Genomic DNA, 117,339 nt, shown 5'->3' with positions numbered 1-117,339 from the left:
TGCACGCCATGTCGTCCCCTGGGCAGGTGCAGGCCTTGGCTTCCTCCTGCCCAAGAAAGAGAGCCGGGCGATCACAGCACAGCATGGGGGGAAGCATAAGGTTCTGCAAGGTCACACGGGCAGCACCCCGTAGGTGGCGGGGGAGGGTCTCCTGGAGCTGGATCTTGAAAGGAGAATAAATACCCACTAGCCCGGCCTGGGAGCAGGGGCCCTGGCCCTCTTCCAGTTCCCATTTCCTCCATTTTCCCACTGCCCTTAGTGGCATCACCATCTCTCCAGGCTCCCAGGCTAAGGTCGAGTTGCCGTCTGTTCTCCCCTCCCCCACCCCTCCCATCCCCACAGCTAAGGACCCCAAAGTCCAGCCATTCAGCTACAGAAGGTCCCAGAGCCCTTCTTCCTCCCAGCTGGCGCCCTGGCTGGCTCCACGCTTTCCTCACTCTGCTCTGACCTCCAAGCAGCCATCACTCTACTCCCCTTGTTTACCAGCCTCATAGGCTCACCGAACAAGCAGGTCCCAACCTATTGCTGAGTCTGTTTTCTCCCAATGGCCATGCCCATCACGCAGGACTGTCTTTCCCAGACCTTCACCTGCCCTCCTGAGATCCATATACCCTCCTCACTTTTGAGACTCACATCAAATTCACCCCGTTTTTTAAACCTTTCCTGACTTCCTCAAGCAAAACTAGTCACTGTCCTTTGCTCCCCAAACCCTCTGCTCTCACACCTCTGATTCAGTAGCTGTTTTGAGCACTTGTATGTACTGGTTTGTGTTCCTGCCAGAAGGATGGCTCCCAACGGAAGGACTCGTTTTGTCCTTGTACCCTTGCCACTCACAGGAGGAGCTCGGCGATTGCTGGGTACTTGGCAAAGCACGTTCCACCCTGAGCAACTTCCAGCATTCCACAAAGCTATCAGAACTTCTAGAGCTCAGAAGCAGCAGCGCCCACGGCCCCCAACTGGCCCTGGGACACATACGTGCTACGACAGACCATGTTGCCTCTTCATTTTCATTCATCTCAAGGTATTTTCTAATTTCCCTTGTGATGTCTTGACTCATTGGTTATTTAGAAGTATGCTGTTAATTTGGACATATCTGTAAATTTCTCAAATTCCGCTCTGTAGTTGATTTCTAATTTCATCCCATTGTTGTGGGAAAACATACTTCGTATGTATCATTTCCATTTTTTTGCACTTATTGAGGTTTATCTTATGCCTTAGCATATGGTCTATGCTGGAGAATGTTCCATGTGCACTTGAGAGTCACGTATTTTCTGCTGTTGTTGGGTGGAGTTGTCAGTAGATGTCGTTTAGGTCTAGTTTGTTTAGGGTATTGTTAAAGTCTTCTCTTTCCTTGGTGATCTCTGTCTAGTGGATCTGTCCTCTATTTTTAAAATGTATTTGATGACAAAGGAAAAATTATAACACTGTTCAGTGGCATTTACAGTTCATGTACATGTAATATAAGACATCTACAACATAAAGGGGGGAAGGTAAAGCTATCTATATGGCCATAAAGTTTCTGCATTCTACCTGAAATGGTGAAGTATTCATTCTGAGTACTCTGTGAATAATTATCTATATTGGAAGCCCTAGAGCCACCATTTAAAAAACAACTATACAAAGAGATATATTCAAAAAAATAGATAAATCAAAACGGAATGAGAGGGCTTCCCTGGTGGTGCAGTGGTTGAGAGTCCGCCTGCTGATGCAGGGGACACGGGTTCGTGCCCCGGTCCGGGAAGATCCCACGTGCCGCGGAGCGGCTGGGCCCGTGAGCCGTGGCCGCTGAGCATGCGCGTCCGGAGCCTGTGCTCCGCGATGGGAGAGGCCACAGCAGTGAGAGGCCCGCGTACAGCAAAAAAAAAAAAAAAAAAAAAAAACGGAATAAGAATATTATTATACAAAGTACTCAAATAACCAAAAAGAAGGCAGAAAAGAGTAAACAGAGGAATTAAAAATGGAATAAACAGAATCCAAATAATAAAACAGGAGACATAGATCTAAACATCAATAATTATGTTAAATATAAATGGACTAAACGTAACAAAAGACATTGTCAGAGTGGATAAACAATACCTAACTGTATGTTGAACAAGAAACTAGCTTTAGATTTTCTTGTCATTTTATAATGACATACATACATCAGAAGCAAAGGGATGAAAAAGAAATATAGAAACTTTAACCAAAAGAGCTAGAGTGGCCATATTAGTATCAGACAAAGTAGATTTCAGAGCAAAGAAGATCATCGGGGATAAAGAAGGACATCACACAATAATAAAGGGTCAATTCACCAAGAAGACACAACTCTCCTAAATGTGTTTGCATCTAACACCAGAGCTTCAAAATTCATGAAGCAAAAACTGACAGAACTAAAGGGAGGGATAGACAAATCCAAAATTATAGCTGAAGACTTCAATACTCCTCCCTCAGTAACTGACATAATTAGGAGACAGAAAATCAGTAGTGACACAGACCGAACAGGACCATCAACCCAGTGGATCTAATAGACATTTGTGGAACACTCCACCCATCAACAGCAGAATATCCATCCTTTTAAAGTGCACGTGGTAGATTCACCAAGGTAGACTATATCTTGGGTCATAAAACAAACCTTATCCATTTAAAAATAGTAACTAAAATCATGTAAAGTTAGTCCTCTGATCTTAGTGCAAGTAGACCAGGAGTCGATAAGACCAACATAGCAAGAGAATCTCTAAACACTTGGAGGTTAAACAACAGACTTCTAAATAATCGATGGATCAAAGAGAGAAAGTCGAGGGAAATTAGAAAATGTCCATCTCCCTCATGAACTTAAATGCAAAATCCTCAAGAAAAATTAGCAAATTGAATTGAGTAGTATATAAAAGGTTAATACAAACTCATCCATGAAAAGTCATGAAATTCTGTAAAATGCTGTACCATAGATGAAACTTGAAAACATAAGGCTAAGTTAAATAAGCCAGGCACGAAAGGACGAATAATGTATGATTCCCATTCTATGAGGTTCCTAGAATAGGCAAATTCATTAGAGACAGAGTAGAGGGTACCAGGGGATGGGGATGGGGGGATGGGGAGTTACTGTTTAATGGGTACAGCGTTTCTGTTTAGAATGATTAAAAAACTTTAGGAGATGGATAGTGGTGATGGCTGTACAACACTGTGAATGTATTTAATGCCATTGACTTATACACTAAAACATCGTTAAAATGGTAAATTTGATGTTCTGTGTATTTTACCACGATAAAGAAACAAGCCACGGAGCAACTAAGCCCGTGCGCCACAGCTACTGAGCCTGTGCTCTAGAGCCCGCAAGCCACAACTACTGAGCCCGTGCGCCACAACAACTGAAGTCCGCACGCCTAGAGCCCGTGCTCTGCAACAAGAGAAGCCACCGCAATGAGAAGCCCACGCACCGCAACGAAAAGTAGCCCCCGCTCGCCGCAACTAGAGAAAGACCACGCGCAGCAACAAAGACCCAATGCAGCCAAAATATAAAATAAATAACTTTAAAAAAGCAATATCAAAAAATAAAAAATTATAAAATAGATAACCAACAAGGACCGACTGTATAGCACAGGAAATACTGCTCAATATTCTGTAATAACCTAAATGGGAAAAGAATTTGAAAAAGAATAGATACGTGTATATGTAGAACTGAATCACTTTGCTGTACACCAGAAGCTGGCTCGACATTGTTAATCAACTACGCTCCAATATAAAATAAAATATTAAAACACCCAAAAACATACAATCTAACTTATGGACTGTTGACAGCTAACTTTTATTTAAGAAAGGTTTCCTACTTTACCAAATGAAATGCCAAAAGAAATTTTATAGGCTGTTGGCTATGCTGTATTTTTAAATAATTATACTGTTTCAAAATATGGTATACCAATTGTCAAAACAAATTTTGCATTTTCTATATTTTACTTCTCTCTCAAAATACACCTGTGCTTCCTTTTTATTTATTTATTTTTTTTACGGTACGCGGGCCTCTCGCTGTTGGTTGCGTCCTCTCCCGTTGCGGAGCACAGCCTCCGGACACGCAGGCTCAGCGGCCATGGCTCACGGGCCCAGCCGCTCCGTGGCATGTGGGATCTTCCCGGACCGGGGCACGAACCCGTGTTCCCCTGCCTCGGCAGGCGGACTCTCAACCACTGCGCCACCAGGGAAGCCCCTGTGCTTCTTTTAAAAATAAAATACATTACGAAAAACAAATCATACTTAAAAGTCCGACCCAGAACGTGAAGCTTAATCGACTGCTGCTGCTCATTATGGAAATAATAAAATGTTCTCTCTCTCTCTACCTTTCTTTTTCTTAATTAATTAATTTACTTTTGGCTGCGTTGGGTCTTCGTTGCTGCACGCGGGCTTTCTCTAGTTGCAGCGAGCTGGGGCTACTCTTTGTTGCAGTGCACGGGCTTCTCACTGCAGTGGCTTCTCTTGTTGTGGAGCACGGGCTCTAGGCGCACAGGCTTCAGTAGTTGTGGCACGCGGGCTCAGTAGTTGGGGCACGCAGGCTCTAGAGCACAGGCTCAGTAGTTGTGGCGCATGGGCTTAGTTGCTCCGCGGTATGTGGGATCCTCCCGGACCAGGGTCCAAACCTGCATCCCCTGCATTGGCAGGCGGACTCTTAACCACTGCGCTACCAGGGAAGTCCCTCTCTATCTTTAAAAAAAAAAGAAACAAGCAAAACACGACACCCCCGTGTGGGGTATATCCTGGGAATTCAAGGAAGGCCTAACATTCTAAAATCCAATGTAATCAGATTAACAACTTAAAACATTACATGATCGTATCAACTAATACGGACAAAGCATTCGACATATTTCAATGTCCATTCATGATAAAGACTGTCAGCAAACCAGGAATAAAAGGAAATCTCCTTAAGTTGATAAAGGCATCTACAAAAAACCTATAGCTAACATTGTACTTATTGGTGAAAGTCTTTCTCCTTAAGACTGGAAACAAGGAAAAATGTCCTCGCTCACCTGTCTCACTCAAACTTCTACTAAAATTCCTAGACCATGCTGTAAGGCGAGAGAAAGAAAGAAAAGGCATACAGATCGGATAACATGACTGTCTATGTGTAAAATCCCAAGTAACCTACAAAGAAATGTTTAAAAACTCCTTGAATTAATAGGCGGGTTTTAACAATGTCACAGGATACAAGGTCAAGTGACAAAAATCAATTGTATTTCTCTATATGAGCAATGTACAATTGTAAGCTGATATCTAAAAAATAACATTTACATCAGTTCTATGTATAACCTAACAAAACTATAGCTAACCTAACTATAGCTATAAACTAACAAAACATGTCAGGATGTGTATACTTAAAACCGCAAAACACTGATGAAACTGAAGACCTTGAATAACTGGTCCATGCAGTGGACTGGAAGACATGGTAGAGATGGTGATTCTCTCTGCCCTAGTCTACAGATTGAACACGTCTACAATCAAGTTCCTGCAGAATATTTTATAGATACAGAAAATGTGACTGTAGAATGGATGTGGACAGGCAAAGGAACTAGAACATAACAATTCTGACAAAGAGTGTAAAGTTGGAGGAATCACACTACTTGATTTTAAGATGTATATAAAGCGGCAGCGATCAAGACAGTGAGGTATCTGTGAAAAGTTCGACGCATAAATCAATGAAGCAAAAGGGAGAGTCCAGACACAGATGCTAATGTGGTCATTTGATTTCTATAAAGGGGCCAGAGCAATTTAATGGAAAAGGATACTGCTATAGCAATTAGACATCCATAGGCAAAAAGGCTCTTGACAAAAGCCTTCCACTTAGTGAAAAAATTAACTCAAAGTGGGTCATACATCTAAATATAAAGTGTAAGATAGAAGAAAACCTTCATGACCAGGGGTCCTAAGTCCTTAGATGTGACAGCAAAAGCATGATTCAGAAAACTAAAGAATTGATAAACTACACTTTATCAAAATCAAAAAATGTCTCCCTTGTGGAAGACACTGTGGAGAGAATGAAATAAACTATAGACTAGGAGAAAATGTTTCCCAGTTACATGTCTGACAGAGGACTTGCAGCCAGGATACATAAAGTCCACTGAAAACTCAACAGCGAGACAACTGTTGATGAAAATTCAATTAACAATCAAGGTAAGAAGAAAAAAAAGGAATTTTATTCGAGCCAAACTGAGGATTACAACCTGGGAAGCCGGACTCTCGGAAGATCTGAGAACTGTTCTACCTGTTAGATGTCGAAGGCACAGTCATAAACAGTTTTCAAGACAAAGGATCGTAAATCAAAGTGACTTACTTATTTTGCATAAAGTTCACCGAGGATACACAGCCCAGGTGCAAGTCACCATGACCCCCTGCAGAGCTGGGAAAGAGCAGGATTCTTTTAAGAAGTCACATGGCTGGCTCAGAAGAAAGGACAAAGGACAGCTCTCTACCTCGGAGCAGGCACTCCCATCTCTGAGGAGGTCTGGTTAATGTGTAAAGTACATGCGCACTGCTCATTAGGGAGGGAGGGGGAAAGCCCGGGGGACACAGACAGAGAGCTTGATGTTTAAATTTTCTTGTCCTGCCTTAAAATGTAGATTTTATTTCATCACAACAAACAACCGGATTAAAATATGGGCAACAAGTAAAACACAGAGTTTACCAAACAAGATATATGGCTGGCAAATATGCCTATGAAAAAATGTCCAGCAATATTACCTGTGAGCGGCTAACACAGAACCACGACAAATTCTGCTACACACTTTTTAGAATGGCTTAAATTTAAAAATGCTGGCAATACCGAGTGATGACAAGGGTGCCGAGCAACCAGATCTTTCACGTACTTCTGATGGGAATGCAGCATTGAGACGGCCACTCCGTCAGCTTGGCAGCTTCTTATAAAGCTATACATAACACCCACTATAGGACCTAACAGTCCCGCTCCTGAGTCTTTTTTTTTTAATCCACTGGAAGTTTTATTTCTTTAGGATTTTATCCCAACCAGTCTTTTAAAAACCAAGTAACACAGCCCTGCGGGGTAGGGACTGGGGACTGCACCTCCCTCCTCACCATGGACAGCAGTGGGAAAGAGGGAGGGGACGGGACAGGTGGCTATAGCAAGACAGCATCAGCAGTAACAGGGGCAGCTGCCCCCCAGAGCCAGCGCCCTCCTCTCCTAGGCCCCGGCTAGAGCCCCTATGGCTTGGGGTGGGCGGTGGGTAGAACCCACCCCAGGCCCTCCCCCATCCCTCCTCAGCCTCCTTGGGGCTCAACCCATTTCTTCCGGCAGGAGACTGAGGCACACAGAGAAGAGGGCGTGGGAGAGGTGGATGCTGGAAAGGCAAGGAGGTGGCACGAAGGAGGTGAGAGGCTTGGGCGAGACTCTGGCTTGGAGGCCTGAGTCTTTCTTTAGAGGACTTATAAACAAAGTTTTCCTTAAAGGGCCAGAGAGTAAATATTTTAGGCTTATAGGACATAGGTCTCAGTCACAACTAACTACTCTATCACAGCACAAAACAGCCATAAGACACCGCATAAACGAATGGTTGTGGTCGTATTGCAGAAAATTTTTATTTGCAAAAACAGGCAGCCAGGGACTTCCCTGGTGGCGCGGTGGTTAAGAATCTGCCTGCCAACGCAGGGGACATGCGTTCGAGCCCTGATCCGGGAAGATCCCACATGCCGCGGAACAACTAAGCCCGTGCGCCACAACTACTGAGCCTGCGCTAGTCTAGAGCCCACGAGCCACAGCTACTGAGCCTGCGTGTCACAACTACTGAAGCCCGCGCGCCTAGAGCCCGTGCTCCACAACAAGAGGAGCCACCGCAATAAGAAGCCCGCGCACCGCAACGAAGAGTAGCCCCCACTCACCGCAACGAGAGAAAGCCCGCACACAGCAACGAAGACCCAACTCAGCCAAAAACAAATTAATTTATTAAAAAAGAAAAAACAGGCAGCCAGTCCACACACAGGCCATAGTTTGCAAACCCTTGCCCTAGAGAAATGAAAACTTGTGTTCATTGAAGAAAAAACTGGTAAAAAAATGTTTACAGCAGCTCTCTTCACGACCACCAGAAACTGGCAACAACCCACATGCCCTGCAACTGGTCCATGGATAACCCTGTGGTCCGTTCACCTGTGGAATGTTACTCAGCAACGAAAAAGAATGAACTATTGAGGATGCAAAAACTTGGATGAATTTCAAAGGCCTTATGCCGAGTGAACAAAGCCAGTACGAAAACACACAGTATGACTCCATCCGTAAGACGTTCCTGAGAAGACAAGACTACAGTGTGGGGAGTGATCAGTGCTGGGAGGGTGCGATTCTAAAGCAGTCGTGTGAGTCAGTTTGGGGAATGATGGAGTTGTTCTGTATACCGACCGTGGTAGTCATTACATGAATCTATGCATGCCTTAAAATTCATGAAACTATACACCCCCCAACGGGCAATTTTTCTATGTGATCATCTACCAAAAAATACCAAAGTCAGTTTTCCCTAATAAAAAGACAGTAATCATCACTTTGTGCGTTCATTTCTTTACCACCTAATCCCTCAACTGTCTGCAGGCTGCTTTCTGCCTGCACCATTTCTTTCAAAAATCAGCTTATAGGAAACAAGTCTAAAGAGTTTTCCTCCGTCATCATTCCTGATCTTTTTGCAGCATTTTACACTGTTGATTATTCTCTCCTTAAAGCTCTGTGTGTTAGCTTCTGGGACGCTGTAGTTTTTGGGTTTTCTGTCAGCCACACTGACTGCTACAGGTAGTATCTATTTTCCAACACGACTCTTTCCTTTCTAAGTTCGACGTCAATAGAATTATGAGAGCTTTGCCATCCAACACACCAGACACACATGGCAATTGAACACCTGAAATGTAGCTGGTCCTCCTGAGGAACTGGATTTTTAATTAATTTAAAATTTAAAACTTGCTATTCAATTCAATTATTGGTAACTTCTAAGCATGTTCAGGACAACTTGGGTATATGAATCTATTTTTTCAACCCTAAATTTTATGAAATCTAAACGCAGATTCAATTTCCACAGATCAGATTTTGAACGCTTGGTACAAAGAAAAGAATGTAAGATAGCTTATTAACAATTTGCTCATATTAATTGCATGCTGAAATTATAATGTTTTAAATATACTGGGTTGAATAAAAGGCTATTCAAATGAATTTCTCCTGTTCCTTCTTATTTTTTAAAGTGTGGCTTCTAGAAAATTTTAAAATCCATGTTGGGTCACATTATATTAGACAGCACTGATTTAGGGACTTCAATTTCCAGAGACGCATACATACAAACACACATGTGCGTGCATATACATACATATATGTGTATACACATATAGATGTACACATACAAATGCATATACATACGTGTGTATACACATTTCTTAATTTATGATTTGTGCAAGCTCTGCCTGCATGATCCCAGGCAGGGTTGTGCTATCATTTGATAGCTCTAAATCCTTCCTCAGCTCATGGGTGAAAGATCCATTTCTGCACCTGTAAGGCAGTTTAGGTTGTACAGACATTGAGAGTAGCATGTACTAAAGCCTCTATTTTTACAGATGTGATGAAAGCAAAAGTTTTAAAATGAAAACTTCATTTTGTCCAAGAACAAAAGATAGCATCGGTGGCAACGTGCAGTCCTGTTGGTTCCTCCTGTTTCTGAGGTTCTTTATGAACATTTTAACCTCATCGTGTCTACTAAGTTCAAAAGTCATGAGAAAAAAGTGAGAGAGAAAAAGAGAAAAGCAAAAGAGAAAAACAAAAAAATGTCATGAGAATATTCACAGTGCTACCTACGAGTAGCTTAGGATTACTGTAGAATCATACAAAACAAGAGCGCTGAGAAAACGAGGGGATGAACTGACGGTATGAGTGATTCTGAAGAAAGAAAGAGTCATGTGATTACATGAAAGACAAGGTGTCCGCCAGGGACGATAAGCAACCACAGAGGACAGGTGGACTTGAGGAGACGAAAAAGCTCCTGATTGTGACCAGCAGCAATGCTGGATGCCTGTCAGTTCAATTAATTCAGAAGTTGAGGACTCAGATGAATCAGGTGAAACTGTGGCTGATGAAAGACATCATACGTCAGATATTTCTATGGATTCAACTCTCATTTGAATTAAATTTGCAATGCATCGACATGAGTGACGCAGCCATTAGAGTGGAATCCATCCCACCCGTAAGGTGGTCCTCGTAGAGAACATTACAGTTAGCTGTGTGATTTGGGGGAAGGATAATTACTTGTGAGGACAAGTTGGGATGGATCTGGTCCATGCTGGGAAAAGATGTGGGCTAGGATGGACATCTTCCTGGAGAAGAATGTCTATTTTTAAAGCCCAGCAGGACAGACTCATCCTCCCATTTGGTGAAAACTGAAGTTTCAAAGCTTAATAAATGTATTTAAGAAAAGCCTCTTGAGTGCCTCAAGGTTTTCTCTTTGGCTTACTCCTTTTCAGTATATTCTAGTAAAACAGATTAAAGGTAGTAATTTTACCAGGTGTGCTTGGCCAAGTTGCTTTCCTGTCCACTCCTTTGGTTTCCTTATCTGTCGACTCGAGCATAATAACAAACAACATTACCTTCACGAAGCTGTTGGAAGCATCAAATGAGTCAATACATGTGAAGCTGTTGGGCTGCACCCCGCAGGCCTACAAGCCCTGTGCTTGCCCAGCTTCAAGACAGAAGAGCCCGGAGTCAGCAACAGAGACATCGATGCTTTAATGGATGTGGGAGCTTACACGTCTGAAGCAAGATCCTGGAGCAACACCCCACTGTGTGCAGTGGACCGAGGGCAGGACAGGGTGGCGTCTTCACTTCCTCGGGGAAAGAGAGATTACCAGTTATAGGGGAACTGACTTCAGGTGGGCTCATTAGTTACCAGGGAAACCAGTAGAGGGGGCAGGCCCCTCACCACTCCCTTGATAAGCTGTCATTAGCTGGGACCTGGGGCAAGTACCGGGTGGGCCAAAGGTTCGTTTGGTTTTTTCCATAAGGTGCCTCTAGCAGCACTTAGTGGTCTTTAACTTCATTCGAAACAATTTTGTTAGACTGTATGTGACAGCTGTCATATCAGCGTGCATTTAAAAAAAGACTTATCAAAATTGGTGAATTTTTGTGTAGCCATTTTAATATTGAAGATGGAAGGAAAAAAGCATTTTCGGCATATTATGCTCTATTATTTCAAGAAAGGTAAAAACACAACCGGAAAACACACACACACACACACACACACACACACACAACCGAATTGCAAAAAAGGATTTGTGCAGTGTATGGACAAGGTGCTGTGACTGATCGAACGTGTCAAAAGTGGTTTGTGAAGTTTCGTGCTGGAGATCTCTCGCTGGACGATGCTCCATGGTCAGGTAGACCAGTTGAAGTTGATGGTGATCAAATCGAAACAATAATTAAGAACAATCAATGTTATACCACGCGGGAGATAGCCGACATACTCAAAATCTCCAAATCAAGCACTGAAAATCGTTTGCACCTGATTGGTTATGTTCATCACTTTGATGTTTGGGTTCCACATAAGTTAAGCGAAAAAAACCTTGACCATATTTTCACACGTGATTCTCTACTGAAACATAATAAAAACGTTCCATTTTTAAAACCGATTGCGATGGGCGATGAAAAGTGGATATGTACAACAATGTGGAACGGAAGAGATTGTGGGGCAAGCAAAATGAACCATGACCAACCACACCAAAGGCCAGTTTGCATTCAAAGAAGGTGGTGTTGTGTCTATAGTGGGATTGGAAGGGAGTCCTCTCTTATGAGCTTCTTCCGGAAAACCAAACAATTAATTCCAACAAGTACTGCTCCCAAGTAGACCAACTGAAAACAGCACTCGACGAAAAGCGTCCGGATTAGTCAACAGAAAACACATAATCTTCCATCAGGATAACGCAAGACTGCGTGTTTCTCTGATGACCAGGCAAAAAAAAAAAAAACAACTGTTACAGCTTGGCTGGGAAGTTCTGATTCATCTACCATATTCACCAGACATTGCGCCTAGGGATTTCCATTGATTTCGGTCTTTAGAAAATTCTCTTAATGGAAAAAAATTCAGTTCCCTGAAAGACTGTAAAAGGCACCTGGAACAGTTCTTTGCTCAAAAAGATAAAAAGTTTTGGTAAGATGGGATTATGAAGTTGCCTGAAAAATGGCATAAGGTAGTGGAAAAGGGTGAATACGTTGTTCAATGTAGTTCTTGGCGAAAACGAAAAATGTGTCTTTTATTTTTACTTAAAAAACGGAAGGCACTTTTGGCCCACCCAATACTAGGAAGATCAACTACCCAAGGTAGGCTCTTCCAAACCAGCCACCCTTATTCACATCCAATACGATCGAAATAAAACAGAACCAGAACGTTCTGTTTTATTTTCCCTCTTTATAAAGGCAATAATTGCTCATTGTGGAAAATTTGGAAAAATTGAAGTCAAAAAGGATAGGCTGTAAGAGGCCAGGTTAGTTCCATGTGTTGAATAAAACTGTTTTAAGTCTATAAAAAAAGGATCAAAATTATCCATAACCATAAATTCTAAACTCCCTGTATACACGGATGTGATCTTTTTAATCCTAAAACCTACTGAAAACATTTTATGAAACTTGTTTTAAGCTAAGACCTAAAAATTCAAATTCCGAAAACGAGCGCTTTGACGCACGCGATTGGCGCCGAAGAGTGACGTCGGCACCGGGTACCCCGTCCGCCTCCAGCGCCTGTGGGGCGGGTTATTCACGGACGTTGCTTCTCGCGGCCCGCGTAGTCGCTATGCACTTTCTGCCGCGTCACACAGCCCGCGAGCTTCTCATTTCCGCGCCGCGCAAGCGCAGTCACCTCCGCGCGCCGGCGCCCACGGGCCTGCGCGGCGCACAGGGCTGACGCGACACGCACGCACGCACACTCGCAGGCGCGTCGGCCTCTCGCCGGCGACGGCGCTGCGTCACGGACCTTTGGGCGCCGCGCTCCCGGGACTGCGGCCGCTGCGGCCTAGGTGCTGGCGTCCCGCGCGCGAACCCTGGTCGGCGGCGCTATGAGGCGCAACAAGGCCGACGTGGAGCGGTATATCGCCTCGGTGCAGGGCTCCGCCCCGTCTCTGCGGGAGGTGAGCGGGCCGGGGCGCGCGGCCTCCAGGCGGGCCCGCGGGCGGCGGCGCCATGGTTCGCGCTGAGGCGCGGCCGGCGGCCGGGGGGCGGGGAGGCGGCGGGGCTGGCGGCGGGCGTGGGCGCTTTCTCTTCCTTCTCCTCCTTTTTTTTCCTCCTCCACTTCCTCTCCTCTTCGTCCCCGGCGCCCGGGCGGCCAGGGAGGCGGCCCCGCTGCGCCCACGGCCCGGGCTCCGCGCCGAGGCCCGGCCGCCCTGCCGCCCCTCACACCCCGCCGCTCCTCACAGCTGCTTTTACCGGCATTTTGTTTTTCAGCGGAGCCCCGGTGGGGTCTGAATTTCCTCCCGGGCCTTGTGTCTGGGGCAGATTCTGTGGCCTTCCGGCGACGCCTCTCAGGGTACTTTCCTCCTTGGAGGCAGATAGCGAGCTGGATGCACCGTGGATCCGACAGTCGCTGGTCGGATCCCTGGTCGCTGTCCGGGGTCGAATCGCAGCTCTGCCATGCACACGCTGTGGGGTTTGAGGTCAGTGTAGCTTACTTCATTAGTAGGGCGGCGTTAGGGTATTGACAGGCGTTTTAGGAGGGTCTTTGTTAAACGTTGAGGGCAGTGCTCGGCGCGTTTGGTGAGCCCTCAGATGTGGCTGTTAAAGGGACGGTCGTTCTAGGTGTTCTGGGCAGGGGCCTATGCGAATAAAGATGCACGAGGAAGTTAAAAACCGAAAACCGAGTGACGGTCAGGAATATAATGGCACCGTAATTGTGTCTTTAACCACATGCTAGGTGTATGTTGTGTTACTGCCGACGACCCTGTGGGTATCGAGACCTGGAGAGATGAAAGATACTTGTCCTGGGGACACAGGTGGCTCGGCAGGATTTTGGCAGTGGTGTGGTTTAGTTTCTTTCAGGACCAGTGGAGTGGCGGACAGCCCATCCCTCCGGAGGAGGGGACCGGGTGCTACCTACAGATTGTAATTCCCAACTGCTGGCGTGCTCATGCATACAAATGTGGTACCAGAGCCTAAACCAGAACCTCACTGAACGTTCCTGTACCCCTGAAAACGGTGTAACTTTTGTTTCTAAAGCAAGTTGAGAGCTTTTATGAAATTCTAAGTGGGGACCCTGGCTCTCAGAAGAGTAAGAACCACTGTCTAGACAGGAGTTAGAATGTTCTCTGAACGAAGGGACTTTTCTGTCAAATAAATAAGGGTGGGGACAAAACTTTAAGGGTTGGTTATTACTCTCACCTCTTTTACATTTATAAAGAGTATTTTGAGGAGATGTTTTTCTTCAGACAAGGAGAAATCATTGATTTTAGAACCTGGGGCCTTCAGTGGAATATTGACTAGCAAAGTGCGTAACTTTGGAACATGTGACAGTAATTCTGTAAACTTGGGTCTCAGTGAAATGACAAAACAGGGTGCTGTGGACAGGTTGGGAGGGAGACGGTGGAGTGAGCAGAGACAGCAGCTGTGAAGAGTAGCAAGAGATTGGTATCTACTTGGTACCCAGTTTGGCAGAGACTGGCCATGTGTGAACAGACCGGGCTTTCCAGGATGTCCAAGTTCTAGGTGCCGTGATGGGTCCACAGTCTCCCATCTTCCCAGGCTTCCACTGTGCTTTCATTTGTTCACCTCATCTTTTGTTCTGCCATTTTCTACTCCTTTACATCTGTTTTTGTTCTTGTTGAAAATGTCACTTAACGTTTCTTCAGTTTTTTTTCCCAGATGGCTTCTATTTAGTTTTCCTAGTTTTCTGTCTAGTTGGCTTTTTATTCCACACCCCTGATTTCCTGCTCCTTAGAGGCAACTTGACAGCTCTTAGGTGTTTGTTCTACCCTTAACATCTGTATTTCATACTTCTGAATAACATACATACGTACAGTTGACCCTTGAACAACACAGGTTTGAACAGCACAGGTCCACTTAAATGTGGGTTTATTTTCAATAAATATGTACTAGAGTACTATGCGATCCACGGTTGGTTGAATCTTAGGATGTGGAAACTTGGGTATGGAGGAACCGAGTGTGTACACAGAGGGCCGACTGTATGTATATGTGGATCTTGAACTGGGTAGAGGGTCAGTGCCCCTAACCCTTGCTTTGTTCGAGGGTCGACTGTACTTTTATTTCTTTATCTCCTTTTCCTCATTTTAGACACCTTCTACTGGCTTTCACCTTTCCTCCAGACCGGTCCACAGATGTATTTACTTTTCCCCTCCTTTTTTCAGTTCTGTTCTTGTAAATTTTAGTTAAGTGAATATCTAGTGTTTATATAATTACGGTAAGGTAAGTATTTTTGCATTCAAGTCACCTTTATTGTGTAGTTTTATTTTTCCTAGAGTAAATACTAATTGCTCTATTTTTTTGGTTGGTTTAATTTCCTACGATGTATTCCTTTTTTAAAAAAAATTATTTATTTTTGGCTGCATTGGGTCTTTGTTGTTGCGTGCGGGCTTTCTCTGGTTGCAGCGAGCGGGGGCTACTCTTTGTTGCGGTATGTGGGCTTCTCTTGTAGCAGAGCGCGGGCTCTAGGCACGTGGGCTCAGTAGTTGTGGCTCGCGGGCTCTAGAGCGCAGGCTCAGCAGTTGTGGCGCACGGGCCTATTTGCTCTGCGGCATGTGGGATCTTCCCGGACCAGGGCTCAAACCCGTGTCCCCTGCGTTGGCAGGTGGATTCTTATCCACTGTGCCACCAGGGAAGCCTGGGTGTTGGATATTGTCACATGCTTTTTTTCTTTTGGTGGCATTTGAGATGATCTTGTGGTTTATTTCTTTTGCACTTTGAATGTGATGGATATGCTTGTGTTAGGCTTTTGGCAGGTGTACTGGACCCAGCTCTGCCTCCCCAAGGTGTAGAGGGGAGGGAGGTGAGTGGCACTGAGGGCTTTCCACTCACTCTACTTTTCGTATCCGTTTATGTGCCAGACGTGAGTCATGCTTAACATGGTCCTCCTTGTCAGTTGATCCTCTCAAGTCATTGCCCCTTAGCTGTTGTTTGACTAGGTTAGTGAGAATCTTGGTCGTTAATTCGTAAATCTCTAATTAGATAAGGCATCTGACTACCTTAAGAGACTCATAGTTACTCTGCTGTTTATTTACCTTCATTGAATTTCTTTACTCTGACATTGAATGTACTGGGCAGAAATCACATCACATCAATACCTACAGTTGCCTTTGTTCTTTTTTTTTTTTTTTTTTTTTTGCGGTACGCGGGCCTCTCACTGTTGCGACCCCTCCCGTTGCGGGACACAGGCTCCGGACGTGCAGGCTCAGCGGCCATGGCTCACGGGCCCAGCCGCTCCGCGGCATGTGGGATCCTCCCGGACCGGGGCACGAACCCGCGTCCACTGCATCGGCAGGCGGACTCTACCACTGCGCCACCAGGGAAGCCCTGCCTTTGTTTAAATTAAGCAGTGAGACTCCTCACGGCTGCCCCAGTTGGAGAGATGCATTCTGGTTTTAGTCACAGGCTAGACCATAGTATGCAAGAGGCAGATGAAGTAAAGTAGAGCTGGGCAGGTGCCATGTCATGCTAGTCTTTGGTGAGAAATATGGGTATTTTCAAAATGTAATGAAAGCCATAAAAGGATTTAAAATTTTAAAGAAAGGCACAATGTGGTTTGTCTTATGTTTTGGCGAATTAATTTTGGGAGGGAAACAGGAAGGAATTAGTCGTTTTGGTAGTCCCAGAGAGAGATCATAGCAGGCTTGTACTTTGGTAGTAACAGTAGAGATGCAGAAAAATGGATGGATTGAGGTAACACAGAAGGTAGAACTGACAGGTCTTAATATTTTACACATAAGTTTAGAGCTCAGGAGAGCTGAGAGCCAGAGATACACATTTGAGAGTCAGCGTAGTCATGGGTGAGATGGATTATGTATCCCAGATGAGATGCTCTGAGAGGGAAGAGGACTTAGGACCGACTCCTGGGGCTCTGCGAGTTGGACAGGCACAGCGTTAGGGTGCCTGTGCTTCATGGGCTGAATCTGATTGTAGCCTTGTGAAAATGCAGGGCACTGTACATACTTGGTGAAATACTGTAAAATAGCACTCTCTCCTGCCTCTGTGCTTGTCACCCTTCCTGAACTGCAGCCTTCGTGCCTGAAGACAGAGACTTAATTTCCTGCCCATTCCCCAGTGCCCAGAATGGTGCCTGGTGAATAGCAGGCACAGCAAACAAATCTAACACCTGTATTTTTAGGAATAAAATCAATAAAAGAAAACATTGCTTTGTAGGCTGCTTTTTCACTTAGTATATGTTGATTTTTGTTTTTCTGTGTCCTTATATAGCTTTCAAAAATAAGATGCTTGATGGCTGTGTACTTCTATCACATGTGTGTAACATCATCTGGTGTGTCTCAGCAGGCTGGACTTTGGAGCTTATAGAAATAAAAGAGCCAGGGTGTGGACTTGGATTATTACCAGAAGAGTTCAATTTTTATTTCTGCCTCTTTAGCTCCTTGAGTGTAGAATAATGATCTGTGGAACGGTCAGTAACTGGACCAGGGAATCCCCAGTGCCTTAATGGGTCTGAAGGACTTTGGTACTCTCCCCATAAAGGCTTATACACGGCAGGAGAAGTGAAGTCTGTCGTGTACCTCTCCTCCCCTAGAAAAGTGGGCTTCTGTCTGTTTACTTATCTGTAAAGTGAGAGAGGGGCACCACACCGTTTCTAAGGTTTCTTGCTGATATAAATTCTTAATTTCTGATGTCATCTTGTCTTGATGTTCTTAAGTTTATTTTTTTGTTTCATGAAAATTAGAAAACATGGACTCAGGACTTTTAGAACATGTGTATTTCTACAGGCAGTTTTTTTTTAATCTTTTAAGTGAACAAAAATCAAATATGTTAATATTAACCTCACTAGGACAGATTTTAGCTCTTGTGAAAAATATGCAGAATTCAAAATATGATAAATAAAAGAGTTCTTAATTTTTTTTAGAAGTCAATGAAAGGATTCTATTTTGCAAAGCTGTATTACGAAGCTAAAGAATATGATCTTGCTAAAAAGTAAGTACCAAACTGTAAACATGCCTTAATTTTCTAAAACCGGTGCTTTAGCCTCATGTTCTTCTTTGACATGGATAAATACACGTTTTTTTAGCAGTTCTTCCTAAGTATGTCCTGGAAATACGGGATTCATCACTCAGATTGGTGATAAGATCTAGTCTGGATTCCATCTGCAGGTTGAGTCTAGAATGATACTTTCTGCGTGCCTGCTGCTTATTTACACCCAGGGCAAGAAATCATTTGGCATTAAATTTTCGCTGAAGATTGTCCTGGGTTAGAATAAAAGAGAACCATGCCTATATCTTAATTTCTTCCTGGTTAGATATCTGCTACTTTTATCAGCTGGAAAAAAATGGCAGTGAATACAAAATTAAACTAATTCCTGGGCAGGAGAATAGCTTGTGTAAAAGATCTTTAATTGACTGGATAGGTGATCCTGTGAGGCTTCGTCTCACCATAGAGCCAAGAAGCTTGGTGGTCTGATTTCCTGATTTATAGTGACTTAAAGCTGGAAATTCTGAGGGAGGCAGGCTATTAAAGGCATTGACAGGAAGATGAAAATTCTGATAAGGAAAGTGTTAGCGCCTTTATTTAACTGGCAGCATTGGGCCTGTTAACCCTGTTCCTTATTAATATGACACTTTTTCCTCCAGTGTTGATCTTTGGTCTAATATCTCCTGTGATAACATTCACTGGACCTAGAATATGCTTATTTTTAGTTGTCACTTGAGTTAAAGAATGGAAGTCACCGGCATTTGGTGGTGTAGTGAGTGATTTTTCTTCTGTGCTGTTTTAGCTGGGTACAGTCCCGTTAGATGTTATTTTCTTGTTGAAAAGGTGAATACGTTCTCTTAGTTGTTATTTGGAAATTGTTGCTCTTTAGTGGTTTGCATTATGATAGTTTAAAGATTTATTGTAATCACTTTCTAATGTCTGTGCAAAACTTAGTGCTATTCCCAAAGTGTAATAATAGAAAAAAAGTAATTTATGTATTCATTTCTTAAGAATGGGTAGCACTAGAAAAAAAAATTTGGTAAATGTACCATTTAATGGTAAAATGAGTATGTTGTCAACTTCGTACATGTGTTTGTGTTTAAGTATTATTTCTATCTGTGGATGCTTTTCAGTTATCTGCATATTCTACTTTAAATAGTGGTAGTCAAGAATTAGAATAACAATATAAATTAGTGGTTGCTTGGCTTAAGATATTCTCTCAGCAGTTAAATGCAGTTCTAAATGTGATAATTTAAAGCTTGTTTTTATATTATTATTTTTTTTAAACAGATATATATCTACATACATTAACGTACAAGAAAGGGATCCCAAAGCTCACAGATTTCTCGGCCTTCTTTATGAAGTGGAGGAAAACGTAGAGAAAGCAGTTGAATGTTACAAGGTAAACTATATAAGATTAAAACATGGCCTTCGCATAGCCAAACACACATAATGCCCAGGTTAATTTATGTAATAAACAGTTCACATACGTTTTATGGATGTCCTGAGAACAAGCACTGGTACCATCGTACTAGTAAGTGAAACAGGTCTGGAAGCACTTGGCCCAGAGAACACTGTATTTTATCATTAAGAGATTAGTAATTGTAAAGGAAGGTTAACACCTATGAATTTCAAGTTTACCACGATCAGAAATGCTGTTCTTACGTGTGTGGTCCCCTCCCTCCCTTCCTTTTCTTTTTTGCGTTTACCAAATAAAAAGATAATTTTTTTTAATTCATCTTCAGAAAACTTGCAGACACTTTTTTTTTTTTTTTACTTGCAGACACTTTAACAGCCTTGAAATAACATGCTGTCATTTAGAAATAGAGTTTTAATAGAGTCACTTGATAAATTTTTAATTCTTGTGTATGAGTGTATGGACTTTAGGAATCCTACTAATTTCTTAATTCTTTTTTGATATCAGCGTTCAGTGGAATTAAACCCAACACAAAAAGATCTTGTGTTGAAGATTGCAGAATTGCTCTGTAAAAATGATGTTAGTGATGGAAGAGCTAAATACTGGGTTGAAAGAGCAGCTAAACTTTTTCCAGGAAGTCCTGCAATTTATAAACTAAAGGTAAAAAATTAAGCGAAAGAAAGCATATAATAAAAGCAGTTGGGGAAAACTTAAGACACAGCTATTTCTAATATTTGGAGTTTAACTGATTTCAGTAGTAACCTTTAAACCGGTGTGTGTGGGGATGGGGAGTGTGGGAAATGGGTGAAGGGGGTCACAGGGGTACAAACCTTTAGTTATAAGATAAATAAGTTCTGGGGATGTGAAGTACAGCTTGTGACTATAGGGAACAGTACTGCACTGTGCATTTGAAAGTTGCTGAGAGTGGGTCTTAAAAGTTTTCATCACAAGAAAAAGTAATTTGTAGCTGGGTGAGGTGATGGACGTTAACTTATTGTGGAAGCCATTTCACAGTACATACATTGTGACAATATGCTTTTTCATTAGGTACGAGTTTGCTTCACACATGGCATCTCATTTACCCTTTGGAATGATTCATATTTTAGGGATTTTACGGTTTGTTAGCTAGATGGTGGAGCTAAAATGAAACTGACTTCTATCTGATATGAAATTTTTGCTTCATTGGGTGAAAATTACCCATAGGGTGGCAGTTCAGAGTTATAAAGTTTTTAAAGAACTGTTATCTAAATTTGGAAAGGACTGTGTTATGGGATAGTGAGGTTTTCAAGCAAAAGTTAAAAGGCAGTTTCTCTAGCATGTTATAGGTAATTTCTAAAAATGATAGAAACTTGTTGCTAATATATTAACTCATTCTGCTTGCTTTTCTTTACTGAGTAAAATATAGTTTACTGAGTGACTCTTCTGGAGAAAGTCTTTCCAAATATACTAGGCAAACAGAATTTTAAGTGTATGTTGGGTTGTAACCAATATATTGGGTGGCTTGTAGGATCTTAGTTCCCCGACCAGGGATCGAACCCCGGGCCCTGGAAGTGAGAGTGCTGAGTCCTAACCACTGGACCGCCAGGGAAGTCCCAGTGTACATTGTTTTTAACAGGACCCCCTCCATCCCGGCTTATACATGTTTCCGATAGAATTTTTTTAAACTTTTTTATTTTGAATTATAGATTTTTCTCAGGGAGTTGTAAAGATTGCACAGAGAGGTCCTGAGTTTACTTCACCCAGCTCTCCCCAGTGGTTACCTCTTAATGTAACTATAATACAATATCACACCAGGATTTTGGCATTGGTGCAGTGTGTGTTCAGTTCTTGTTCATCTCATCATGTGTGTAAATTTGCTTAACCAGCACTGCAGTCAAGAGACAGAACTGCCCCATCACTACAGGGCGTCTTTCATGCTTGCCCTTCTGTGGTCACATCCACCTCTCCTTCCCATCGTCCTTAACTTCTGCCAACTGTGAATTTGTTCTCTGTCTTTATAATTTTGTAATTTAAAAATGTTGTATAAATAGAATCAGGCATCGGGTGACCTTTTGAGGTTGGCTTTTTTCATTCTGTACAGTGCCCTTGAGACCCATTCAGGTTGTATCAGTCAGTAGTTGAATCCTTCCTTTTACTGCTGAGTAGTATTTCATTATATGGGTGTGTTCCACAGTTTAACCATTTACTTTTGAGGGAAATTTCGGTTGTTTCCAATTTTTAGTGATTATAAATCTGGCATGAGCAATTGTGCACAGATTTTAAAATCAAAAGTGTTTTAAAAACCCCTAGAGATAAATACTAGTAACATTAAGTTTTTCTCCCTGTGATAAGCACCTGGATTTTAAATATTAATCTAGTGGCTTCCCTGGTGGCGCAGTGGTTGAGAGTCCGTCTGCCGATGCAGGGGACACGGGTTTGTGCCCCGGTCCGGGAAGATCCCATGTGCCGCAGAGCGGCTGGGCCTGTGAGCCATGGCCGCTGAGCCTGTGCGTCCGGAGCCTGTGCTCCGCAACGGGAGAGGCCACAACAGTGAGAGACCCGCATGCTGCAAAAAAAAAAAAAAAAAAAAAAAAAATTTAAAATGTTAGGTTTCAGTGTGTAGATTTCTTTACCTTATTATCTTTGTTTTATGCCTCAAACATAATTTCCTTATTGGCCATGACAATCCATTCCATTGTGACATTATGGACCATGTATAAATGGGAGGGGATTATTTTTCTTGCAGTATAACCAAAGTTAAATGTTTCTAAAGCGTCCTGATTTCCTTTAATGACTCTTTAGAGACAGTGTTGTCTAAAACTAAATCTTATGTCAGATTCTCCCCCCCCCATCTTTTGGATAGAAATCCATGAGATTTGTAGCTGTTTAGCAAAGTAATTCTATTTCTCCTAAAATTTAAGGCTTATTTACAGTAAATAGCTTTTTGACGTTTCTCTAATGAACAAAACTACTCAATATTATTAATGAGAAGGCATTTTCTCTTGGGTATGGGAGCAGAATTTTTGTTTTTTAATACTTATTTGCTTATTTGGTTGCACCGGGTCTTAGTTGCGGCTCATGGGCTCCTTAGTTGTGGCTGGCAGGCTCCTTTAGTTGCAGCTTGCCGGCTCCTTAGTTGTGGCATGCGAACTCTTAGTTGAAGCATGCATGTGGGATCTAGTTCCCTGACCAGGGATCAAACCTGGGCCCCCTGCATTGGGAGCGTGGAGTCCTAACTACTGCGCCACCAGGGAAGTCCTGAGAGTAGAATTTTTGAAAAGCATCCATAATGGTGTTGATTTTTTACTTATTTATTTTTAAACATATAATTGAAGTCTAGGGCTTTTTTGCAGTTATAGACACACCAAGTGTAAGTTACGGAACTGATCCAGGAGGAGAGAGCTTGGTGAGGGAGAAAGGGCACTAATGGCGAGCATGGTCTGCGAGGTGGCGGGGTGGGGAGGTGAGTGCAGGAAGGTCGAGTGGAGCTTAGGGGTGATGGCTTCCATTTTCTCTGTGGGGGATGAGGTGTGATCATAAGTTGAAAGTGAGAGTTGGAGGAAAGAGGAGTATGAAGTGAACTCTTCAGGGAGTGGAGAAAGTGAGTTTATTAGAAGTAAAACAGGGCTTTATTTTTTCTAGGCATTACCAGTTTGGCAGTTTGAGATTATGAAAGTAAATCAGTTAGCTTGCTTGTGATTTCTCAAATTCCCGAATGCCCTATACTCACTTGTTCATCTGTTAGTGTATGGGCGCAGAGGAAGCAGGTGGCGGGGTCTCCAGGAAAGGTGGAGGGAGTTAATTGAAGGCATCTATAAGTAAGGAGTAATTGTGGATGTTGGGACTGTGGCATTTCAGCTTGACATGGAAGGAAAGTGTATGTGTGTATTTCATGGAAAATTAAAACTTGGTGATGTCAGTGTACTGAAAGCTTTTCAGGTGGTAGAGGCAAAGAGATGTGGCAGTGAGGGTATGTGAGCCCCTGTGAGGTGGGAAAATGAGAGGGTGTGGTGGTCTGAGCGCTTTGATCAAAATACAGATTTTGCCAAATGGATGGCTGAGGCTGGAGTGTGGAGCAGTGGAGATGAGGTCGTTAAAGAGCAGAATGCCCAGGCTATTGTGTGTCTTGTGCACTTCTCAGTTGCCACTGACAGTGGCAGTTGTTAGGGATAAAGGAAGACGGTTCTATTCCAGTTACTAATGAGGGGGGACTGGCAGGAGTAGCCGGATAGCAAGTCCTTTAGAAAACAGAGTTAGGAGCAGGGATGTGGTGGTGACGCTGGGAGACCCCCACCTCCTCTACTTGTGCGTAGGCTAGCAGAGAAGTGATGGCAGCTGTCTTGGAATGGGACTCCATTCAGAAAGGCTAGAAGGTGAAGACTTTGAGAAGATAGCAGAGCAGTAGGAGCTCCACAGTGGGAGCAGAGGCGGCAGAGATGAGTCAGCCTTAGGGAGATGCAGAGCACATTGAAGGTGAGGACCCTGGTGCAAGGGTTCCTGGGAGGCTAGGCGTCTGGTAGTGACCGGAGTGTGCAGGGACGCAGGCCGGTCGTCCTGGCATACTCCGAGGTGAGCATGGGCAGCCAGCGCTGCTGTGTCATCCCAGGTGTTTCTCCCCACGTACATTTCTTGAGGTTTAGCTTCTAGGCTGGAAGTGACTCTGAGGGGCTAATGAGGTAGGTAGAGTGGGAATTTACTAAAGCCAGACACAGTGGGATGACGCTCATAGGAGCCATGATGTGTTTAAAGTTGCACGGATGTTTCTCTAATTAACGGTTCTTTAAAACTAGGAACAGCTTTTAGATTGTAAAGGTGAAGATGGATGGAATAAACTTTTCGACTTGATTCAGTCAGAACTTTATGCAAGACCTGATGATGTGCACATGAACATCCGACTAGTAGAGCTGTATCGCTCAAACAGTAGACTGAAGGATGCTGTGGCCCACTGCCACCAGGCAGAGAGAAACATAGTCTTGCGTTCGAGTTTAGAGTGGAATTCCTGTGTCGTACAGACCCTTAAGGTAGGTAAAAACTGTTGGGTCTCACACTTCTTGATGGACAGTTACCATATATCCCTTTGTATTTAAGTGCTGCCTTCCAAGACCTAAATTTCTTTCATTTATGTATAGCAGCTGTGAAATGAGATTTTTGCTACCATGATTTCAATTTATAATGGGTGGATTGGAGAAATAAATATGAGAAATATGTTTATATTTTTTGGTGTTTTTATAGGCTGATTTAAAATTGACATGGTTTTACAGCATAGGAATGGGCAAAGGAATTTGTAGGCATAAAGCACTCAGTTTCGTAACACATGATAAAGTTTTGTAACTTGGAGTTCTTTTTGCAAAATAGGAATATCTGGAATCTTCACAGTGTTTGGAGTCTGATAAAAATAACTGGCGAGCAACCAATCAGGACTTACTTCTAGCCTATGCTAACCTTATGCTTCTCACGCTGTCCACGAGAGATGTGCACGAGAGCAGAGAATTGTTGGAGAGGTATGTTGACCTACGGAGACAGAACTTTGGTGTCAACTACAGATTTTCTGTTTGTGGTAATTCTGTTCATTGGTCTAAACATCTTAATGGCATTATTTTTTCTGTAATATATCCAGAGGTAATAGTTAACATAATGAACTACTTAGAAGGAATCTTCTTTTGTGGGGATATTATAATTGGTTTTGTGTGACTTTGATTTCTAGAGAACTGTATTACTGCTTAGGCTTTATTAAATTATAGTTAAATATTTAGTTTTGGCATACTTAGTAAAGAGTTGAGCCTGAAAATGAATGTTCTAACTGCTGTTCATATTTTGTTTCAAAAAAAATGATACAATCTTGATTGAAAATCAGAGAATAAACCTCATTTGTCAGATATTCTAGTGTAAGCTGTTAACGTGACTGATATTTCAGAAAACAATGTTTTAGCTTAGAAACAAGATAACTAAAATACAATACATGATTTTTCTGTTTTCCACGTTTTAATTTTGAGGACCAGAATATCTCCACTGGATTAAAATAAATTCCGCTGAACAGAAACATCACTTGGATTTGTGTGTCAGTTTCGAGCAGGGGTTGACTAGAGCTTGTGGGCCAAACGAGGCTTACAGCTGATTGTATGAATAAAGTTTTCCTGGCCACAGCCATGCTCATTGTTATGTGTTATCTATGGCTGCTTACACACTGCAGTGGTAGAGCTGAGCCCTTGTGACAGAGGTGGTGTGCCTGCAAAGCCACATTAGTATGTGGCCCTTTATAGGAAAAGTGTGACATTCCCTGATTTACACTCTCCATTTGTCTGAAAAGTAATTCTTTTCACTGAAGTGTAGAGTTAGTTTTCTTGAGGAAGTACTTAGTGTCTTAACATGGGTAGGGTAAGGGAGTATCCAAAAAAAACTAAATTGAATTTTTAGATCATTTTAGAAAATATTTAGGTTTTTATGTTTTTTTGATTTCGGTGTGGTTATATACTTAAAAACTTGGTTACATGAGGAGATAAAGGAGAAAGAGACAACTTTTTAGTAGTACTAAAAAATAATTTTAACTTCATGGATCCCTAGGAGGAGGGGTGTTAAGACCCTCTAAGGCAGCGGTCCCCAACCCTTTTGGCACCAGGGACTGGGGGTGGGGTGCGGGGATTCAAAAGCATTAATTAATACATAGATTACAAATAATAGTGAGAAATATAATTTACTTAACTCTAGTTATGTGTATAGTAAGAAGAGCAGTTATGGTATTGATAATGCACATATTTTAGTTATTATAATTTGAAAATGGCATGTTTAATTTGAGAAATTTCAACTTTGAATTAAATAACAAAACCATATGATGGAGAACATGTTTTGGAATAAGACATTCTAGAGGTTAAGCTTGAAGTATAGGAAGTGTGTGGAATAACAATAAGCGCTAGATGATTTATAATTCATAAAACAGAATATGGATTATTAAGAGTTAGAATGTGGAAGATGAAGCTTGAAATGTTTTATTTTATTTTGAATTAAATACTGAAACTGATTATTTACAATGCAGTAGTTTAATGTGTGTTTAATACTTCAATATTACAGTTTTGATAGTGCTCTTCAGTCTGTGAAATCTTGTGTGGGTGGAAATGATGAACTCTCAGCTACTTTCTTCGAAGTGAGAGGACATTTCTACATGCATGCTGGTTCTCTGCTTTTGAAGATGGGTCAGCATAGTGACGTGCAGTGGCGAGCGCTCTCTGAGCTGGCTGCGTTGTGCTATCTCATAGCCTTTCAGGTAATCCACTCCCAGTTTTGCATGCAGTTGACATTTTAGTGAGACTTTGTTGTATTTCACATGGAGGTGTGTCCTGGTCTGTAATGAAAATATGGGTATATATGTAAAATTAAAATGAAATAGTTACTTTGATGGGTGAAGAGTAACAAGATTTATACAGTACTGGTGAGGCTGGTGAAACGGGTACGTTGATGCATTGCTGGTGGCAGTTGGCATTGCTGTGGCTTTTTGGAAGATCAATTTGAAGAATTTGATCTTTTTACTCTGCCATTTCTGGGAACCTGTAGTATGGAAATAGTCTCAAGTATGGGTAAAACTTGATTCAAAAGATACGCATAACTTGGACGAAAAACTAAGTAAATTTTGGGGTATGGTTGCGTAAGCTATGATCGAAGAATGTGTTTACCACCCGCATTTCAACATGTTAATTGAAAACATGCGTATGTGATATGTGTACAACATTAATAGTATATTTAATGTACAGCAGTATACTTACTTATCTTTGGAAACATGAAACTTCTTTATACATAGAACATGACATGAAGAAAATACGCCAAAATATTAACCATTATTTTTAGATGATGAGATGCTGGCTCTTTTCCCTTCCCTAATTCATTTTTGTAGTTTTAATGTTTTCTTTAGTGAGCTTCTAGTAATTCTGAAGTGAAAAGAAATAAGCAGTCTTCCAAAAAATGAATTAAGCCCAGCTTGTAAAAATTATTGTTAGCTTTAGAGAATAATCTTTTGCCTGAGAGAAAGAAAAAGGGGTTCACTATAGAATTACTTTTAGAGAATGTTCCTCCTTCTAGTTCATATTACCTAGATCTTTTAAAAACCTGTTGATATGTGGTCCACAGTGCTATGGTGTGCTCAGTGGAAGCATTTTGGTTCATAAGGAATATGTTTTAGTGAAAATTAGTGAAGTTAATGAAGTTTGCTAATTTATATAAGCACTAAAAGGTACTTATGATTAATATTTTTATAGAATCCTCAAGTAGCTGACAGTTTTCTTATTTTTAATGGAAACTAAAATGTATTAAATTTTTAAAAAATGTGTATTTTTAAGTTAACACACAGTCAACCATCCTAAACATTGGCCTTTTTAAAATTGAAGCATAGTTGATGTACAGTATTGAGTAAGTTACAGGTATATAATATAGTGAGTCACCATTTTTAAAGATTATACTCCATTTATAGTTATTGTAAAATATTGGCTGTATTCCCTGTGTTGTACAATATATCCTTGTAGCTTATTTTATACACAATAGTTTGCACCTCTTAACTCCCCACCAGTACCTTGCCCCTCCCTCCTTCCCTCTCCCCACTGGTAACCACTAGTTTGTTTTATATATCTGTGAGTCTGTTTCTTTTTTCTTGTATTCATTAGTTTATTGTATTAAACTTTGACCTTTTTAAATAGTAAAAACTAAATCTCCCTCTTAATTGATTGCGTGAGGCTAACTTTTTTAATGGTAGGGTTTTCAGACCCTTGCTTAGGGGACTGCTGTAGTTCTAGTGAGTCCAGGTAGTCCCCCACTTACGATTGTCCGACTTATAGATTTTCAACTTTACAACGGTGTGAAAGTGCTACGCATTTAGTAGAAACTGTACTTTGAATGTTGATCTTTTCCTGGGCTGGTGATACATGGTACATACTCTCCTGTGATGCTGGGCAGTGGCAGCAGGCTGCACCCCCCATCTGTCACACACCCATGAAGACTTACAGCCATCTGTACTGAGACAAGAACAGTCCTGCTTTTCATTTTTAGTACAGTTTTCAATCACATGAGATATTCAGCACTTTACAATAAATGGGCTTTTTGCGTTAGATGAGTTTGCCCGACTGTAGGCTGATGTAAGTGCTTTGAGCACGTTGAAGGTAGGTCAGGTGTATTAAATGCATTTCAACTTAGGATATTTTCAACTTACGGGTTTATTGGGGCATAACCCCATCGTAAGTTGAAGATCTGCGTGTCTGTGTTTCAGCTAGTTAAGCAAATTCTCTCTTGAAACCTTTTTTTGGCCGCACTGCGCAGCTTGCGGGATCTTGGTTCCCTGTCCAGGGATTGAACTGGGGTCCTCGGCAGTGAAAGCGCCGAGTCCTAACCACTGGACTGCCAGGGAATTCCCTCTTTTGAAACCTTTTAATTAAGATGAGGAAATGTTGATTTGAGATGATGTGACTGAGTACATTCATAACTAATTTACTGGTCCCAAATGATAGTGGTTAAGTAGTTCTGGAAAAGGTGCCAGTGTTATGAATTGTGGTCAGTTTGAAAGCAAAAAGAATTATGTCACATTTTGTTTCTTATTTTCTGTGGTCTTCAACATCTATCTATAGGTGACTAAGTTTGGCTTCAGGCTTAGAAAACTTCTGGGTAAAAGCATAGGTCAAACTAATGTTTCTAAAATTCAGAATCAGAAGTTTTTAGGTTCATAAGTAATATATTTATTTTGAAAAATTATCTTTGGAAAGGTGGTTATATTCACATGGTTTCATATTGTAGTGGCATGTAAGAATATACAGTGAAAACTCCTTCCTGTGTCTGTTCCTTAGTCATTTACTTCTCTTCCCTGGAGGAACTAATGTCATTAGTTTCTTATGACTTCTTCAAGAAATGTTTTATGCACACACACTCTTAAAAAATACAGAAAGAAGAAATTCTGTACATTCTATTTATTTTGCTTTATTTCCATGAAATATATCTTGGTGATATTTCCATATCAGCCCAGAAAACATGGCATGAGTACAGCACCCTCATTTGTTCTGATGTTTGCATGTTATTTCATTCTATGGATGTACCATAGATTGGGTTTCTTTAAACCAGTGCCCTAAAACCAAGATACCAGGTTTACTTTTTTGCTATGCTACTTCAAAATAATTCTGCAACGAGTAATTTATGCCATTTCTCATGTGAAAATTTGCAGGTGGAATAAATTCTTGAGAGAAGAATGGCAGCATCAAAGTGTATCTATGCATTTATAAGTTTTAGAGCTATTGCCAAATTTCTAGCCTCACAGAGGTTGTACCAAATTATACTGCCACTACCAATTTAAGAAAGTCATTAGAGGTTTAACAGCAGTTACACCCACCATCCATACAGTTAAGTTTTAGGATATCTCCAGTAAGTGTTTGTTGTCGAAGTGAACATTTTCAGCAATGGACATTTGCTGCTTTTCAAGATAGCCTGTTGAGTTTTTGGATAATTTGGTTCTTGGTGCTTCCTTATATGGAGTAAAAATATTTCTCAAGCTGCTACCCATTGGTGGTGGTTTTTCCTTTTAGTGCTATTAAAAAGTCTAGCCCTTCTTTTACAAGATTCTTTTCCTAATATCTGAACGCAGCTGTCGTCTTTTCACCATTCTGTTTATTCATAATTGTTCCAGCTCTTCTTCGTAGGATATGGCTTGGAGCCCTTTTACTCTCTTGGTTGTCCCAGTTATCCCAGTGGTATCTCAGATTATTCTCTGGAAATGTGCTGTCCACAGTGTGGCATTTCCAAGTATGGGCCCACCAGTGCCAGATCATGGAGAGCTGTCATCTTTTCCACTGCTCTCATTCTGTTTTGCAGGGTAGAAAAGGTCTCTAACCAAGTACTCCCCAGCTGTAACTTGAATGTGCTTTTAGTAGAAAGTAATTTCTCAGAAGTGCTCTTTGTAGGCATCTTTTATAGATTATCTAAATTTCTTGGTTCCGAGTGTTTTGCAGTTAGATTTCCAACTCTGTTTAACACTGGCTAACTGTTTATTCTTTATCGAAAAAGTACAGTGTAATAGAAAGGAACATCTTACTGTTAAAAATGTGAGTATCACTAAATTAAGATTTTTGATTCTAAAATGATCAGGTTCCAAGACCAAAGATTAAATTTATAAAAGGAGAAGCTGGACAAAATCTACTGGAAATGATGGCCTGTGATCGTCTGAGCCAATCAGGTAATAGTAATGTTTAACTGATTTTATTTTAAAAAGAAAAGAAAATTTCTGTTTGGGCACATCTTATGATAGTATCTTCCCTCTGTCCAGGAGATAATTTGTCATAATCATTTGTTTCTCTTTGCCATATTGGATTAGGGAGCGAGATACAGAAAGAATGATAAGAAATTGTATATTCTTTAAAAGGAACAAATATTGTTTGCTCCCGGGTAGAGAAACTGCTTACCCCCCTTCCCCGCCCCCCCTTAATCTAGCTGCTAGAGCCTCCATCCAGAATATTTTTTTTTCCTTTTTATTTTTTAAAAATTTATTTATTTATTTTTTTGCGGTACACGGGCCTCTCACTGTTGTGGCCTCTCCTGTTGCGGAGCACAGGCTCCAGAAGCTCAGGCTCAGTGGCCATGGCTCACAGGCCTAGCCGCTCCGCGGCATGTGGGATCTTCCTGGACCGGGGCACAAACCCGCGCCCCCTGCATCGGCAGGCGGACTCTCAACCACTGCGCCAGCAGGGAAACCCTTTTTTTCCTTTTTAAAAAAAAATTTTTTTTAATGTTTATTTTATTTTTTGCTTTCTCTAGTTGTGGCACGCGGGGGCTACTCTTTGTCGTGGTGCGTGGGCTTCTCATTGCGGTGGCTTCTCTTGTTGCGGAGCACGGGCTCTAGGCGCGTGGGCTTCAGGAGTTGCAGCACACGGTCTCAGTAGTTGTGGCATGCGGGCCCTAGAGCGCGTGGGCTTCAGTAGTTGTGGCACACAGGCTTAGTTGCTCCGCGGCATGTGGGATCTTCCCAGACCTGGGATCGAACCCTCGTCCCCTGCGTTGGCAGGCGGATTCTCAGCCACTGCACCACCAGGGAAGTCCCTCCATCCAGAATATTTTAAAGCACTTCCTAAACTAAGAATAAATTACTCATCAGATGCTTAAGACATTACTATGGGGGATATAAAGATGAAAAAGTTCTGGATCTCTCTCTTAAGGAACTGACATCATAGTAACAGAGATAGAAGGTATATATTCACATTCTGTTAGGTTCTTGGAATTTTTAGATTTATTCCCAGTTTTGACTATTTGGGATGGATCCTAAAGGTCTGTTACAGACTATCTGGCTTTGTTAAGGCAGAAACTTGCAGGTGTTCACACAGGCAGTGAATCAAGCAGTGAACTGAAGACTCCATGGGGAAATGTTTCTGTAAGAAGTTTTCATATAAGGTTGAAAGGACTTTGTTAAGAGTTAAGAAGTGGACTTAAATCAGAGTAGCTCTAAGCTGTTGTCTGTGGGTAGACTGTTGATTAATGCCCCTCTGTCCCACAGCTTACTTTTTTGTGAGAGACAGACTTTGAGTCCTTGAAGAAGTGACCTTCTGTTTTTCTCTTAGGTGTCCCTTCTACCTTTGCACAGTTTGTAAAATGAACTTATTTTACTATCTTTGATCTGGGCCTTACTGGGTTTGTCTTTGCAAATTTTCAGAGAGATAATGGTCTGGCAGTAACCAAACCTGACTGACCAGCAGAATTACTCCACTTTTTTTTAAAATGGTTTGATTGTGTAAAATTCACATATGATATTATTCACCCATTTTAAGTGTACAGTTTAGTGGTTTTTTAGTATGTTCACGGAGTTGTGCAGTCATCACCACAATTTTAGGATATTTTCATCACCTCATAAAGAAACCTCGTACTCCTTAGCAGTCACTCCTCATTCCTCCAGACCCCCTCGTCCTAGGCAACCACTAATTTTCTGCCTCTTTATATCTCTCTGTTCTGGACAGTTCATATAAATTGAATCTTACAAAGTGTGGTCTTTGGGTAACTGTCTTCTTTTACTTAGCATAGTGTTTTCAAGGTGCATCCATGTTGTAATGTGACCTAGAACTTCATCCAAGGAGCGTTTTTAAAATAGATTCTTCACCCTAAATCTGTGGAATCAGAATCTCTGGGAGTGGGGCCTGGAAATAAAAAAAGAAAATTTTTAAGCTTTTTAAAGGATGATTCTGACCAGCCAGGTTTAGAAGTTAGGTTTATCAGGTCAGAAAATTTGAGCTTGGTCCTGTTCTCCTGTGGCCACTTGAATCCCACACTTTTCCATCTAAAATGGAAATCCTTTTGGTATTTTTTGCACACAGTTTTTTCTTTCCTTTTATTCTAGTACGTAGATACAGATACTGTTACACTGTAGTCTATTCATTTTTCACATCAGCACCCTTTTGGGTCCAGCTGTGGTTGTTGGGCTGGAGGGCTGGGTCTGAGATAGTCATGTTATTTCCCCTTAGGGTATGTGAATGAAACTATTGAGAGAGATGAATAAAAACAATCTATTTTTTAAATGATGGAAATAATTTGTTTTTCAGGGCATATGCTGCTAAACTTAAGTCGTGACAAGCAAGACTTTTTAAAAGAGGTTGTAGAATCCTTTGCCAATGAAAGTGGGCGGTCTGCTGTATATGATGCTCTGTTTTCTAGTCAGTCACCTAAGGATAGATCTTTCCTTGGTAGCGATGATATTGGAAACCTTGATGTACAAGCACCAGATCCTGAGGATTTGGCTCGATATGATGTTGGTAAGTTATATCTTTCTAAGGAAACATTTTGCATTTTAATCCTTTTATACTAGGAGACAAACAATAGCAACACGGGGAATAAATTGCCCATAATCTCATTACCCAGAAATAATGACTTAATATTTTCCTATATTCCTTGCAAGTTTTTTGAAGGGTTGGGGTAGTATGAGGGGTTGGGGTAGCCTTAGTGGTGGCATATGTTTTTCTTGTAAATAGTTGCTTATACTGTACACATGATTAGTCTCATGAATTCTTTCTCATCCTGTCTCTCTAAATATCACTTTTAGTGGCAATATGATCTTTTTAGTGAAGTAGCCATAATTTGTTTGCCACTTTTTATTGTTGGGTATTGAAGATGCTTCCAGTTTTTTCACTTATATTAAAATGCTGATGAAAACTTTAATATAAAGTGCCTCCATTTCAGTTTTTTCCGTAGAGATTCCTAAAAATAGAATTACTGGGATAAAGTTGATGAACATGTTTAAGTCTCTTGCAAATTGCCATATTACAAGAAAACTTGTACCTATTTATTATGCTTTCTGAAGCCCATAACTTTTTTAGTATTGAATTTCTTGTAGAGGAAAAGATCTATTTATTATCCTAATGGACTAATGTAGTGGTATCCCATTGTTTTAATATTTCTTTACTGAAAGGAAAATCTGTTGTTTCAAGATTTCTTACTGGTGGCTATTCTTTATTTTACCTCTGTCAGTAGATTTTGTTTTATTGAGTTCTAGTGAGGCTCTTTTTTCTTCTTAGATGGACTTCAAAAGAACGTTTTCCATTATAACTGTCTTTATTAAAGTTCCTAGGTGGAGTTTGAATACTTCTAATAAGAACATAAGACTTTGCTTATCATAGATTTCTTCTGTGCTCTGATATAGAAAAGCAGTTATAAAATTAAGGTACATTTATTATGAGTCAGTTGTTTATGTTGGCAAAACTGATGGGACACAAAGATTTCCAAAACCTCAAGCCAATTTTTTTTGTATTTCAGGTGCCATTCGATTACATAATGGTAGTCTTCAGCACCTCACCTGGCTTGGCTTACAGTGGAATTCATTGCCTGCCTTACCTGCAATTCGAAAATGGCTAAAACAGCTTTTTCATCATTTGCCCCAGGAAACCTCAAGACTTGAAACAAATGCACCTGAATCAATATGTATTTTAGATCTTGAAGTAAGCAGAGATTTTAACAACTTAAACATTATGAGTATTGTTTGATTTTTTTTTTTCTACTTAAATTGATTTTTCTTTGAATAAAAACAGGTATTTCTACTTGGAGTAATATATACCAGCCACTTACAATTAAAGGAGAAGTGTAATTCTCACTACAGCTTCTATCAGCCTCTGTGCTTGCCACTTCCTGTGTGTAAACAGCTTTGCACAGAAAGACAGAAATCTTGGTGGGATGCAGTTTGTAATCTAATCCACAGAAAAGCAATGTAAGTAGTCAAGTAAGAATACTCCTTTGACTTATTGCCTAGGGACTTTAATTCTCATGTGAAGTTTTAATTTGTAATTATCATGTGATGATTTACATACGTGTTAGTGTTGAACTGCATGTTTATAAATCAATTTTATTAAATACAACTTTTTTTAGACCTGGAACCTCAGCAAAATTGCGACTTCTAGTTCAGCATGACATAAACACTCTAAGGGGCCAGGAAAAACATGGCCTTCAGCCAGCTCTACTTGTGCACTGGGCAAAGTGCCTTCAGAAAACGGTGAGTTCACTGAAGTGGAAGCAGTTTTTAAGAACATTACTGTCATTTTTTAAAATCACAGACTTTATATTGAAAGCCTTTCAGTTTTAAAAACAGCTTATTCATATTATGTCGGGTGAAACGTATTTTCTTAATCTTGCCATAGAGTGGTTAGTCTGGTTAATACATAAGTGCTTAGAACAGTGCCTGGCACAGTAAATGTTCCATAAGTATTAGTCATTGTTATTATTACTTATAATTACCTTACGATAAATATTGTCCAGCCTGAAGATTTTTTTATGTGTTTGGTGGCACAAGGCTCTGTAGGTAAGGGCATTATCTCTTGCTAAGTAGTTGAGGTCTGTTCTGTGGCAAGATTAGATTAGTTTAGCCCTTTGACCAAACTGTGGCGCCTATAAGAGTGGCAGATTTCGGCTGTCTAAAAATAGCAACTTTAAAAAATAAAGTGGGCTGCCTGCTTAGTTAGTGCCATTGAAAGTGTGTAAAAGTTGGTTCTAGAATGGTCACTGGTATTAAAGTGGTTATTCCAGTATTTGGAAAGGTGAGCATATGGCTTTTGAGATTCTATTTTGCCTTGATTTGAAATTTTAACCAGTTGTTCAGACCATCTATAAATGAATTTTTGGATCTGATCGTTTGTGTCTCTTCTAACTTTGTACTTTTTTAGGGCAGTGGTCTTAATTCTTTTTATGATCAACGAGAATACATAGGCAGAAGTGTTCATTACTGGAGGAAGGTTTTGCCATTGTTGAAGATACTTAAAAAGAAGAGCAGTATCCCTGAACCTACTGACCCTCTGTTTAAACATTTTCATAGTGCAGACATTCAGGTAATGGAGGATCCCTTTGTGAACTAACTGGAAATGTGGATTTCCAATTTATAAACAAAGAAGTGGGAGTATAAACTGCTTAAATTTGTTGCTTGGCTATTTCATGGAAGTCTTGTTTTTTAAGTCCACTAGCTGTCACAAATACAGTATGGCAGAAAAGAGTACTGAGATGCTAATCTCATTAGATCGTGTAAAATCTTTGGGAAATCATTTGGGTTTGATATTCTGGGTAGAGGCAATTTGACTAAAAGTTATCCAATATGTTTAGGCATCTGAAATGGGTGAATATGAAGAGGAAGCACACATAACATGTGCTATATTGGATGCAGTTAATGGAAATATAGACGATGCTGTGGCTGCTTTTGAATCTATTAATAATGTCGTTTCTTATTGGAATCTTGCACTGGTAAGTAGAGTGGTACTTGAATTAAAAGGTTTTTGTTTTAAAACATAATTGTTTCATAAAAGCACTCTGTGTATAGATTTTTCACAGAAAAGCAGAAGACATTGAAAATGATGCACTTTCTTCTGAAGAACAAGAAGAATGCAAAAATTACCTGAGAAAGACCAGAGACTACCTGATAAAGATTTTAGATGACAGTGATTCAGATCTCTCAGTGGTTAAGAAAGTAAGTTGCAGGTTGTTTGTACTTTCTTATTATTTTGATAAGTACTTTTGCCTTGGTTTTATATTTTGGTAATTTCAGAAATGCTTAGTGGTGCCTTATTAATGCGGAAAATGGAGGGTGTTTAAATATTTAATTAGCATTGTTTTGCCTTAGGTTTGGGGGGGTGGGGTGTGTGTTTTTTTTAAACTTGGGCATTTAAGTTTATACTCTTACAAAAAATGCTTGTTAGGGAATTAGAAAAGGTTTCCAAGGTACGCATTTATTTTTGTTATCTTGGCAATGAAATCAACAAATATTGCCACTTAAGGACTATTTCTGCATGGACTTCACAGTTAAACATGTCACTGAAATCAAAGGTGGTTTGCTGACTACTTGAGAGCGTTTCTCTCATCATGACCATCTGATGTGACTACCTTTTCCCAGCTGTCAGCAGTTTGAGGCTGTTGTGATGGTATTAACCTTAACTACATTCAACCTTCCACCTGTTTTGTTGATTAGTTTGTGTTGCTGCTCTTGGATTAGGATTTATGTTTGGTGCATTCCAACATCTGTGTTTCTCCTCATATTCAAAATCAGTTAGGGTTTCCCTGGTGGCGCAGTGGTTGAGAGTCTGCCTACCGATGCAGGGGACACGGGTTCGTGCCCTGGTCCGGGAAGATCCCACATGCCCCAGAGCAGCTGGGCCCGTGAGCCATGGCTGCTGAGCCTGCGCGTCCGGAGCCTGTGCTCCACAATGGGAGAGGCCACAACAGTGAGAGGCCCGCGTACCGAAGGAAAAAAAATCAGTTAGTGAACGTCAGTGACTTAATTTTGTTCACGTGGACAAGCTTCCCCAGTTAACATTGCTCTGCCATTACTGTGGCTAACGAGGGATAGAAACAGCATGGACTTGAGGGTTGGAAGCCTTTGATTACACAGCAGTTTCATGTTTGTTGTTACATAAAGTATAATGTGCTTGTTACATAAAAGTGAACAATGTTAATTAGTAAGGAAAAAAATCTGTGTTTATTTTAGAGAGAGTTCTACTTTGGTAATTTTGCAGGCTAAAGCCATTGATTCATGCCTTTTGTTTTTAGTTGCCTGTGCCCCTGGAATCTGTAAAAGAGATGCTTAATTTAGTCATGCAGGAGCTCGATGACTTCAGTGAAGGAGGGCCTCTTTATAGAAATGGTTCTTTGCGAAATGCAGATTCAGAAATAAAACATTCTACACCGTCTCCCACCAAATACTCTCTATCACCAAATAAAAGTTACAAGGTAAGTGGGGAAGAAATGAGTCACTCTACTGTGGAATACATTTCTGTTCTAAATGTTTTAAGTACTTTTTTGTTGTTATTTTTTCAGTATTCTCCCAAAACACCACCTCCATGGGCAGAAGATCAAAATTCTTTATTGAAAATGATCTGCCAACAAGTAGAGGCCATTAAGGTAAATCACTTGATTTCTCTAAACTGTGCCTCTCTTATTCCTAGATTCCTTCCTTGTCCACTTTCTCACTTATTTCTAAAACTGTTCAAAATGTTCCTTTGCCATGTGACTGTAGAATCGTACTGTGTTTTACGTGCTTTCATCTTGACGCTTAGCATTTTTTTTTTTTTTTTGGGGTACGCGGGCCTCACTGTTGTGGCCTCTCCCGTTGCGGAGCGCAGGCTCAGCGGCCATGGCTTACGGGCCCAGCCGTTCCGCGGTATGTGGGATCTTCTAGGACCGGGGCACGAACCCGCGTCCCCTGCATCAGCAGGTGGACTCTCAACCACTGTGCCACCAGGGAAGCCCTACACTTAGCATATTTTTGAAACTACTTAAGTGTCTGCGTCCTCCACTAGATATGAATCTTTCAAAGGTAGAGACTCCTATATCCAAAACATAGCCTTGTTTCTGGCATAGAGGAGGTTCCCAGGTGATTGAACTGAACTAGTGAAATATACTCTTCATACCTTTGTCTGTGAGTTTGTCTCAAACTGACTGTGGTTGTGTATGTTAAGTTTATATCTAGGACTTCACAAGTGGTCTAAACTTCAAAAGGTCTCTTTATCTTTTTAATATTTCATATGAATTTGACTTAATTATGTAAAGAAATAGTTATGTGAACATGATTTTATTTTAACTTTATGGAAGTGACCTTAACCATAACACTCAAAGGAGCTTTACTTCTTTGAAGTTGGAAGTACAGGTAAGTTGTTTCACGCTCATTGACAAGAACTAAGTCATTCATACTTCTAAAGTTACAGCAAGGAAGTATTGCTATGTGTGTGACTATTGCACTGCTGTCAGCAATTTGTGAGACTTAATACTATTTGTATTTTTTGCACTTGTGAATTTGCACAGTTTTTTTGTCTAATTTTTAAACTTATTTTTGGCTGTGTTGGGTCTTCGTTTCTGCCTGTGGGCTTTCTCTAGTTGTGGCGAGCAGGGGCTACTCTTCGTTGCGGTGCGCGGGCTTCTCATTGCAGTGGCTTCTTTTGTTGCGGAGCACGGGCTCTAGGTGTGTCGGCTTCAGTAGTGGCAGCACTCGGTCTCAGTAGTTGCAGCACACAGGCCCCGGAGCACACAGGCTTCAGTAGTTGCGGCTCATGGGCTCAGTAGTTGCAGCGCGTGAGCTCTAGGGCGCATGGGCTTCAATAATTGTGGCTCAGGGGCTCTAGAGCACAGGCTCAGTAGTTGTGGCACACAGGCCTAGCTGCTCCACGGCATGTGGCATCTCCCCGGACCAGGGATCGAACCCATGTCTCCTGCATCGGCAGGCGGATTCTTAACCACTGTGCCACTAGGGAAGTCCCTGCACAAAGATTTTGTATGTTAATTTTTTATAATCGTGGCTTGTTATGATATTACATACTTACCATGTAGGTTTCTGGTACCCAACATTGTATTCTTGGAAGCACTAGTAGTGGTGGACTAGTCCGTGTGCCTAGAAAGCTGAGTTCTAGTACTAACTGCCATTGATGAATGATCTCAGATCAGGGAGTTCCTTATCTTTCCGTCTGTCTGGCTTCTCATCTGTAAAGTTGAGTGAGAATTGTTGAAACCGGTTTTCATCATATGTTCTAGTTGTTTGAATTTTTAAAATTATGTTTACAGCTTTAATTGCATATTTAAATCTATGGTCCAGATACCAGTAGTGACCAATAAAGTTTTCCAGTTGATTCCATCAGTTTCTTATTTTTGGATGTGTAGCATCTGGACTAGACACAGTAGATAGACGAACAGGGAAAATTTTAGTTTGAAAATTCAAGATATTTTTCACCTTAAGAGTTACAGTTTTCAGACAGTTTCTTTTCCTAAAACACTTGTTTTTTTGGCCGCACTGTGCGGCTTGTGGGATCTTGGTTTTCCGAACAGGGATTGAACCCCGGGGCCACGGCAGTGAAAGCGCTGAGTCTTAACCAGTGGACTGCCAGGGAATTCCCTCTAAAATACTTCTAGGAGAAGAGAGCAGACATTCTGGATTTGTCTCTGACCTCATTTGTTAATTTTACTATTCCTGAAAAGTGCCTGCTTTGTAGGTTCTGGGGTTGGGGAGGGCGTTGTCATTTGGTTGTCTACAAAGTGATGGATCTGATTGCTGACCACTAGCTGTCATTGGAAGGCATTATGTCTGCCGGTTTGGAACTTTGTAAGAATTAAGAGCTAAGAGCGTAAGTAAATTGTCTGGAATGTGTCATTGTATACACATAATATATACAGTATACTATAGGTAATATATTCCGAGCAAGTGTTAGCAGTTTTCCCTTTCCCAGTAGAGCATTTGAGCTTTACCTTGAGAGGTTGGCAGTGTTTGGCACCGCGTATGCGGCTGAGTGGGAGGCTAGTCTGGGAGGGAATGTGGGGTGTAGAGCAGTCCAGGTGGACCGAAGAGCAGAGCAGGTGCAGTGAGGCTCTGGAAGGGCGTTTGGGGCGATGCTGCTGAGCACTGGCAGTGTCAGAGAAAGAAGTTCATTTCGTAGGTACTTGTTTTTTTGAGCAGGTAAGTGTCTTGGCTAGAGCTGAACTTTAGAAAGATTACTTTAAGCCAATGCAGAATGGAAAGGGAGATGAGGCCATTGTTTAGGTTAGAGCTGACTCTAGAATGAATGAATTAGGTAATGGTACTAAGGAGTGAAAGAATGGGAGCAAATAACAAGCTTTGACAAATTAAGGATCATGTTTTAAATCAGCACCTGGTACTCAGATCCTACTGGAGTATAGAATCTCTTAAAAGGCATCATCAAGTATTAAGTTTGCTCTAACACTGTGTCTGCCGTGATATAATTGCTTAAAATTGTTTCCTCTTCCAACAGAAAGAAATGCAGGAGTTGAAACTAAACAGCGGTAACTCAGGGTCCCCTCATCGTTGGCCTACAGAGAATTATGGACCAGATTCAGTGCCTGATGGATATCAGGGGTCACAGAATTTTCATGGGGCCCCACTAACAGGTGAGTTGGCAACTGGATACTCCCAGGTATTAGTGAAGTCTGTACTTTCTCCTCCTTTGAACAGGTAACTTGTGAAATCACCTTGTCTGTATACATTTATCTATGTACATGTCTGTCTGTGTCTGCCTATATGTTACTTAAGCTGTATTTGGTATTACCAGGATTCCTATAACTCTAAGCAGAAACAAAACAAGCTTTATCTGATCCTGTTTATATAAAGCCTAAAGGCTTAAAGAACCTTTTAATGCACATCTCAGAGGAGCTGAGACTGAGTTGGAGCTATGCCTTATGATTGAAAAAATGTTAACTGACAGCGTTATTCATTAAGAGATGGCTAGTTAAGAACTTAAACGTCTTGCGAATTACTTTGATGACCTACTGAGAGGTATGACAGTCCTGGGAAACTTTTTATTTTGAAATACTGTGGTCATATATAGAAGGAAAGAGTGTGGAGCTAGAGCATACTGGAGTTTTAGGTTGTGCTCTCTTAACTTTCCTCTCTGAGCCAGTTTGTTTGAAACCTGGAACTAATACTTTGCATCACATGATTATTGTGAGCATTTGTGTGTGGGTGGTGTGCATTAGGCATTTACTTAGAATATGCGTTAAACACCTAATGAACCAAAGGGTCCGGACTGTGTCTCCTGTGGTTGTCTGTGTGCCAAGGTGCTTGTGTATGTAATTTAATTTAATGACAGTGACCCAGAGTGGTGGGTACCATCATGAATCCACATTTTTTAGATGAGGAAATGGGTTTGGAAGGGTTAGGTAACTTACCCATTATTGTACAGGTAGTTATTGGTAGAGCCGGGGTTCAAACTCTAGTGCTAAAGCCACTTGTCCCCAGGCAGCCAGAGTGATGGGGAAAATAGGCTTCTTTCACATGAGACAGATTCCTGAAATGTTGGTAATTAGATTAATTGGTTTTGATTCAGAATGGTGTGGCCTAGTTTCACACATTTGTTTGATGGTCCATAGGGCCATACTTAAGGCAAACTCATGGTCCTCTCGTAACAGTGTCCTCCAGGTGCGCACAAAGTAATAGAAAAATCTTTGTGAAGTCAAACTCACTAAATGTCGTATGTAAGTCACAGATAAATACATGAGAAGTCAGAGTTTAAACATTGTTTACCTAAACCCTGTGCACTGCGTAGAGCCTTGACTACAGAAGATAGGCAAGCTGGCTGGCTTTCTCCTTGGCTCTCCGAGTGCTGTGTGGAGTCATCATTTGGCACCTGTGGGTCACAAGTTCTGTTTTCTTCTTCTTTGTACAGGCATAACAGGTCTTCTGGTTGTTACACACACATATAAGCATAAAATTCACATTGTCTCATTTTATTCTTGCAGTTACTCTATGAAATGGGTAGAAGCAGCACATCCTCATTTTACAAGTGAGAAAAATGGAGACCCCAAGTGACTATTTGACAAAGTCGCAGGCAGCTTTGTGGCCCTGAGAGGAGAGCTCAGGTCTCCTGATTCCCGTTCCTGTGTTCACAGACTGTTTTTCTTAATGAAGGTGCAGATGTGCCAAGATGGTCATTGTCTTTTTAAAAGAAGATGATTAAAAAACAATAAGCTTATAATAAAATATTCAGAAGTACTGACCAGTGTAAAGAAAAGTAAACACTAACCATATCACACAGAGTTCTGCTAACATTTTGGAGCATTTCCTTCTGGTCCTCTCTCTTTGTATATTAGAGAACTTTATCACGTTGTATGGAGACGAGTAGCCTGTTTTTAAATATTTAAGTTCTGAGCAGTTTTCTACTCAATGTTTTTTTTGCAGAGTGGAAGCGCTGCAGATTTTATTCCCTTATTTTTAAATTTCCAGTTGTTGCTATTGTAAATAATGCTGTGAACACAGTCCTAGGATTTTAGGGTTTTGTAAAATTTCTTGTGTTGGGAAATTGCTTTCCTGAGAAGCTGTGCCGGTTTTACACTCTTACCACCAGTATCTGGTAGTGCCTATCTCTTTGCACTCTTGCGAAGTGTTTGCTATTACCAATTTATAAAAACCTTGCCTATTTTTAAAAACAAAAATAATACCAGCTCTTAAGTTTTTGTTTTTTTAGTACTAGGCATGCTCAACACTTCATAATCCTTTATATTTCATGAGTTATCTGTTCATTGGGTGCCTTTTTTCTATAGGATGTTTTTAGTACTTTTTTTCACTATCCCTGATAAAGTCACCAGTTAAGTTTCAGACTTTATGATTCTTGGCTTATATCCATCATCTTGTTCTGTGTTCTTTGCCTGTTTTCTCCCCAGAATATGTCATGGTAGCCATCATCAGGCAGCCCGTTAGTTTTCCACGCTCAGGCTTGGGCCTCTGCAGTGGCTCTGTTTCTCTGGTAACTGCATAGAGGATAGACAGCCTGGCTCGCCTTTACTGGGTCTTTTTCAGGGCTTTCCACAATCAGCTGCCCAGCACCTCTTGGGTCACAATTTCTGCTTCCTCTTCTGTGTAAAGGTATAAATGATCTTTAAGTTGTTTTGTTTTCTGTTAAAACTTTCTTAAAACAGATCAAGTAAATGATTGTTGGTTGTTTTTACCATCAACATGAGTGTCTTCTAGTTGCTGGTTTCCTGATAACACACACACAAAACAGATGGAGCAGATAGTTTGGACACCAGCATGAGTGTCAGTCATGCTGTGCCCTTTTTATTAAGCCAGGGAACACATTTTGTGTTACTTGTGAGATCCTTTGCATGAATTTGTTAGGTGATTTTTGACCTGAACGTTCTCAGCTTGAGTTTAAAAAATGCAGCCATGTCATTCTGCAGATTTTCAAGGCTCACTTCAAAAATGTGGCCCTGAGGCCATGACGTGCGTTTTGGTTCCTTAAGTCCTTCCTGTGGCTAGTGTATCCCCCGTGTCTCTGACGCGGCACGACTGTACCTCCCCGTCGTGCCCCTCTTTCTCAGGGCGTGGCCCCACCGCTCATCTTGGCTCCTTGTGGTGCTTGTTGTGGGGACTCTGCTCTTGCTGACACCCTGCTGCTGCTCTCACTCCTCCTGTGTCACACCTAGCGGTCATTCCTAGTTTGTCACTTGGTAATCTTTATGATGATGTATTTTGATGTATAGAAATTAAAAAAAAAATCTATGTAGTTAAATCTCTCTTTGATTTCTACTGCTTTTGTATTTATAGTTCTTGCCTAGATAGTCCTAATTGCAGCATAGACTTTTTTTAACAGTGTTTTCTTTCTTTTTTTTTCTTTTCTTTTTTTTTTTTTTAGTTGCAACTACTGGCCATTCAATGTATTATAGTCAGTCACCAGCATATAATTCCCAGTATCTACTCAGACCAGCAGCTAATGTTACTCCCACAAAGGTAACAAAGGAATAATTTATACATTTATAAGTATCTCCTTTTTAACTGTCCAGGCTTCCTACAGAGAAATTCAAGAAGTAGTTCAGCGTTAAAACTTAAATGTCCCACCAGATAACAGATATTTTAAATTTCTCTCAGATATAGAAGTATGTTTCTCAGTTAGTTAATTTCTATGTTACAATAAATGTGAACATCTAGAATATTTTTAAATTGGGGTGGTGGTGGGTCCTTCGTCATTCGGTCGTGACAGAAGCAGGACTGTGATATCCTCACTGGAGCGCTGTGTGTAACTTGCAGGCCTGGGGCGTTGTGACCAAGTGTCCACGGAGACCGGCATCCAGCAGAGCCGGGCAGAGACACCGGGCTTGGGTGCCTGTAGCTCTTCAGTTCTTAACTTCTCTATGCATTAGTTGCCTCATATGTAAAATGGGGATAATAATGCCTTAATTCATAGGGTGTTCGAGGATATTAAGATGAGATAACATATGTACAGTGCTTAGAACTGTGCCCAGTTGGCATGTTAACAAACGTTAGTCCTCATTGTCATCATCATCATGGTTAACATCATTGGACCCCTTGTTTAGGAGTGAGGAAGGTATTTATTCTATGGATCTGTTGTAGGAGAATTAGGTTTTTAAGGTGCTGTCATTAGTTAAGGCAATTTTCGTTATATTCCAAGGAGGACTAGAGTTGTAAGTGTCTTTGCAGTAATGTAGAAGTGTCTTCTCTTAAGGATGCACTGTATGCCCTAGTGATGTATTTACCCTGTACTCATGCTTGAGGTTTATGAGAATTGGGTTGTATCTAGTTAAGCTATAGTTTTCTAGACAGCCTACAAAAATGTGCTCTTTATTTTTTTTTCCTAGGGACCAGTTTATGGCATGAATAGGCTTCCACCTCAGCAGCATATCTACGCCTACTCACAGCAGATGCCCACACCACCAGTGCAGAGTTCGTCTGCTTGTATGTTCTCTCAAGAGATGTATGGTCCCCCGTTGCGTTTTGAGTCTCCTGCAACAGGAATTCTGTCACCTAGGGGTGATGATTACTTTAATTACAATGTTCAACAGACAAGCACAAATCCACCTTTACCAGAACCAGGTTATTTTACAAAACCTCCAGTTGCAGCTCATGCTTCAAGATCTGCAGAATCTAAGGGTATGGAATTTGGAAAAGCCAATTTTGTCCAGCCCGTGCCAGGTGAAGGCATGGGGCCATCTTTGGCAGCACCTGTGCGTACATCACAGCCAACTCCTTTTAAATTTAATTCAAATTTCAAATCAAACGATGGCGACTTCACATTTTCCTCACCACAGGTTGTGGCACAGCCCCCTTCTACGACTTACACTAATAGTGAAAGCCTTTTAGGTCTCCTGACCTCAGACAAACCATTGCAAGGAGATAGCTACGGTGGAACAAAAGCTGCTCAGACCATTGGACCTCGAAATACATTCAATTTTGGAAGCAAAAATGTGCCTGGAATTTCATTCACTGAAAACATGGGCCCAAATCAGCAAAAGAATTCTGGTTTTCGACGCAGTGATGATATGTTTACTTTCCACGGTCCAGGGAAATCAGTGTTTGGAACGCCTGCCGCAGAGCCGGCCAACAAGAGTCATGATACTGATGGGGGTAGTGCGCACGGGGACGAGGACGACGACGGCCCTCACTTTGAGCCAGTGGTGCCTCTTCCCGATAAGATTGAAGTGAGAACTGGTGAGGAGGATGAGGAAGAGTTCTTCTGCAATCGTGCCAAGTTGTATCGTTTTGATGCAGGATCGAGAGAATGGAAGGAGCGTGGAATTGGCAACGTAAAGATACTAAGGCACAAAACCTCCGGTAAAATCCGCCTACTGATGAGACGTGAGCAAGTGTTGAAAATCTGTGCGAATCACTACATCAGCCCAGACATGGCCCTGGCGCCCAACGCCGGCTCGGACAGGTCCTTTGTGTGGTACGCTCTGGACTATGCAGACGAGTCGCCCAAACCAGAACAGCTTGCTATTAGATTCAAGACACCCGAGGAGGCAGCACTTTTTAAGTGCAAGTTTGAAGAGGCCCAGAGCATGTTAAAAGCCTCAGGAGCAAACAGAGCCACAACTTCCAGTCAGTCTACGAGAACTATAAAAGAACCCACGGCTCATGACAAGGATATTGGCAAATCTGCTGCCGGAAACATGAACTTTGAATTTCAGGTTGCAAAGAAAGAAGGGTCTTGGTGGCATTGTAACAGCTGCTCATTAAAGAATGCCGCAACTGCTGAGAAATGTGTATCCTGCCAAAATCTAAACCCAAGCAGTAAAGAGCTCCTTGGCTCATCGTTAGTTGAAACTGTTTCCACTCCTAAATCTGGCTCAGAAAATACTCCAGATAGATTTGCATTGATTACTCCAAAGAAAGAAGGTCACTGGGATTGTAGTATTTGTTTAGTAAGAAATGAACCCACTGTATCTAGATGCATTGCATGTCAGAATACAAAGTCTGCTAACAAAAGTGGATCTTCATTTGTTCAGCAGCCTTCCTTTAAATTTGGCCAGGGAGATCTTCCTAAATCTGCCAGCAGTGATTTCAGATCTGTTTTTTCAATAAAGGAAGGACAGTGGGATTGCAGTGTTTGTTTGATACGAAATGAAGGAAGTTCTATAAAGTGTGTGGCTTGTCAGAATCCAAGAAAACAGAGTTTTCCTGCTTCTGCTGTCCCAGCACCTGCCTCTTTTAAGTTTGGTGCTTCGGAGACAAGCAAGGCTCCAAAGAGTGGATTTGAAGGAGTTTTCGCCAAGAAGGAAGGACAGTGGGATTGCAGTCTGTGCTTAGTGCGAAATGAGGCAAGTGCGGCCGCGTGTGTGGCTTGTCAGAATCCACCCACTTCTGCTGCTTCAGCACCTGCGTCTTCAGAGACAAGCAAGGCTCCAAACAGTGGACTTGAAGGGATGTTCACCAAGAAGGAAGGACAGTGGGATTGCAGTGTTTGTTTGATACGAAATGAAGGAAGTTCTACAAAATGTGTGGCTTGTCAGAATCCAAGAAAACAGAGTTTACCTGCTTCTGCTGTCCCAGCACCTGCCTCTTTCAAGTTTGGCGCCTCAGAGACAAGCAAGGCTCCAAAGAGTGGTCTAGAAGGGATATTCACCAAGAAGGAAGGACAGTGGGATTGCAGCGTTTGCTTTGTGCGAAATGAGAGTTCTTCCTTAAAATGTGTGGCTTGTGATGTCTCTAAACCAGCCCATAAACCTGTTGCAGAAGAACCTTCAGCTTTCACTTTGGGCTCAACAACTAAGGCAAATGACTCTTCTGGAAGTCAGGTGGGAACAGGATTTAAAAGTAGCTTTTCGGAAAAAGCCTTTAAGTTTGGCAGTACAGAACAAGGATTTAAATTTGGGCGTGTGGATCAAGAAAATACACCTTCATTTACACTTCAGAGTTCTTCTAATACAGACTCTAAGTCAACAAAAGAAGGATTTAGTTTTTCTGTCCCTGTGTCTGCTGACGGGTTTAAATTTGGCATTCAGGAGCTGGGAAGTCAGGGGAGGAAGAGTGAAAAGCCCTTTGGAGATGACGCTGGATGCCAGGCTCAGGATGCTGGCGCTCAGAAAGACGGGGGTGCTGTGGTTCTTGGTCAAACTGGCAGCACTTTTACCTTTGCAGATCTTGCAAAATCAAATTCAGGAGAAGGGTTTCAGTTTGGCAAAAAAGACCCCAATTTCAAGGGTTTTTCGGGTGCTGGAGAGAAGTTATTCTCCTCACAAAGTAGTAAAATGGCTGATAAAGCTGACACTTGCGCTGACCTTGAGAAAGATGATGACGCCTATAAGACTGAGGACAGTGACGATATCCATTTTGAACCAGTCGTCCAGATGCCTGAGAAAGTGGAGCTTGTCACAGGAGAAGAAGATGAGAAAGTTCTTTACTCACAGCGGGTAAAATTGTTTAGGTTTGATGCTGAGATAAGTCAGTGGAAAGAAAGGGGTTTGGGGAACTTAAAAATTCTCAAAAATGAAGTTAACGGTAAACTGAGGATGCTGATGCGGAGAGAGCAGGTGCTGAAGGTGTGTGCCAACCACTGGATCACCACCACCATGCACCTGAAGCCCCTCTCCGGGTCGGACAGGGCCTGGATGTGGTTGGCTAGTGATTTTTCTGATGGCGATGCCAAACTAGAGCAGCTGGCAGCAAAATTCAAAACACCCGAGCTGGCTGAAGAATTCAAACAGAAATTTGAGGAATGCCAGCGACTTCTGTTAGATATTCCACTGCAGACTCCCCATAAGCTTGTGGATACTGGCAGAGCTGCCAAGCTAATCCAGAGGGCGGAAGAGATGAAGAGCGGACTGAAAGATTTCAAGACGTTTTTGACGAATGATCAAGCAAAAGTCACTGATGAAGAGAGTAAGAGCTCAGGAGCAGGAGCTGCCAGCGCTGCGGCCGTGAGCGGCATGCCAAGTCCTGAGGCCGCCGGGCCCACCCTCGAGTGGGACAGCTATGACCTAAGGGAAGACGCTCTGGACGACAGCGTGAGTAGCAGCTCAGTGCATGCCTCCCCGCTGGCCAGCAGCCCCGTGAGGAAAAATCTCTTCCGCTTCGGTGAGTCAACCACCGGGTTTAACTTCAGTTTTAAATCTGCTTTGAGCCCGTCTAAGTCTCCTGCCAAGTTAAATCACAGTGGGGCCTCAGTGGGCACAGATGAAGACTCTGATGTCACTCAGGAGGAGGAGAGAGATGGACAGCACTTCGAACCTGTCGTCCCTTTGCCTGATCTAGTCGAGGTGTCCAGTGGTGAGGAAAATGAACAAGTTGTTTTTAGTCACAGAGCCAAACTCTATAGGTATGATAAAGATGCTGGGCAGTGGAAAGAAAGAGGCATTGGTGACATAAAGATTTTACAGAATTATGATAATAAGCAAGTTCGCATAGTGATGAGAAGGGACCAGGTATTAAAGCTTTGTGCCAACCACAGAATAACTCCAGACATGACTTTGCAAAATATGAAAGGGACAGAAAGAGTGTGGGTGTGGACCGCATGTGATTTTGCAGACGGAGAAAGAAAAGTAGAGCATTTAGCTGTCCGTTTTAAACTACAGGATGTTGCAGACTCGTTTAAGAAAATATTTGATGAAGCAAAACTAGCCCAAGAAAAAGATTTTTTGATAACACCTCATGTTTCTCGTTCGACTACTCCCAGAGAGTCACCATGCGGCAAAGTCGCCGTAGCTGTGCTAGAGGAAACCACCAGAGAACGGACGGATTCGGCACAGGGTGATGACGCGGCAGGTGCAACCTCAGAAGTTGGTGGGGTGTCTGGCACACCTGAAACAACAACAAAAGCAGTGGTTTCACCTCCAAAGTTTGTATTTGGTTCTGAGTCTGTTAAAAGCATTTTTAGCAGTGAAAAGTCAAAACCATTTGCATTTGGCAACAGTTCAGCTACTGGGTCTTTGTTTGGATTTAGTTTTAATGCACCTTTGAAAAATAACAGTAGTGAGGCCAGTTCAGCAACCCAGAGTGGATCTGAAAAAAGTGCGGAGCCTGGTGGTCACCAAGAGTCGCAGAGCTCTGATCTCACACCGTCTTCCAACAGCAAAGTCAAAAACCCCTCTCCTGCTTTTCCAAAGGAGCAGTCCTCAACCAGTCACACGTTTAAAACACCAGAAAAGGGTAAGCACTTAGCCTTTAGATTAAGCAGAATTTGTCTCTTTCCTTCCTCCCTCCCTCCCTCCCTCCCTTCCTTCCTTCCTTCCTTTTCCTTTCTTTCTTTTTTTCTCTCTCGCCCTCCCTCCCTCTCTCCCTCTCTCATTTTTTTTTTTTTTTAACGTTTATCTTGGTGTGGACTCTTTATAGCAGGCTAACGTTTTAGTAAAAGTCGGCTCATAAACACAGTGCTCTGTGAACAGCCAAAAAATACTTGTGCAGAATTTTTTCCTCCCTAAAGCAGTTTACTGGTGAGTGTTCAAATGTTCAAACAGCAGCAGAGAGCTTGTGTGTAAGTTGTTTAGGAGATGTTGGTTCCTGGGAGATGCGTCTGTCCGAGCAGAGCACAAGGACTCAGCTCAGGACTGGGTCCAGCTTAGGGCCTCGAGCATGAATCGTGAGCAGGTTCGTTCTTCAGATTATTATCCGTATGTTCTTGTCACTCAGAGAGCACGGTACTGAGATGTTCACATTTTATGTAAGGCAGTCTTGCCACCACTTGTTAAATGAGCAAAGAATGAAGCCCTCGGGATAAATGGGTACGTGAGACGGCCACATTGGTGTAAATGGATGGACTCTGGCTTTTATATTTTAAAATTATATTCACTTTGATTCTCCATATGTTCAAAAATGAAATACTCTTTATTTTCTAGGATTTAATTTTAGCCTTTTTAAATCTAATCCAATGGCATTTTGGAGCAGCACTCCTTCCTCCCAGCCTGGGAATAAAGGTACAGAGCTGGCACTGGCAGTGTGAGAGGACATCGATCTTTTCAGCAGCTGCTGGTCCTCAGCAGAGTAACTGGCTGTGTGCAGTTATGGGCTTAACGCTGCAGCATGCATGTGACAGAATGCCCGCGTGACCCCTTAATGCTGCTCGCGTGTACTTGGATGGCATGTTTTCTCACATGTTGTACAGCGTTGTTTTTTGTTTTTTTTTTTAACATCTTTATTGGGCTATAATTGCTTTACTACAACGTTGTTTTGAGGTAGATCCGTGTGGTCTTTCCCTTTCTCTGTTTTGCACATCAGATGCTGTTTTCAACTGTGATTAATGAAGACCTGTACGTTACCTAACCTTTATCGTCTGCCAGTGTCCAAACATGATGGCAGCAGCGTATGTACCACAGGGAACCGAGTGTTTCTTTTAGCGCTTTCTTTTTGGACATGGAAGATGCTGTGTCTGAAAGTAGGCCCCACGTATAAGAGCTACCATTATATCCTGGTGTGTTCCCGGTGTAGTACAGACCACTTGTGGGAGAAAGCGTTGGTGCTGTAATGGAGTACTTGGCAGCTGGCTCTGTTAGAGACGGTCAGGAGTAGGTTGTGGAGAGGAAAACTCACTGTTAGGGTTTAATAATGTATCTTGAGCAACACAGCTGAGTTACAAGTAGTCAAACATCTACAATGACCACATGACAACCTGTGAGTTCTGGGACCCTCAGTTTTAAAGTACACCAGTCGTACTGCTGGCTACCGCAGCTCTTAGCCTTTATTCTTAAGGATTCATTCTTTGAAAAATTATGTGAATAGTGTGGACTTTTTTCTATAAAGGGTACATACTTGTACACAGACTCTGTGGGCCCTAGGTGAAGAGTCCTTGGTCTGAGAGCAAATTTACCAAAATACTGCTGCAGGACAAAGAGTCCTGTTCTGTTTCAAGTCTGAGAATGTCATGGTTTCAAAGGACCGTAGAGATGAAGACTCGAGGCTGTCTGATAAACAAGAATCTCTATCTCACAGTGTCTTTTTGTGGTCCTTGGCTAGGAATTAATGCTACGTTTTTGTAACAAAGGGTGAAAGGCAAGTTCAGTATTGCAAAAGGGCTGTTCTCTGGATCAGCATCATCCAGTAGAAATAAAATGCAACCTGTGTGTAATGAGAAAGCTTCTAGTAGTCACATTTAAAACTAAAAAGAGAAACAGATGAAATTAATTTTATTACTCTCTTCAGCTTAACGTATTATGTCCAAAATACCATTTCAACTTCTAATCAGTATAAAAAATTAATAATGAGATATTTTCCCCCTTGTTTTTGGTGGGGTTTTTTTGGTTTGTTTTTTGTTTTTATCAATCTTCAAAACCCAGTGTATATTTTTACACCTGCAGCACATCTCACTTTGGACTGGTTGCACTGCAGGTGCTTCATAGCCAAGTGTGGTCAGGCGGCTATATTGGATAGTGCCAGTTGGTACAGAGCATGCTTCATGGTTTGCTTACTCTTATCAGTTCCTTTAGCCAGAAATCCTTCTTTATAGACCAGAACATATTGTACGAAGAGTTCCTTTTCTCTCCATCTTTTGTCTTTTTGTTGTTTTTGGTCTTTCAGCTAATAGAAATTGTCTTAGGGTTCCTACAGGATTATTTACCCAGAGGATAACGGGTTTAATTTAATTTTATCTATTATGCTTGGAAATACAGAAAATTGGATGTAATTCTAATCACCCACCATCCTTGGCAATCGTTAACTTTCCTTGTAGGGTCTCATCGAGGTGGGCTTTGCTTTAGTTTTGTATTTATACTAATCTTTGCTTATGAGTTCTTTAATGTTTCAGTTATCGCAAATGTATGGATATTTTGCTAAACCATTTAGTATTCCAAGTATGATTGTGGCTGCACTTTTTAAATACCCTTTTAATTTATAGTTGTTAATAGTAGTTTTTTCAATGATCAGTAAGTAAAAGCAGGATTTTTTTTTTTTTTTTTTTTTGGTTATTAAGTAGATTCTGTGTCCTCTAAGGGTTTTTGATAGAACATTACCTCGGGCTTCTAATTCTAATTCTAATTCATGGTTATTATGAGCTGTGTCCAAATCAAAGTATGTGTGTTTTTATCAGCATGCTGTTTTAACCTAAAGATTAAGTTCCATGATTTTTATTTTCAGTTAGAATATTGACATTAATTAATTACTTAACACCTTGTCTTTATCAATTTTTTTGACTTGTCTTACAGTGGAAGAGAAGAAAAAGCCTGAAGATCTTCCCTCAGATGATGATGTTCTCATTGTGTATGAGCTGATCCCGACCCCTGAGCAAAAAGCTCTTGCAAGCAAACTTCAGCTTCCTCCCACTTTCTTCTGTTACAAGAACAGGCCAGACTACGTCAGCGAAGAGGAGGAGGACGGTAAGTCTCCTGTTGCTTTAAAGCGTTCTGCTCACGGTCCTCGTAGTGAGTGGGGTGATGAAATTGCTTTCAGCCTGCTTCCTGGAGCCCACCCCTGCTGCCCTGCAGGCCGGTATTGAGCCTAAATGTATGTGTGAGCAGTCAGTGGACGTCACGACTGAAAGAGCTGCATTCATTTATTAGCATTCCCTGGGTGGCTGCCGTGAACAGGGCAGGCATTTTGAGGGGACTGAAAGCAATACTCATTTCCCTGGGGTCTCAGAGGGGTGGGCGAACTGTGAGGCAGAGACAGGGTCTTATTGGGGAAAGCTCTGTGGGCCCTGTCCAAGTTTTCAAGCAGGGGAGTTACGTGCTCAGAATAATCTCAGCAGGACAGTTGGGCAGTGGTGTGGAGGACTGTTGTGGGAAGTGGAGATGGGAAGGGGAGCCAGAATGCCAGAGCAGCTCAGACAAGGCGTTCGGGGTGTGGAATAGGCAAAGTTGGTTGCTATTTGGATGTGGGGAGTAAGGGAAAGTGTGAAGTTGGAGATGATTTTCCTAGATTCCTGGCTGGAAAATCTGAAATTTACTGGAAGTTCTTTTATTTAATCAAATTATACTTTAAGATGAAGATTTCGACACAGCTGTCAAGAAGCTTAATGGAAAACTGTATTTGGATGACTCAGAAAAACGTAGACCGTTAGAAGAAAATCTAACAGGTATGTAACAGTAAAATTACTAGTTACAATGTTTTTAAAAAATCTTCTGTTTAAAAGGAATCTTGCAATCTGGTCACCTCTGTAATTACCAGTTTTGCCTTGGTGACTTAAAATATTTAAAAATAACGTGAAGTGAAAAATATTGTGCTCCCGGTGGTGGTGGTTCTCCATCAGCATCCAAGGTCTTGTTATTTGGGTCTATAATCTGTAGATGACACTGCGGGCCATTGTTTGTGGAGTAGTTGGACTTCATCTACTTTTGTCGTAACTTTCTTTTCCTTGTGTTGTATGGGATTTTCAGATAATGAGAAAGAATGTATTATTGTTTGGGAAAAGAAACCAACAGTTGAAGAAAAGGCAAAAGCAGATACATTAAAGCTTCCACCTACATTTTTTTGTGGAGTCTGCAGTGACACTGATGAGGACAATGGAAGTGGGGAAGACTTTCAATCGGAGCTTCACAAAGTTCAGGAAGCTCAAGTAAGACCGTCTCTGTGTGCTCCTTCTGGCCCAGTTGCCTCTGTTGACGCAATAAGCTAGAAGGTCCTCACCACGTGGTAATGATGGGGTGTGTCTGGCAAGCGGTCGGACACCTCGGGCAACTCTGGCCAGAGGAGGAGGACTTGTGTTCTGCCCGGAGGACCGGAGGCACCCCTGCAACCGGTGCGTGTGCTGGGCTTGGGGAGTCAGGGCGGCAGCATGGCGGTGCAGATGTCCCTAAGAAGGTCTACGCCCTGCAGAGAACGGTGTTAAGTAGTTCATTTTCTGTGCAAGTTAACTGATTGTGGAGTGGGCAGAGTGGGTAGGAAATAGCAGCATTTGAAGCTTAGCTTCCCTGACCTGTGGAGTGGGCAGAGTGGGTAGGAAATAGCAGCATTTGAAGCTTAGCTTCCCTGACCTGTGGAGTGGGCAGAGTGGGTAGGAAATAGCAGCATTTGAAGCTTAGCTTCCCTGACCTGTATACCTTGCTTTGCCAATAACTTTGTGATTTGGTTACTTTCTTAGCTTAGGTGTAGTCATTTTAGTAGCTATCAACACCTTGGTGTCTTAATTTGTATTCCACAGAAACTAGAAGACAAGGTCCCTGTCTTGTAATTGTTCACAATCTTAATTTTGACATATTCAGAATGGTTCCTTGCCTCTCAAGAAATACTATTTTTTAAAAATTGTTGGAAAGATGGTTAAAATGAAACAGTCCTGGAGTTAGTTATGAATGTAGTGTTTTATTTAAAGAATACGTGGGTAGAGAGAGACGTGGCCCAACACGTGGCCTGAGTCTGTAGGAGACTTACTACCCTTCACCGTCTGTCTGACTCTGAGGAGTCTAGGTGGCCTGTTTTTTTTTAGCTGTCCACCTAGGATATGCCGCCTGTTCCACAGGCTTCAGCTTATTCATCGGTGCACGTATAGCTAGTGGCCATCAGCTGATGTAAAGACATTACTTCCTTTTTTATAACCAAGTAGATTTGTGGAAGCCCTATCTGAAGTTTTTCCATCAGCGGCCTTGCTATGCTAAATCTGAAGTATATTTTAAATCCCTCAGCAGTTTCCCTGGACTCAGTGGAAGTACACAATATGCGATTTCTCTTAATCATCTTCTCTAATTGCTGCTGCTGGAGGCTTTTTATTTATTTAAAAACTTATTAAAAAATTTTTTTTGGCTGTGTTTGGTCTTCGTTGCTGCGCACGGGCTTTCTCTAGTTTCAGCGAGCGGGGGCTACTCTTCATTGCGGTGCGTGGGCTTCTCATTGCGGTGGCTTCTCTTTGTGGAGCCTGGGCTCTGGGCGCGCAGGCTCCGTAGTTGTGGCGCACGGGCTTAGTTGCTCTGCAGCATGTGGGATCTTCCCGGACCAGGGCTCGAACCCTTGTCCCCTGCATTGGCAGGCAGATTCTTAACCACTGCGCCATCAGGGAATTCCCTGCTGGAGGCTTTAGCATCCAGTCTTTCATTCAGCAAATACAGGACAGTCATAATATAAAGTTGGGTTATGCAAATTGAAACAATGCATTTTAAATTTGGCCTCACTCTTTTGTGTGCAAAACTTAAAAATAATTATTTATTTAAAATTTATGTTTTTCAAAACTTAGAACACTGAAAAATAATCTCTATGCTGATGCACTGACTGAATTGTACATTGCTTATTCTTTTCCCACCTGTGGTGCACACAGGACTTGGTATCTTCGGTCAGTTTTTTGTGAACTGTGCTGTTTATAGGCGTTGAAATGGCTTATTTGAGTGACTATTGTGTTATCATTGTTATAACTTAAAATCTTTTTGTAAAATATTCTGTAACACTCTCATAATGTTCACTAAATAGCGGTCCTAAGAGCTGTTCAGAAATACCTTTGGTACAGAAATTAAACGTGATAAGTCATTATAAGGGTTGGAAAAAAATTGCCAAGATGAATTGTAATTTTGGAGAGCACCCTTTAATACACAGAGACGAAACAGAGACCTAACAACCATTAAAGCTGAAATGTGCTGTGTAATGGGTGTAGATATACATCCTCTTAGGATGCACCCTTCCTGTTTTACACTCAGATTCATCTTGGACTATGCGAGATCTTCAGATAGGCATCCCTTGCATAAAACACCTAAGTGTACTGTATGTGTAAGTGCTTAGTATGAGCTGGCACTGTGCTCAGCATTGGGGATACGGTATTTGATTTGTCTACAAGAGTTGTTCATTCATGGACTCTTAGGTAGCGAATGTATTAGGCGCTGGATTACGCACTCCCCTCCCCCAAGTAATCTAGCCTACATTTTTTGGGTAACATTAATTGTGATATAATTCACCCATTTTAAAATGTACAACTCAGTGGGTTTTTGTATATTTAGCACAGTCAGTTTTAGAACATTTTCATCATCCCAAAAAGAAGCCCTGTTAACCTCTAGCAGTCACCACCCTTCCCCATCTCCACCTGTCTTCTCTAGGCCCGGAATAACCAATGATGTACATTGTCTCTGTAGATTTGCCTATTCTGACATTTCATATAAACAAATAATAATGTGTGGTCCTTTGTGTCTGTCTTCTTTTACTTAGTAAGTTTTTGAGGTATATCCACATTGTAGCATTTATCTGTATTTCGTTCCTTTTTATGGCCGAATAATATTCCAGTGTATGAACATACCACATTTTGTCTACCCGTTCATCTGTTGATGGTCATTTGGGTTGTTTCTTCTTCTTGGCTATTATGAATAATACTGCTGTGTTAGCCTAAATCATTTGACACAAACAGAATGGACTGTCTTCTTGTGCTTCAGTCATTAAGAAATAATGATTTTTTTCATTTGTATTAATTTTTAAATTTTACGTAAGGAAAATTCACTCTTCCCTGTGTGTGTGTTTTGTGTGCGTTCTTACACATGCCTGGATTCTTGTAATCCCCACCACAGGCAGGCAGTGTACAGAACCGTTCCAACAGCCCAAAGAATTCCTTCCTACTGTCCCTTTCGGTTCAGATCCTCCCCCACTCGGAACCTCTGGTGACTGCTGATCTGTTTTCTGTTTCTACGTTTTTGCCTTTTCCAGACTAGCATGAATGGAATCATACTTTGTGTAACCTTTGATACTAGCTTTTTACACTCGCTCATTATGCTCAAAAGCATAATGCCTTTGAGATTTGGCCCAGTTACTGTGTGTAGTGTTAGTGTGTTTCTTTCTGTCACTGGGTGCTATTCCCTTGTGAGGACGTACCACAGTTCATTCCTTATTGTTTCTGCAGGGAAAACAGGTTTCTAAATAGATCGAATCAGTTGATACTGTGTTGTACAAGTCCAGTCTATCCTTGCTAATTTTTTTCTGCTCGTTCTGTTGATTATTGAGAGGAGTGTTGCTGAGCATGTTTGTTTTTCTCCTCTCAGTTTTTGCTTCACGTACTTCGTTAGGGAGTGTTCCCTCTGCTTCTGTTTTCTGGATCACAGTGTAGGAATTGGAAATATTTCTTTCTTAAATGTTTGATAGAATTTACTACTGAAACCATCTGGGCCTAGTACTTATTTTTTTTTGGAAGGCCATTAATTGATGGTACATTTTCTTTAATAAATGTAGGCCCATTCATATGATCTATTTCTTATGTCAGTTTTGGTAGGTTGTGTCTTTTGAGGAATTGGTTGGTCCATTTCCTCTACATTATCAAATTTGTGGGCATAACAGTGTTTGTGAAGTGTGTGAAGATCATTGAAATTTATTACCCGTTTAATGTCCGTGGATCAGTGTTGATAGCTCCTGTTTCATTTCTGATATTAGTAACTTATGTCATCTATTTTGTTTTCTTGGTGAGCTTGACTAGAGGTTTATCAAATTTTATTGACCTTTTCAAAGAATCCATTTTTTATCTTGTTAATTTTTCTGTTTTATTGATTTCTGCCCTGCTTTTCATTATTTCTTTAGTTCTTTGTGCCTTCCGTTTATACTGCTCTTCTTTCTCTAGTTTTTTAAGGTGAAAGTTTATCGATTTTAGATCTTCTTTTTAATGTATGCATTTAGTGCTACAAAGTTCCCCTTCCTTGCTTTTGTTGGCATTCCACAAATTTTGGTAAGCTGTAGTTTCACTTCTATTTAGTTCGTAGTATTTTTAACGTGTCCAGAGACTTTGACATGTGTATTAAAAATGTGTTGTTTAATCTCCAGATCTTTGGAGACTTTTTTTCAGCTATATTTCTGTTAGTGATTTCTAGTTTAATTCCACTATGGACTGAGAATATACTTTGTATGGTTTCTGTTCTCTTGAACTTGCTGAAGTTTGTTTTATGGCCTAGAATGTGGTCTTTCTTCATAAATGTTCACGCGTGCTTGAGAGGAACATGTATACTGCTGCAGTTGGATGGAGCATTCTGTAAATTTTTTTGTTTCTGTTACTGTACTTTTCAGTTGTGAAGTCCCATTTGATTTGCTTTTGTGCTTTATATTTTTTTGCCTGACACCTGTCTGCTCACTTGTCTTAAGAGTAGTTGTCCTTTGGGACATGGTTAGGACAGCTTTTCAGAGTTTTTCTGGTCATTCAGCACACGGATCATTTCATGACATTCCCCACCCTCGGCCAAGGAGAGTTGACTTTCCTTGGACCCTTTTCCATCTGTGCCGTCGGCAGCCGCAGTTTTGGACAGCTCTGTTACCCTGCCTGGGATGTGGGTTAGTGGGTGGGGGCAGGAAAAATTTCCCACAGGGTTCTCACCAAGATTACCCCTCAGGTCTTGAGAGTCTTTTTTGTTCTTTTTTCTTTCTCTTTTTCCTAAGTAAAAAACAGAAGTTTACTATAAATACATCTTCTAATGAGATGGCTCTTAGGAGGGGGGAAGTTTGTGGTGTCTTGATTGAAAGTGAATTTGGTAAGGCCAGAATTTCAGATGGTCACTTTGCCTGTCTCTCCAGTAGTCTTTACACCTGGGGACCATCTACCATAGTGAGGGGCTTTCTTTTTCTGTAAAACTGGGGGACAGTCAGAGAAAATCTCAAATCTCTTGCCACCATCCAGCAGTTCTGGCCAGAAACCCTCTTCCTCCAGGTTCAGTACTTTCTTGTTGTGACACCCGCTGTAGGCAGGTAGGAAGCAGGTCAGGAAAGGGGCCCAGGCACGACCTCGTCGGCTCAGCCTAGTCCATTTCCGGAACCCATGGTTGCCGCAGGGGTTTGGGAGGAGGTTGTGTCCAGGAGGCAGGGACTGCCCTCATTGGCTGGGGGCAGGCAGCTGTGGATGATGGGCCATGTGGCCTGGAGGTGCCCCCACGCCCCAGCAGTGTGCACGGGGGCACGTGGCTCAGGCCAGCGCCTCCTTGGGTTCCGGCTGTGGTGCGGGGACCCCGACGGGCTGGCCCGTGGAGGCGAAGTTGTCCGTGGTCTCATCACCAGGCCTGGCTGCCTGCATCTCAGCCATTGCTCCTCACCAGTGGGCCATGTATAAATATATGCATATATATATATATATTTTTGGCTGCGTTGGGTCTTTATTGCTGCGCACGGGCTTTCTCTAGTTGCAGTGAGCGGGGGCTACTCTTCCTTGTGGTGCGCGGGCTTCTCACTGCGGTGGCTTGCGGAGCACAGGCTCTAGGCGCTAGGGCTTCAGTAGTTGTGGCATGTGGGCTCAGTAGTCGTGGCATGTGGGCTCAGCAGTTGTGTCTCACGGGCTCCAGAGCACAGGCTCAGTAGTTGTGGTGCATGGGCTTAGTTGCTCCGTGGCACGTGGGATCTTCCCAGACCAGGGCTCGAACCCGTGTCCCCTGCATTGGCAGGTGGATTCTTAACCACTGCGCCACCAGGGAAGTCCCATGTCTTGAGATTTTTAATCCTTCTGCTTTCATCCACTTTCCAGAGGCTTCTTCTAGTCGCTTTATCTGTTTCAGTCCAATTCAGCTGTAGGTGCTGGGAGAGGTAGGATGAAAGGTGGAATGGGAGAGAGAAAAGTATGCTTATTCCATTTTGTCCAGAACTCCAAGTCCTCAATTTCTTTTAAAATAGGGTATGTGATCCTTTTTGTCAATCAGTACTTAATGTCATAGTTATTTGTTACTTCCTCTTTGCAGAAATCCCAGAATGAGGACATAACTAGCACGGCTGACAGTGTGTGTACAGATGGCAGTAAAGTGACTCTACCATTTTTGTGTAAATCTGAAGAACCAGAGTTTACTACCAAATGTATTAGTTCACCACCTATTTCTTCTGAAACTGTCGATAAACCTGTGGATTTATGTACTAGAAAGGAAAATGATGCAGATTCTACAAGCCAAGGTACAATTTGATACATGTTTATAAAAACCTTCTGGCATGCATTACTACATAGGTACACCTGTGATTTTGAGACGATAAGACTTTTTTTTTTTTTTTTTTTTTTTTTTTTTACGATAAGACTTTTAAATGCAGATCCAGAAACTCTTAAAACAAAATTTGAGATTTATAAAGGGGCATGAAATATTTCGCTTTCATGAGCTTATTTTTTACAATTGAGAATACAAAAAGTCTTTAGATATTTCCTGAAATCCTGCCTTTGAATGAATATTTTAGATTATATTAGATTGTGTAAAGCAGAAACTGTATAGCTCTCTATCTGATTTAGTATAGATCTACATCTGATTTTTAAAAAATGATTTTGGGTATGCTTTTGGTATATTCTTCACTGAGAATAGTACCTGAAAATGTAATAACAATGAAGAAGCTCAGAACTTGGATGTCTTTTATAAGTTTTCTTCAGAGAGATAACCAGATTATAAATGTTGCACACCCCATCCCACCCCATCCCTCTCAGTAGTACAGCAGGTCCTACCCCCATTCTCTTTGGGTCCTGAGTAAAGCTTTGATGTTCAACATGTATTAAATGAAATATTAAATTGCTCTTTTCCTTTTGCCAGTGGAAAGCAAAACAGTTTCATTTGGATTTGGAAGTAGCACAGGGCTGTCATTTGCAGACTTGGCTTCCAGTAATTCTGGGGATTTTGCTTTTGGGTCCAAAGGTAAGATCAGGAGGAGCAGTTTTAATGATTGTATTACAGAAATATGCACACCTGGGGGGAGCAAGCCCTTTGTCACTCACCTGGCCATTTGTTTCCCCAGCCCTGCCCTCCAGCTGTCTAGTGTTGTAATAAAGGAAGGGCTTCTGTTTTATTGTTATTTTTGCTATTATTAATATAACCATAAGAATTTTCTCGTCATTCATTGTAACTCATGGTGCTAGTCTTCCCCATCCTGAAATGCAGAACCGTCACTCCAGTTTTGGAATAACCTTGGGATTGGCACATTGTTCTGTTAGTTATACTTTTGATTTACTAATATTTCAAGATTTGTGCATCAGTAATTTTTAAGGAGATGATTTTGCAGTTTTTTATTTTTGCAGTATCCTTGATTGTGCTTTTTAATATAAGGGTTGTGCTCATTTATAACTGGTGAGCTTTCCCACCTTTTCCAGTGATTTTTTTCTATTTTTGGTCCATTTGGGTATCATTTGTAGAAAATAATCCTTTTCCTTGTTTCAGAAGCTTGAAAAAATTAGCATATTTTCTCATTCTTAAGGTAGCTTTCATGTATCTGATTATAGCACCACCTAAATTGAACAAGATGCTTGAATTGTCGAATAAATTTTATTGAAGATACATACTTACATGATTAATCTAATTCAGAATTCCCTCTCACATATTTTTACTTGTTTCACTAACACTGGGTTTAGCCAATCAGCAAAAAAAAAAAAAGAACAGTTCCTGTCATTTATGGAAACACATATAAAACTTTTAGAAATTACCTTCAGATGCTACGTTATGTTGGAATTCATAGCTTCACTGATGTCAGGTTGCTTTATTTTTAATTTATTAATAAGTAGCCTGAAGTCACAGGGTCATAGGTCAACAGATACAACAGTGTATAGTGGGTATAATTATCCACAAATAAAAAGCCAAATAAAAATTGATGTGTTAGGTTGCTTGATACTTGGTATACCTTTTTCAAAGTACTCCATCAGTACTGTACAATAAAGTGTGAGGTAGGCAAGACTCATGCCACGTGGGAGGCTCGCCCTGAGTATTATTTGCTGACGTTCACTCCTTTTTCCATGAGATTATTTACCAAGCTCTTTTTTAAACTACATTTCTTGTTTTGTTCTTAGATCTCACAGGAATTTGTGCTTTGTCTTTTCAAAGAAGTAGCTTTTGGTTTTATCAGTTCTTTTGTTTATGTTTTTTATTTATCTTCAGATTTTGTCATTACTTTCCTTTAAATCATCATTGGTTTTCTTGCGTGTTGAATGCCTGCTTTATTTAATTTAGATTGTGCTAGTAAGCACAGAATAGCATTTTGAAACTAAATTCCCCTGGAATCAATTTCATAGCTTTTCATGGGGAATTTTCACACTACTGTAAGTTTTTTTAATATTTTAGAATTTCATCTTGCCTTCTTTGATTAAGAGCTTGTGGGATTTAATTTTTTTTTTAAGGTAATCAGTTTCACCAGAATGTTTTTTTGTTTTTTAAACTTATTTCTGGCATTGTGTGGACCTTTTTGATCTTAAACTTTTTGTTTTGGTTGGTTTTAAGCTACGAGGAGTCTTTTTTTTTTTTTTTAATCCTTTCCTCCTTTTCTGTTATGTGTTATTTCTGTGGTGATTACTTTTTCTTCATCTGTTCATTTTATTTTTGTTTCACGTTTTCTTTTGTTCCTTTTTTTTCCTGTCTTCTGAAAGTCCTCTTCACAGGCAGGTCTGTCAGTCACTCCCTGTCTTTTGTGTAATATTTCATATGGAAACTAAGAGAACGCAAGGAACACATGTTTATCTGCTGCTCCCCTTTGTCCGTGATTTGACGTTTTATCTTATTTCCTTGAGATTCTGTAATGTTTTCATTAAACCCGGACTCAGAGTGGAAGCTTTCTAGGTACTATTATCTAGAACACAGTTGTTGTTAAGTTGATATTACTGACGTGCACATCTTTATACTTTTACTGTATAAGTTCTTTCTCCTGTCCCTTTAGAACAGTGGTTTTCAACTCTTGGCTTCATATTAGAATTTCTTGGGAGCTTTTTAAAGAAAAAAGAAACACCTGATAGTTATGTTGGGCTCTCTGGGCCTGCGGCCCAGGCATTGGTATTTTATAGAAGCTGTTGGTGTGATTTTAATATGCACCCAGTGTTAAGAACCATTGCTTCAGAGGAATTTTGAGACTTTCTGCCATACCTCTCAGGGTATTGGGGTAATTTAAAATTTTTTTCTGCTTGGGAGTTCCTGAGCCAGTTATTTTTGAGCCCTACGCCTGTGTATCATGTAGATCTGTGGTTACTGTCCTCAGGAAGCCCCCCACACAACCTGAGATTGTGCTCTTCTTGTTTCAGAGCATTCTTTTGCTGTATCTTCTTAAGAATTTTTTTCTTTTTTCTTTTTTCCTGTTTTTTTCTCCCCATTAAACCTCACTTAGGAGTTACTGCTTTAGACACTCATTTTGTTCTTTCTTCAGGGTGCTGTTTTTAACTGATCCGTGACATTTTTGCCTTCTCCTGAGTTTTTGCATCAGATGTAGGTTTAGAGAGCAGTGATTTTGTCAGCAAGTGATGAAGAGTTGAGAGGTTTCTTTCCTCTAAGATAGTGGGGAATGTATTAGCAGCCTGGGTCCTCACATTCGAGATGCGGATGAAGAAGCTTTTAGTTTTCACCTTCTCCCAGTGAGGGGGAGTAAAAGTCTTTGTTCCTCTGCGTGGGAGTGGGAAGCCTTTTCACCCCTTAACTAAGTTAAGCCTAGTATTGCTTGAAGACAGTGGGGGTCAGCTTCTCCCAAGGCTGCCAGTGCCACCTGGCCAAGAAGTTTAAGCTCCAGCTCTAGTTACCTTAGGAGGAAGTTGAGGTAGAGAAGTTATAAACATGTTTAGTCTGCTTCAGCTAATATGGAAGTAGCAGATTTGGCTTCTTTGAGAACATTTTTAGGTTCAAAAGTTATATTTTTCATGTGATAGAATGTTTTATGAAATGAACTACCTTTGGAGCTGAGCTGGGTTTTCAGAGTTTCAAAGTATGTACTTTTAATTAAGAACCTGCTTCATTACTGAAAGTTCTTCTGTAGTTCAGTATCATGAAGGCCTAAGGCTCAGACGATCCTAGACCCTATCTGTATATCCAGGCATAAATGTTACTAAAAGTCCTGTGTACTCACCACATGAGTTTAATATGCCAGAATAGTACAAGTTTAAACATTTTCATCAGAAGTATGTTACATCATTGGAAATTAGATTCATTCATAAAGTAATCTAACTGGGATTAAGAGCTTATTAAAATAGATACCACTGTTTATAAGTATCCTAATTTATTCATCAGATAAAAATTTCCAGTGGGCAAATACTGGAGCAGCTGTGTTCGGAGCACAGTCAACCAGTAAAGTTGGCGAAGATGAAGATGGTAGTGATGAAGAGGTAGTTCATAATGAAGATATCCATTTTGAACCAATAGTGTCATTACCAGAGGTAAATATTAAAGAGTGAAAACCTTACTAATAACTTCACATTTTAAGTTTAAAACTTGACATGGGCTTGATTTGTAGGGCTGGCCTTGTTTGCATTTCTTTCAGAACATTGACCGTTTCAAATGGAAGCTCTTTATTAGAAGTTCAGCCTTTAAGTTCAAATAGTCTTTTTTTTTTTTTTTTTTTTTTTTTTTGCGGTACGCGGGCCTCTCACTACTGTGACCTCTCCCGTTGCGGAGCACAGGCTCCGGACGCGCAGGCTCAGCAGCCATGGCTTACGGGGCCCAGCTGCTCTGCGGCATGTGGGATCCTCCCGGACCGGGGCACGAACCCGTGTCCCCTGCATCGGCAGGCGGACTCTCAACCACTGCACCACCAGGGAAGCCCTCAAATAGTCTTTTTAAAGAAATTTACATACAAATGTTATTTGGTAAATTCTATATGAAATCCTTGGGAAGAACTTAATTTTTTCATGTTTGTTTTCAGTAACGTAATTCTAGGGGCAAAAGAAAAAAACCCAACCAACATCTAATCTCATATTTGCCACAGTCCTTTCAATAAAAAGTAAATTGTACTTTTTCTGGATAAGAATGTTGTTTTAGGCAAATTACTTTTATCAGTTTCAACCTCAATCAGTAGATAATATTTAAGAACAAGCATATTTTTGAAACCTCTCTTGTAAAAGAATGTATTTAGTTTCCAAAATGAGGAAGAATGTTACATAAGGGGAAAATGTGTAATGACAGATTTTTCCTGCCTCATCCAAATCAGATGTATTTGTAACCCTAGGATGTTAACTGTTTTCAAATTCTGTTCATGCCAGTGTCTTAAGGAATTTGGATCTTGGAATTTGTTATGGAATATTTTATAAGCAGCATCTTAGAGATAATTTCATGTCCTGTCACAGGTAGAAGTAAAATCTGGAGAAGAAGATGAAGAAATTGTATTTAAAGAGAGAGCCAAACTTTACAGGTGGGATCGAGAGGCCAGTCAGTGGAAGGAGCGTGGGGTTGGAGACATGAAGATCCTCTGGCACAAGATGAAGAATTACTACCGGGTCCTGATGAGAAGAGACCAGGTGCTCAAAGTGTGTGCAAACCATGTCATCACCAAAACAATGGAACTGAAACCCTTGAATGTTTCCAACAATGCTTTAGTTTGGACTGCCTCAGATTATGCTGGTGAGCTCTACACTCAAATGCTACTTTCCGGTTTGGGGATTTTTCTAAAATTGGTAACAAAACAATTTATAACAGTTATTATAACACAAAGGTCACTGTGTTGTTTGTTGTTTAATAGATGGAGAAGCCAAAGTGGAACAGCTTGCAGTGAGATTTAAAACTAAAGAAATGGCTGATGGTTTTAAGAAAAAATTTGAAGAATGTCAACAGAATTTATTGAAACCCCAGGAAGAACTGAGAGCAAAGGAGACAAATCCTGTGGTGTTTTTTGATGTTTGCGCAGATGATGAGCCACTGGGACGTATAACCATGGAATTATTTTCAAACATTGTTCCTCAGACTGCTGAGAACTTCAGAGCACTGTGCACTGGAGAGAAGGGCTTTGGTTTCAAGAACTCCATTTTTCACAGAGTGATTCCAGATTTTGTTTGCCAAGTAAGTCTTAAGTGTACATCACAATGGGTGTCTAGAAAAGTGCAGCACACCAACTTGGGGAATTTGGGTGCTTCTCCTTACTTACGATTTTCTTTAGACTTCTTCAGCATTTCCACAGCCCCAGCTTCTGTCCCCACAAGAACTTTCAGCCTAAAACGGTTCATATTTTTAATGCCTTGAACCTGCTGGAAATCAAGGGTGGGTAAAAGATCTTTTCATTATTTGTCTTCTTTCACAAGTGGGTGTTTCTTAGTTTTCAGACTGCGTTCTCAAAGAAGCTGGGTGTTGAGGACCTACCCTTTAGTGGTTAGTTCTGTATGTATTTGTAACATTTTATTTGGGATTCCTGTTAATTGAAATCTTTTTTCAGGGGGGAGATATCACCAAACACGATGGAACAGGAGGACGGTCCATTTATGGAGATAAATTTGAAGATGAAAATTTTGATGTGAAACATACCAGACCTGGCTTACTATCCATGGCCAATCGAGGCCAGGATACCAATAATTCTCAATTTTTCATAACACTGAAAAAAGCAGAGCATTTGGACTTTAAGCATGTAGTATTTGGGTTTGTTAAAGATGGCATGGATACTGTGAAAAAGATTGAATCCTTTGGTTCTCCTGAAGGGTCTGTTAGTCGAAGAATTGTCATCACAGAATGTGGACAGATATAAAATCATTGTTTTTCATAGTAGATTTTACCTGTATAAACAGTTGAATTGAAGCCTAGCTGTTATGACAACATGGTAATTATGTTCAGCTTTTGAAAATGGACATTTCCAATGTATAAATATAAAATTGCAGCTTATAGCTGTTGTCACTTTTTAATGTGTTATAATTGACCTTGCATGGTGTGAAATAAAAGTTTAAACACTGGTGTATTTCAGGTGTACTTGTGTTTATGTACTCCTGACATATTTGTATTAAAATGGAGTAATACTAATCTTGTTAAAAGCAATAGACCTTCTCAAACTATTGAAGAAATATGATATATGCAATTTTAGTTTCTTCTAAGATATTAGACTTCCTGCATGGATATACTTACTGTTTGGATAAAGGGACCATGACTTGGATAGTTTTTATTTCAGATTTGGAATATATTTGGTAATTTTCACTACTGGTGTGCTCATTTATGAATAAAGATTCACTTGTGAGTGGGTGGAGCCAGAGGGTAGAGACTTAACCAAAGTGCTCTTCTATAGATTCTTGCACCTCCTGTATAGCTAACAGAGTACCTTCTTTCCTTAAAATGTTATGTAGCTTCCTGTGCTCTTCCCAAGGTATTAAATTAATTTTTACATTTTAAGTAAGTTGAGTATTTAGACTTTTTAAAAAACCTGTCATCTGTTTCTACTACCTCAAACTGCATTTGGTTCTGATAGAACTTGAATTTTTCCTTGCAGTTATTGTGATAAAGTATGAGTATTTTAAAAAGGTCTATACCATGTTCTTTGGTTAAAGATTTGGTTTATACTAGATTGTTGCAGTACCTTTTTCTGGTGAATTTTGTAGCAAAAATAAAGTGACAATTGTTAACAGCCATGACATTTAAAATATTCATTACTTGTGCATCTAGTTGTTTTTTCATTCTGGAGCCAAAGTAAGGAGATAAAGATCCGTAAACTTAAACTGCCACCTAATTTCCAGAGCTCCCAAGGAGAGGACTGTTTTCCAGTTGGGTATCCACTGAAAACTTACTTGGAAATGACGTCAAAAGTTCGACAGAAAAAGGGGGCACGTTCTCATCAGCTTACTCGTGTGGCACCACAGAGCACCCCGGGAGAGCACGTTTTGCGTATTCCAACCACTGCCGGCGGTGCCTTCTGCCCTCCGGGGTTCTTTCCAGCGGAGCCGCCTCATTTCGGGTAGTGAGGCTGTGGGGCTGTCGCGCCATTTGGGGTTTGCAAACAGGCAGTCCTGGGACAGCACCTGCTGACCGCCTGTAGTGCGGGGGTCATGTGGGGTCCGTGTGCCGGGAGCGGCGGACGGCCCCGACCCTCCGAGTGTGGGGGTGTCTGCGTGTGTGTGTATGCGGGGGGCGGGGAGTGGGTGGGTGGATGCATGCGGGTCCCCGCGCGCGGCTGCCTGGCGGGGACACTGGTGCCTGTCACGTTTCCGGGCACCTCCCGAGGGATTCCAGGCTGCGGGAGGCACTCGGAGGCGCCCTGAAGATTACAACTGTGGACTCACAAGCTTGGTAACGAATGCTTTGGCCGAAACCGACTTCTCCAAGATTAGTGTCTCACAGCTGCTTCCGATGGGTTCGAGCGCTTATGAGACGGACCCGCGCGGGCTGCCCCTCGGCGCGACCCTCGGGAAAGAAAGGAAAACAGGAGAGACCCGCGCGCCTGCCCGCAACGCGCCCCCACGGCCCGCGAGCACAGACCTGCGCCAGCAGCCGCGCTTTTGCCGGGGAGACGACGGCGGCGCGGCGCGCCGTGCATCACGGCGCAAATCCGCTGCGCCCGCCCCGCCCGGCCGCGCGCCGTTGCCAGGGAGACGACGGCGGCCGCGGCCATGGAGCCGAGGGTGGTGAGGCCGCTCGGGCAGGACCTGATGGTGGAGCGCCTCAAAAGCTGCTACGGCGTAGGGGGCGGCTGCCCCGCCGAGGTGAGGTCCTGCCCTGCCTGTCGGCCCATGCCAAGTCCGCGGGTCGCCGGATCTGCGGGTCGGAGCGTGGGCGCGAGGCAGGGCCCCTGGCGGCGGCGGCGTGCATGCACTTGTTAGGAGGGTGCTCTCGGCGGGCCCCGGGAGCGGGAGGGGCCGTGCGCGTCAGCGCGCAGATGCGTGGCGGGCGTTCCCGGCTGTGACTTGCGTGCGGGTTGGAACCGCCTCGGTCCCGCCCCATAGCGGCGAGTCCGAGCCGGTTTCAAGCCGAAAGGTGCGGGCGCGCGGCCTGGTGGATCCGCGGTGGCCGCCTCTGTGCGCGGACCCGGCGCGGGTGTCGGGGCGGCAGGCAGGGGGCGCTGCGCCGGGCCGGGGACCCGGGATCAGGCCGGTTGTGCGGGGCGGGGGCGCCGGGCGGCCCGGCCAGCCCCGGTCACCGCTCCGTCGCTCTCTTTCAGCCCGGGCGCCGGCGGCCGGACGTGGCGGAGCGGCGACGGCGGCCTCCTCGCACCCCAGGTAGGGCGGCGGGCCGGGTGTCCGCGCGGCTGGGGAGGCGCTCGCTCCTTTTTTCACCGCAGCAGATGTAGTTTATTGCGCAGCGTTTAATGCTTGAAGTGCATGAAGGGGAGAAATAAAGTGTTGAACGTTTCGGCACTGGCGGGATGTCGTGACGAGGTGGAAGGAGGGCGGATTCTGAACGTTCGGGGAGTTCGCCTACCGCCTGCGGTCCTTAGGTACCGACCCATAGAACAGGGGTTAGAGGCACCTGCTCTGCTTGCTTCCCCGCGTCGTTGCCGGCGTCACGTGCTGGGGTGGGGAGCGGTGATGAACGTCAGTGCTTGTCGAAGAGCTGACTCGATGCCTGTTTTCTGGAAGTCTGCATTAGGGAGACAGACAGGAAATCGGTACGTAGCTTTGTTCTCCTACGTTTCGGGGTCGAGAATGAGGTCGTTGATATCTAACCTTAGTGAGCAGCCTCTGCAGTCGTCTTTCCTGTTCACAGAGGACTTCGGTTTCTGCTCACGTGGAGATGAAGCTGGTCCGTCGCTGAGATGTTACTCTGATGAGAGGAGGCGCGGCCCCGCATCCCCCCGTGGTGCCCTCAAGCGTGGGACCGTCAGTTGGCAAGGTAGCCCGAGTCCTGCTCGGGCCTCCCCTGGGCATCTCGGGAAACTAAGGAGGGTCAGGGGCTGCCTGTGTGTTTGCTTTTCTCTGAGAGGAGCCTGCTGAGTGGTTGGAGAAACAGTGATTGTTACTGAGAATTTGATAAAAGCACAAACCTAGCATCGTGTTTGCTGGCATAATGCAAACTTACTTACACTGTGTGATAGATGGCTCTTCATCCAGGACCCAAATGAAGACCTTGATCCCCACCTCCCTTTTTTTTTTTTTTTTTTTTTGCGGTACGCGGGCCTCTCGCTCTTGGTTGCGGCCTCTCCTGTTGCGGAGCACAGCCTCCGGACGCGCAGGCTCAGCGGCCATGGCTCACGGGCCCGGCCACTCCACGGCATGTGGGATCCTCCCGGACCGGGGCACGAACCCGTGTACCCTGCCTTGTCAGGCGGACTCTCAACCACTGCGCCACCAGGGAAGCTCCCCCTTTTTTTTTTTAAATAAGAAATTAGGGTAAAAACGACTATAAGTTTGTTAGGCGGCGGTATTAACTCAGTCTGTGTCGTGTGTCTCCTGGTGTGGTGAGCACTGTGGTCCAGGTAGCAGAGAGAGAGATGGAAGAAGTCAGCCCAGGGAGCTGGTATCAATGCCTACAGTGTATGTATGATGTGGTGCTGGGCTGTGAGGGGTCAGCAGTTTTGCAGAAGAGATTTTACTCTGGGTAAAACCACTGTAAAAACAATGGAAGCTAAGGTGAGATAAAGTTCTAAGCTGAACAGTATTAGTGCCAAAAGTATGTGGCAGAAGGAAGTGCTTAGGTATGGAGAGGGAGCAGACATTTTGAAATAACGTTAAACCATAATGATGTGTATGTATACAAAATGAAACGTTGGGGTATTGTGGAGAGAAAAAAAGAAAGTTGTGCCTAAAGTATCTGTTAACGTGATTGATATTTTGGAGCTTGAATTGCTTCATTCTCTGATTAAACGAATCAATCCATGTGAAGGACTTAGAACAGTGTTCAGTACGTAGAGAAGCACTCAGATGCACCACTGTTTATCATCGTTACTGTTACTGCTGTTTCCTTTGGCGCTCACAGAGTCACCTAGTTGATCTGGAGTCAAGATTTGGACATGGGGTTGATCGAATATAGAGGAAGGAAAGAGAAAATTGCTGTAAGTTAATTATGAATTCATGGAAATTATTTTCATATATTTAACTGATGGTTTTATCATCTTTAAGGTAAGCAGTCTGGGTGTAATTTCAAGTTACAAGTTGAAGCTTGTGGACTGTGACTGTTTCTAACATTGGACAGTTTTTCCACAGTCCCTAGTTGTGATCTAGGGTGGAGTCGTAGAGCTGCCCAGCACAGGCTGCAGGTGTCTGTTGAATTCTTGAGATGGGGTTGGTCTGAATTGAGATGTGCTGTGAGTATAAAATACACAGCTGATTTTAAAGATGGATAAAAGAATGTACAATGTCTTATTTTAAAATATTGATTGGGCTTCCCTGGTGGCGCAGTGGTTGAGAGCTCGCCTGCTGACGCAGGGGACGTGGGTTCGTGCCCCGGTTCGGGAGGATCCCACATGCCGTGGAGCGGCTGGGCCCGTGAGCCATGGCCGCTGAGCCTGCGCGTCCGGAGCCTGTGCTCCGCAACGGGAGAGGCCACAGCAGTGAGAGGCCCGCGTACCGCAAAAAAAAAAAAAGAAAAAAAAAAATATATATATATCGATTGTATGTTAAAATGGCAGTGTTTTAGATATACTGGGTTAAATATAGCATATTGTTAAAATTTCATGTCTTTTTATGTTTTCAATGTGGCTGTTAGAATTTTGTTTTTTCTTCTTGCGGCACCAAAGGGCTTACGAGATCTTAGTTCCCCGACTGGGGATTGAACCCCGGGCTGTTGGCAGTGAGAGCACAGAGTCTTAACCACTGGACTGCCAGGGAATTCCCCAAAATTTTAAATTATCTTTTGTGACTTGCAGTATATTCTCTTTGAACAGCACTGATCTGGAAATGTCAACGTTCAGATGATCTTTTTGGAGAGAATACCTGGGATTCTAGTTCTGCTTCACCTTTTGCTGGTTATATCACCTGTCAGTTAATTGAACTTCAGGGTTCCGTTTTCTCACCTTAAACACTATTTCTCTTAGTTACAATTAGAGAAAGCAGTGCCTGTCGGATCTGCCGTACAGCAGCATCCAGGGTCAGAAGGAGGAGTGTGGAGCATCCACAGGGTGTGCGGTTTGCAGTTGAGCCTGTTTGAATGTGTAGAAGGGTCTTTGTAGTGAGTTTTCAGCATCAGTGATTGGTACTTTACATTTTTTCCTTTTGCTTTTTTAAACATGTTTACTGGACTTCCCTGGTGGCGCAGTGGTTGAGAGTCTGCCTGCCGATGCAGGGGACAGGGGTTCGTGCCCCGGTCCGGGAAGATCCCATATGTCGCGGAGCGGCTGGGCCCGTGAGCCATGGCCGCTGAGCCTGCGCGTCCGGAGCCTGTGCTCCGCAACAGGAGAGGCCACAACAGTGAGAGGCCCGCATACCACACACACACACAAAAAAACATGTTTACTTGTTATGTTTTTCACAGTTGTTCCGCTGTTAATATTTGAAAAGCAGTCTCACCTGCTTTAAATGCTATAGAAATCTTCCAGAATGCTGTGATAGAATTTTTTTTAAAGCCTAGATGAGGAACTGGATTCTTTTCAAGATTTAAAACAACAGGAAACAGAAGAGTTCATTGGGAATGTTCATAGGGTTAGTACCTCTGAAATAAACAAGCAGTCTTTTAAACAGATAAACAAAGGTAAGAGAAATACTCATTTTGGAACAGTCATTTAAACAGTAACTCTGTCAAGTAGGGCACATAAAGCTTACCCCATAGTAATAACCCTGGTTCTCAGGGGTCTGTGTTTCTGTGTCCTGGAGTTTTATACGCCGTGAGCTGGTTACTGTGCTTGTCATTAAGCTAAAGGAGAAGAAAAAATAAACTTCATGATTTTCCAGTAGAATTTGTACGCTCTCAAAGTTTATCAAAAGCGCTTAATAATCAACTGAGTATTTTTATAATTTCTTCAGTTCTTTTTCATGTCAGTATTTGTTAGGAAGTGAGTAAAATTATGGTAGTAGGTGGCTATTCCTTAAACGTTTTAGGAAAATAGTCCAGATCGCTTGAGGTCTGGCTTCCTTTGGCCCTGAGCCAGTAGTTGCTCTCTGTGTACCTGGCTGCCTATCCTAGTTTTGCCAGGATTTCAGGAAAAGAGGCAGCTGGGGTGGTGCCCTCCCCTCTTGGCCGCAGGACCCAGCTGCCCCTGGGAGCCTCTGCGTCTCCCGCACACACAGTACACTCGCTGCTCCGTCCTTCTCATCATTCGTCTCAGTGTGCGAGGAGCATGAAGAATACTGCCGGCTTGTGTTTCCTGCTGTGCGGTGGATTTTCCCACGGGTGACCATTGAACAAGTGCTGAGTGTGTGTAAAGGCTGACAGAACTAAGGAGTCTTCAGGCTGGTGCTGGGGGGACGGGAGCCCGAAGAGGGTGTCTCCCCTTGAAGGGCGTCTGCTGAGTGAGGGAAGGGAGACGTTTTCCTTTTAAACGTTCCTACTTTTTGTCTTGGCTCCCCAGTCTGTCCAAGACGGGGAGTACTGTGGGAGAGCCCTTCTTAAAGCCGGGGCGCTGCCCCAGCTGGAGGCCAATGCAAGGGAAAACCACCGTGCTCAGGATTAGCAGAGCGTGAGTTCTGATAGCTCAGTGCTGGCGAGGAGCGAAGCAGGAGGACCGCGCCCTCCACTGCTGTCAGGGGAGCTGGTTAGCTTTGGGCACCATGCAGTGGACTCTGCACGTGTACCCGGCAGCCCTGCAGCGTTGCTGCTGATCGTGTGACCCAGGGGAGCGCTCACCGTGGGCGCCAGGAGCCAGGTGCAGGGCCGCCTGGCCTCTGCGCAGGCAGCACCGCTCAGGTGAAGCAGTGGAGGGTGGTGAACCTGCCGCCATCGTTAATACAGGAACGTGTTATTTAACGGGGGAGGTTATAGAGGTTATGTAATTATATGATTATTTAACTACAGATGTTATATAAAGTTTAAAGACAGGCAAAACAAATAATTTTTTAAACATAAGTAGTAAAAATTAAAAAGAAGTGAAACAGTGATGAGCACTGTAATTGGGTTAGCGGTTAACTTGGTGTAAGGGAGAGAAGGGAATGTGCTCTGGAGTTTCTGAGGTAACTTTCCATTTCTTGGCCTAGGTAGTTAATCCATAAGTGCTTTCGCGCACTCATTTTTGGAGTAATCTCAGACTTACAGAGAAGTTGCAAAAAGACCACAAAGAATTCCTGTGTGGCCTCCATCCAGATTTTCTAAATGTTCACTGTTTGCTATATCATTCTTTCTCTCTGCATATAGTCCTTGAAACTTTTTAACAATACTATGAGGATACTTAAAACTATAAATTAAGTTTTTAGTTTAAGTTTAATTTTCTTAGCAGTTGCTGAACCAACTAATTTGGCCTCAGATTCGAGGAACTGGACTGACTGCTGCAGTGACGCTAGTGAGTCTCCTTCGAAACGTGTCAGCTCGCCAGCGTCCAGAGCCTCACACAGGCAGGGCGTGCTTCCACGTCAGGCCAACCAGATCTACGATGAGTTACTCCAGATACACCAGAAACTGCAGGGGAGCCCTCAGGCCGAACCGGGCGTCCGGAAGTGTCGATGTTGTCAGCGCCGAACATTGAGGAAACACGAACACAGTTGTTCCGTTTTGTGTTAGTTAAGTGTTTATTTCCATCCCATCCTTACTGAAGAAATAAAACAGAATTTGCTAGTAAAGTATGCTTTTTGAAGTAGGTGTTCTAGATTCATTGTTTTAAATACCTATATGTAAAAAGTTCTCCTGTCAGCTCTCACCAGAATTCAGTTCAGAACAGTGGCCTTTATCTTCTTTGTCTCTAAAGGATGTAATTCACGTCTTTCTCCAGCATCCTCTGTGTGGGAGTACAGAAGGAAGCAGAAGTATATGTAAGGACAATTTGTGTTTGAAATTCTTCTAGTTGGAAATATATATATATATATATACATATATATCGCGGGCCTCTCACTGTTGTGGACTCTCCCATTGCAGAGCACAGGCTCAGCGGCCATGGCTCACGGGCCCAGCCGCTCCGCGGCATGTGGGATCCTCCCGGACCGGGGCATGGACCCGCGTCCCCTGCATCGGCAGGCAGACTCTCAACCATGCGCCACCAGGGAAGCCCATGTCTCACTTTTTGAGCCGCCGTCAAACTGTTTTCCAAAGCGACTGCACCATTTTACATCCCACCAGTGCTGCACAGGGGTTCCAGTTTTTCTCTGTCTTTTTGATTCTAGCCATCCTAGTGGATGTGAAGTGCTGTCTTGTGGTTTTGATTTGCATTCCCCGATGGCTAATGGATTTCAATTTTGGACATGAGTATTTTGTGCCACCTGAAAGCACACAGGCGGAGATGTTAATAGGCAGTTCGGACTTGAGTCTGGAGCCTGGGAGAAAGAGCTGAGCACCGCGGTTTGGAAACAGTGAGTTGCGTGTGCAGTGCTTTTAGCCCCTGGGTGGATGGAACCGAGCAGAGGAAGTATGGAGGAAGAAAGCAGCTTAATCCCCAGTCTTGAGGAGCAGCAGTAATTGAAGGGCAGTGGAGCGAGTAGAGCCCGTGGCGGGGAAAGGGGACCCGGAGGAGGTGGTGTCAGGGAGGCGAGGAAGGAGGGGACCAGAGTGTGCGATGCGTGAAACCAGGGCTGGAGCGGGACCTGCGGGTTCAGTGATTGGGCAGCTGGTTCAGTAGGGGACGTGGGTTGAGGCCAGATGAAAGTATCAGTACATCGAGGAGTGACTGGGATGTCAAGAGGGCTCAGCAAACGTAGACAACATTTTAAAGAAGTTTGTGAGGGGGGGCGGCCAGTGGGCAGGATCCAGAGAGATTTCATTTCTGACGCGACGGGAGTGTTGGAAATAATAGAGCACTGAGTGGCAGCAGTCTCCCCAGGAGGCAGAGGCAGTGGGAGGCTGGCCTCCCTTTGTAAGGCTGCGTCCTCGCACTGTCTTCTGTTCCCCCATGAAGGCAGAGACCAGGCTGCCTGCACAGAGGCTGGAGGAGGTGATGGATTCAGGGTGGAGGGTGGAGAAGGTTTGCATAGGCACCGTGCGGAATGCGGGGAGGTGGGAGAGGATTTCTGGGCCGCACGGGAGCACCTCTTCAGGTATGAGGCTTTCTTCTCCAGGGGAGCTCAGCTGGCGTCGGGGCAGGGAAGGTGGCTGGAGGGCATTCCAGACGATGGGAAGGGGAGGGGTGGTGGGCATCCCGGCGGGCACGGGGAGCTCTGCGGTGCTCACCTTGCTTGCACCCCAAATTCTCTCGAGTCCTCACAGTAGAATCTCACTGGTGGATCCTGCAAAGTACAGGGTTACCTGCATGCCGGTCTGGTTGTTGCTGCATCTGCGCTCACTTGGTTCCCATGCATCCGAAACACCGTTCGATTGAGCTGCCATCTCAGTGAATGAGACTCTCACTTGTACCGCTGGTACGTGTGCTTCTGAAAAACACTAAACTCTGCCCTTTCTATACAGTGTGGAACTGCAGCACAGCAGGAATTTGCTTCAAAAGCGAGAACGTTCTCTGGCTGAGAGAGAAGAGCTGCTTTTCAGACATGAAAGTGCCTTGAATAAACTTAAAGGTGTCAAAGAAGAGGTTCTTACGAGGTTCCAGATCTTGAAGGAGGTAAGCGCATGGCGCTGACTTTAGCGGGCAGGGCCCTCCTCCTCTGGTTTGGGCTCCCTGCTCGTTCGCATTTGCACATTTGCTCAGCCTTCCCGCCCTCACGTTGTTCCTGGACCAGTTGAAGGTGGGTTGCAAAAACCAAGACCCAGCACCCTAAGTCCTTCTTCCGTGCTGTGAATTGCCTCAGAACGAGGGTGTTCTCCACACCACTGTTGAACAGGAAATGCATGCTAATTATATAATTTAACTTAAAATACATATACAGTCCACGCTCACTTTCCCAGTGGGTCCCCAAATTGTCTTCTATTGCTTTTTGTTTTGTTCTCTGATCAAGGAACTAGACAAAATGCAGGCAAATCTCATTGGTTTCTCTGGATCTAGAGCAATCCACGTCACCATTTTTGCTTTTTCTGAGGCTTTTCTTTGAAGACTTTTGGCCTGTAGTCTTAAAGAGTGTGTCTTACTCTGTATTTGCCTGATTGTTTCCTAATGTTTATATTCAGATTAAATATTTTTATCGAGACTGTCAGGTAGGTTGTACGGTATTGTTCTTTGTTTCCTATCGAGAGATGGGTTACTATACGTGCAACTTATATAGAGGAGAATTTACTATTTGTTTTGAAAGCACATGCAGTCTCGCGATGGGCGCCGTGATCAAGAAAAAGAGTAGTCCTGGCCCCCAGGGTTCCCACGTGCTCCTCGTAGCTATCCGTCCCCCCCACCTCCCCGCAACCCCCAGCAAGCACTCTCCCCCACCCCCACTTTGCTGTCACCCCACAGGTTTCTGAGTCTGTTCCTCTCTCCAGTCCTTTTCTTGTGCGCCCTTCAGATTTGATCACGGGATCACAGTTTCTTCTTTCATTTCCATGTTGCAGTTGATCTTGTCTAGAGAATTGTTTTATTTCTGGCATTTTAAAGTTCTAAATTTTCCAATTATTTTCAGTTTTTCTCATGAGAATTTCTCTCTTTCCATTTGCATTCATTGGCATTTGGAATTCAGTTAAAAATCCCACTCTAGATCACCTAAGGGTTGGCATTTTTCTTGAAACCTAATCACATTCTTCTGGTTTTTTGTATGTGCTGTGAGTTTGGGATTGTCTTTGGGACCTTTTGGATATTATTAATTTTGTATAGATTCTGGATCCTTTCATAACACTCTGGAGAATGTTGGTTGTATGTGTTCATTTCTTAAGCAGTGAGCCCAGTGGGTTGAGGCTGAGTGTTTTCTCACCGTGTGGGCTGTGCCCCCCCTCGCTCGGTTTCCAAAGCCTGTGCTGTTGCTCTGGAGCCTGTCATGCAGGCACCGCTGGGGGTTCTCAGCCTTTGCTGTGATGCTCTGGGTCTTTAAGGTGCCTACACACAGTGGGGCTGTTTTTAAACTGAACTCCTGTCTCTGCCCCTTTGCTCTGCTGCTTTCGCTGACTCAGGGCTGATCCAGATTTGAGCACATTCCTTGGCTCCTGGGGTCCCCTCTTCTTGGTTTCCCAGCCCTGAAAAGCAGTTTCTCTCCAATTAGCGGTGTCTGGGGCCTGCCCTGGAGCAAGACTGCAAGGGAAAACGAAACCCAGGAAACTTCAGCCCCTTGATGGTTTTTTCTCCAGGTTTTCCCTCCTTTCTACTATTCCCTGCTTTTGTTTCCCTTTGACATTCCTTAGGTAGTTGCTTTCTGTGTTTTGTGTACGGTTTTTAGTTGTAATTAGTTGTAAGCGGTAAGAGAGGCAGAGTGCACTGGGGCTTCTCCGTCTGGAAATGGAACCCACGTCATACATTTTTAATCTCTTCTGGAGGTGGAAGATTTGTACAGTGAGAATGTTAATCTAGTTTTTAAAATACATATAGTATATGTGACCATATCCTAAGTTATTTAAGGAGTCGTTTAATGTAATAATAAAGTTGCATAAAGCTAATTTTTTTCACAAGCTTGGATTTTTAAACAGGGCAAAAGAATGAATGCTTGGATTCTCAGCGCTCTCCATCCCAGTTTTAGCCTTGATATTTTTCTCTTTGGATTTGTATGCTACTTGTAATAAGTATAAAGCTAACTGCTTTATTTTAATGGGAACTAGATGATTACTTGAAAGAAGGAAATTAACTCAGTTTCTTGATTTCCTGTGGAAACTTGCTTGTTTTAATACATTACGCATAAATTTGAGAGTAAAAGGTGAAAGAAACTATATAAGTATTCACAATTTAAATCTAAAAGTGCTCCATTTAAATGGAATTAGAGGGGAAATTGATTTTAATCATTTATAAAACTGGTTAAGGAAAGTCGAACAGTTTGGGGCTCCGGAAATTTTATTATGTATTTAAGTTTCTTGAGATGTACAATTTTAGCTAATTTATGAGAACAAGAAATTAGTTTGTTCTGTCTGTGGAATATTACTTCTACTCCACAAGGGTAATTTAAACCTTAAATTTTAATTCACAAAGCTATGAATAATTAACTAGTCTCTGAAAAGGATCAGAAATCCTTCATTGTTTTATCATTCCATGATGTCAAATAGAAATTATTTCAGTGTGTTTCTGTTGTGGATTTTTCTGAGCAGAAACAGAAAGTAGCCTTATTGCTAATTAATTTGTGTAATATGTTTTAATAGGTATTTAACGTATGCTTTTAATGCTTTGTTATTAGTTTGGTTGATTACACAGTTTTTATAAATCGTTTGCATTATTAGTCGTTATGCTTAAATACACTGATTAAAGTCCATGTGATTCAAGGAGTTTTAATTTTTAATTAATTTATGTTCAGTGGCGTTAGTGACGTAGAATCTGTACTTTTTCCCTCCTAGCAACATGATGCAGAAGTTGAGCACTTAACTGAAGTTCTTAAGGAAAGAAATAAAGAAAGCAGGAGGCAAAGGTCCTCTTTTGATGCATTGAAAGAATTGAATGATAGCTTAAAAAAACAGGTAAGACCTATTTTATCTATATTAGATTCTAAGACATTCTTAGAACTATATAGATTAACAAATTGGAAGTCAAAATCTTAGAACATATTCTGGCTAGAGAAAACCTTGATTATCTTTATTTGTTACCTCTATTATAAAATACTTCCAAATATAAATAATTATTAAGCTCTTGGTTTCTCATCATCTGTTCGGACAACCAGCTGAGACGTTTGACAACTTGAAATTTTTTAAACTATTAAGAGCAATGACTAGATTAAAAATAAGCAAAAGAAAACCTGCCAACCTGGGTACTTCAGGCGCTGGTTTGTAGCTTTGTGCTGTTCTTGCACCTGCTGTTACACACCACTCTGTTTTTGGAGTGTCTGTGATGTGTTGATCCTGTGCTGGGGAGTGTGAGCTCGTGCCCACTGTGTCACGGTGCGCTGCCCGTACGTGTGTAAGTGGAACGTGAGCTCACGCTCACTGTGTCACGGTGCGCTGCCCTCACGTTTGTAAGTACTGTGGTTTAGCTCCGTGCTCAATAATACTCAAGTTGCACCAAATTCTTAGGAGTTGTACTTTTTTTTTTCACTTCCCTTTGCCAGTTTTTGCCTGAAAGACGTGAAAATGACGGGCTCTGTGGAAGAGGGACAGGAGAGTGATTGTGTGTGTTCGTGGGGAGGGCTGCATAGATGAGCAGAAGCAGGTGAAGCTCGTCACTTTAGTGGTTAAGGCCTTGGGCTGGGGAACTTCATGGGTTCCAACATGTTGGTGAGCTCGTACTCTGAGAGAGAACTGGGCTCCTGGAATCCCTTGGCTAGCTGTGTGCTCTTCACTACTTGTTACGACGTTTCCCCTTGGCAGTGATAACTAGGTCCCCCATTTCTCACTTCACCTGATGACCTGGCTTCTCTGAATCAGGTCTAACCTCCCACAGTTAGCGTGTGAACTTGACTCACTGTCGTCTGGAAGCCTCCTTATCCTGGAGAGACTGCCTTTTCCCATCACAGTCTCAGGCGAGCACTCTTTTTTGAGAAGGGTCTCTTTAACTGCTAGTATAGGTGCATTGTTGCCCATACCTGTCTCTTAGGTGGATATAATCCTTGATAATCTTGCGTGTGTTTGATGAGTGTGTGGTGACGGGAAGTGTGCATTATTACGAGATTGAACCTATTGATAGGAGTGGGGAAAGGTTGGAAAATTCACAAGAGAGGCATGTGGGACATAATGAAGAAGTTTAACACGGGAGCTCCAAAAGTAGTTAATAAGGCAAAAATGTAATATGTGAAGAGGTGATATCCAAAGCTGGTGAAAGATGCCAACCTGTAGATTCTAAGAAATTCTGTTAACCCTAAGCAGGGTAAATATTGAGGAAAACCATATAGGCACGCTATTTTAAGACACGAAGATTTTAGATAAAGATAAAATCAGAGAAAAATAAGACACCTTACCTTCAAAGAAGGAGCAGTAAGACTATTGGCTACCTTTTAAGGAGGAAATATCATGTACCTTATTTACATAAACAGAAAAAGAGAAATGCTCCCTTTCTTGTTGTATGAGGCCAGCATAACCTTGAAACGAAGCCTGTCAAGAACATTACAAGAAAAAAAAAAATGCAAGCCAGTCTCCCATGAGTACAGATGCAAAAATTTTTAATATCAGCAAATTGAATCCAGAAGTACACAAAAAGTATAGTACAACTCAATGGACTTGGTCCAGGAATACAGGGTCATTTATCATTTGAAAATTAACACATCATCTGATAAAAGGAGAAAAATCGTATAATTCCTTGATTTAAAATTCAGCACGAGCCCAAAGATAATAACTAGTAATAGAAGAGAACTTAATTCTCATAGAGTACCTACAAAAAAAAAAAAAAAAAACCAACTTCTGAATCACACTTAATGTAAGTTATTGAAATCTTTTCCCTTGAGATCAGAACAAGATAAAGGTGCTCACTGTTACTGTTTTGTTGAACTTTGTGCTGAAGTCCTGGTCAGTGCAGTGAGGAGAGGAAAGTCGGGGTCGGGAAGGAAGAAATAAGAATTATCCTCCGATGACATGATTATGCACAGATGTAGTAAGTATCCAAGTGAGCATACAGACAAGTTATTAGAATTAAACACATTTAGGAGAATCTTTGGGTATAAGTTCAGTATATAAAATATCAAGTGCATTTCTGTATGTCAACAGTAATCAAGTAGTGAATGTTTATTGAAAGATACTATGGGTAGTAGCATCAAAAAGCATTGGCTCTCCAGGAATAAATCTAAAGAAAGATTATACATGTATAAAACATGCATACTGAGGAGTGCAAAATGTTAATTAAAAGCAACTAGAGAGGACCGAAATAAGTTGAAGGCTATGTTATGTTCAGGGATGAGAAGATTCAATATGATAAAGATGTCAGTTTTCCTAAATTAACAGATACATTTACTCCAATCACAGTAATTCGTTATGGTGATGTTTAATGATTGGTACACTTTTCTGGACATACATTATACTTCAATAAAAAGTTCAACTAAAAGACGTTTCCTATTAAAATGTATACGTGTAAGATGTTAGGAGACTTGCACATTTTTCATAGAATGAAGTAAACTTTCTTAGAGACTCTTAATGTTTTAGGACCAAATGGTGGCTTTAGCTGTGATCTTTAATCATGGACGCTACCTCTGTCTGTTACGTTATGTTGCTTGGTAACACAGACTAGATAAGATGGTACACTGGGAAAACTTAAGTAGGAAATCGGCTTGAGGTTTCTATTGAAATATCTAATGTTTTCCTACCTTAGTTAAATGAAGTAAGTGAAGAAAACAGGAAGTTGGAGGTTCAGGCTAAGAGAGTTCAAGCTCGTTTAGATAATTTACAGGTAAGGTACCTGCTCTTCTCTTGAGACACAAGTGAAATTTAAAATGACTGCCTTTGGACTTTCTCACTTTTAATATAATTTTCTTTTAATTCACGGATATGTACTGTCACAGAGGAAGTATGAGTTTATGACAGTACAGAGATTGAAAGGAAATCCCCACGCCGCTCACGAAGCAAAAAGTTTAAAACAGGAGAAAGTACCAGTTTCAAAACCTCATAAGGTATGATATGATTTCTCCATTGGAAAGCCAGGACATTTTTCTCTTCCTTATTTTTTTTTCCCTTTAGCAAACATTCTTCTTAGTGTGAAAGGATTCACTGTGATAATTTCCTTGTAGAAAAGTATTGCTATAATATTTCAGATATGCTTTTGTTTGCAAAAACAGAACGTTTAGCTGCTAAGAATATTCATGTATAAGGCTTTTTGGGGACATGTATTTTCATTCCTCTTGGAAATATAGCCAAGACTGGAATTTCTGGGTCATAAGGTAGAGGTATATTTAATTTGGGGGGCAGCTGCCAGTTTTCCAAAGTGGTTGTACCATTCATACTCCTGCTAGCGATGTGTGTATGACAACTTGGCTAAAACGTTTGCTGTCAGGTTTTATGGCACCAAAAAACATTTGGTGTTTTCAGTCTTTTTTATTTTAACCTTTCCAGTGGGTGGGTAGTGATACCTCACGGGGCTTCAGTGGTTTTGATAAATGCTGTAGTTTTCCATAAAGTGAACTGGGCGGATGGCCTTGTTTAAGGATGGCAACGGGAGCCCCAGCAGCAGAGGCAGGAGCTGCCGTGGGACGGGCAACGTCTGGCCCGTGACGGGCCGGCGCGGATCAAGCAGGAGCCGCCGCGCTCCCAGCCCTGCGCCGGGGTCCACGCACGGGACCTCATCGACGGAAGGCCGGGGACCTCGTCCGTCCACAGGGCCAGGCCTGGGGGAGCTGCTTGTGCCAAGCTCTCGGGTCCCTCGCTTGCCGGTGCTGCAGGGTGTCAGCAAGGAGGTGCCGCGGCTCTGGGCCGTGCTGCCGAGAGCACAGAGGACCCGGCCTGTGTCCCCTCCGGCACCTGCGGTGGGAGGTCAGCTCGGGGCGGGCTGTCGACGTGGGGCGGATAGGGAGCCAAGCCCACAGCATCGCTGGCCCGGCCTCCGCGTCTCGTCCAGGAGGAGCACGGCAATCACAGCAAGGGTGGCAGCACCGGCCGCACGGCCCTCCCGGGGGCTCCAGTCCCAGGGCCCCCTTCTGACCTGCAGGAACCCCTCCTGGGCCCCACGCTGTGCTCCCAACGGGGCTGCCCTAGCCTGTGGCCGCCCCGCCTGCCCTCACCTCTACCAGGCCCCGGCTGTGCGCAGAGGGTTTAGTGGTTGGAAAAGGTCGTATTTAACTCCCCCGCCTCCTTTTTCCTGTCATGGATGCTGGCTGTGAAAAAGAAATTTTTTTTTTAATTAATTAGTTTATTTTATTTTTGGCTGCATTGGGTCTTTGTTGCTGCGCGCGGGCTTTCTCTAGTTGCGGTGAGCAGGGGCTACTCTTTGTTGTGGAGCACAGGCTTCTCACTGCAGTGGCTTCTGTTGTTGCGGAGCACAGGCTCTAGGCATGCGGGCTTCAGTAGTTGTGGCACGCAGGCTCAGTAGTTGTGGCGCACAGGCTTAGTTGCTCCACGGCATGTAGGATCTTCCCAGACCAGGGCTCAAACCCATGTCCCCTGCATCGGCAGGCAGATTCCCAACCACTGCGCCACCAGGGAAGTCCCATGAAAAACATTTTTTAATTAAAAACAAATAATAAAGTAAATTGGAAAAAGTGGAGATTTATACTCAGGTTAGTCAAGATGATTGCAGTTTTCATCAAAAGTTCCTATTTGAGGAAAATTGAGAAGGTTAAAAGTGACTCTTGGTCAGAACAGTATAACTTTGTTTTCATTCATCTGATTCTGTTTTTGTGGATCACTGTCTGCTTAATTTTGCCTTTTATTAATTTGCTTTTGTATTTCTCTGTCTAAAATTAAATCTAGCGTAGCTCCCGTTGAAGGAACATGTGTGATAAATGTTGAATTGAAGTGACTGAAAGTGATTTGAAGGAACACGGAAATCAGCTTAGTTGAATTTATAGTTTCTTATGGCAGTTTGCTCTTGTTTCCCTCCCATTTTGGTGGACTCTGAGAGAACAGGATTTCCAGGAAACATTTTCATACCCTATTTATAGAATGTTACGGTGTAAAGGAAAAAGAAGATATGAAGTTTCATGGTGGAAATTGTTTAGCTTTTGAGACCTTTAAATTTGTTAAAATCTATTAGTTATGGTGGCTCATGCCCTTGAGTTAAGGCCAATCTTACTCTTCTCCATTATCAAACTTGGGTAAAGAATTTTAATGAAAATTCTCTCTTTTGGTTACAAGGTGCAGTTCTTTCAATTTCCTTGTGATGGTGGGTTTCTCCCCTTCCGTCAACCAGCATTTAACATGTTTCTAATATTAATTAGAGAGATTTGATTTGGAATTTCTTTCATTTGTAGAAGATTTGTCATCCAATACATGTTTTAGTGTTTTAGATAAATTATGCCATAATCACCTACCAAATTTAAAACTTGCCTTTGAAGTTTTAGGAGGCTGTGAATTGAAAGAAGTGCTTGATTTAGTTTTTTTGCATATAGGTACCACTTAATGGACAAGTTTATGAACTTTTAACTGTCTTCACAGACTGGATTTCGGATCATCACCTTAGCAAATTGAAACATGAAGAATCTGGAATGGATGGTGAAAAGGCACTACCCACATTTGCTTCTCAGAGAAATGATATTCAGGAGAAGTGTGTGAAGGTTTGTTTTTTAATTTGAAATATATGACTCAGTAGACACGAAAATTGAAAAAGTGGTACATTTTACAAGAGAAAAAATATTGGAAGTATTTTTGATAGAAAGTTGATTATACCAATAGTTCTAAAAAGATTCATTTCAGACTTAATTCAAATTAATTCATACTTATATTTTTTGTAACATGATGGGAATTTCTTTTTAAAGGCAGACCAGAACTTGAAAACCTACTCCAAAAATGGCAAAATAATTGTGTATCAGAGTTAGGCAGATAATCAGTGGTAGGAAGAATTCCTGATACACATCATTTTAGGATCCAAATCCCACTAAAATAATTTTATTTTGCCTTTTGTCATGAAGGGTTAAATAGTATTTTCAAGGGGCTTCTCATTAACAAAGAGCAATGACCATTTCCTTAAATTACAGACATTAATTTGGATGTTGATACTCAGGATTTCCAGTCAGTATAAATTGTCATTAGAGATTGACGGTTGCATTCTACAAGAAATACATTAAAACTCTGAAGAGTGGATATCTAAAGTTGTTTGTTTGGTTTAACGAATTAATAAATACAGGCCAGGGTTTCATTTGAGGAAATTATTTCCGGTTTTCATCCTTACCTAAAAAGTTTCTTCTAAATGCTTTTTGTGCTGGGCAGGATAATGGCCCCGGAGATGTTCATAACCTAAGCCCTGGAACCTGTCAATGTGTCACATTTACATGGAAAAAGTGTTAAGGTTACTAATCAGCTGACCCTCGAGTAGAGATTAATCAGGATGATCTGGGTGGGTCCAGTCATCACGTGAGCACTTCAGGCCAGACAAAGAGGCAGAAGAGTAGGTGAGACACTCAGTGCATCCTCGCATCCTCAGTGGCTTTGAAGATGAGGAAGAGGGGGCTTCCCTGGTGGCGCAGTGGTTGAGAGTCCGCCTGCCGATGCGGGGAACACGGGTTCGTGCCCCAGTGCGGGAAGATCCCACATGCCGCGGAGCGGCTGGGCCCGTGAGCCATGGCCGCTGAGCCTGCGCGTCCGGAGCCTGTGCTCCGCAACGCGAGAGGCCACAACAGTGAGAGACCCGCGTACTGCAAAAAAAAAAAAAAAAAAAGTGAAGTTTGAGTCAAAACATTTTTTTAAACTTTTATGCTTCAAACTATACTATCTTGAGAGTCAAAGGCAACCCAATGAATGGAAAAAATATTTTTCAAATCAGATCTGATAAGGGACTTCCATCTTGAGTATTTAAACAAAAACACCTTACAACTTAGTAATTAAAGACAGCCTAATTGAAAATGCTCAGTGCATCTGAACAGACGGTTCTCTAACACTCACCCAAATGGTCGATAAGCGTGTCCGACGGTGCTCAGCAACGTTAGTAATTTGGGGAATGCAAATCCGAGTCACTTTGTTTTGTCACTTCACACCCCCTGGGATGGCTAAAGTAAAAAAGCCAGAGAATCTCAAGCATTGACCAAGATGTGAAGAAATCGGAACTCTCGTGCGCTGCTGGTGAAGATGTAAAAAGGTGTAGTAGGAACTTCGGAAAATAGCCTGGCAGTTCCTGAGAAGATGAAACGTGGATTTACCAGACGAGTCAGCTGTTCCACCCTGAGGTGTGTACTCAAGAGAAACGCAGACGTGTGTGCACATAGATTCATACGTGAATGTTCATGGCAACATGATGCACGATAGCCAACACATGGAGACAACCCAGATGCCCATCAGCTGGCAGATGGCTCAGTAAAATGGTGTATGTAGATTGTGGAATATAATTCGGTGGTAAAAGGGGATGATGTATCCATGCATACTACAGCGTGAGTGAACTTTGAAAATACTGGAAGTGAAAGAAGCAAGTCACAAAAGACCATATATTGTGTGATTCCATTTATATGAAAATCCTGGAACCGTGTAAATCAGTGTAGAGAAAGTAGCCGAGTGGTTGTGCGGACAGGATGCTGAGATGTCTGCTAACGGTTGGGGTTCTTGGGGGGGGAGGGTGATGGAAATGTTCTCAAACAGATTCTCACGATGGTTTCACAACTCGCTGAATATACTGAAAATCACTGAGTTGTACCCTTTACGTGGGTGACTCGTATGGTGTGTGAATTATATCTCACTAAAACAATTACCAGCAAATTCACCACCGCCTCTGTGAAAGGCGGGAAAGACACCAGGCCCGCACGAGGCGCTCTTGCTCCTGGCGTCCCCTGGGTCCTTAGACCTGGGACACTCCGCCTGCCTCCTCCCCCTCCCCTCGCTTCCCCTCCCCAGCTTCATGCTGGTAACCTGGTGAACTTACTGAATATCTCACACTTCTGATTTTCCTGCGTGCTTCCTCGTGTTATGTACCTTGTTTGTGACAGAAGCACGTTATACATAGTTCTGTGTACTTTATCTTGTATACCTATGTGTGGTCCCAGTTGAAAGATTTCTCTCTGCAACGGAAGACTTTCCTTCCTTACCAGTTTTAAATACTGTAATTTAAGGGTGGTGGAATTAAGAATACAAAATGTTCCTGTGATTATGACCTTAACAGAGTAGGTGGTTATCAAATTCTGTTCATCCACAAAAGTACTCAATTTCGGGTGTCTGTAAGTTTTCAGTTTTGCTTGAAATTTCATTCTAGAAAATAACTAAGACTAGGAGGAAATTAATGAAGAGCTTTCAGGAGAAAATAGCATCAGGTTTATGCTTTGAAAGGGTCGTGTCTTCTGTGATGCGGCAAGAGGGTCGAAGAGATGCAAGAGTGGGTCTGGAGGACACTTAGGAAACGCAGGTGGTTCAGGGGAAGGACAGTGTGGCTGTGAGCTGGAAATGGGCCGTCTAGAGAATGTTTAGGGGGAAAGATTGACGAGACTGGTGATGGATCCCGTATAAAAGCCTGGGTTGGCACCCAGGCTCCTGACTTTGCACCGGGATGAACGTTGGTCGCGTTCACTGCAAGTAGGAAATACTACACGAGATCTGGGTTTGAGCTTCCACTGTTGGTAAGGTAGTTTTAGACGAGTTGAGTTGCAGACACTGGAGTGCGTGTGTGGGTGTGGGTGTGGGTGTAGGTGTGGCTCCGGGGGCTGGGGCTCTGCGGAGAGGCCTGAGCTGGGCGTGTGGACGTGGGGGTTGTGAGTCCGGACTGGCTAGCGCTGAGTCGAGGAACTCTGGTATTTAATGGTCAGGTGAATGAGGACCAGCCAGCAGGAGAGAATGGTAGTAGCCCGAGAAGTAGAGGAGAGCTGGGTGTCGCGGGAGAAGTTGGTGACACAGAAGCCAGGGTGGGGTGTTTCCGGAGGAGTGCGTAGGTCATATATGTCCTTCCAGACTCAGAGGTTTATCTTTATACCTTATTTATCACATCTGGGGTCCAATTACATATGGTTCTATATCCTAGCTTTTATTATTATTTTTTTTCAAACATTCTTTTCTTGCCATGTTTTTTTTACATCTTTATTGGAGTATAATTGCTTTACAATGGTGTGCTAGTTTCTGCTTTATAACAGAGTGACTCAGTTATACATATACGTATGTTCCCATATCTCCTCCCTCTTGCGTCTCCCTCCCTCCCACCCTCCCTATCCCACCCCTCTAGGTGGTCACAAAGCACCGAGCTGATCTCCCTGTGCTATGCAGCTGCTTCCCACTAGCTATCTGTTTTATGTTTGGTAGTGTATATATGTCCATGCCACTCTCTCACTTTGTCACAGCTTACGCTTCCCCCTCCCCATATCCTCAAGTCTATTCTCTAGTAGGTCTGTGTCTTTATTCCCGTCTTACCCTAGGTTCTTCATGACATTTTTTTCCCCTTAGATTCCATATATATGTGTTAGCCTATGGTATTTGTCTTTCTCTTTCTGACTGACTTCACTCTGTATGACAGACTCTAGGCCCATCAACCTCACTACAAATAACTCAATTTAAAAACCCTGCAGAAAGTAGGTATAGAGGGAACTTTCCTCAACATAATAAAGGCCATATATGACAAACCCACAGCCAGCATCGTCCTCAGTGGTGAAAAACTGAAAACCATTTCCACTAAGATCAGGAACAAGACAAGGTTCCCCACTCTCACCACTATTATTCAACATAGTTTTGGAAGTTTTAGCCACAGCAATCAGAGAAGGAAAAGAAAAAAAAGGAATCCAAATCGGAAAAGAAGAAGTAAAGCTGTCACTGTTTGCAGATGACATGATACTGTACATAGAGAATCCTAAAGATGCCACCAGAAAACTACTAGAGCTAATCAACGAATGTGGTAAAGTAACAGGACACAAAATTAATGCACAGAAATCTCTGGCATTCCTATACACTAATGATGAAAAATCTGAAAGAGAAATTAAGGAAACACTCCCATTTACCATTGCAACAAGAAGAATAAAATACCTAGGAATAAACCCACCTAAGGAGACAAAAGACCTGTACGCAGAAAATTATAAGACTGATGAAATAAATTAAAGATGACACAAATAGATGGAGAGATCTACCATGTTCTTGGTTGGGAAGAATCAACATTGTGAGAATGACTCTACCACCCAAAGCAATCTACAGATTCAGTGCAAGCCCTATCAAACTACCACTGGCATTTTTCACAGAACTAGAATGTATCGCTATGGTCTTAATGTTTCAGCAAAATGACATACTGTTGAAGCAGCGTTCATAAATACCTTTTTAAAAGATTTGCATTATTTTTATAAGTTGACATTAATTAAGATATTTATGAAAGACAGACATATAAAGAGGAAAGTAAATATCACTCCAGTTACTGAAAACTCACTGTTAATATTTCTAAAAAATATCTTATCTCTTTTTCAATATAAATTCATACAGACATATTTTATGTAAGTGGAATCTTATTACACTTTTTGTAACCTGCTTTTATAACCTCAGAATATGCCATGGCAATAAATACAGATGCCATTATCATTTTTAATGGTTATATATGCGCCATAAGTTTATTTAACCATTTAAGATTCAGAGTGTGTTTTTATAGGTTAATCTTAAAATCCTAGATGTGCCATTGCTGGGTCAAGGGAATAGATATGTAATGTTTCAAACACATATTTCCTTATTGTGTTACATACGGTTTTAAAGGGAAGATTTTTTGTTAGAGAATTCCTTTTTTTCTTTTGGAAAAAGATCATTTTTGGAAAATTGTGGTAATTGATTTCAGGCTTCTAAAAATAGGGTGTGTTTGTATTTTCCATCATTTTATCTTTAGCTTTTGCCTGTGATGACAGAGCAGCTACAGTGGATGCCTTTTGTGAATGCCAAGCTTCACGAGCCTTTTGTAAAGTTTATGTATTGGTCTCTAAGGCAGCTCGATGCGGGAACACAGGTACTTGGTGAACGGGAGTCTGTCTGCAAGTAAAGCCCTTTTGCTCTTGATCTTACTCTCTCACAGCTTTCCCCACACGTCCTGTTCTGCTTTGGGACTTTTCCTCGCCTCCCTTGCTTTGGTCACCACCTTCTCTTCTTTCCCCTTTTACTATCCTGTTTCTCGATGCTGTAGACCGGATTCAGGGTGTAACACTGTTTCTGAGTTTCAGAATTGTGTAATAAGGAGTTTCACTGTGTCAGGTTATTGCTGAAACCAACTGCTCCCCCCCGCCTCATTATTTATTTTATAGTTTTTCATATTCTTCTGAAGGTAACAGAAATTGGTTTTTTGTCTTTATGCCAGTAAACACACACTAGCTAAATGGAACAGTGATTATTAGGATAACCTAATCAAAGAGGGAAAATTATTCCAGCATCTTATAAAATGAAGGCTAGGTGTTACCAGCTCATGTAAGGGTTATTTAATCCAAATATGACGTGCATATATAACCAGTTGTGCTGTGAGTTGCAGTAGGTTTGTAAAATGTTACTTTCCCAGTTAGTATTGATAAATGCTGTTACAGCTTTCATTTGGTTAAAAATGGAGAAAAACAGATGAGTGCTCGGGTAGCTTACTCTCGGTCCTGTGGAGCTCAGGAAGCACGCGGCTAAGCTTCCGAGTGCAGGACTGGCGGTTAAGTAGTGGGATGGTTGAGGTTTAGGGAGAATGGCTTTCTGAGGGTTTCCTAAATATTTTGCCTTCATGGCGCACGTGAGCGAGTCCGTGAGCACGTGTGCGCGCACACGTGCAGGCACATACACAGTATACACACAGTTGGCCTTAACTGTGTGTCTCACCAAAGTTATATAAATTATCTGATCGGTTAATGTCACTGCTGACTTCGCCGTTCATGTGATGGTTTCTGAGAAAGGGTGGCTGAATGCTTGCTTTCAGCCGCAAAAGGCTAGACTCACAGAATTGAGTGAAACTTTGTTTTATCTTCCTTCCAGAAGAGTCTTCTCATTTTTCTTCAGATAATTTGTACTCTGTCCTTGTCTTCAGATCGCCACTCAGCACCACTCTATGTGCACTGCCAGCCTGCACCCACTTTCTAGTGAAAAGTAGCATTCTTGCCACTCTCCCATTCGTTTGGTCAACATTTACTGATGGGTTTTTAACATTTTAGTTTTAACAGTTGTCTAATTGCAAGTACTTTTTTAAAAAGTAAGCTTTTTATTTTGAGATAGTTGTAGATTCACTTGTATTCATAAGAAATAATAGAGCGATCACTTGTTTCCATTCCCGCAAAGGTGACATACTCCAAAACTAGTTGCAGTACCACAACCATGATACTGACATGGCTGTAGTCAAGGTAACAGAACAGTTTCATCACCATGAAGGTTTCTTATGTTGCTTTTTTAATATATAGACTTTATTTTTTAGAGCGAATTTAGGTTCACAGCGAAACGGAGCACAGAGAGTTTCCGTAAACCCCTGCCCCACACATGCACAGCCTCCTCACTACCAGCGTCCCACCAGATGGGACCTTTGTCACAGTCGATGGACCTGCACGTCATCATCACCCACAGTGTGAGGTTCACATCAGGGTCAGTCTCGGTGTTGTACGTTCTCTGGGTTTTGACAGGTGTATCAGGGCATGTAACCGTCATTGTACAGAATAATTTGATACAAAAAATCGTTTGCCCTAAAAATCCTCTGTGTTGTGCCTATTCTTGCCTTCCCCCAACCCCTGACTCCTGGAAACCACCAGTCCATTTACTGTCTGCAGAGTTGTGCCTTTTCCAGGATGTCACGGAGCTGGAACCATCCAGTGTGTGCCCTTTTCAGACTGGCTTCTTTCACCTAGTCATACGTGTTTAAGGTTCCTCCCTGTCTTTTCATGGCTTGATAACCCTTTTCTTTTTAGCCCTGAATAATATTCCATTGCCTGGATAGACCACAGTTTATCTGTCCATCACCTACTGACAGATATGTTGGTTGCTTCCAAGTTTTGGCAATTATGAATAAAGTTGCTGTCACATCCACGTGCAGGTTTCTGTGTGGATATAAGTTTTCAACTCCTTTGGGTAAATATCAGGGAACATGATTATTGGATAGTATGGTAAGAATATACTTTTTTTGTTGTTTTAAGCAACTACAAGCTGTCCTCCAAAGTGGCTGCGCTATTCTGCATTCCCACCAGCAGTGATGAGAGTTCCTGTTGCTTCACATCCTCGCCGGCACTCAGTGTTGTTTGTGTTCTGGGTTTTGGCCCTTCTAATAGTGTGTGGCAGTATCTCACGGTGGTTTTAATTTGCGTCTCCCTGATGACGTATGATGTGGAGCATCTTATGTTTGCCTGACGTCTGCATATCTTCTTTGGTGAGGTGTCCAGGTCCTTTGTGCACTTTCTGATTGGGTTGTGTAGTCTCTTATTGCTGAGTTTTTAGAATTCTTTGTATATTTGGATAACAGTCTTGTATCAGATGTGTCTTTTGCATAAGTCCAGCTTATCAGTTATTTTTCACGGATCGTGCCTTTGGTGTTGTATCTAAAAAGTGATCACCGTACCCAAGGTGTTGTTACACCCTCCTGGAGAATTGACCCATTCATCACTATGTGATGCCCCTCCTGTCCCTACTCCGAAGCCTGTTTTGTCTGAAAGTAAGATTTCAAAGCTGTTCCAGCTTTCTTGTGGTTACTGTCAGCATGGTATATCTTTCTTTATCCATTTGTTGAATACTTTTAATCTGTATGTGTCTTTAGATTTCAAGTGGGTTTCTTGTACACAGTGTATAGGGGTCTTCTGTTACAGTCTCTTGTATTTGGTGTGTTTTGACTGTTGTTATTTAGAGTGATTATTGATACTGTTCGGTTAATATTTACCCAAGGTGTCAGTTTTCTGTTTGTTGACATTGTTCTTTGTTCTTCTCCTCTTTTCCTTTCTTTTGTGGCTTTAACTGGACATATGATAGTCTACTTTCCATCCTTTTTAGCATGTCAATTGTACTACTTTTTTAACTTTTTTTAGTGGTTGAGTACCTTATTAGAACAAAATATTCCTAATTCTTTCCTTCTGTGTTTTATTCCTTTGTATCATTGCTGTCATTCATTACCCCTATACATAAGCCCACACACGTGTGTATATATGTTATACACACATGCACATATAAACACACACATGCATACATAATCGAATACATTGTTGCTATTATTTTCAACAAACTCTTATCTGTTAGACCAATTAAGAATAAGAAAAATAAGTGTTTTCATTTTACCTGCACTTCTTCCTTCCCTAATGCTCTTACTTTATGTACATCCAAGTTTCCCAAGATATATACTTTCCTTCTCTCTAAAGAATTTTTGTTAGTATTTCTTGCAAGACGGGTCTACTGGTAACAAATTCCTTCAGTTTTTGTTGATCTGAGAAAATCTTTATTTCCGCTTCATTTCTGGTGGATAATTTTGCAGTATATAGAATTCTAAGTTGGCGGGTTTTTTTCCCTCAACAGTTTAAATATTTCCTTCTGCTCTCTTCGTGCTTATGTGGTTTTTGAAGAGAACCTCGATGTAATTCTTATCTTTGCTCTGCTATAGGTGAGCTGTTTTCTCCTCTGGCTTCTATTAGGATTCTTTTCATTAGCTTTTCTTTTCTTTCTTTTTTCCAGCTGCGCGACATGCGGGATCTTACTTCCCCCACCTGGGATTGAATCTGTGCCCCCTGCGGTGGAAGTGCAGAGTCTTAACCACTGCATCACCAGGGAAGTCCCTAGCTTTTATTTTCTGTAGTTTATGTTACACTTTGGTGTAGTGTTTTGTTTTATTTTTTCTTTTGCTACTTATCCTAGTTGGTGTTCTCTGAGCTTCCTGGTTCTGTGTTTTTGTTTCTGACATTAATTTGAGGGAGAGTCTCAAGTCATTATTGCTTCAAGTATTCTGTTTCTTTTTCTCTTTTCCTTCTGGTATTCCCCTTACCTGTATGTCACACATTTTGTAGTTGTCCCATAATTTTTGTATAGTCTGTTCCATTTTTTCAGTCTTTTTCTTTTTCTCTATGCTTTTTTTTTTTTTTGGCAGGGGTGGCTGCGTTGAGTCTTAGTTGCTGCGCGCGGGCTTTCTCTAGTTGCGGTGAGCAGTGTCTGCTCTTCGTTGCGGTGCACGGGCTTCTCGTTGCGGTGGCTTCTCTCGTTGCGGAGCACAGGCTCTAGGCATGCGGGCTTCAGTAGCTGTGGCACGCAGGCTCAGTAGTTGTGGCGCACGGGCTTAGTTGCTCCGCAGCATGTGGGATCTTCCCGGACCAGGGCTCGAACCCGTGTCCCCTGCATTGGCAGGCAGATTCTCAACCACTGCCCCACCAGGGAAGTCCTTCTCTTTGCCTTTTAGTCTGAAGTTTCTGTAGAAGGTATCATCAAGCTCAGGTTGTTTCTGGAGCCCCGTAGATTCCACTAATGAGCCCAGCAAAGCTCTTCTCCATTCTCAGTGGTTTTCATCTCTAGTGTTCCTTTTGGTTCTTTCTCAGAGTTTCATCTCTCTGCCTATTTTATCCATCTGTTCTTTTGTGTTGTCTCCTTTTTCCATTAGAGCTCTTGGCATGTTAATCATAGTTGTTTCAAACTCCCAGGCTGATCATTCCAGCATTCCTACCATATTCGGGTCTGATTCTGTTGCTTGCTCTGGCTTTTCAAACTGTGCTTTGCCTTTCGTGTGCCTCGTGTCTTCCTTGCTACCTGGACGTGCCGCACTGGGCCCTGGAGCTGCTGCAGCTAGGCCTTCAGTGCTGTGGTGGCAGGTGTGTGGAGGGGAGTGCTCTGGCTGTGTGAGCAGGTCTCAGTCTTCCAGGGAGCGCGTGTCCCTGGCCTGTGAACTTCACAGGTGCTTCTCGGGTCTTCTGCCCCTGAGGTGGGGCAGGAGTGTAGAGTTCACTGGAGTTGGGTATCATTTCCCTTCCCCTAGGCTGATTGGACTCCGATAAAACTCCAGTAGGTTAGGCTCTGGTAAAGTAGTTTTCTTGAGGACAAATCTAACACTGGACAGTGTTACCACTTTTGCTTCAGCTGTCGAACATGCCTCAAGATAAGCAGGGAAGTCTGTCTGCTCACCTGTGTTTGCGCTCACCGTGCTCTTCCTTCCCGATGTCTCAAGGCTCCTTCTTCCGTCTCTCCTGTTTGGAGAACTTCCCCTGGGCAGTCTGATGACAAACTGTCTTTTCTTTTTTATTTTTTTAATGTAATTTTTATTTTATGTTGGAGTATAGTTGATTGACGGTGTTGTGTTATTGTCATGTCTACAGCATAGTGATTCAGTTCTACGTATACATGTATCTGTTCCTTTTAAAATTCTTTTCCCATTTAGGTTATTACAGAATATTGAGCAGAGTCCCCTATGCTATACAGTAGGTCCTTATTGTTTATCTGTTTTATATGTAGTAGTATGTATATGCTAATCCCAAACTCCCAGTTTATTCCCCCAGCCTTTCCCCTTTGGTAACCATTTTTTTTTTTTTAGATTCTACATATAAGCGCTATCACGTGATATTTGTTCTTCTTTGTCTGACTTACTTCACTTAGTGTGGTGATCTCCAGGTCCACCCATGTTGTTACAAATGGCATGATTTCATCCCTTTTTATGGCTGAGCAGTATTCCATTGTGTATATATGCACCACATCTTCTTTATCCATTCTTCTGTCAGTGGGCATTTAGGTTGTTTCCATGTGCTGGCTATTGTAAATAGTGCTGCAGTGAAGACTGGGGTGCATGTGTCTTTTTGAATTGTGGTTTTCTCGGGATATATACCCAGTAGTGGGATTGCTGGGTCATATGGTAGCTCTATTTTTAGTTTTTTAAGGAACCTCCATACTGTTCTCCACAGTGGCTGTACCAATTTACATTCCCACCAACAGTGTTAGAGGCTTCCCTTTTCTCCACACCCTCTCCAGCATTTATTGTTTGTAGATTTTTTGAGGATGGTCATTTTGACCGGTGTGACATGATACCTCATTGTAGTTTTGATTTGCATTTCTCTAATGATTAATGATGTTGGGCATCTTTTCGTGTGTCTTTTGGCCATCTGTATGTCTTCTTTGGAGAAATGTCTATTCAGATCTTCTGTCCATTTTTTGATTGGGTTGTTTGTTTTTTTGCTATTGAGTAGCTGAGCTGTCTATATATTTTGGAGGTTAATCCCTTGTGGGTTGCTTCGTTTGCAAATATTTTCTCACATTCTGAGGGTTGTCTTTTCACCTTGTTTACGGTTTCCGTTGCTGTGCAGAAGCTTTTCCTTCACCTTAGAATGCTCTGATTTCCCCATCATTTCTAAAGCATATTTTCACTGGATATCAGATTTGGGCATGACAGTTCTCTTCTTGCAGCGTTTGAAAAATGTTGTGCCAATTCCTTTTAGTCAGTTTCTGTGGTTTCTGTTAAGTCTGCTGCAATTTGAATTGCTTTCCCGTATATGTTCATTTCTCTGACACTGCTTTTGGTTTTGTTCCCTTTCTTCAGTTTTCATGAGCTTGGCTGCGCTGTGTCTCCTTGATCTCTGGGTTTGTCCTCCTTGGGGCTTGCTCAGCTGCCTCAGCCTCTGCAGATGGCTTCCAGCCGCCGTCCCTTCAGCTGTTCCTTTGGCCCTGCTTGGCTTTCTGCTCCTCTCAGGGCTCTGATTGTTGTTGCTGTCACAGCTTTTGTGACGGTCCCTCAGCTTCTTGAGTCTCTTATTTTGTTCTCCTTTCTGCTCAGATTGGGTAATCTCTGTTGTTGTATTTCCCACTTAGCTGACTCTTGCCTCTGTTCTCTCTGTTCTGCTGTTCAGGCTGTTCACTGAGGGGTTAGTTTTGGTCGTTGTGTTTTCAGTTAGGAAATTTCTGTTTGGTTCTTTACATTTTCTTTGGTTAGACTTTCTTTTTCTTTGATGAGATTTTCTGGTTTTTTCTTCATTTGTTTCAAAAATGTCTGTAATTTCTCATTTCGTCACTGCCCCTCTAGCGTGTTTGTCATGTTGGTGTTGGCAAGTACTGGTTTTCCTTTTTCATTCAGTTTGAGGTCCTTCTGGTGTGATTAGTGATTCTCTGTTGGAAACTGGACATCCCGGCACTGTGTCACGAGACTCCGGATGTTAGTAAACATTTTGTCTCGCCTGGCCGGCGCTGTTCTGCAGACGAGGGGCCTCCTCAGTCAAAGCCCTGGTTCCCCGCCAGCCTGTGTGGCCATGGGAGGCGGTGGGGGGGCGGGGTCTGGGCCCCTCCCTACCCGGGGTGGGGCTGGGGGCGCCTCACTGCTCCCACGTGGCCTCCGCTGACGCCGCCGTTCCGCCTGGCGGGGGTGGGAGTCCCCACCTTCCTGACGACCTTGCTGGCTTTGGGGGGCTGGGCCACGGGCTGTTCTGTGGTGTTTGGCTGGAGCGCAGTTTTGTCTGCACGTTTTTTGTCTCGCAGGTCTGCCCTTTCCCGCCCTGTGGCCAGAGATCAGTGCTTGGCGTTAGGGTGGGCATTCTCTATCCTTTGGTGGCCGCTTTTTTGGCTCCAGATCTGGGAAGTCTGAAGCCGTATTGGGTGTTCGGGGCCCCAGCCGGCCTGCTTTCTTCTGTCCGCCTTTCAGTCATCTGGTGTTTGTTTTCTGTACAATGTCCAGGGGGTTTAGTTGTCTTCAGAGCAGGAAGACTGGGGGGAGGTAATACCTGCTCAGTCTTGTGGCCAGAAATCTTATTTTCTATTTAAGAAAATTTGTTAACCTGGCGGGGGGGGGTCAAAGTTGTTTTTGACATGTTTTTTGCCTTATAGGAGAGAAGGCAACCTGTCCTACAAAATATGGTTGAAGTTCTGGGACGAGCGACCCCCGTAGGCGGGTCCTGGGCCGCACTGAGCACAGATGCGTGAGACACCACATTCTTCAGCAGAGACTTGGGTTTCTCTTCTGTCTCCACTTAGAGGGAAGTAGTATCAACACACGTCTAAGAAAACAAAAAGCTTATTTTTAGACATACGCAAAATTCCCTTAATCCTGTCTTCCTAATGCATTATTCTGAGTAGGATTTTGAAATATTCTCTTCTGTTACCTTTTCACACTGAGGCTTTAAAGCACAAATGTATTATCTTTCCTAATGATATCAAAAGCTTATTGATAATATATGTGAACTAGATGGCACTGCTTGTGCGACTCACCACCAAATCATTTGGCCTCTGACACTCATAAAATCTCAGTATATCTGTCTCTGATTTTATGTGCAGAAATTCTAGAGCTGATGCTTTTTATCCACATTGCAAGATCAGTGCTTATCTGGGTACAGATGGGCCAGAAATCCCCAGAAGATGGGGGAAGCCGTTACAAAAGTCAGTAATATGGGTTTATAACAAAGGGAATTTTCAGTTATTTCTGAGTGTGGCTTCGGCACTCCCGTCTGCAGCAGGTTGAACGCTTTTCCTGTGTTGGCTTCTTACCGCGTTTGTAGAAAACCATCAGAGCCTGTGTTGTTTTACAGGGAGTTAATATGCCATCATTTCTGTTTTGCTCAGTTTCTTGTTTGAGTTGATTCGCCCTGAGAATTGTCCGTGATTCTAACCCAGCATTTTTTTCTTCTGAAATGGATAAAATGTATTGCAGTCGTGGTGACATTTACCATCTGACTGGGCTGTGAAGCAGCGAGGCGCTAGATGATCGCGTGTGAGCGGGCACTGGGGGATGCTGGGCTCTTCACCGGCAGTGGTGGAGGCGGGCAGCACAGACCCCACAAGCCTCCCCTTGTTCCTTTGGCTGCTCTGTGCCAGAGATCTCTCACTATCTGCTCTTAGATGTTTTGCAATGGAATCTTGTCATAGTGCTTCTCCTAATTTAATTCTTTGGAAATTACTGTTTCTCATTTCTTAGTTGTACCCATTTCTTTCAGAGGAATATGTAGTGTAAATAATTTTTTAAAGTTGATTATGAAATTACTGCTTTCCAGTCTTGCATATTTTCAGCTCCATTTGATCTGTTTTTAGTTAGCAAAAGATTGGCTTATTTTTAGTTCATGTATTGGACTGTAGTATTTAAAGTACATCTTTTCTGAACATGAGTAAGTGTACGAAGACAGTACGTGTTTTTAACAGCATTCGACTATGACGCCAACATTGAGGCGACTGGGGAAGACATACTCAAAGGAGTCGTGACCAAGGGCCTTCAGGGTAATTCTTTGGAGCATTCTGTGGAGAGTAAACCAAAGACAGCTGCTTTCTTTAAGAGCTCCAGTTTACCACTGAGATTTTTATCGACTTTAATTGTTCTCAAAACAGTCACACAAGGTAAGCTTCCAGATGTGCTTGTGCTATAATTTCTTGTCAGTAACCAGAAGAGAACCCTCCGTAGTGGAGCAGTTCTTACATAGTTGAATATATTTTACATTTTCAGAATGCGCTTTTAAGTTGTTTTATACTGGTGACCCATTGTTGAAAACTACTTTAATTGCTGAATTTGAGAAAAATGAGTGGTGGGTTGGCCTTGTTGCCCTTCCCAGAGGCCCTTGTTGATGCGCTTAGATCACGTGCCCGTAGCAACCTTTGCTGCCACTGCCCTTGCGTTTCCCGCGTGGTATTGAGATTGCTGTTAATAGTTTACTGATTCCCACTAGAGCAGGGCTTGGCGGACTAGAGCCCATGGGCCAAATGTGGCCCACCACCTGTTTTGTCAATAAAGTTTTATTTGAACACAGTTATGTTCATTAGTTTCCTGTTGTTTCTGTTTTTGCTGTATAACAACAGAGCTGAGTAGCTGGCAACGGAGACAGCCTGCCCTCCAGAGCCTATAAAGTTGTTACGTGGCCCTTCACAGAAAGTTTCTCAGCCCCCACGCTCGTGTATAAGTTTACCGCCTTGTTGCCCACTGTACACCCCGCACCCAGCCTGGTGCTTGATGTATACGAGGGAACGAGGAAATGAATGCATTAAAAATGTTTCCTTCAGGGACTTCCCTGGTGGTCCAGTGGTTAAGTCCCCGTGCTTCCACTGCAGGGGGCGCAGGTTCGGTCCCTGGTCGGGGAACTAAGGTCCTGCAGGCCGCACAGCCAAAAAAAAAAAAAAAAGAAAAGTTTCCATCAAAGTTGGCCATTTTTAGTACAGTTTTGATATACAGCTATAAGTAGTTATCTTTTTTGGATTATTAAATATGAGAATTTGTGTTAAGGTGAGTGATACCAATGTAGTCAAACAATAAATAGACCATCTTTCTTCCTTCCCTGTTAGATGATATAACTCAGTCTGGTTGGTTGTTTTTTTAAGTGCACAGTGGTGGTAAATTATTTTGACTACTTTCTCTGAAGTATATTCTCCTGATTATAAGGAATTTAAGGGAAAAACCAAACTGTGACTCTTAGTTCTTTTCCTAACAGATAGGGTGGTCACTGCCTGAAAGGTTGTTTGTGAGAAGGGCTATTAGCCAAGCCAGAGTCCACCACGTGTCAGCATACATGATAGCGTCATGTGATACAAGGTGATATTCATTACCGGTGGAACGCATGGAAAGGAGAAATAAGCAGGAAGGATTCGGTGCCTCCCGTCCCCCTTCTGTGCGGCACAGTATTGGCCGTGCTGACCACCTGCAGGGACCTCAAACAAGTGGGAAGGAACATTGGAAAGGGGTAGAGAAAGCTGGTAACTCGTGCGTACTCTGTGCAAGTCAGACAGTCAGAGAAACTGGCTGAGAGATCAGTGTGCTGTGGTCTGAATGTGTGTCCCCCTCAAAGTTCACCTGAGGAGACCCTAATCCCCAGGGAGGTGGTGTCAGGAGATGGGCCTTTGGGAGGCGCTCAGGTCGTGAGGGTGGTGCCCAGATGAACAAGACCCCACAGAGCTCCCTCGGGCCTCCACCACGCGAGGACACAGCAAGAAGACCGTGAAGGGGGAGGAGGGCCCTCGCCAGACGCCAAACCGGCAGCACCTCGACCCCAGACTCCCAGAGCTGCGAGCAGGACCTTCTGTCCTTTCCCAGCCGTCCAGTCTCTGGCATTGTGTTACAGCAGCCCGAGTGGCCTAAGGCCTAATCTGGGTTTCAGAAAACGGGCTCCAGAGGAAATTCACAGAAGTCCGTTGATTTTGACTACTGTCGTGACTAGAGCGTAACTACCGTGACCATCAGTAACAAGCAGCTGTAATGTGTGAAAAAAAGAGATCTTGTTCATGTAAGCAAAACCAAATAATGTAAAAAATGTGGATATTAATCTAACATGGGATCTGTAAAACCTCATCTGTTGTGAAATATAACAGGACGTAAGTAAAGATTTGGTAAATAACGGGTGAATGAACAGGTTGATAAAGATTATCGCCCAAGTTAAAGGGCAGCAAGAAAGGACTTCCGTTCTTCTTACCCGGGAAGACCAAGAGTATTATTAGAATCTATAAGACACCCCAGGTGGCTGCATCTAATGGTACCAATTAAAATTCCAGTATGGTTTGTGTAAGTTGAGAGAGTAGTAGAAAAGTTTATTTGAAAAAATATTTGCAGTGAGTGTGCTAATTTAAAGGAAACAAGTGAGATAGCAGCCCTGGGGCGGAGGCTTTGCCTTCGCAGATTGTAAAACAACTGTGATGTGTAATAATAAAAATGAGTAATATTGATATAAAACATTATAATAGGAAAATAGTCCAGAATTGACACACAACTGGCACTTCATGTGGACTTACTGAATTAATGAATTTGATTGCTTCCTGGTCCAAGTCAGTTTTTTAAGAACATTGAATCATAAGCCAGTCCCTGTGGAGCTGGTCCCCTGGTCCCCTGTCAGCCTTCACTTGTCAGGTGCCCCAGAGAGGTCCTGAGGGCAGGAGGGGGGCCGTTGGGTCTCAGCCAGAAAGCCGAGGAAGAGCCAGGAGAGCAGGAGGGCATCTAGGAAGCGCCCTTAGGGGCGGGGGTGCAAGTGTGGGGAAAGGGGATTGAGGCACACGCTGTCTTGCCACGCACTGCAGCAAGTTCCGGGAGAAGTAAAAAAGTAAACGTAAGAAAAGCTCTTAAATTAAACAAGTAGACTTGGTGAGAGGACATTTCCTGCTTATAAAATAGAAGCGTCTGTTACAAGATCGGTAAATTTAGTAGAAACAATGGAGAATAGATGGGTTGGATGATACACATAATATTAAATGCTTAATAACCCAAAAATATGTGGGTCTGTAAGGTGATTCCCTGTTCCATTGACTGGACAGTGCGGGTAGATTGTTCCTGAGAATCGACGCAGGTAGTGATCCTTGGTGTGGATTTGACACTGTCATGTCAAGCCCTTTGTATGTTGTCTGAACATGGTTTATCCCCATTTGAGTGGTTATTAGGTCACAGAGCCTAGACCTTTGTGCCAGGGCCACACAGCAGTGTTTGACAGCGTGGTTCAGCTCCGCTCTGTTTCTAAAGCCCACCTCTTGACCCTCCAGTGTGACTCCCCGAGACCATCAAAGAGGTAGTAATAGCAAACACCTACACAGTGCCTGCTGTCCTGGGCTAAGCGCTGCATACTGGCTGCTCTGACCCTTCCAGCAGGGTGGCGAGGGGTCAGCATTCTCTCACCTCCGTCCTGCAGGTGATACGTGGAGGCTAGGCCTGCGCCCTCCATCACTGCTGTGCGGCTCTCTGACATTCACTGTGAGCTGCGACCTCAGACCCGTCACACAAAGCTAAGTGATCGGGGGATGTGCCACCGGAGGGGACATGTACAGCTTTGATTGCACTGTAGTTTATGATCACTTTTGAAGTGCATTCTGGTTTCAGGAGCCACCAAGATGTATCCTAACGTTTAATAAGACTTATTGTAAGGAAACAGTTCAAGAGGGAAGGAAGTCCCAGGTTGCTGGTGTGCTGTCTGCGCTGGTGGAGAAAGTGGGTGGGTCCTCGTGCTGTTGCCGGTCTTTTTCTAGCCACACTCGGTGGTTTCAGGGTTCCTCCCCACAGGAACCTGAGGAGGGATGTGGGCTCGTCATTTTTACAGAAGAACAAACTGTAAGGGAGCCAGATCTTTCTCGAGGACAGAGAGATGTCATGCGTCATCAACAACGATACTGCATAGGTGTGGGAATCAGCGTGAAACATTTGAATACAGCTCTCTGCATGCACACTTGATCTTTACACTTGATCCGTGTAAAGATGCGAGGATTAGAAGAAGTGATAAGAGTCTTACCTGATGGGATTACCTGTCTAAGGGACAGCCTTCTCCTGTTTGACTTAATGTGTGCGTCAGGGCTTGTTCTGTAGTCCTGCCCTACCCGCTCTCGGCCCTCGACCCACACGGGTTTGTGTGTTTGTGATTATGCTGTCACCCTCAGGCTTAGAGGGGTGCGGCGTGTGACTGCCGTGCTCAGGGGCAGAAAGGCTTGGCCTGGGGAGGCGGCAGCGTGACCGGCAGGTGAGAGCTCAGCTCTGCAGCCACAGGCTCAGCCCCGTCAGTGGTGTGCAGCGTGGGCCCCTCCCTTTTCTGTGTTTGCAGCGTGTGTTTGCGGCGGCGTTCTGGCGTCCAGCAGGCCCCTAGGCAGTACGCTAACCACTCTCCTTGTGGCCGTCATTACTGTTTGCTGGTATTAAACCGCGCAGGGTTGGTTTCCCCTGAGACAGAATCGATCTGTTGGATGCCGTTGGGTTTCTGTCGCTGCTCAAATGGACCACGTAAACACGTGGTTCTTTGGGCTCAGCTCCGCTGGGAGGCTGGGCTGGGCTGGGCTCCTCCCCCATGCGGCCCCTCGCCTGCACCTGTCTACACCGCACCAGGGGCTGCCGGGCTGGAGGTCTCTGCCGCCTTCTGCGGTCACAGTCCCAGGTGGGCCCGGCCGCAGAGGCGGAGTCACTGCCGAGACTCCATCCGATCCTCGAGCCGGCCGTCGCCCACCGATGGCCTCTGATCAGGACTAAAAGGTGGTCTTGTTGAACGTTGGGACGTTTCTTAAACACTCAGTAGTACAGCATGTGTATAGAAAGAAACCAGGTTTGGCACAGTTGGTAACTAAACTTTTTTAGAATACTCTTTTAGAGGTTAAATTGGTTTTTAGGAAATCTTCATTATTAGGGAAATTAAAGTAAGGAGGTAACTTTTAATTTCCCCTCGAAAGATTAGACCACTTTAAAAAGATAACCAGGGCTTCCCTGGTGGCGCAGTGATTTGGAGTCCGCCTGCCGATGCAGGGGACACGGGTTTGTGCCCCGGTCCGGGAAGATCCCACGTGCCGCGGAGCGGCTGGGCCCGTGAGCCATGGCCGCTGAGCCTGCGCGTCCGGAGCCTGTGCTCCGCAACGGGAGAGGCCACAGCAGTGAGAGGCCTGCGTACCACAAAAAATAAAAAACAAAAATAAAATAACCAAGTACCATCTTTGTATCCCCTCCAAATTACTGAAGGACTACTTTTTAAGCTTGCAAACCTGCTGGATCGTGCAGCCTTCGGCCTGTTTAATCTGAGTGATTAAATGCTCAGTGAGAAGGGAGAGGACTTGGTGTCAGATGCAGCAGGGCAGCACCCATAGTGGTGCTTGTACCCGGGAGCGGCCGTCAGCGCTCTCCTGCCTCAGCAAGGCAGCTCCGGAGAGCAGCTGCAGCTTTGCCGACCTCGATCCACGGTCGCTTTGCAGTGCTCTGCGAAGCTCAGAATTTACGTGCAGCGGTGTGCCTTGGGCTGGATGCTACCAGAGGTAAAGATGAAGTGCGTTATAAATTGACACAGAGGCACAGATCTTAAGTTCTAAACATTCTTTCACATGTGTTTTCATTTCACACAGGTTATTCCCAGCTTCTCATTCTTCTTTCTTAATAAATTTATTTATTTATTTATTTATTTTTGGCTGTGTTGGGTCTTCGTTGCTGTGCGCAGGCTTTCTCTAGTTGCGGTGAGCGGGGGCCACTTGCGTTGCGGTGCGGTGGCTTCTCTTGTCGTGGAGCACAGGCTCCAGGCGCGTGGGCTGCAGTAGTTGTGGCACACGGGCTCTAGGGCGCAGGCTCCGTAGTTGTGGCACACAGGCTTAGCTGCTCCGCGGCATATGGGATCTTCCCGGACCAGGGCTCGAACCCGTGTCCCCTGCATTGGCAGGCGGATTTTTAACCACTGCGCCATCAGGGAAGTCCCAGCAGCTTCTCATTCTTAGTAATTAGGGTTCTAATTATTTCTTTGGTTTACGTAGCATGGACAGCAAAGAAGAGACAAAACCTGAGGCCAGAGGACAGGAATTTAGTGGTGATCCTGTCATATTTTCAGTGTGTTTCAGAACACTTCTGAGCCTTCTTTAAACAGAACTTTCAGCAGAAAAATTAACTCACTAGGGCGTGAACAGCATGAACAGTTTCTGTTGCTTCGAATAGTGTGTTGAAAGAGTTTTAGAGAACCGGAATGTTCTTGCACATTTGAAAGCACGGTGTAAACTGTTGTAGCCATTGAAGTATCTTAACTCATCTGCGTTGATCCCGGTCACATCAGTGCTTCCCAGTCACCCGTGGGACATCTTGGAGAACGTTCCAGGGCTCCTGACCGCAGGTGCCGTCCCTGCGTCGGCTGTGGTCGGATCTCCAGCCATTCGTCACGGTGGAGGCATCGCAGGAGACTCCAGGCGGGTCAGTCTCCTGAGGCTCTTTGAGGGCCTCCTGTTTGGTCTGGAGCAGAGGGCAGAAACCCTGGTTTAAAACCCATAGAGCACGTTTGTATGAACTTGCATTTTGAAACAGGCGACCGTGTGGCAGCAGTAGCAAGAAAATGTAATCTCAGAGCCTTGTCAAGATGACAGCACCAATGCTGTTGAGGTCTGTGGAAGCATGTGGTAAGTTACAGTCAGATATGGGGACTGGCATTCCTTGTGGTGTTTACTAGTAAACATCCATTGTCTTCTTTCTTGATGTAAAGAAGGAACGGTGTTTATTGTGACTTAAGCGTTACAGTAGGGAAATTCTGAACGACTTTTGCCCTGTCATAATGATGTCCCTCCCCGTTGGCCTTCAGCCTGTCGCCTCTGGTCGTTCAGTTTTTCCTTTCCTCTTGGATCCATGGAAGTGGCGGTGTTCCCTTCCTGCCGTCTGCGTCTGTCACCAGCCGGACCACTGACGCAGCCGCTGTGTGACGCCCTTTCAGCCGACTCCCTGGCGCGGGCGTTGGACTCTCTGTGTCTGGACTTGAAGGCGGATGAAGGGAAGAGCCTGTTCTTGGAGCACCCGGCTGTCCCGGTGGTGCTGAGCCACCTGAGGGTTCCCAGCAAAGGGCTCCTGTCCTGCGTCGTCGACAGCCTGCCGCAGACGACGGTGGAATCCAGTGAGTGTCGCATCTCTTCTGACAGTGTGACTCTGCGGGTCAGGCCCTGGTGCCTCTTATACCCCAAATGCTGTGTGGTAGCGTCTTCAGTCCCACCCCTGACCCTTCGTCCACATTTCCACGAACTCGGTGCAGTTTCCAGGGGGCCCCGGTTGTGTGGATTCGTTCTGCGGCGTCACTCCCGTCCTCGAGCCTCTCTCTGCGCTCTGTGTCCCGTGTTGTCCCTGAGGCTGGGAGGGAGCGCGGCCCTCAGACGCGTCCTCACCTGCAGGGGGGGGAGGGGACCCGGTTTCCTCCGGCGGTCGTGCTGGGGTAACGCGCTCTTCTGACTTGCGGGCGGTGGCCCCTCACCCAGCCCGGATACGGACGGGGTTGCCGAGCCCGGGTGCTCTGGTTCGCTTTGGCTGCCTTGTTGTTTGGACCCCAGGTGAGCTCTCGACTTGTAAGAAGCAGCCATTTAGCTTCGGTCATTCCTTTTCACGTGGAGCTGCTCCTTTTCCCTGTGTTGCATTTCTGATTATGCCTTTCAGGAAGCGGAGCCCACAGACGGGAGCTCAGCCTGGGAGAGAGTGCGCGAGGCCGGGTGCCCGGTGGCCGGCCTCGGGCAGGGGGTTTGTAGGCAAGACACAGAAGCAAAGCGAAGCACCTGTGTATTTGTGTCTAATATAATGTTTGCCTTATTTGGCTGTTAGGATCGTTGTTCTTGAGTTCGGTTTCTCAGATTCTGGTTGGGTTCTGCTCTGTCTGGTGGGCTGTGACCTGGGGAGACTGGAGCCACGTAGTCTGGTGGCCGCCTTGTTTACTGACTGTCGTGACAGTATTTGGGGAAAGTGTACTGGGTTCCCGGCACTGGGTGGCAAGTTCAAGACGACTGGTCCTTGGTGCGGAGGTGGAGATGGAGAAGCGGTAGGAGCTCCGTCCGTCCTGGGCCCCTGCGGCCGCAGGGTCCCTTCTCTGCCCAGCCCCGCTGCTCCCCAGGCGTGAGGGCTGCCCTTAGCTGTGCAGGCAGAGTTCTCTGAAAGCTGCTCTGACGCATTTCCTTGAGTGTAAATTGAGGTCTGTGCGTTGATTTACCTGAACATACGTATCGTGGAGCACACTGTTATTTTTAGATTGAGGGCTTCTGATTATCTGTTTTGGGCGTGAATGTAAATCATACAATAACTGAGCAATGTGCTTTTAGAAGACTACTTGGTGGTTTCTTTTTTTCCTTCCTGTCGGTGGTAAAAGCTGTTACTTATCTGGGTTTAGCTGTGTAAGGACATGAGTCTTACTTTATTTTAAAGAATACTTTCCTTTTCTTGTCAGACGTAGTTTTATTTAAAGAATACATTCCTTTTCTTGTCAGACGTAGTTTGAATAGAACATTTAAGTTTGTGTTTGTATTGTTAGTTTATTCTCTTGTGTGCCCCAGAAACCATCTTGTCCAAGGTGACCCACCTGAATGGCAACAATGTATTTGAGTACATTTTGCACACCTTGTTTTTTTCAAGTATAATTTACTTTTATTATAAAAGTAATAGAAATTTGGAAACTGGCAAAAAACCAAAAAGTCTTAGTATCCAAAAATATGTACATTTGCAAGCACACCCTGCTCTACTGTGCTTTTTCCAAGTACTTTTTTTTTTTTTAAACATACTGAAGGTTTGTGGCAACCCTGCCTTGAGCCACCCGGTTGGCACCATTTTTCCCCCAGCATTTGCTCACTTCCTGTCTCTGTGTCACATTTCGGTAATTCTCACAGTGTTTCAAACTTTTTCATTATTATTATATTTGTCGTGGTGATCTGTGATCAGTGGTCTTTGATGTTACTCTTGTAATGGTTTGGGGGGGTCATGAACTGTACCCTTAGAAGATGCTGAACTTAATAATGTGTGTGTTCTGACTGCTCTGCTGGCCGCTGTTCCCTGACACACAACAGTATTGAAGTTAGGCCAGTTAATACCCTACAGTGGCTCAAAGTGTTCAAGTGAAAGGAAGACTCACACGTCTCTCACTTTAAATCAAAAGCTAGAAATGATGAAGCTTAGTGAGGAAGGCATGTCGGAAGCCAAGAGAGGCCTAAAGGCAGGCTTCTGGCAACAAACACTTAGCCGAGCTGTGAGTGCAAAGGAAAAGCTCTTGAAGGAAATTAAAAGTGCTACTTCAGTGAACACAGGAATGATAAGAAAGCAAAATAGCCTTCTTGCTGATTGCACAGAGTCTCGGTGTCTGGACAGAAGATGAAACCAGCCACAACGTTCCCTTAAGCCAAAGTCTAATCCAGAGCAAGGCCCTGACTCTTCAGTTCTTGAAGGCTGAGAGACGTGAGGAAGCTGCAGGAGAAAAGTCTGAAGCCGGCGAGGTCGGTTCATGAGGTTTCAGGAGAGAAGCTGCCTCTGTAACATAAAAGAGCGAGAGGAAGCAGCAAGTGCTGCTGTAGAAGCGGCAGCAAGTTATCCAGAAGATCCAGCTAAGAGAATTCATGAAGGTGATATGAAAAACTAGGGCTGAAGGCTTACCAATTTGAGGAAAGACATGGTTTTACAAATCTAAGAAGCTAACCAAATTCCAGAGCTCAGTGAAGTTCAGGATAAACCCAGAGAGACAGACCCACACGGAGACACGTGATGTTAAACTGTCAAAAGTCAAAGACAGAGACTCTTGAAGGCAGCAAGAGAAAGTGTGGTCTGCACACAATGGAATATTACTCAGCCTTAAAAAGGAAGGAAATGCTGGCACCTGCCACACCTTGGATGAGCCTTGAGGACACTGTGCTCAGTGCAATAAGCCAGATACAGAAGGATAAATCCTGTATGATTCCACTCATGTGAGAGCCCTAGAATCATCAGATGTATAGAGACAGGAAGTAGGATGGTGGGGGCAGAGGCTGGAGGGGTGGCTGGTGTTTCACGGGGACAGAGTCAGCTGGGGAAGATGAAGAGCTCGGGGGGGATGGGGTCGGGGGGATGTTTGCCCAACGGCGTGAGTGCACTTCACACTAACAAAGACTACACTTCTATAAATGGTCAAAATGGTAAATTTTATGTTATGCATGTTTAACCACAATTTGAAAATTAAACATAAATGAACTTTTAGTACTCAAAAAAAAAAAAAACCATTCGAGCAAGGCAGAACTGTAGAGAGCATTAAGTGTTTTTTCCAAAAAAATCCCCAGAAACCTTGTCATTTGGAAATACCCATCATCAGTGTTCAGTGGATGTAATTGCAGACACCGTCCTGTGCGTGTGTCCTTGGAGGAGGGGGGCGGGTGAGTGGGTGGCAGGTGGAGATGCTGTAACACAGGGGGCTCATTACACACGTTATTTAGTGAGACGTGCTTAATCTAACAGGAAAAATGAAGCAGAGTTGAGTCAAAAATGATCACAAGCTCCTTCTGTTAAGAAATAAGGTGAGGGCTTCCCTGGTGGCGCAGTGGTTGGGAGTCCGCCTGCCGATGCAGGGGACATGGGTTCGTGACCCGGTCCGGGAAGATCCCACATGCCGCGGAGCGGCTGGGCCTGTGAGCCATGGTCGCTGAGCCTGCGCGTCCGGAGCCTCTGCTCCGCGATGGGAGAGGCCGCGACAGTGAGAGGCCTGCGTACCGCAAAAAAAAAAAAAAAAAAGAAAGAAAGAAGGTGAAAAACATCGAGTCTGTCTATTTTTACCTTTTTTATTGTAAACTATATACAACATAAAATCTCCCATTTTAAGTGTGCCCTGTTGGTTGCACCGCTCGGTTTAGGCAGTGCTGACACCCAGCCGTGGAAGGTGGGGCACTGGCACCACCGCTCTTTCCTTCTCCCCACCTCCACTTCCCGGCTGTTTAGTTTGTATCTTTCCTGTGACGGCGGAATCTGCACATTTGCTTCATGCTAGTGTCGTCTTCTTACTTTGCTTTATGTTAGTTTTACATTTAATCACATTCAGCGCTCAGGATTAGTCCTTTGACTGCACCCTCTGCATTTCTGTTCTTAATTCTCAATGATCTTTTTTTTTAATTAATTTTATTTATTTTTGGCTGCATTGGGTCTTTGTTGTTGCACGCGGGCTTTCTCTAGTTGCGGCGAGCGGGGGCTACTCTTCGTTGCAGTGTGCGGGCTTCTCACTGCAGTGGCTTCTCTTGTTGCGGAGCATGGGCTCTAGGCGCGCAGGCTTCAGTAGTTGTGGCTCGCGGGCTCTAGAGCGCAGGCTCAGTAGTTGTGGCGCATGGGCTCAGTTTCTCCGCGGCATGTGGGATCTTCCCGGACCAGGGCTCGAACCCGTGTCCCCTGCACTGGCAGGCGGATTCTTAGCCACTGGGCCACCAGGGAAGTCCCTGAACGATCTCTTAATCTTGCTCCCTCGCCTGTGTGCACCCCCCAGTTTAGGAGGTGCTGTGGAGGCTGCTTCGTGTTGCGTTGGAAGCACTGCCGGGGCGCCTACACTCAAGGAGGTCCCGTCTGAGTGCTCATGCTGGGTCGCACGTGGTGCTTCGCGGCTGTCTCGGGAGGCCAGAGGGCAGCCTGGCCTTCCCAGCAGTGGTGCCCCGCTGCTCTCCTGGGTGGTTGATAGCTGCTTCCTCCCTCAAGCACACGGTGTAGCCCTTGGATGTTGCCTGGGTTGCTGTTCTGTGTCCACTTAGCATTTCACATATAACATAATATGTAATATTTTTCTTTTATTAACTTTATATTGTTAGGAACACCAGTTGTCCTCATGGATCTTTTTTGATGGTTTTCCATATCTTGGCTTCTTTCTGGTCCTTTCATTTTTGTTTTCATTCTCTGTGATGATCGGATTGTTATGACAGTAATCTAATTTTCAGCTCTGTCCTTTCGGTTTCTTGATGTTTTAATTTATTACTTCTTTAATGGTGTTTTGATTCTCTCTCTCTTAAATCCTGTTTATCATCTTTTCTTTCTTATCTTATTGACTAGCCTTGTTATTAGGTTAACTGAGACCTCAGAACTCTTATGGAAAACTGTTCTGTTTCTTGTGTTTTCTTTTAGGTTTGACTCTGCCTTGTGTGTGCTATATCCCTTTCTGATTGATTGGTTGATTGATTGATTGGTTGATTGATTGGTTGATTGATTGCTATAACATGCTCACCGAGTTGACATGCTGTCTCTTTTTAAATCTATTTTATACATATTAGTGTATATATGTCAATCCCAATCTCCCAATTCATCCCCCTCCCGCCCCCTGCTTGGTGTCCATACATTTGTTCTCTACATCTGTCTCTATTTCTGCCTTGCAAACCGGTTCATCTGTCTCTGATGACTCTGGTTCCCTGTCCTTGTGGACGGGGTGGGCCTTCCACACTCTGCCTACCATTCGTCCCAGTCCAGGTTTTCTCTCCCTTCCGTGCCACAGTTTGAAAGCCCTTTTTCCTAATGTATCCATTCTTTCCTGTAGCCGGTGGCTCTGGTGGTGACGTGCTCTTTGCCAGATTCTCAGGGCTGTGTTCTCACTTCTCAGATTCTGCTAAACTATCTCGTTTGGGTTCATTTAACCTAGTTAGTGGGAGGCGTGGGTGTCCTGTTCCCATAGAGAAATTCTCTTGGCTTCAGCTGGTTCCCAGTACAGTTCGCTCTGGGACTTTGTTTTCAGTTGATTCCCTGTCAGAGGAGTGAAGAGGCGGCAGTGGCTCCCCTGCGGGTTTGCGGGGGTGGGGGTGGGGGGTTGGTGGGAATTCCAGAGGTTGTGTCCCCTCCCCCGTGTCTTGCGGAAGAGGTGCGTCGAGGTGGGCTCAGGCCCTGCTCTGGAACTTCGTGCTTCTGTCCTGGGCTGCCTGCCCTGCTGCCAGTTTTAAGGTCGTGACCGAGGACTTCTGCCCTTCCTGTGTCTGTGTGTGGGTTTGGTTTTTGTAAATGAGGTTTTTTGTTTCATTTGTTTTACAATTTTTGATCCATATGACTAGGTGTTGGGGAGAGAAATTCTCTCAAGCACTTTTATCTTCCCATTTTAATCAGTGAAGACATCAGTGAAGTTTAGAAGAGGAGTCACCTGGCCTTTTGGGCCTTTGGTTCTTCTTTTCCTCTCTCGTACGGGCCACGTGTATTCAAATTGAAATTCTTCTAAGCTTAAAAAATATATAATTAATTTAAACACGGTAGTACTGAAGAAAATGTTGACTATAATGTTTCACCTTTATAGGTAAACCTAACCGAATGCATATATGAATCTTTGCGTTTCCTTTCTCTTGTTTGACGTCTGTCTCACAGGTCAGAAGAGAGATTGGAAGTCAGGCCAGTGAACCTCTTCTGCTTCTAAAAGACCTTTGTAAGCTTTACTTTTAAAATACGCAGGTATATTAAACTCTTTGCATGGTCTTGGCCTTTTTCCATCACAGAGGTCATACAAGGAAGTTCACTTTTATTTGGAAGTGCTTACTTGTAAATATCTGTGTTTTATTCATGCCAGGACCTGATTTACACATAAAGTAAAGCAAAATAAAGGGAGATGCACTCCCTCACACTTCTGCAATTTACAAACAACTGTCATAACTCGCTTAGGTGTTCTGCGGGCTTTAAATGGAAAGCACTGATACTGCGGCCTGTAGCAGTGTTGAGAACCCCCGAGGTGGCTCCGGCAGTGACTGGGGGCTGTCCCTCTCCCCGGACCTCACTCGTCAGCCGTGCGGTGGTCAGCCTCCCGGATGAGAGTGACTTGCACCACGGGTCTCAGGGTCTGAACCGAGGAAGGTGTACAGTTGCTTAACGAAGCTGCTTGAACTCTGGGTGTATTTTTCATCTGTTTGCAGATTATGTCACCATACTCGTAACCTAAAGTTCATTCTTCAGAAAGAGTCTGTGTGTCTGAGATCGAAACACATGTAGACACTTGGTGGGCTCCCGTGGGGAGGTGTGCATTTCCCCTCCAGCTTCTCACCGCGGGGTCCCGTGCAAAGGGCACAACCTTGTTTCCATGCACCAGCTTTCACTTCCTGTTACCGAAACATTCCTCCGACTGTTATTTTGGGGTTTGCCAGTTTCACTACTTAATAGTTTATTTTCCTCAGTACACCATCAAAATGCTGACATAGAGTCTTTCCGGCTGTGCTTATGTGCTCAAAAAGAATGAAGAGCGCAGACTTCTCTTATTCTTACGTCCTTTAGTCGCTGATTTGTGCTTGAAATAAAGTGCTGTCTCCATTTTGGGAGCCCCTGAGTTTTACAGGGGAATTTAACTATTTTAAAGGCCACAGTTTAATGTTATTGTATGATTTTTGTTTCTGTCCAAGCTTCCCTAATTACAAATGTAAGTGATTTACACCTTGGAAAGCATTTTTACACACTGTTTTGTTCGGTGGAGCTTTCAGTTTTCACGGTTACAGACTTTACAGGGACTCTTTTTCATACACCTTTGTATATGTCTGTCAGAGTCAAAGGATATACACACTTAAGTCTTTTCATACGAATCTGGCAAATTCCAGTTATTTCATTACATCAGTACTGAGCTGAATATTTTTACTGCTTTTGTTCTGTTGTGAGTTGCTTGCTTGCACCCTTTGCTCATTTCTGAAAATATTAGGTCCATCTTTTTCTTAGTGATTTATAGAAGCTCTTTTTATAGTAAAATATCAATTCTTCTGGCAAATATATTACGAGGAGATTTCTGCCCCCAACTCCCACCCCACCAAGTCTGGCATTTCCCTTTTGTTTTGTTTTTTAGAGTTCCGCCTTTTAATTTGTTCTCATTTCTTTTACATAGACATTTAAAGTTCTTTACCTTATAAAATTTTTGAATCTTTTCTTTTATGAATCTTTCCCACTTTTGCTTTTATGCTTTAAAAAGTTCTTTCCTATTCAGCGATTATGTAAGTTGTCATTAGCACGTAAATGAAATTCTTAAATTTAGGGTTTTTTAAAAATTACTACCCCCCAACAGAATTTCTTACCGCTAAGTATTTAAACAGCCTCCTCTTACGGACTTTCTTCTAGATTCCGCTTAATGGAAGTTTGACACCAGGGGAAACGGTCTTACCTTCGGTTTGCATCATTCAAGAGCCAGTAGTATTTTAATTCTTCAGATGATGGTACTTTTCCCCATGGTTTAGGAGGGGAAAGAATGAACACCCAATTCAGTGTTGGTGAGCCCCGTCCGCAGGCGCGCTGGCCCCTCGCCGCGGACCCGCCTGTCTCGCAGGGTTCCCGCAGCCCTTCCTGCAGGTGTGCGGCTGCTCCCTCTTCTTCCGAACCTGCTCGGTGCCGCTCCGGGGCCCGAAGCTCGACCTCCACGTCCTAGAGAAGCTCAGCAGCATCCTACAGAAACTGTCCAACATCAAGTAAGGATTTCGTGTTGCTAACATTTTTTGTTAGGACGTATCTTACTGTGATCATTTAGATGTTTCCGAATCCTGTAGTGGCTCAACTGTGATGACTAACTCAAAGTTTCCAATAAGTGTGTGGAATATTAACACTGATCCAAGACCGCACGCTTAGGGACAGAGTGAACCCTCGAACAGCTTCCTGCACACTGGTATTCTGTGATGGAACCGGTGAAAATAAGGGAGAGAATAAAACACTATTTTGTAGATCCTTCTTATTGACTGCAGTGCGTTTAGGGAAGAGAATGAATCGGGCAGAAAAGATCTTAAATGATGCTGGTAACGAACTCTTATGGGTATGCTCCTGCCACTGGTTTGGTTTTATTGCAAGAATTGAGGGCTTTCTTTTCATATTTCTTCTTTCCCCAATGCACACGTCGGTAAAACCAGTTTATAAATTATAAAAAAAGGACATAGGCTTTAAGCCGTGTTCTCCTGGAGTCTTGTATATGCCAGTGTTTCCCCTGAGGCACCTCCAAGCACCTTCTGTCCGTTGCGTTTTTGTGACAGTACAGCGCTGGGCTGGTTCAGCTCCTCTGCCCGCCCCGCCCCCGTCCCCTCGCCTGTGACTTCCATGGCAGCGGACCTGGGTGTCTCGCCACGCCTCAGCACGCAGGGATGGTGAATACAACGCATCCTGAAATTCCTCGTGGTTGTGTGACCGCAGGTCCGTCTCTGCTGTTTGGTGTCGCACACGGTACCGCACTGTAGGGAATTACTGTCAAATTGTAACCTCGTACGCAACTCACCAACTTATGAGTTTAGCGCTGGTATCAGCTGAACTTGTCAGTTCACTGTCTTCCTTTGCCTGCAGGCCGACTGCCTGTGATGTCTCGATTTGTAATCAGTAAATTCTCGAGGCCTGTTGCCGTTTACCCTCTGTGGTGGCACAAGGCTGCAGTGGCGTCACTTAGGTTTAATTCCTTCTCAGCTCTTAATCCCTGGGCTTTGTTGAAGCAGTGCCCAGTGCAGCTGTGTCCTTGGGCCAGAGTGCTTTACGGCTGGCAATGTGTTTTGTAGTCCGTGTTCATTTCAGACGTAGATGAAGAACCAGAACGAAGCTTGCATGAGGAGTTGGGAGAAGTTGACGCCCAAGCAAGTCTCGGGGTAGATCTGTAAACCCTTCTGTATCGGGTGGTGGTCACGTGGGTTACTGGAGAGGCAAACGGATAGATGTACACGAGGAAATGGGAAATATGCTACCAGGTGTCATTCTCACTGATCGAAAGTGAAGTTACTGAGTGGTTACTATACAGAGGATGGTTGCAAAGGTAGTTTGGAGCCAAGTCAAGAGGCCAGGTAATACTCTGCTGCATTAGAAAGCCCAGCTTACTTAGAATAAGGTGGTCAAGTATTTCACTCTTTCCGGCTGTGAGGGAAAAGTCCGCTCCGGTAGTGAATAGGGGGCACGTTTCAGGATGATAACATATTCTCTTTTCTCCTTAAATACTTTTCCACTTTAGGCCTATTTCACACAAGCTATGTTGTTTGTCTTGGCATGTTCATCCTTTAGTTATCCATTTCCTCCATTATTTTTAAAAACAGGTGCCATTTCCCCACACTCACACGTACCGTATCTCTCACTGTTCCCAAGTGTGTGTAATTAAACTAATGTGCGCATCCTCTTACAGGGGTAATAAGAAGCTCTTTGAACTCTTTACAGTTCATCTGATGCTTCAGGAAATACAAAGGACGACACATCCAGAGCATGCATTTCTCTGTATTAACCTGAATTCAACTCTGTTCAATTTGGGTTTAACAAAATGCAACTCCCTGGCCGCCAGTACAAACCCTTAGGCTGGCTCATTATTATTTGTAGGTATTACCTATGTGTTGCTACTTGTAAGATTGTAAAAATCACCAAAGTAACGACCAAGTGAAGTTACGAGTAGCATCATTTATCATGAAAAAGGGAAAAAAATTTTTAACCTTTAAAATGGAAACTGTAGAAGCTGTGGAATGTGGATTTTTTCCATTCAGCTAAGGTGGTACTAATGGACACGATGGAATTTTCAGGGTTAATGAACCTGGAGTTACGTTTTGTAAAAATGTTTTAGGAAAATTCTTTGGAATAAATTGGCGTTCGTGTGGGAACAAGGTTAGAGCGTGTCATCGTTCTGTTTTCTTAATATGTTAAAAAAGTCCCCCTTCTAGAAGCGTATGTACACACACTTCAGCTGCCATAGTTCCCGCACCCAGAGAGCTCTCTTGCCATCAAAGGTGAGTGACGTAGCCAGAGGTCTGGGTAGAGCTCGGG

General features: G+C 43.1%; 2 protein-coding genes across 9 annotated transcripts; both read left to right on the top strand.

The window, feature by feature from the left end:
• Positions 1 to 13,032: 13,032 nt before the first annotated feature.
• Positions 13,033 to 67,113, top strand: RGPD4 (RANBP2 like and GRIP domain containing 4). 8 transcript variants are annotated; one of them, XM_065890627.1, is made up of 30 exons: positions 13,033 to 13,104; positions 18,045 to 18,112; positions 19,397 to 19,508; positions 20,031 to 20,183; positions 24,293 to 24,523; positions 24,858 to 25,003; positions 26,568 to 26,760; positions 30,606 to 30,693; positions 33,041 to 33,250; positions 34,248 to 34,429; positions 34,520 to 34,695; positions 34,854 to 34,977; positions 35,645 to 35,806; positions 36,075 to 36,212; positions 36,289 to 36,435; positions 37,512 to 37,691; positions 37,779 to 37,862; positions 40,715 to 40,850; positions 44,090 to 44,184; positions 45,051 to 46,863; positions 46,972 to 49,836; positions 52,821 to 52,991; positions 53,597 to 53,689; positions 53,991 to 54,169; positions 60,213 to 60,417; positions 61,035 to 61,136; positions 64,470 to 64,615; positions 65,522 to 65,795; positions 65,914 to 66,230; positions 66,601 to 67,113. In XM_065890627.1, exons 1-30 carry the CDS (start codon positions 13,033 to 13,035, stop codon positions 66,904 to 66,906), a joined length of 9,168 nt encoding a protein of 3,055 aa, XP_065746699.1. In that variant the 3' UTR covers positions 66,907 to 67,113. The 8 variants fall into 8 exon arrangements, with proteins under 8 accessions (XP_065746699.1, XP_065746700.1, XP_065746694.1 ...); XM_065890628.1 differs by having other exon boundaries at positions 45,051 to 47,090; positions 47,283 to 49,836; XM_065890622.1 differs by adding an exon at positions 50,523 to 50,600 and having other exon boundaries at positions 45,051 to 49,836; positions 66,601 to 66,906.
• A 1,636-nt stretch (positions 67,114 to 68,749) lies between these two features.
• Positions 68,750 to 116,879, top strand: CCDC138 (coiled-coil domain containing 138). The gene is given in 15 exon segments (XM_065891156.1): positions 68,750 to 68,884; positions 69,845 to 69,963; positions 72,637 to 72,761; positions 74,440 to 74,648; positions 76,564 to 76,701; positions 79,491 to 79,610; positions 82,381 to 82,458; positions 82,571 to 82,678; positions 85,109 to 85,273; positions 90,475 to 90,591; positions 99,654 to 99,681; positions 99,684 to 99,845; positions 106,616 to 106,792; positions 114,902 to 115,040; positions 116,714 to 116,879. Coding segments are annotated over 15 exon segments (1,986 nt in total).
• The last annotated feature ends 460 nt before the right edge of the window (positions 116,880 to 117,339 follow it).

The sequence above is a fragment of the Phocoena phocoena genome, chromosome 14 (genome assembly GCF_963924675.1).
Source record: "Phocoena phocoena chromosome 14, mPhoPho1.1, whole genome shotgun sequence".
In the NCBI taxonomy this organism is placed as follows: Eukaryota; Metazoa; Chordata; class Mammalia; order Artiodactyla; family Phocoenidae; genus Phocoena; species Phocoena phocoena.
The sequence above is the reverse complement of the archived record's forward strand: the minus strand, read 5'-3'. Positions and strand labels throughout refer to the sequence as shown.

Excerpts from the sequence above, each read along its gene's own strand:
- RGPD4 (XM_065890622.1), top strand. The coding sequence starts at position 13,033 with ATGAGGCGCAACAAGGCCGACGTGGAGCGGTATATCGCCTCGGTGCAG. Across the intron at positions 18,113-19,396 it reads GAATATGATCTTGCTAAAAA|ATATATATCTACATACATTA; the intron begins GTAAGTACCAAA and ends TTTTTTAAACAG. Across the intron at positions 19,509-20,030 it reads AAGCAGTTGAATGTTACAAG|CGTTCAGTGGAATTAAACCC; the intron begins GTAAACTATATA and ends TTTTGATATCAG.